At 35.2% G+C, this 144,179-nt stretch overlaps 1 long non-coding RNA gene across 1 annotated transcript; it reads left to right on the plus strand.

The window, feature by feature from the left end:
* The first annotated feature begins 15,716 nt into the window (after positions 1 to 15,716).
* Positions 15,717 to 85,999, plus strand: LOC127544448 (uncharacterized). The gene is made up of 2 exons (XR_007949446.1): positions 15,717 to 15,868; positions 85,812 to 85,999. It is a non-coding gene; the product is annotated as an uncharacterized LOC127544448 (long non-coding RNA).
* Positions 86,000 to 144,179: the final 58,180 nt, after the last annotated feature.

The raw sequence follows: 144,179 nt of genomic DNA on the forward strand, positions 1-144,179 counted from the left end.
CTGCATCTGCAATTTCCCTAGTGGGTAAAGAATTCTTCAATCAACACAGACTTCCACTATACCAATAAACATCGATATTTTTTAGTCTTAGATAGGTGACCAGTTCACTCAGAGACCAAGAGACTTGATTTTACAGTTAATATATGTTAAATTCATATCTTCCTGAGTCTACTGTCCACTTTCTACCTACTATCCCCTTTAGTTTTTGTTGTTCTGTTGTTTTCGACTCTTCAGAACCCCATTTGGGATTTTCTTGGCAGATACTGAAGTGGTGATTTGCCCAGAGTCACAACACTAGCATCTAGTGAGATTTGAACTCAGAAAGATGAGTTTTTCTGACTCCAGGCTCATTACTTTAGCTACTGTATCACCTAGCTGCCCTTAAAGAGACTGGATTGGTTTGCCATTTCCTTCTCCAGCCCATTTTACAGATGAAAAACTGAGGCAAACAGGGTTAGTGATCACACAGCTAGTAAGTGCCCGAGGCTGGATTTGAACACAGGTCCTAGTGACCCCAGAATTCTATCTACTGCACCCACTAGCTGCCATATTCTCTACTACTGCACATTGTCTTTCTTTCTTTTTCTTTTTATAGCATTTTATTTTTCCAAATACATGCAAAGATAGTTTTCAACATTCACCTTTGCAAAAGCACATTGTCTTTCAAAATAGGAGTAGGAGTCAAAACTGGACCTGTGATCTTATTGTTCTAGAAATCTCTCAACTGAGATTTCTACCAATGTCAATAGCACTTTAAAGAGTTCTTAATCTTGGGTCTATCAACATGTTTTTTATAACATTTTGATAATTGTATTTTAATATCATTGATTTTTTTTTATAATTCTTTGTATCTTATTTTATGACTTAAGGACATTTTTCTAAAAAGGGATCCATAGATGTCACAAAATTGCCAAAAGGGCCCACGAGATTAAAAAAAAGATTAAGAATACCTCTCTTAGAGAGTTGTCTAAATGTTCAAGAGTTCATGTGACTTGACCTTGATCACACTATCAATATGTGTCAGAGGAAGATCTTGAAAGTCACTGTACCAGTCTTCAACACAGTAGGTACTTAAGAAATGTTTATATAACTGAGGTGAATGAAAGTTATCAATGTTAAAGAACCACTTAAATGACAATCATAATTATATTATATTTTATTATGCAAAAAATTGTTTTTAATTTTTATTACTACCTTTTTTTGTCTTCATATCATCTTTGTTTCTGAATATATTCCTTCTTCCCTTCTCCAAAGAGGCTTCCCTTCCAACAAAGAATAAGAAAGAAAGAAAAAATCAGTTCATCACAACTATAACAAAGATATCATCCAAATCTGATAATATATGTATTATCTGGAACCTTTTCAGGTAGGGCAGCAATGCCAGAACTTGTATTCAATTGGCATAATGTTGGTGTCCAAGATCACCATCATACATTACAGAAAAATGTAAACTCCTTGAAGGCAAGGCTTTTGGTTTTGCTTTTTTTTTTCCTTTTTTGTCTTTTAATCTCTAGAATCTAGTAAAGTTCTTTGCATACATTAAGAATTTAATACACACTTGATAAATTAAATTGAGTACTGAGACACAAAACAGAGATTTAGTGATAGAAGGATAGATGATTAGATTACGTCTATATAGCATTTTGATTTCCTCTGTTACTAGTTTAACTGGGACTCCTACCAAGCCTGGAGTTTTTTGCATGCCAGTTTGAATGAAAAAGGAGATATAACTCTGAACAGCAGGGCAAATGCTGGCATGCTGAAAAGACAGTAAACTAAATCAAGTCAGCTGAAAAGGGACTAAATTAAATCAAAACAGGAGTTTTTAAAGGACCTACTATGTGCCAGACCAAGCATTGAGTTAAACAGTGGGGATGCAAAGGAAAAAAAATGTCCTTGTTCTCAAAGAACTCGGTCTAATTATGGAGATAACAAGCAATCAATATGTACAAAACAGAAGTATAAAGGATAAATTGTAGATAATCTTTGGAAGAAGGCACGAGCATTTAAAGGGCATCAGGAAAGACCTCTTGAAGGTAGGAAAAGAGATTCTTGAGAAAGAGATATGTATATAATTCAACTCTCTTTAAGAAAGAGATATATTAAAAAAAAATTGGAAATTTCAGACTTGAGGAGGAAACCAGATCAAGACTCTGAAAATGCTGCTCTTGGGGGAGATCAAGACCTATCTACTTAGTTTGAGCTGAAACCTCATCTTGCTCTCACAAAGACTTCATTCAATTCATATTTTCTGGTATATCCTATGCAGCAGAATAGCTCCAATTTCTGTTTATTCTTCATTTGGATAAATGGGCTCATATGCTATTTTCTGTATGTTACAGTCTTTAATAAAAAGCACCATAAGTACAGCCCTGGACCTAGAGTCAGGAAGACCTTATTTTAAATGTGACCTCTGATATTTACTTAACTGTGTGACCCTGGATATGTCATTTAACTTCTGCCTCAGTTTCCTCATCTATAAAATGGGGATAATAATAGCACCTACCTCCCAGAAGTATTGTCAGAATCCAATAAGATAATATTTGTAAAGTGTTGTGCAAGCAGAAAACATTGTAGAAATGCTGTGATTAAGTAACCAGCATTTTTTTTTTTTTTAAAGAAAGGGGCCAGGCTAGTAGGTGTAAGTTAAAGGCTATCCTGCTACTTAAGTATGACCAAAGGAGAGGTTTTTGGTCTGGACCTCTCCTTTAAAAAAGCATGTTCCAAGTAAGTGATGGATGGATGTAAATCTAATCTGATACCCCACTTAAGATAAGTGAAGGAACAAATAACCAACCATATCCTTCTCCTGATTTACTCAATGAAGAAATCAAAGTTTCTTTTGGAGAAGGGATGGCCGGCTACCTACAATGTGCATGTTTATACATTTAGACAAACCAGATGAACCATATGTTATACACACACACACACACACACACACACACACACACCTTACTTACACTAGGAACACTTCTGTGAGTGCTTCCAGAGGTTCAGAAGAATCCTATTTAGAGGATCAAAAGAACACTAACTTTCCTAATTTGTTCTAATGTGGGGGTTCCTGCATCTTTATTCAATCTCTTCCCTTAATTTGTCCCTGACTACTAGTATAAAAAAGAGGGAGTTGGGGAAGAGAGGAAGTGTCCTATGCTTAGAATGAGACCACAGACTAAAGTTCATTTGCATGGTAATCAAAGAGGATCTGAGAACAAATGGGTCACACTGAGTCAACAAAGGGAAGATCACATAAATCACTCTAGCTGTTCCTGTCAATTCCTGGCAGAAGGGAAAGGAAGAGACACATCATTGATTAACAGGTGTCAACTGTCGTTTCTCTACCAAGAGTAGTCAAATCGAGAAAACTGGTAATCAATGAAAGAGAAATTTGCTAAGCAGATCAGAAGACCCTGGGTTATGGAGAGAACTGCCAAGTCAAGATTGGACTAGAAGAACAGATGTAGAATTGGTCAGTGAAAATGAAGTGGTTGTAACATCTTCAAATGGCATAAGCCTACAAAAAAATTTCAACTTTTTCTCAAGGTTGCAGTCATATTTTGGAAAGATTAAGAGAATCTATATTAGCAAAAAGCTGACAGATATTTGTAACAATTTTTCTTTCTTTTCTCCATTTTTTCTCTTTTTTTTCTTCCTTCCTTCTTCCTTCCTTCCCTCCTTTTTTTCCTCCCTCCCTCCTTTCCTTCCTTTTTTTCCATTTTTCTTCCCTCCCTTACTTCTTTCCCTCCCTCTTTCCCTCCTTCCTTCCTTCCTTCCTTCCTTCCTTCCTTCCTTCCTTCCTTCCTTCCTTCCTTCCTTCTTCCTTCCTTCCTTCCTTCCTTCCTTCCTTCCTTCCTTCCTTCCTTCCTTCCTTCCTTCCTTCCATAATGCCAGGGAAACTGAGGCAAGATAGAGATCAGAGAGTTTTTAATATTTTATTTGGGTTTCTGAGAGGGAGAGATTGTAAATGGGGCATGATGCCCCTAGGGCTGATGTCCAAAGCATACAGTAGTGAAGCTCTGGTAACTAAACAAAGGCAGGGGGTGGAGTCCAAACTCTGGTGAGAAGGAATCTCCAGGCAGGGACCATCAATCCAGTTCTGACAGGTTGGGGGTAGGACCATAAATTCTTACAAACTGGGAGTTAAGGAGGTGTCCAGCTTAGAGCCAAGAAGTCTGAAACTTAGAGTTATAAACAATGCCAATTAGATATCTGAAATAGGACATCTGGAGTTTAATCTTCTGGAATGTCAGATCTCCATGGCCCTAATTATTTCAGTTCTAATGGGCAGAGAAGGAGGGTTGCAACCAGGGAAACTGAAGTAGAACAATTTAGGGAAACGGAGGCAAAACAATTTAGGGAAACGGAGGCAGAACAATTAGGGAAACTGAGGCAGGACAATTAGGGAAACTGAGTCAGGACAATAAAAGGGGAACTGTGGCACACTTCCTTCCTTCCTTCCTTCCTTCCTTCCTTCCTTCCTTCCTTCTTTCTTTCCTTCCTTCCTTCCTTCTTTCCTTCCTTCCTTCCTTCCTTCCTCTCTTTTCTTTTCCCTCCCTCCTTTGTCCCCCCTCCTTCTTTCTTTCTCTCCCTCCCTTCCTCTCTCTCTCTCCCTCCTCTCTCCCTGCCTTTCTTTCTCCCTCCTTCTCTCCCTTCCTTCTTTCTCTCCCTCTTCCTCCTTTTCCCTCCCCCCTTTCTTTCTTTCCCTTGCCCAGAGTTCAGAGCCAGTGCTCTATCCCCTTTGCCATCTAGCTGTCCCTAAGTCTTTTCCTTTTTTTGTATCCTGTGTGTTTAGTGCCTGTTACATATGCTAGCCACTTAATAAATTCTTAATCCTTGATTTTTCTTTAGGCAATCTTTGGTGATTCATTAAGCTAGTAAACTTTCCAACATAGTTAGATACAGGCTAGCTGAAATGTGACTCCCACAAATAAAAAAAAAAAATTCAGTGCCCATTTCTTCTATTATGGATACCTATGAAAAGGATATTTTCTCCTTAAAATATAAAGGTCTGATAGCAGAATCCTTCCTGAGAGTGGATTTTGATGGAAGTAGAGCAGTCTGGAGTGTGGGAATAGGTGACAGTGTCTAGAAAGGCCAAGAAATCTGGATGGCTGTGGCTATTTTCACTGATTTCACAACTCTGCTCAGGGCTTACCCGAGTGGAGGAGTGTCCTCTGTCTGCTCCTGGCCCCTGTGCTATATTTTCTTTTCCAGGTACCTGCCAAGGACTGTGCATATGGAAGATGTAGCCCTACAAACCCAGCTGGCTGACAGGCTTGTGTTTGTTTTTCCCTCCCAAAGGGTAATAAATAAAGTGGCTTTTCCACCTGCCTTGAAATACAGAAGAGGAGTTTATAGAAGTAGGGCAAAGTTGAATATAGAGATACTGGGTAGTTTCCTGCCTGCATTCCTGCCTGTCTTGTGAGTGTCATATCTTCAGAATTTTAGTATTGTCTCATATCAATCAATCAATCCATTACTAATAATGCTGGTGGAATATGTGTTAGTTGCCTTAGGAAAAATCAATTAAATTCAGAGAGACTTATCAGCAGAGACTGGCTTCTAGGTGATGTTTTTGATCATAGTAACTCATTAAAAATTTTAATGTACCAGACATTGTTCTATGTGTTTTACAAATAATATCTCCTTTGAACCTTAGAACAACCTTGGGAGGGAGGTGCTATTATTATCATCCCTTTCTTACAGATGAGGAAATTGAGGAAAACAAATTTTAAATGACTTGCAGGGCTAGTAAGTACCTGATATTGGATTTGATTTCAGGTCTTCCTGCACTTAGGACTAGCACACTATCTACTATACCATGTAGCTTCCTCCTTATAAGGGAAAAAGTGATTGGTAGTCTTGAGATATCCACCAAGGAGGTAGATATCCACTATGTGGGGGGGATTTTTAAAAATACTCTTAGGTGGCAAGCAAACCAAGTTGATAATACCAGAAGCTACCAAGGACACAGAGGTCAATCAGGTCTTGGGGACATTTTTATGTCAGGAAGGGAGAAGTATAGGACCAACTCATCTAATAGGGGTGGGAAAAGGTGCGAGGCCTGGGAAACCCTCATAGATATTGATCCCATAATAACCTACAGAAACAAACTTCTTAAAACATAAATTTGTCCATATTGCATCCCTGTATAAGCAGTTTCAGTGGTTGCCTTTTGTTCCTAATTCCATGTCACATCCTTGCAAAAGGAGTTTCAGTGGTTGCCTTTTGTTTCTGGGATAAAATCCAAGCCTCTCTGTCATTTAAAGCCTCTCAAAATCTGGCTCCAACTTATCTTTCCTGGATGATTGCAGCTTACTCCTCTTCACTTACTACTATATATTCTGGCCAAACTGGTCTACTTGATCACGTGCGTTTACCACTTTCTTACTCTTACCTTCCCCTCCCCCCCTCCCCACCCAATCCCCTGTCTCCATGCCTTTGCATAGGTTCCTTCAGGCATAGAATGCTCTCCCTCCTTAAAATTTAATGAAATGATTCAAGTTAATTCCAAGAAACTTGTGATGGAGAGAGTCATCTGCATCCAAAAAGGGGACAGTGGGGACTTAATGTAGATCACAACATAGTATTTTCACCTTTTTGTTGTTTGCTTGCTTTTTGTTTTCTTTCTTTCTCATTTTTCCTTTTTGATCTGATTTTTCTTGTGCAGCATGATAAATGTGGAAATATATTTAGAAGAAATACACATGTTTAGCTTATATTGGATTATTTGCTGTCTAGGGGTGAGAAGTGGGAGGAAGGGAGGGAGAAAAATTTGGAACGCAAGGTTTTGTAAGAATGAATGTTGAAAACTATCTCTGCATGTATTTTGAAAATAAAAATCTATTATTAAAAATTTTAAAAACAAATTTAATGAGCTAGAATGGCTGGAAGCTAGCTTCTGGTGATGAGCTTTCCTGAACTTAAAGAACTTCTGAGGCAACAGACATATATTCCACCAGCAACATTAACCTTCAAGCCTTTTCCAGCTTTGTTGATTCTTCCAGAGTTTGATATCTACTGTAGAGCTTTCAAGAGCTCATCTGTGCCATCATGACTCTTCAGAGGTGGTTTTCAGTGAAAGGACCCTAATGCTTACAATTCTACCATTGAACAATCGTTCTTTGCTATTCCCCCTTCCCTGTGACTCTCTTGCACAAGATAACTTGGGGAGGAATGTGGAGGCAGAATAGCAGTTCCAGATGTTTTGAGGAGCCCTCACAAAGAAAAAGTTACAGAAGAAACCCTTTGCCTATGTCCCAATCTGCATATGTACATAAGCATTTGGGCAGGATGGGTAGATTCTTGGAAATTTCAACCTGCTAGGCAAAAGGCAAGAAATCAATATAAAGGTGAGATAATGAGTAGAGGGAACTATTAAACAAAGATGTAGCCAACTCAAGGCAGGTGCCAGTTAAACTTGTTAAATATCCAAAAGAAGATATATATTTTTAAAATACAAAAAGACTAAGAGCTTGATTTTGTCCTCCCTTCCTCCTATCAAGAAGAATTATGCCTCCTTTGGAAATCCCAGCAAAGCAACTTCTCCCTCCCTCCCACCTTTTTTTTAATCATTAATTGTTTTCTCTTTTATAAAACTGCAATTTAATATGCCCAATACTTTTGATCCTTTCTCCCTGGTGGGAAGCTGCTCTATTGTTAGAACTTGTCTCCTTTTCTCAGCTTTCTAGTGCAGAGGTTGGTAGAATGCTTTTGGATACTGATTTTGGCAAGGAAGAACCTGGGCTCTTTGCCTCTAAATGTAGGAGAAAACCAAAGGAAAAAGAATTAAAAAAAGAACATTGGGAAAAGCATTGTGATCTTTGGTATATCACTTCAGTTCCCTCACTTTTAAGATGAGGTGACTGAATTAGGTGACTTCTAAATATCTCTATGATCTATCATTTTAGTTAAACTTTACTAAACTGAATTTTTGTGTACTTGAAGAGGGGACCCTGAACTCTAAAAATCCTTAAAGGAGAAAATCTCCTTCAACTCTGCCTCAGTGAGGGACCCTGCCCCGAGGGACAAACAGTTTCATCCTAGTTATCTGGGTGGGGTCGCCTCAGTCCTGAAAGTCATTGAATTCAATTCAAATTCACCCAGTGATGAGCCAACTTGGGACTCCACCCACAAGCCCCCTTGAGCTTGTAGCCAAAGATCCCATTACAAAAGAGCCAAACTAAAACCCTCTCTTTGCCTGGGATGCCAAGGGCTCTGTCCACTGGAATACTCTTTCCAGTGCCATTCTCTCTTTATCTTCCCCTATTTCCTAGACTTTATGCCTCTCTGTCAGGATTTCTAACCTTACTTCCCAATCCCTATAATAAACCTCTTTTTTTACTCTAAGTTTTCAGGTCTGTAAATTCTTTTACAGAGAAACTTCAGACTGCCAGAAGGAAGTCCCCCAAACTCCCTACCCTTGTGCTGAATCCCAAGGTGTTGCAGAGGAGCCAAACCTCTTCATTTGGTTCCCTGAACCTGCCACTAGACCTCTCTAATATCATGTGGCTAACATCAATTAACTTTAACAAAAAGATATTTACTAAGAAGCGAAAGAGCTGCAGTACAAATCCTGGACAAATTGATAATATCTTTTTTTTTTTTTTTTTTTTTTTTTTGGTAAAGTGTAAACTCAAATTTAGAGTTATTATTACAAAACGTTCTGCCCACCCAGTTCGCTTCTGGGTATGGTATAGCCAATGAAAGAGTTGCTCTTTTGCTTATATGACACAATATCTTGGACACTGGATTGATTCATTTCTGGGTCAAGGAAGTTATTCTTCAGGGCTGACTTCTGAATGTGTAACCTTATCTATCCTATTGCTGATATTCATTTGCTAAGCTCAGGAAGGAATAAACATGAAACAAAAAGAAATAACAGGGCCAAACATCGCCACTACTTTTCCTCAGATCGTTCCCCCCCAGAGATTTAATGCATTTCTTCTTTCTCCTTGCTCAAAAGAGAAAGAAAATTCATTGATTTGACCCCCTTGTATTCAAAATCAGCTCAGCAGCCAATTAAAAGATCTTCTGTCATTATTCTGTTATGTGCCCAGAATGAGAGCATTCTTGTGCATATTCTGAAGCAGAAATGCAAAAGTTTCCTCCATTATGCATTTCTGGAAGCAGGTTCATCAAATTTCCATGTAGATATGTAGCAGGCCGAGGACATTATGCTTGATCAAAGCAAAGGGCTCTTGATGACCAATTTTCCTATTGCATGTAAAATAGATGAGTTTTTCTAAAATTGTTGAACTTATCATTTCTTATAGCAGTCATGGATAGATATACACAAAAATAATGAAGAAAAATGAGAAAACCAGGAGAACATTCTATACACTAACAACGTTATTTTAATAATGATTGAACAATTAAGTCATAGTGACTTCATTTTACATGCAGAAAAACAGCTGATAAATAGAAATGTTTAGAATGATTTTATATATATACATTCACACATACATACACATATTAGTAGATGGTATAGAGAAGAAAAAAGAGATAAAAAGAAAGCTACATTATAACTCTATTACATATTAAAAGTAATAACAAGTAATACATAATAAAATTTCAATTTCATGTGCAATCATCTTTTTTCCTGTTCTACTATTTTAAAAATGCTTGTTTTACTTCTTTAAATCAGAATAAAATACATTGAATTAAAAAAAATAAAGAACTAGATGATATATTATGCTTCCCTTTGTTTTTAGAATAGAAGCTCATTTTCTTAGTCTTCCAGCAATAATCTTTTCTTATCCTATCTTTTCTCTCCTATTTTCTATTAAACTCCTATACAATTTGCTGTCTGGTTTATCCACTATCTTCTGAATGCACAAATTTCTTCTTTCCTGTGTGTCATATAGTATGTTCCCATCACCTAGACATCAGCCCCTCTTCTCTCCATCCATCCAATCACTGTGATGAACACCCCTCACTCTCCCTCATCCCCAAATTTGATCAATTGCCAAGTTTTCTTGATAATTCCACTCATATAACCAAAGCCCTAGTTCAGGACTTTATGACATCTCACCTGGACTATTGCAATAGCCACCTAATTGGTCTGATTGCCTCTAGCTTCTTTCTTCTTCATTCTTTCCTCCATATAGCAGCCAAAAAGAAAACAATCTTCCTAAAACACATGTTTGACCACAATACACTGCTATTTGAGAAGCTTCAGTGACTCCTGATTGCCTCTAGGATAAAATATAATCCCCATAGTTTGGCATTTACAACCCTACACAATTGGCTTCCAATCTCTCTTTCCTGACTGTCATATGATACACTGTTCATTCCAGTACAGAAAGCCTCCTTCCAGTTATCTATCCATAACATTCCATTTCCCATCTTTGATTTCTGTGCTTTAATGTATATAGGGTGTTACTCTATGCTTGGGATACTCTTCCTCCTCAACTCTGGCACTTGGAATTCTTAGCTTCCAAAAAGGCTCCTTTCACTTCCCATCCAGTATCCCTAGATTTTTAGTATTTTCCTTGCCAATTATTTGGTATTCCTTTTGGATTTGCTTATCTGTGTAAAAGTTGTTTCCCTCTAGAATACAAGTTTCTTGAGAGCAGGGATGATTTTGTTTTTTTACTTTGTATCTTTGATCTCAATTACTTTAATTAATGTTTGTTGAATTGAATTCAGTTCAGTTTAAGAACCAACTAAATTTCTATTTCATCAGAAAAGCTCTCATTGGTGATAGCAGCTCATAGGAATTACAACTCCCTACCATCCCTATGAACACTATACTGTCTGTACCTCTCATTTGGTACTGCCTTACCATTCTTACTTAATCCCATAAAATCTATAGAAAGAAATTAGGCTCCCTGTGAGTTCTTCATCCTTGTGGAGTCAACTCATGTCAAAATGGAGATGAAGGTCACCCCTTATTTATCTTTTTATATGTCTTCTTTTATAGTTTTCTTTTTTGTTTTTGTTATTGATGATGAGCCTTTTTGATTCCAAACCCAGTGCTTTGTCCACTGTGCCACCTAACTGCCCTAGCAAGAAGGCTTCTTTAGCTGAAATCCATATCTTGGATTTCAATCATAGTCCTTAGGGAAAGCAAAGACCAAAAGGGGAAAAAAAAAGCTGTGAATGGTTCTGAAAAAGGTAAACTCATAGGATTTAGAGGTCTTTCAGGTCCACTCCCTCATTTTGTGGTTGAGGGAACTGAGAATCAGAGAAACAAAATGACACATAGTTTCATGCTGGAAGTAAGAATTCAGACCCAGGTGACTTGATTTTCAAGCTAGTCATTTTCTTTGTAAGCTACTGAAACTGAGGGTCACAGAGGATCAATGAATGACTCAAACAGCTAATGAAAAGCAGAAGGGGAATTCAAAGCCAGTATTTTTTTTTTTTTTCCTAACCAGAACATCAGAATATTTTTATTTGGAATTTATTCATGATCTCTAGTAAGAGACATTTTGATGAAAAGTCAAAATTGATTCCTACACTAAAAAATGAATAAATCTCACAACTACAAAAAAAAAAAAATGAGGCAGGGGATGAAACCACAGGAAATAGAATATTTTTCTGTTAACTGCATGAACAAAAGTGACTCATAAGGAAGTAGTAAAGGTAGACCGAGATGTCCTTGAAGAATTTAAGCTTTTATAACCAGATGAATTACAACCATGGGTAATTGAAACAGTAAGTATTTATATATACAATAGGGTTTGGAGTTTATCTAGATTGGCTAACATGGGACACACTGCATCTTGCATTCTCCTAACCAAATATATGGGGTTGGGAAGCCTGCTTCCACTAGATATGTCTTTAGAAACTGCCACATTGGGACAATCTCTTTCTTTCCGGTATACTTTTTCCTACTATCTCAAAGGTAAAGATCACATATACTTCACTCACAGTGTAGATGCTATGAACTGAACCAAGAAGGGAGAAATAACATATCCACTTCTTTTCTTCTTTAGTATGCTCCTGTTTTTGTCTTGTCTTTCCCTTCTCAATTTCATGTACAGGCAATAATACCCACCAAACTAGCCACAATAACCTGGGAACCAGGATTCCCAAAAGATTTTGCAACCAGCCAGCTCAGAAAGAAAGCCTAGAGAAAGCCGAGGTGAGTGGAACTTGAGAAAACTAGTATTTCTAATATCAATTCAGAATCGAAGTTGGCAATAGCTGACCTCTCAGATCAAGTTTGGAACAAGATGGTAAAATGAACCTAGCAGATAAGTATTTTCTAAAATTAGTAAATAATCTGGGATAGACAGAAATAGGGGCAAGGAGTGGTTAGAGAAAGAGTCATCAGCATCTTTCTCTCATATCTACTTTATTTATCTTTTCACTGTCTTTTTGGAATAGTGGGTACTCCACCTTTCTGGCTTTACAACCAGTAAGCATGAAAGGTTGATGTGAATCAGTATGTGTTTAATAAATACTTTTTTTTTTTTAATAAATACTTTTAATTGATTAAATTGGAGATTTATTTCTACATATGGTAGAAATACCATTTCCCTTTGTTTTTAGAATAGAAGCCCATTTTCTTAGTCTTCCAGCAATAACCTCTTCTTACCTTATCTTTTCTTTCCTATTTTCTATTAAACTCCTCCTACCGTGTTTCCCTGATAATAAGACACTGTCTTATTAATTTTTTTGGACAGAAAAACACCAGAGGGCTTATTTTCAGGGGAGGGCTTATTTTAATGAACATTGACAGCAATTTTAATAAACAGGTAAATGTGAACAAAAAAAAGTACCTTTATTCAATAATGATCATGTCATCTTCTTCAACAACATTATCATAATTGTCCATACCCTGAATTCCGTCCTGGATGTCTTGCGCCTCTATTTCCTTCAGAAAAAATGGACCCAATCTGTCATGTCCAGCAATATAGCTCTCTTTAAATGAACATGTCTTGTCCAGGTAACCTGCTCGTAGTGCCTTGGTGACACAGCTGTCAGTAATTTTATCCTTTATAATATAAATATATATATTTATTTATATATTTATATAAATATAAATATAAATAATAAATATAATAAAAAATAAAGTAAATTTATACTTCTTCACCCAAGTCACGACTTCTTGCAGACAGGACTTCACAAAGTTTCCACGCTGATTTCTTTCCATTCTATTTTCAATGTAGTCATTGACTTCCATGCGCAAATGATCTTTGAATGGCTTGTTTATAATATCAAGGGTCTGGAGATAGGCAGTCATTCCTGCAGGAATCATTACTTGATCTATTCTTCTCTCTGCAAGGAAGTTCTTCATTTCTTTAGTGCGGTGAGTGCTGGCTGAGTTCTTTTTTTATCCTCCATCATGCCCCTTGAGTTTTTCTTTTATCCTCCATCATGTCCCCTCACTCCCGCTTACATACCGGGTTTTTATGTTGTCCTGCCTCAGCTCTCCTCCACGGCACTGCTCTCAATGGCGCCAGCAAGCAAATCACTGGGGAAGAACAGGATGACGCGCTCACTGCTGCAGCTCTGATTGGATGCAGCTCGGAGTGCGGTGTACATTTCACCCGGGGGGCGAGGGGGGGAGAGACGATGGTGCATACAGAGGGTACCATAATGTAGCGTGTAGCACAGGGGATCACCTTCACTACAGTAGCAATCTCAATAGGGCTTATTTTCAGGGGAGGGCTTATTTTAGAGGAATCTTACACAGTAAGGGGAGGGCTTATTTTCGGGATAGATCTTATCATCAGGGAAATACAGTTTGCTGTTTGGTTTATCCATTATCTTCTGAATGCACAAATTTCTTCTTTCCTGTGTGTCATATAGTATGTTCCCATCACCTAGACATCAGCCCCTCTTCTCTCCATCCATCCAATCACTGTGATGAACACCCCCAGAGTCATGTTCTATTTCTCACTCTCCCTCATCCCCAAATTTGATCAATTGCCAAATTTTCTTGATAATTCCACTCATATAACCAAAGCCCTAGTTCAGGACTTTATGACATCTCACCTGGACTATTGCAATAGCCACCTAATTGGTCTGATTGCCTCTAGCTTCTTTCTTCTTCATTCTTTCCTCCATATAGCAGCCAAAAAGAAAACAATCTTCCTAAAACACATGTTTGACCACAATACACGGCTGTTCGAGAACTATTTGTCAATAGTTCTTATATGGTATTTCTTGATCTCTGTTAATCTTTGTTTTTCCCACAGATATTTAAGGAGTCAGTACCTACTGAGCAAGGGCAAGGTACAGAGGTAAAAATAAAAAAAAGTCCTTTTTGGAATAGAGAGCCCTTCCTCCCTCCTCCTCCTCCCCCCTATTTATTAAATGTCTATCATGGAAAAAAAATGTCTATTATGTAAGGGGAACTGGGCTAGGAAAACTAGAACAAGAAAAAAACAGCTTCTACTTTTAAGGAGTTTACATTATAGTAGGTTAGTATGCAAGTAAACATTTAAGTATATACAAAATGCATAAAAATTAATAAAAGGTAAATTAAATAAAGCCAAACCTAGGTGTCCCTAGCTAGAAGTATTTTCTCTCCTCCATGTATGTCCATAGCACTTTGTCTCCATTTTGCTTTCATGCTCATCACATTCTAATACTATTATCAAATTTGTATCTTGGGGTAATCTTCTTTCCAGGAATTCCATGATTATATCTGCTATTCTCTCAAGATTTCTAGAACCCAATGCCCTGCAAAGGTCTTCCATGTGCCATAGGATTATTTAGAGTTACTAGGAATGGTGTTAGAAATTATTTCCTGCAAATCTCTCATTTTCCATAGATAAAAATTAGGGCTTAGTTTAAGTCACTTGACTGAGTTTATCTAGGGGATTGGGAAGTGGGGGTGAGATTCAAATGGACATCCTGTGATTCCAAACAGATTATTCTCTCTCTGTGTATCTGGCTCTCACTATCTCTGTCTCTGTCTTTGTGGGTCCGTCTTTCTCTTTTGGTTTCTGTCTCTGACACAAAGTTATTTTGGGGCAGAGTTCCATGACCTGAGTCTTCTTGCCTCTCCCTTCTTAAATTAATTCATCCTGTGTCTATTCCCTCAGGGGCCATCCCATGTGGAAATCAGTTAAGTGGATAAGCTTGGAGGAAACTGTAAACTGCGGTGTAGTAGAAAAACAGCAGAAAGATCAGAAATGAGAAAATTTGGCTTAGATTCTCATGTCTTACTATGCATGTGATTATGTGTACATGATACATACCTGGTGAGAGCAATCCTGTGGAGCATGATCAATAGCCGTTCCTGTTCCAGGCTGCTCTGTAGAAGCTTTGGGAGGGCTTTTTGGCATCATGTGTGGTATACTGTTGTGGCACTTTCACTCTGAGATGAAGAGTGTTCTTTTGATTCATTGTGGAGCTAAAGAGCTGGTCACTTAGTCAATACTTTAAAAGTACCTACTTTGTCCCAGCTGTGCTAAAAACTGGGCATGCAAAGAAAGGCAGAAGATAATCCTTGTTCTCAAGGAACTCTTAATACATATACAAAGGACTTACTAGTTCCTCTAGCCCGCTCTCTTCTTCTGTGAATCATGCCATATTTTTTGAAAAGAGGGTGGGGAGAAGGGTAATTTGCTATTCATCTTCTATCTTGGCTTCCATTCAGCTATGAGCACATGGCATCAAAAGTACATATATTATGTAGCCAAGCCTGAATTGGAGTTTGGACTGGTTCTTTGATGTTCTTTCCTGATCTTAAGGAAATACGTTTCTCTAGAGAGTCATCGTCAGGTTTAGGGATATCTACATGAGTTTGAAAAATACAGTGGCATTGGGTCCCATCAGATGGGAGTTGACTATGGCAAGAAAAGGTTTTATACCAGAGAAAATGGACATCAAAATGAATATTGGCTGGAGCTTAGTTGTTTTATCAGCAGGCATGTACTGAGATTTTTTTGGACCATGCAGAGATCAGGTAAAATATAATTGTTTAGTAGTTTTTTACTTGTGTCCAACACCATGTTGGAGTTTTCTTGCAAAGATGCTGGAGGGGTTTGTCATGTTCTTCCCTAGCTCATTTTATAGATAAGGAACTGAGACAAACAGGATTAAGTGATTGGTCAGTGAGTGAGTGTGATCACATCTCAGACCTTCTTGACTCTAGGCTTGACACTTTAACCACTAACCCTAGTTTCTTAAACTATGGGTTGTGACTCTATATGAAATCTCATAATTGAATGTGGGAGTCATGAAATAATGATTTATTATCAGTAAATGTTTGATTTTATACCTATTTTATATACATATATACCTGGGATTATGTAAAAATTTCTCTGGCAAAAATGAGTTGTCAATAGAAAAAGTTTAAGAAGCCCTGCACTATACCATCTAGTTGTTCAAAAGGTTATTCCTAAATCTGCTTTATGTTTGATGTGATCTAAGTATCAACTTTCCAGGAGATTGTACCAGTAGATATAAGTTGCTCTGAATCTTGTCCTGTTAATGAATGCTTGTGAGTCTGTGTTTTTAAGATTTCTTGAGTGTGTAACATTAAATTATCTGCCTCTTGATTCATATTGTATATTAAGCAACTTCCCTCTAGCTCTCCTTTAGAGAAACCCTAGTATTATGTTTATATATGCATATACATAATGTTAGAGTAAAATCATGCTTGAGACATTGGGTTGGAGGGTTTAAGGAGCCAATGAGTATGAGAACAAGGAGCCCCCTCATTTGAGGTTAGGCTTGCCAGGGCAGAACCTAGTCCAACTGCATGAATACCTGAGTGATTTAGAATCCAAGGTCCTGTTGGCTCAGCAGTGGCTCCCCCAGGTTAGACCTGGGACCTCTTCCAGTTTTAAGGGGCTGAGTCCAATCATCCCTGTCTATTGGCTGCTTAGATGGAAATCCTTATGACTCAGTATTGATGGGCAAAAAAGAAGTGATTGGCCCCATCTCCACCTCGTTTTTCCTTTCCAATTATGAATTGTGTGGGGAATTGTTCTGAGAACACAGGCCCTCTTTCTCTTAATCCAGTGTTCTTTCTATGATAATATGCCATTTTCAGGAAGCAAACTATGATCAATTAATTCTAAACTTGTCCCATGAACTATCCCTCAGGAGACATTCCATGTGGAAACTAGTTAAGCTGATAAACTTGGAGGGAATTCTGATGTTGTGATTAAAATCACATGACTTGGCTTGGATTTTCAAATATATAAATACATTATATATGAATATATATATGTATGTATTATGCAGAAATTGCTTAGCTTCTTTTCCCTCTTTAAAGATAAAAATGACTTGTGGAATCCCAGCATCAGAATGGGTCAGAGGTAAGACTTTAGTTCAGGTCTTTCTGCCTCTGGGGTTAGCTTTCTATCAGATACACCTTGCTACTTCTCAAAGTGTTATATATTATAATTATAAAACATTTATCTTTTCTGGGTCCTATTTCCCCATCTACAATAAAGGATGCATGCTTATACTACCAATCTCACAGGTTGTTGTAAGGAGAGTTGTGTGTAATCCTTAAAGTCCTAGTTGGCACATGGATAAAATGCTAAACTCAGAGTCAGGAAGTTCAAATCAAGCCTCAGACACTTACTAGCTATGTGATCCTGTCATTCTACCTCTCTCTGCCTCAATTTCCTCAACTGTAAAATGGGGATAATAACACCTGCTTCTCAGTGTCTTTGTGAGGATTAAATGAGATAATGTTAAGTGCTTTACAAACCTTAAAGTGCTATATATATATTAGCTATTATTTTTATATTAAACTGTTTTAATGAATTAATATTTTACTCTTCCTTACAGTAATAGGCATTTTTTCTTTTTACAAAATAATGTGTCTTGCATATAAGTACTTAAAGATGTTTATTAAATTGTTCAATTATTCATTAATTTATTCTTCTGTATGTGTTTTTTTGGGAATAATAATTTTCCTTTATTGCAATTCCAGAGAGAGGTTTTACTGGTACTTTAATTATTTTTCACATTAGCTTCATGGGACATTACTTCCTTCATGAAGCCTTCCCACACCACCACAACCCACTACCCTTCTCAATTCTCATAGGCTTTACTCTCTGTAGCCATGACTGTAGGTTGAGCAAATATTGCCTTATGCTGTTAGTTAACTTTACATGTGTACATATTTTGTCTCTCCAACTTACTATAAGCCCCTTGAAGGTAGGGTTTATTTTCCTTTATATTCTTTATGGTACTTAGCTCAGGTTCTTGCTATAGTAGATACTTTTTATAAAGTAATCATAGAATCACATTTTGTAGAGCTGAAAGGAGCTAGTGGGAAAGCATACAAGACTTGGCCAATAATACATAGCTAGTTAATGACAGCTGGGACTAGTGCCCAAGTTTATGGATGCCTCATATAGGACCTTTCCTACTGCACTGAGTGATCATGTGGATTGCTTGATTGATTATCCTTTGGAAAATGTAAAGTCTCAAGTTCTCCAGACTTCTTTTGCAAGGAAAATTCTCTAAAAAATTCATTTAGAACAAATTTATTATTTTACAGCTGGGTCAGATTAATTCCCTCCTGCACATGACTGATACTCCAAAATTACAATCTGTCTAGTTTGAGTTTTGCTTACAGATCATACAATTAATTCTAACAAGATTACACATATTCAAAGCAAACCAGATTACAGTTCAATTCAATAAACATTTATTAATTGCCTACTATGTGTCACTCACTAAACTCTAGGGATTAAAAGAGACACAAAAAACAGTCTTTGTCTTCAAGGAGTTTACAATCTAATGGGGGAGAAGAAAACATACAAACAAATACATGCAAGGATAAATTTGTTCTTATTCAGTCATGTCAAACTCTTTTTTTGATCTCATTTAGAGTTTTCTTGGAAAAGTTATATAGAAGTGTTTGCCATTTCCTTTTATAGCTCACTTTACAGATGAGGAAACTGAGGCAAATAATTGCCTGGGATTAAATAGCTAGCAAGTGTCTGAGGCTAGACTTGAGTTCAAGAATATGTCTTTCTGACTTCAGGCCTGAGACTCCATCTAAGTGGAAATAGGAAGCAATTATTAACAGCGGAAAGACACTAGAATCCAAAGAAGATTTTCTGAGAAAGGTGGGATGTTAGTTGGAACTTAAAGCCAGGGAGGTTGGTAAAGGTGGAAAAGGGAGAGTGTAATGTTAATTTATAGTTTCCTAACTCAACACGTGTCTTACAGAGATCATTTTTATTCGACTTTGACACCACTGGCTATCCTAACCCACTCATTTGACAGTGGCGGAAACTGAGGTCTAGAAAAGCAAAGTGACTGGTCCAGATCACACAAAACTCAAAAGTAGTTTGGTTCTTTGATGTTCTTTTCTGAGCTTAAGGGAATATGTTTCTCTAGAGAGCATAGCCAGACTTAAAGATATCCATATGAGTTTGAAAAACAGAAGGAGCCAGTTCTGATTTCAAATCCAATGTCCTTTCCATTATACCAACCACCTATTTCTTTGTTCTGTTTCTTCTCATTTTATTTAAAACATTAAAAATTTTATTTAATTTTTAATTTATAGAATAAAACAAGCATTTCCACGACATAGTAGAATATCTGAAAGTCTATTATATAGAACTTGCTATTTAAAAATATATAATAAAATTATGTACATTTCCCCCCCTTTATCCCCTTTCCCCCAGAAATGGCTTTCCTTTCCTTAATTCCCAAACCTTTCTCTCCCTCTTTTTTTTTTTTTTTTTTTACTATTACTATTCTCTTATTCCCTTCCTTCCCCTTTCCTTTCCTTCTATACCTCTATTCCTTTCTCATTTTGTTTGTTTATAAAAACAAGTTTCACTGAAGATTGTTTAAGGAAGGGCTTCCAGAGATTTGAAGAGAATCCTAAGATGTTTATTTAATCAAAATGTTTTTCACATCCAATAATGATTTTTAAGGCATTTAGGGGATTTGTCTATGCTATGAACTACCTCAAGTACTATAAAAATATTAATTGGCTGGGTTGCTGAGAGCCTAAGTGTCTTGCTCATGGTTGAATGGCTAGTTTGTGTCCTTCTGCTGACCATAAACAAATCACTTAAGCAATTAGTGTCCCAGATAACCAGCCTCTCTGAGTAAAGAGGTATTGGTTAAGATGAAGAGAAATTATGCCATGGCATCAGACAAATCAGCTTGACTCCATGGCATCTCCTTTTCCTCAGCTGTAAAACAAAGGGGTTTGAAGTTCTTTCTACTGTCCCTACCATCTCTAACAGATTGTGTCAAAAGCTACCTTCTAACACAAAGAAGTTGGATTCTTTGAAAGAAAAATCTTTCACTTCTCTGTCTCATTGCCTCAAATCACATCTGAGAACTTACATGTCTAGCATGCCCAGAAGGTGACCATGGACTTCTTCTTCCCACTATTATTATTATTATGAAAGGGGGATATTCTGCATTCTATGTTCACTAGAAGAGAATGGAATGGAGTATAATGTTAATGCAAATATATTTGCCATGGTGTAATGGTCCAAATGATAGTGCCATGTCATTATCTTGATGTTGTTTAGAGTTGTACTTTTGCTTAGGAAGTCAATTTATCTTGTATCTATCACTGTCTTAGATCCTAGAAAAAATTCATCTCCATTTTTTCCCAGCATCTGAAATGGCAGCATTTATTCAATTAATCTGAGTCTGCTGTTCAGATTATTATACGCAAATGGATCTTGTCTTCATCAACATGAATATTTTCTCCCACAATTAGACTGAGATGTGTGATTCTTGTAAATGTTTTCCTATAAATTCACCGTGGGAGATTCAACCAACCTGCTTATCTTTTCCTTCCCAATAGAGCAGATGTATTGTCCAATCTTCATTCTCATTACATGACTAGCCCAATTCATCCTGTTTTTATGATTTCTTGAACTTCACTTTTCTTTCACAATGCCCTCTATATAATGTGCTGCATGGTGTTCATACACACACACACACACACACACACACACACACACACACACACACGTGTTTCCATGGTCCTTGGGTAATAGTTATTTTCATTCATTCATCATACTACAACACTGTGTGATTAAAAGATGGGGCTTTATTTCAGATAGAATGTTGGGGGGGTCATTAAAAAAAACTTTGTCATCTGGGTTGTCAAAGGCAATCCAGCACTTCCTCCTCAGGAGATACAAAACGATAGTGATGGTTAAAAATGATAACACATTATTTTATTTTAAAAACACTTTTAAATTATTCATTAAATTTAAAAATTCATTAAAAATAAATTAAATTATTCAATTAAATTATATTTAAAATTTCTAAATTTTTAAAAATATTGAATTCACATTTTTCCTTCCTTTCTTATCTTCCCCTACCACTTGAGAAGGCAAGTAGTATGATATCAATTTTACATGTAAAGTCATGAAAAATCTATTTCCATATTAGCCATGTTGCAAAAGAAAACACACCCACACAACCAAGAATAATAATTATGCTTCAACATAATTTTCTTTCAATATAAATTCAATATATTACTTTAGCCCACTACTAAGGTAAAAACCATTTTTTCCTCTGCTTCTATTTCCTTCCTACTTACTCATGAATTCTTTATATCTGGCTCCTAAACCTACTTACCACTCTACTAAATCTATTACATCCATGCTTATGAATGAATTAGAAGATCTTAATCTTTTAATCCAATGGCATTTTCTTTCTTCATCTTCTTGCTGCTATTGACAGTGGGAAAAACCCTCTTACTGGATATTCTCTCTCTCTCTTTTTTTTTTTTTTCAGTTTTGATTTTTTAAATAAGTTTTTATTGATAGAACGCATGCCAGGGTAATTTTTTACAGCATTATCCCTTGCATTCACTTCTGTTCCGATTTTTCCCCTCCCTCCCTCCACCCCTTCCCCCAGATGGCAAGCAGTCCTTTACATGTTGAATGGGTTACAATATATCCTAGATACAATATATGTGTGCAGAACTGAACAGTTCTCTTGTTGCACAGGGAGAATTGAATTCAGAAGGTAAAAATAACCCGGGAAGAAAAACAAAAATGCAAGCAGTTTATATTCATTTCCCAGTGTTCTTTCTCTGGGTGTAGCTGCTTCTGTCCATCTTTGATCAATTAAGGCTCTCTTTATGGAAGAGATCCACTTACTGGATATTCTCTTCACACCTCTATGACACTGATGCCTTCTGGCTATTTGAATGCTCCTCAGTTTCCTTTGCTGGATTATTATTATTGTTATTAGGTAATATTTTTACAGTGTTTTAAGATTTACAAAGTACTTTACAAATATCTTATTTGATTTTCACAACAACATTGTGAGGCAAATACTATTATCATCCCCTATTTTATAGTTGAGAAACCTGAAGGCAGAGGTTAAGAGTCACATAGCTAGTGTCTGAGGTTGGATTGGATCTCAGGTTTTTCTTGTTTTCAAGGGAAGTGCTCCTATCACTGCTTCACTTCACTGTCTCTATATTCTACCCTTCAATATAGAGATCCTCCAAAAATTTGTCCTGAACCCTTTCCTTCTCCATTTTCTTCCTCTGCTTCCTCTTATGCCTTTCTCTCCCTCTCTCTATTTCTCTCTTCAACTTCCTTGTTTCACACTTTGTCAACTCTAAATTTAATTAATCAATCTTGCAAACATTTTGTAAGTTCTTTCTTTTCCCACAATTTCTCTCACTAATTTCATCAGTTCCCATACAGAAAGTTCACAAATCTATCTATCCAATTGTAATCTCTTACCTGCATTCTGGCCTAATGAACCTCTCCCTCTAGATATCCTATTAGCATTTCCAAGTCAATAGTCTAATACTGAACTGACTACCTTTTCCTATAAACTAGCCCCTCCTATACATTTTTATAATTCTTAAAAGTTATTAATATTTTTCCAGTCACGAAGGTTCACTTCACTTTTCCTTTTCATTCACCCTCCCATCACTCCAATAGCCAATCAGGTGTAAAGTCATTGACAATCTATAGCATCTCTTATGTCCATGCAGTTCTCTTCTTGCAGCATCTACAGCAGCAGCTACTAGTTATTACCCTTATTAATTCTTAGTTAGACTGTTAAAACAATTTTCTAATTGGTCCAATGGTTAAACTGGATCTGGAATTAGAAAGAGTTAAATCCAGCTTTTATCTCAGATATTTAATAATTACAGAATATGTGATTCTGGGCAAGTCACTTAACCCTTTTCTCATATATAAGATGGAGGTAATAATAGCTCCTAAATTGCTGAATTGTTGTAAGGTAATATTTGTGAAAGTAAATTATTATACTCCTTTGCCAAATGGGAAAACTGAGGCTTGGGAAAGTGGAATGACTTGTTTAAGGTCATGCAATTAGTATTTGGCAGATCTTAGTATAGAAATTAGATCTCCCAATTCCCAGGAGATAATTTTTCTTTCCATGATAGATTCATAGTGTTATATTTAAGAAATTATGGATAATAAGGTAAAATAATAACTTTATATTTATGTTGTGCCTTTATTACTTTCTTTACAGAATTTTGTGGAAGTAGTTAGTAAACATATCATTTATCCATCCATTGATTCTTTAATGATTTTTTTCATTTATCAAACATCCTCATTTTATAGATATGAAATCAAATTAAATGCCCTGATCATTTAGGTAATAAGTGCTTCTGAATTTTAACTCAGGCCTCCCGATTCATAATTCTAATCCTTAATATTTTCATGAAGGCCCTAACAGATTTAGGGCTGGAAAGAGCTTTAATCCACTCCCTTTATTTTTTAGATAAGAAAACTGAAGGCCAAGATGGTTTCATGGAAAGAGCTTGGCATTTGCATTCAGAAGTTCTGCATTAAATTCCTATTTTTGTCTTTTCTTCTTTGTGTGTTGATGGGTTGATAACTTCACCTTTCTGAGCCTTAATTTTTCTTATTTCTATAATGTTGGATTCTGATTACTAAAGTCTTTTCTAGCTCAAAAATCTATTTTCCTTAGTTAATAACTAAATTTTGTTTAATGATTTCAGGTTTGAAAATCACTTTGCATATGTTATCACCCCTGTACTAGGGATTTCTAAAATTTAGTGCAGTTTTAAGCTATAAGAGTTTAATCTTCAAGAGTATGTGGGAAAATCAGGTGGACAATGTATATATATATATATATATATATATATATATATATATATATTAGAAATATGTGTGCTCATTATCTCTCTTTTTGGAATGCAATGTCTTTGTGAGTAGGGATTATTTTATTATTTCTGTTTTTATATCTCCAGTGTCTGGCACAGAGTAGGTACTTAAATTCTTGTTGATTTATTTAATTCATTATGAAAGTACCTAAATAAAAGAACTTGTGCTCTTGATGATGGAATTATGCCAGAGAAATTAGAGGGCATTATGCCAGAGACACCAAGAGGAAGGTCAAAGATAGAATGTCTGTAGCTGACTTTGTCCTCAGTTTAAATACTCTATTACAATTACATCAATTATAGAACTATTACATCACCAAGCTAAGTACTAAGTATATGTAAACTAGATAACCATTGTCTCATCAATTCCTCTGAGTTAACACCTTGTTTCAAGTATACTTCTTTCAAGTATACTTCTCCAGAGTTCCAGCCCTCTACAAGAATATCCTCATTGAACAGTAATCTTCAGGAAAATGAAAAAGAGGAGAGGAGAGGAGAGGAGAGGAGAGGAGAGGAGAGGAGAGGAGAGGAGAGTCAGAGGAGAGGAGAGGAGAGGAGAGGAGAGGAGAGGAGAGGAGAGGTATTCAAAAATTATGCTTAAAACCCATTTTAACCAATAGTTAGTTAAGCATGTAAGCAGCTAGAGATATAAAATATGAGGAGATATTCAATGGATTCCTACTATGTATTATTAGAACAAGGAAAAAAATACTTGGGAAATGTAAAAGACTGAACCCCCCCCCTCCACATTTATTACATACCTGCTATGCACCGGATGCTGCATTAGGTACCCAATAGACAAAAATAAAAATAAAACGGGAGAGGGGGACAATATATCCCAAGGTATTGGGGAAAATGTACTTGTGCAATTGCTGTGTCTATGAAGTAGATCTCTGCAAAAATTTGGTATTAAGAGATTAAATGGAACTAGGATGCCAGTCACTCATAGCTAACAAAGAGAAAAACACAGCCAGTGGGGACTCAAAAAGCCCTCAGGGAGCTTATATTCTATAAAGAGGAGGCAACACAATCTAATGTACACATATAAATATATGTAAAAAAAATTGGAGAGTTTTTTTTTTTTAAACACTGAAGGGAATAGATGAGGAAGGATAGCTTAATAGAAAGAAAGCTGATATTGGAATTAGATATGGATTCATGTCTTCCCTCTTGCCTTCCAGTTTTATAATTTCTAAGAATTTTTTGGGGGCTTTAACGTGGGTGCCATCACTCAGGTGTTTGGGGAAGATGAGGAAAAAGCTTTGGAAAATTATTCAGGTGAATAATACAGGATTAATGAGGAATATTTCTTTAGCAAGTTGCTGGAGCTGCCTCAGCCTCAGGGCTTGTGCTGGGCACAGGGGGGGATTAGCTCATTCAGAACAGCATGGTACAAGGTCATATTAATGCTGCCTCATTAATGCCTGGTTCTGGGAAGACACAGATGCTTTCTTTATGTAGGGCACCCACCCGAGGTCCACCACCATGATAATCTCCTTTGAAATAATCTCATTTCCTCCCTCGAGCTCTGATGACATTTTCTCTGGTTTGTTCTAATTGATTTTAGTTTGGCAGATTTATTAAGGAGGCACACTCATAACACTTTCCCAGTCATTAGATAGTAATTACTCTACAATTCAGGGATCCACCCTTTCTTCAAATACCTGGAGGGACACACACCTAACGCTTCACTCAGTTATGTGTTAATGCTGCCACCTACTGCACCAATTTGGTAATAATAACTTGTATTTCTATTGAACCTAAATTTCAACATATTTTTAACCCCAGCAACTCTGTGAGATAAATGGTGCTAGTACTTCCATTTTACAGATGAGGAAACCGACACTCAAAAAGGTCAGGCATATAGTCAGAAAGCTCTTTTTTATTGGTTATATAGTTAAATCTATAAGCCTTCGCAAGTGAATGTTAATCATTCTCTTTTTTTGGCTTCTCTCCTATTCTATTTCTTTGAGTTCAGTGTCTGGTGGGATACAAAGCTGTAAAAAAAACAAACAAACAAACAAACAAAAAAAAAAAACAGACCTTGGGCCTTCCTCCTCTAAGTCTATGCGACCTACTGGTCTGGGTCTTTGCTTACCTTGGAATTTTTTCTTTCATTTTAGGTGAAAAGATTGCAGCGTCTCTCTGTCTTGAGTTGTATAGTCTACTCACTATCAATTCCCTGAGGAATAAGGAATGACCTTTGAGAATCACCAGTCTTTTAGCAGCTGACACAAGGACCCCTCTGTCCGTGTTGTCACGTTTGGGCGAAAACTTGGTAAAAAAGTCCCTTGGGGCTGACAGTGAGGGGAACACAGCCAGTGGGGACTCAAGCCAAATGGAGAAAACACATTCCTAACCTCCTTAGAGTACTCTTAAGAACCCTGAGATGAGATGACTCCCACCCCCCATTAATATAATGTCATTTGAATTCATCTAATCTGATAATTTCTCCTTGTTTTAACGTGGAGAAGTCTAAGGCTGAAAGAAGAAATCCAAGATTATATAGCTAGTGCGGAGAAGAGGTGGGGTCAGAGTTAGGTCTCCTAACTCACCTTATAGTTTCAGTTTCCCTCCAATACTGCCTTTCATGAAGCATACCGGTCCTAATTTCTTCCGTTTGTATTATGTTTTTTTTTTTAACTTTATAAATTCTTTCATTGTCAGTTATAGTCTTGAATAGTTAAACAATTGGCTTTGGAGCCAATAGTAACTAGGTTCATGTTCTTCTAATACAAAATAGATCTTAATCACTTAATCTCTCAATGCTGTGGTCAACTTTAAAATAATAAATTACAGAGAAGGTGAAACAACCATCCCAGGACTGAAAGAGAAGGTCAGAGGTTCTGTTCTGATTTTTAAGCAGAATTGAGAGAAATGATTATTAATAACCAGTGATTTGGGGAGATCCAGAGTTATCACCTTTTCCTTTATTTTATTTTTAATTTATGGAATAAAACAAGTATTTTCATAATATAGTACAATTTAAAAAGTATATATATATATATATATATATATATATATATATATATATACATATATATATACAGAGAGAGAGAGAGAGAGAGAGAGAGAGAGAGAGAGAGAGAGAGAGAGAGAGAGAGAGAGAGAGAGAGAGATTTCTATAGGAAGAGGATGTTTCTGCATTGGAAAATACCTGTAAGAATGAAATCAATCAAGAGGAAGGAAATCAGATTTTCTTTGTGTAACTTAGACAAATCCCAATTTTTTCCTCATGGTGGTGATGGTGGGGGAAGTATGTGTACCTTTTATTTATTAAAAAAAATGCAAACTTGAAAAAATCAACAAACATGAATTTTCCACATGCAAAGAACAGAAAATGAGATTTTATATGAAACCATCAATCTCTTTTGCACAGGTTTTTGTTTATAAAGTATTTTGTTTATAAATTATTTGTCTACAAACTATTCAATTTAACATGCTAACACTACAATGCTTGGCTGTATCCCATCTGAATTTCTATTTATAAAATGCATGCTAATACTTTTATTTTTTTAATATATTTTCATCACATATTTTGTATGTGCAATTTCTCCTATTCCTAACTTTTTCTTTAAAATATTTGGAATTCCCCATTGCACTGAAGCTGGAAGTGCAGTGAGCACTTATGGGTCCAATCCTATGATGTTTAAAAAGTTCAAGAGACATCATTCTGGGTAATTTAATCATTTTATTAATAAGACTAACATGTTGTTAATAAAAGAGGGCAATAGCACTCTCAAATGCCAATGACCATTATGGTTTATATAACCTTGGAAAAGTGGGTGTTCTAGAAGGTGGCAATTAATTCTGATTGATTAACAATTAATGAGAGGTTGAATATTACAGTGAGGGACTGGACCTCTTCTAATGAACTTTGATTATATCATTTACTTCTAAATTTCACAGCCTTGAGCAATCTATTCAAAGAATTTATCCCCATTTAAAGGTTAGGGTAGGGTCTGACTATGATTAAAGAGAAAGTTAATTCAACCTTCAGAATCTGAGCTTTTGAAAAGAGGACTTCAGTAATAACACTACTTTATCTATTTTCAAAGATGATTAGGGAAAAAGGAAAATGTTAAAAAGGAATGTTCTAAAATGTTTATAGAAGCTCTCTTTGTGGTAGCAAAGAACTGGAAATTACAGGGATGCCCATCAGTTGGGGAATAGCTAAACAAGTTGTGATTTATGATTATGATGGAATACTACTATGCTATAAGAAATGATGAGCTCAATGATTTTTGGAAAAAAAAAACATGATAAGACTTGCATGAAATAATGAAGAGCAAGAAGTGAAGAATGAAGAGAACATTATATACAATAACAACAATATTGTTTTTAAAAAGGTTAAGTGCATAAGTTATTTTGTCTATTATAAGTAACCAGTTTAACTATAAAGGATATATTAAGAAAGATGCTATCTGTATTCCAAGAAATAATTGATAAATAGAAGTAATGAATAGAATAATTTTATACACACATAGATACATACACATATACTTATTTGTGTCTAATGGACTTTAGGTTGGGAGGTAGAATAGAAGCTAAAAAAGAAATCTACATGATAGTTTTGTTGTATATTTGAAAAAAGTAACAAGTTGTATATAGTAGATTTGCAGTTTCATGTACAATCATCTCTTTAAGTTGTGGTATATTATGGAAATACTTGTTTTATTCCATAAATTAAAAATAAAACAAAGGAAAGGGGGATAACTCTTAATCTCCCCAAATCACTGGTTATTAATAGTCATTTCTCTCAATTTCACTATTGATCAGCAAAGGATCTTTGATTTGTTCTTTCAGTCCTGGGATGGTTGGTTCACCTCTTCTTATGTAGTCTATTAGTTTAGGGAGTTCATTCTATTGGGCTGGGCTTAGTGTGGACATTCAATTTGCTTAGCACACATTGTAGCTAAGAGCTCCCTCAGCTATTTTCAGCCTTCTCAGAAGCAGGGATTATAGGTTTGTGCTGACATGTTTGACAGTTTTTCAATTTTATGTAATTAAACTTGGCCATTTTTTCATTTATGATCATCTCTATTATCTGCTTGGTCAATAGCTCTCCCTTCCTTTATCCACAGTCATGAAAAGCATTTTTCTCCTCTCTCTATAAATATTAGCTATTATTATTGTTCTTTTCTAATTTTTAAATTTTGTTTGGATATGAACTTTTTATGTCTAGTCCATGAATCCATTTAGAGCTTATTTTAACATATTACTTTAGCTAAGAGTTTATTCAAAACATTTGTATTTATATTCATTAAATTTACTGATCTATAATTTTCATTCTCTGCTTTATCCCTCCCTACTTTATGCATCAGGACTATATTTGGCATCTATAAGGAAGGGGATAAGATTCTTTCTCTATTTTTGCAAATAATTTATGTAATGATGTAATTAATTGTTTGGATTTCTAATATAATTCACTTGTAAATCCATTTCATTCTATTTCTTTCTTTTTTCTCTCCAAGTTCTTTATGTTTGTTCAATTTATTTTACTAAGGTCAAGTTATATAAATTCTTTGTCTTGTTATTCTAATTTGAGTATATTACATTTTAATAAATATTTATCTATTTTTGTTGTGATAGAATAAGTTTCTAATATTTCTTCTTTAATTGTTGTGAATTGTCATTTTTCATTTTCAAATGTGCTAGATTGATTTCTCTCTCTCTCTTTTAAAATAGTTGATTGTCTATTTTATTGGTTATAAAAACAACTCCATGTGCTAACAATGAATTCAAAGATTTTGGAAAAATGTTTATTTCCTCTTTTAATTTCAAAGTTTCTGCTTTTTGGATTAGTATTTTTTTTTTTTATTTGTTGGATTTGTTGTTGGCGCTTTTTACAAGTATTTTTTTAAAAGTTGCTTAATCAGTCCATTAATTTGTTCTTTCTCTTTTCTTAATTGAAGTATTTCCACCCAGTGATTACTTTGGCTGCCCCCCAAAGATTTTGGCATGTTTTCTCCTTTTTCTTATTTCTTTAATGAAATTATCTATTGTTTCTGTTTTTTATTCTTTGACCCAAATATTCTTCATACTATTCAGTCTCAATTTAAGTTTGAATACTTTTTTCAGATGCCCTTTATTAATTATGCTTTTTAAAGAGTTGTACTTAGTGAAGGAAAGGCTTAATATTTCTGCTTTTCTGCATTGGTTGATGAGTTTTTAATACAGTGTTGTGTGTTTAGTTTCTATAATGGTGCCATGCTCAGCTGATAAATATGTATATTTCCTTCAGTTTCCATGCAATAAAGAGTTCTCTTCTAATTTTAACTTTTATTTTCTTGTTTGGCAGCTAAGTGGTGAAGTGAGGGATTGATAGGGCACTTCCAACTGAGAAAACTCTCTCTACCAATATAGGGTAGTGCCTTCTCTCCAACTTACAGTCTTAGAGAGTTATTTGGGCTACTGAAAGGTTAAATGAGTTTGACCAGGATGACAAAAGCAGTATGAAATATACTATTCAGGTTTTGTAATGGGTCATGGCTCTCAGAGAGTCCTTTGATTACTTCTGCTTGCTCTGTTTTCCATTCAATTTTTGATAGTGGACACCATACAAGGGCATCAAATAATTTTAGTCTTTTGGCTTTTTTCCCCCCTAACATTTCTTATAGCATCATGAAATCACTGAGACTTGTTTGTTTCATTCTATTCATCAAATAATTCAGTAGAATTTTATACAAGGCTTATTCTAAACGATTTATTTCCTTTTTATTCCCCCTTCAAGATTGTTATTTTTAATTCTTATCTCTTGCTTCATTTTTTTTCCAACTGATCATTGAGTCTCTGTGGCCAAATTATTGTTTTATCAGAAGCTCTATTTGTGTGCAGTGTAGAGATTTTCTTTTGTGATTTTACTTCTTGTATTTCTCTATGATATTTCTTTGTTGTAAGGTAATTTTCCTCATTTTTCTTCATATCAGTTCCTTGGTACTTGTATTGGGACTTTTGCATGGACTAACAAGGACCTATTAAGTCTTTCATCTTCTGTAGTATGAATGCTGTTGTTGCAGTTCTGGGGTGTGTGTGTGTGGGAGGTTTAGACTGGGCTCTGCCCTGTGTGACATTCTCTAGCGTTTTTTTGTCTCTATCTCTTGGCAATGCAATGTAAGTGGGAATCTCATCTTGTCTGTAGTGTTTTCTTTTGCATAATCAATAAATAAAAGTCGGCTCTGTCACTGGCTCTGTCCCTGACAGGCACATATTTGCCATACTCTCTAGCACTTTATGAAGCCTCCCATGGCATTGGTGTTAGGTGATTGAACTGTCCCCATTTCCTGCTATGGTGCTGAGGGGAGCACTGTATTCAGGGTTCTTGGAGAGAATCCATGATTGCTGTGATGGCCCTAAATCCTGTTGTCATTTAAAGTATTAAAAGTCATTTTTTTTTTCCTGGCCCAGTCTCTCTCCATAGTGACCTCTAGGGGATTGTCTCTCTCCTATAGCATTTCTGATAGGTTGGGGCTGAGATCCCTCTGGCTTTAGATGCTGCTTCCAGGATCTCATATTGACTTTTCTATCTTCCCTGGCAAAGTCTCATATCCTGGTGCCCACAGGCTTCTGATCATCTTCTTGTTCAGTCTTGAACTATACGAAAGGATTTTTTTTGTGTGCTTTTATTTGATTCTCTTGATCATTGTTCCACTTATTAGTCTACTAGATCTCTGCTGTCATCTTTATGGGAGGTTTGGGCTACACTGCCAAGAGATAGAGACAAAAAACACTAAACAATGTCACACAGGGCAGAGCCCAGTCTAAACCTCCTCCCCCCCCCCCCCCCCCCCCAGGCCCAGAACTGCAGCAATAGCATGCATACTACAGAAGGGGAAAGACTTAATAGGTCCTTGTTAGCCCATGCAAAAGTCCCAATACAAGTACCAAGGAACTGATATCTTCATCATCTTCATTAGACCTTCTTTATTCCCACTTTATAGATGATGAAACTGAGATACAAAGAAATCAAGCAGCATGTTTAAGAATAATTTTTCTAAAAGGAAAGAGGAAAATCAAATTGTTAGTCTTAAAAATGAAAAGGGAGAACTTGCCACTAACGAAGAGGAAATTAGAGCAATAATTAGGAGCTACTTTGCCCAACTTTATGCCAATAAATTCGACAACTTAAATGAAATAGAAAAATACCTCCAAAAATATAGCTTGCCCAAACTAACAGAGGAAGAAGTAAATATCCTAAACAGTCCCATCTCAGAAAAAGAAATAGAACAAACTATCAATCAACTCCCTAAGAAAAAATCCCCAGGACCAGATGGATTTACATGTGAATTCTACCAAACATTTAAAGAACAATTAACTCCAATGCTAAATAAACTATTTGAAAAAATAGGGATTGAAGGAGTCCTACCAAACTCCTTTTATGACACAGACATGGTACTGATACCTAAAGCAGGTAGGCTGAAAACAGAGAAAGAAAATTATAGACCAATCTCCCTAATGAATATTGATGCTAAAATCTTAAATAAAATATTAGCAAAAAGATTACAGAAAATCATCCCCAGGATAATACACTATGACCAAGTAGGATTTATACCAGGAATGCAGGGCTGGTTCAATATTAGGAAAACTATGAGCATAATTGACTATATCAATAACCAAACAAACAAAAACCATATGATCACCTCAATAGATGCAGAAAAAGCATTTGATAAAATCCAACATCCATTCCTAATAAAAACACTTGAGAGCATAGGAATAAATGGACTTTTCCTTAAAATAGTCAGGAGCATATATTTAAAACCATCAGTAAGCATCATATGCAATGGGGAAAAACTGGAACCTTTCACAGTAAGATCTGGAGTGAAGCAAGGTTGCCCTCTCTCACCATTATTATTTAATATCGTATTAGAAACACTAGCCTCGGCAATAAGAGTTGAGAAAGATATTAAAGGAATTAGAGTAGGCAATGAAGAAACCAAACTATCACTCTTTGCAGATGATATGATGGTATACCTAGAGAACCTCAGAGATTCTACTAAAAAGCCATTAGAAATAATTCATAATTTTAGCAAAGTAGCTGGCTACAAAATAAATCCCCATAAATCCTCAGCATTTTTATACATCACCAACAAAACCCAACAGCAAGAGATACAAAGAGAAATTCCATTCAGAATAACTGTTGATACCATAAAATATTTGGGAATCTATCTACCAAAGGAAAGTCAGGAATTATATGAGCAAAATTATAAAAAAGTCTCCACACAAATAAAGTCAGACTTAAATAATTGGAAAAATATTAAGGGCTCTTGGATCGGCCGAGCGAACATAATAAAGATGACAATACTCCCTAAACTAATCTATTTATTTAGTGCTATACCAATCAGACTTCCAAGAAAATATTTTAATGATCTAGAAAAAATAACAACAAAATTCATATGGAACAATAAAAAGTCGAGAATCTCAAGGGAATTAATGAAAAAAAAATCAAATGAAGGTGGCCTAGCTGTACCTGATCTAAAACTATATTATAAAGCAGCAGTCACCAAAACCATTTGGTATTGGCTAAGAAATAGATTAGTGGATCAGTGGAAAAGGTTAGGTTCACAAGACAGAATAGTCAACTATAGCAATCTAGTGTTTGGCAAACCCAAAGCCCCTAACTTCTGGGAAAAAAATTCATTATTTGATAAAAACTGCTGGGATAATTGGAAATTAGTATGGCAGAAATTAGGCATGGACCCACACTTAACACCAAGATAAGATCAAAATGGGTCCATGACCTAGGCATAAAGAACGAGATTATAAATAAATTAGAGGAACATAGAATAGTTTATCTCTCAGACTTGTGGAAGAGAAAGAAATTTGTGACCGAAGATGAACTAGAGACCATTACTGATCACAGAATAGAAAATTTCGATTACATCAAATTAAAAAGCCTTTGTACAAACAAAACTAATGCAAACAAGATTAGAAGGGAAGCAACAAACTGGGAAAACATCTTCACAGTTAAAGGTTCTGATAAAGGCCTCATTTCCAAAATATATAGAGAATTGACTCAAATTTATAAGAAATCAAGCCATTCTCCAATTGATAAATGGTCAAAAGATATGAACAGACAATTTTCAGAGGATGAAATTGAAACTATTACCACTCATATGAAAGGGTGTTCCAAATCATTATTGATCAGAGAAATGCAAATTAAGACAACTCTGAGATACCACTACACACCTGTCAGATTGGCTAAGATGACAGGAAAAAATAATGATGAATGTTGGAGGGGATGCGGGAAAACTGAGACACTAATGCATTGTTGGTGGAGTTGTGAACGAATACAACCATTCTGGAGAGCAATCTGGAATTATGCCCAAAAAATTATCAAATTGTGCATACCCTTTGATCCAGCAGTGTTTCCATTGGGCTTATATCCCAAAGAAATACTAAAGAAGGGAAAGAGGCCTGTATGTGCCAAAATGTTTGTAGCAGCCCTATTTGTAGTGGCTAGAAACTGGAAAATGAATGGATGCCCATCAATTGGAGAATGGCTGGGTAAATTGTGGTATATGAATGTTATGGAATATTATTGTTCTGTAAGAAATGACCGGCAGGATGAATACAGAGAGGACTGGCGAGACTTACATGAACTGATGCTAAGTGAAATGAGCAGAACCAGGAGATCATTACACACTTCGACAATGATATTGTATGAGGACATATTTTGATGGAAGTGGATTTCTTTGACAAAGAGACCTAACTGAGTTTCAATTGATAAATGACGGGCAAAAGCAGCTACACCCAAAGAAAGAACACTGGGAAACGAATGTGAACTATCTGCATTTTTGTTTTTCTTCCCGGGTTATTTATACCTTCTGAATCCAATTCTCCCTATGCAACAAGAGAACTGTTCGGTTCTGCAAACATATATTGTATCTAGGATATACTGCAACATATCCAACATATAAAGGACTGCTTGCCATCTAGGGGAGGGGGTGGAGGGAGGGAGGGGAAAAAATCGGAACAGAAACGAGTGCAAGGGATAATGTTGTAAAAAAAATTACCCTGGCATGGATTCTGTCAATATAAAGTAATTATTAAATAAAAATTTAAAAAAAAAAAAGGCTACAAGCCAAAACTAAAAAAAAAAAAAAAAAAAAAAAAGAATAATTTTTCTAGTTACCCACAGAGCTAGGAATAGAATTCAGGATCCCCGGTGTCTAACTGAAAATTTTTTCCACATCATTAAATCAGAAGTAGGAGTTCATCCTCTGATATTTCTCTTTGTTATTCCAAAAAACCTCCCTTGTGCTTTGCCAAGGATAAAGAAAAGTTGGAATGTAAGGTATCATATCAGCTATTAGTCTCCTGAATATTTCTCCCCCATGTCATCCACTTTCCAAATTCAAAGACTGATTTATTTTGTACTCTTGTCTCTATCCTTTGATAATCTGAGTCATATATTCTCAGAAGTAAGAAAAAACTCGAGGTTCACCTAATCCCAAAGTAGCAAACTCTCAAGTTGCTGACCACATGAGGCAGGAAAACTCTAGTGTGCCCTATGAACCACATTAAAATGTAATTGTGATATATTTAACAAAGTAAATTAAAATATATACAATTATGTTAATTTGTATCTTTTTAAGTAAATATTCTTCCAAAGGTGTCCATTTTCATTTGAATTTGATCCCACTGATGTAACTAATCCTTATCTAAAGCACAAATTCATTACAGTTTCTCTGAAAAGTAGTTATCTTCTACCCAAATACTTTCAAATAGGAAGTTCACTACTTAATAAAATAGCCTTTTCCATTGTTGAACACCTCTACTGATTAAAGAGTTCCCCTTGTTCCTAGGGCAGCACTGTAGAGTCCCCCAGAACTGGGGTTTTCCTTCTCCCCTATAGTTCTATATAGGTGACCTATGGGTCTTTGGAGTCCATCAAGGATTCTGCTGAGTATAGTCCATGTTGAAGGAGCATCAGTAGCATCAGTAGTTTCATCTAGGATAAGATACCAATTATTACACTTGACATTTAATATTTTACCAATCTGCTCCAATCTGTTTTTCCTTACTAATTTTATATTGCAGTCTTTGGCCTTTGTGGTAGGGCTTTATTGGACCCACCAATGCTGAGAGAGACTCCTTCCATTTCAAAGACCTTTTGATTAGAGCAACTGTCACTTAAAAAATAAACAAGATACAGAATTAAAAATTAACAGCTTTTTTTGTCAACTGCAGTTGTCTAACAAAGCTAATCAGTTAGCAGCACACAGATGTCCCAATCTACCCAAGCTAGGGGCCTTGGATTCCCAAACTTTCCCATTTCTAAAGCCCACTTGTGGTCTTAACCCCAGTGTTCAAACTTCTCTACTCTATCAATGATATTGAAAGTTTTCTGGCCACAAATGTCTTACTAGACTGCCAAACAACATTACCCTCTATGATAAAATCCCCAGCCATTAAAGGCCATGTGAGTCATCTGTTCAGCTAAGCTGCTAAGTGCTGCCTGTTGCTGACTGCAGAGGCCAGGCTGGAAGCATATTATGAGCACAATAGGATTGCTCTGCTAGGACCATATGGATGACCATGTTGCTGCTTTTATACTACCCCCCAGCATCCTGTTCCTTCATTTAGCTTGCTTCAGAATACAGATAAGTATTAAGTAATTGTTCTGGACTTCAGTTGTCTCTGCATGTCTTGGTGATTTTTTCCAGCAACCAGGGTTGGGTATTAAAAAAAAATGAAATGAATAACTATGCTTAGTCCTTTGAATAGACACCTAGAAGAGCATCTCCTCATCAGCGTACCCCGTCATGCATTCTAGGGTCTAGTCAAAGTGGCCAAAATACTGCCAGCCCCATACAACATGCTAGCTCCCACCCCTGCGGGTGATGTTGCCATCTACTGTAATACTAAATTATCTGACCATAACCCTGACAGGTCGATGCTATTGTGATCCTCCTTTTACAGTTGAGGAAACTGAGACAGAGATTTAAAGACTTGTCCAGGGTCACTTAACTAGTACATGGATGAGGCTGGATTTCAGCTCAGTTTCCCTGACTCCAGGCCCAGTGCCCTTTTATTGTATTATCTATTTATCTCAATAATTATAATTAAGTATGTATTACATTTGGAAAGTTTTCAAAGTGTTTTACACATATTATTTCCATTTGGTCCTTATAGTAACTCTAGAAATGGTGCTACTATTAACTTTTAAAAAAAACTCCTCCAAGGTCACACAGCTAGTTAGTATCAGGATTTGATCTTCCTGAATTCAACTATAGCACCAAATTCATTGTCCTACCTAGCTGCCTAGCTGGATAGGATTGTCAATTTGTTAAGAGGGGATACTTTATTATAAATGTCATAAGGAATGTCTTTAAGGCAAGGTGTGAACACCCACAAGAAGTTGAAAAAATACAAAGCTGAAAACCTCAAACAGTATGGATAAATTTTCACTAATTTGTATTGAATATGTGATGTTTACAATTTCTGCTGAAGGAATTTGAAATGTGATTTTAGTGGGGGGAAAAGGGTTCTAAGGTAGGGAAAGAGAGACAACCTTTTTCAAGAGATTGGAGAGTCGAAGAGTGTTTCACAAAAAGGAAGGAGAAAAAAAGACAGATAAAATCTTGAGACTTGAAGCTCTTTCTGAAGAAAAAAGGAACTAGATTCTCAGAGGAAGAAGTAGCTTCATGGACTCTATGTAATGATACAATAGATCCATAGAAGCTAGTGGCTGAGAGATTTTCTAGCATAACTCAAAGAAAGAAATGAAGAATCTTGCTCAGGACTACTGAATAGCTACTTGTTGACTTGATAACAAAAATGGAAAAATATGTTGTGCTATCCATGTAGTAAGCACTTTATAAATGCTTTTTCATTCATGCATTCATTGATTTGGTCATGAAGAAGCAAAAACAATGGAAAATGTTTGAACAAAAACCAAACATATATATATATGCACGTATATGTGTATAACATATTTCTATGCATGCATGCATGTTCAGGAAACAAGTCCTAATGAAAGGAAATCAAAATTATGATTGAGATGTAGTAGGATGAAATTCAAGAGAAGATTCTGGTTATGGCTTGTACGTAAGCAACAAAATAGATAAAAACAAAAGTAATAGTGGGTAGCATATTTTAAAAATGTATTCTCACATGAGGAAATCTAGGAGCCAGAGGGAGGAAGCATGGATAGCATTTGGGTAAAACATCAATGGAGGGATAAACATACATGATTTTGTCATCAGAATGTATGATAAACCACCTGACTAGAAAAGAGATAAATGAAGAGTTCATGAATTTGATCAGAAGCCTAGAAGAAAAGCGTGATATAGTAGTGATGAGACATATCAATTATCCAGACATCTGTTAGAACTGTCTCTCACAGTATGTGTATGCCAAATGCAGAGCAGCTAATAACTTCTTGACTCGCCTTAATTATAATTGCATCTTTTATATGGAAGTGAAATTAACAAGGGGGAAATCCTATAGTGATTGTTATTAGTACGGAGAGAAACTCATTGCTGTGGCTGAAATGATAAAAGCATCAGGGGAAAGTGACCATTCATTCCCCAAATTCCTAGAATTTATGATAGAAGGAGATGAAAGTCAGCTTCATTTGACATTCTTTCTAGACTGGTGGCTGGGGTGGGGCACAGATTTCAAGGATTCTATGGATCAATATTATCTAGGGGGAAAGAAGCCCAAGAAAAATGGGAAACTTAAGAATGAAATTCTGAAGACATAACAAGGAAATAATTCTAATGGAGAAGGAAAATAGAATACTATGCAGTTATCTATGGAAAAATATTATTAGTGTGGATGCAGAGAAAACAGTAAACAATTCAGATTTTTAAAAAGATGTACACAGAAGATAAAAGCAAAGACCATTAAAAGTGGATGAATATAAAAGTAAGGCAGCATCCTGTAAAAATAGTATAATCAGTACTAAACCTCAGAATGAGCCGAGGCTGGCAAGGGAAGCTGAAAACAACAAGTTTTTATTTAAAAAAAAAATCTATACTGAGGGGGAAAGGAGGATCAAAGAAAGGATAATCCCATTCCTTGGGGTAGATAGGATGATTCAGACAGCAGAAAAAAAAGGTAAAACTTTTTTTTTTTTTCGTTTGTTTTCTCTGCCAAGGAGAATGACCCTTGCTTAGGAAAAATGAAAAAAAAAAAAAGACTAACAAGGAGTTACTACCCTAAATAAGTCAGAGGATGGTAAGAGAACTCCCATTTGCTTTTGATAAATTCAAGTTGGCAACTCAGATGAACTATATCCAGAGGGACCGAAAGAACTGGTAGATATGATTGCTAAGCCATATTAAATGATGTTTGAAAAAATGTGCAGGATAGAGAAGCATATGCATAGGATGCATATATAGATAACACAAATGCTTGGAGCAGTACATGTGCAAAGAGCATGTATGACCAGAACATATGCATGGAAGGGGAACAGAAGCTCAGGTTCTCAAATGTTATGGGGTAACATCTTCTTTTTTTGGGGGAGGGGTGAGGCATTTGGGGTTAAGTAACTTGCCCAGGATCACACAACTAGTAAGTGTCAAGTGTCTGAGGTCAAATTTGAACTCAGGTCCTCCTGAGTTTGGTGCCCTATCCACTCTATCTCCTACCTCCTGTGACCTGATGTTTCTTGTTAATATTACTGCCCTGCTCTTAGTCAGCCACCAGATAGTTTCTATTGTATCTCTTCTGCCTCCAGCTTTTAGTCTTGATTATCTCTCCTTCAGAAAAAGCCTTTCTTTCTTTCTTTCTTTCTTTCTTTCTTTCTTTCTTTCTTTCTTTCTTTCTTTTTTTCTTTCTTTCTTTCTTTCTTTCTTTCTTTCTTTTTCTTTCTTTCTTTCTTTCTTTCTTTCTTTCTTTCTTTCTCTTTCTTTCTTTCTTTCTCCCTCTCTTTCTTTCTTTCTCTTTCTTTCTTCTTTCTTTCTTATATAGCCTATAGACTATTAAAAAAAATAGTTCTCTTAAAAAAGACTTGCTTGTAAACCAGTAAAACAAAATTGTACAGCAATGATTCTGTTCACTTCACTTAGCATCAATTCATGTAAGTCCTTCCAGGCTTTTCTGAAATCAACCTGTTCAACATTTCTTTTAGAATATTTCATAAAAAAAATGTTAACTCAGATCTTCTAGACTTTAGGCTCAGCATTCTATGTAGTATGATGCTATGTAGCTTTCTCAAGACTGGTAGCTAATGATATCATCTTTAATAGGACTAATCTGTATTTCTGCTATATTTGGTCCTATTTAAGGTCTGATTTAAAATACATAAAACATCTTTTATATTGTGGGTCATTGGGCTATTAACAACTGAAAGAAGACTTATTAAAGAAGGTAGCATTTAATCTAAGCCTTAAAGTTATCTAGGAATTCCAAAGTGGCATTTTGCATTTTCTACTATTTTTTTTCTTTCTTTTTTTTTTTTGTTTGACTGATTATTGATGTCTCATTGAGTCATTTGCTTTCACTTGTTCAATTCTAATTTTTAGTGAATTATTTTCTTCAGTTAGCTGTTTTATCTCCTTTTCCATTTGGCCAATTGAACTTTTAAATAAGTTGTTTTATTCATTGGATTTTTTTTCCATTTCAGAAATTCTGTTTTTCAAGGAGTTGATTTCATTTTCCTATTTTGCCAAAATTATTTTTTAAGGAGTGATTTTCTTCAGATAATTTCTGTTTTCTTTTTCAGAGCTCTCACTTCTTTTCTCCATTTTTCTTCTGATTCTCTTTTATGATCCTTTTTCCAAGGATCCAGTTCTTCCAAGAGAGATTTGTGAGATGGAGACCAAATTTATATCATTCTTTGAGGCTTCATCTGCAAATACTATGCTGTTAGTGTCCTCAAGGTTTGAATTCTGTTCTTCTCTGTTTCCATAAAACCATCTATGGTCACAACTTTTTTTCCCCCTTTTTTTGCTCATTTTCAAAGGTTGAAGTCTGCTCATAGGGCAAAGGGGATATTGTCCCAAGCTTCCTTTATGGACAGTAGCAGCTTCACACTGCCCTGCGGCTGGTGCTGCTGGCTTCCTTCCCATGATGGTGGAATTAAGTCCCATATTATGCACTATTTGCCTTCTGTAGTTGTGTTGGCTATCTCACAGCTGGTCTGCTGACCCACTGGTTTCTGAACCAAGACAGAGTAGAAAATGCTGCTGTATTTTGGCAATGAGCCTCCCACTAGATTCCCCCAGCACACAGAAGCCTCTCTGTTCTGAATCTCTCTGAACTTCACTGCATTGGACCTGTGCTGGCCTGCAACACTCCTTTCCTCCCATTGAGACAGATCTTTTCTGAAGTTCTTCCAAAATCTTCTCCCAGAAATTCATTATATCCCCAATATTTGTGGGTCCTGTCACTCTAAAACCCATTCAGAGGTTTGATCTGGTATTGATCTGAGGGAAGCCAGGAAGAGGTCAAAGATCTGTCTCCTCTCTGTCATCTTGGCTCCACCCCTAAATTAGGAATTACAATGGATTAAAGTGAGGAGGAATATTTTATGGGAATATTTTATACAAAGGAAGTAAGGTGGGAAGTTAAATTAAATCCCTAAGCCTCATTTAAAAAAATCATCATACTGGGCATGGAACTATCTGTAGTATATACTATATAGGGTTGTTGTGAAGACTTAATGAGAAAACATATAGAGCATATTTTGAACACCTCATATACTGTCATCATCATTATTATCATCATTCTCCTTTTGGTTCATCTCACATTATATAATTTATGGAATTCAAATAGAAACAATCTAGGGATGTCACCATCTTATAATTTTTCTTGAATGATCTATGAGCTATTGACCAGATGTATGAAATGAATTTTTTTGGGGTAGTAGAATAAAATAATTTGGATGCAAATTCACCAATGGATTCATTGAAAGCATTGTTGGTTGGTATGATTTCAAAAGCAGAAAATACAATAACAGGAATAGATATTTCATTCTGTTTTGATTTCTTCTGTTGAGTTTTTCATGACATATAGTTTAGGAATTTATGAGCATTCATTATGGATTCAATATCTATTTTAAATGTTCTTGAATTTTTATGGGAGAAAAGTGATGTTTGATAGATTGTGACAGCTTTGTCTCTGATGATACACTGGCTTTACTTTGTATTATTTATTGAAATAACAAGGGAATGTTGACATTTATGTTTTCAATATAGGCTCCTAGGTCCACCCAGAAGTAAACTACATTTGAAAAACTCAGTGTTATGAAGCTATGATTAGTGATGATTTATAGTCTGTTAGTTTATGAAGTTTATTGAGCTTTTGGTGAATAATTTTGCTACTTGATTATGTCTAGGTATTCAGTAGGTATTATATTTTTGTCATCTTTCGTAGTATGTTATAAAGTTTACATAATTTGTTATATTGATTAATAAATTTGGGCTCCTTAAGGATAACTTTTCTATTATTTCTAGTGACATATCAATTGCACATTATTGACATTATTATCTCATTTTGATCTTTTTTTGGTGTGGTTTGGATAGAAATATCCCTGGATCAATGTACTTTGCCTAGATTATTCCTTTTCTATTTATCATTCTATAGACTATTGAATTGACAAGTGAATAAAATAATTACTTTGGGTAATTGAATAATAGTGCTAGGATGTAAACTTATTTCTTGCAGGTTCACTGAGTGCCTGATTAGTATAACTCCAGTAGCAGACAGAATTATGGGGGATGAATGAATCTTTACTTCCATTTGACCTATATATTTTGAAAGCTTTTAATTTCATGATGTTATATGAATTTCATGATGTTATATGAATTTAGCCTTGAGCCATGTTGAAAAAAAAAAAACTATTACTGTATGTGATTGTTTTTTTAATAAGGATTCTTAGGCAGCACAGTGAATAGAATGCTGTTAGGAGGAACTGAATTTAAATCTGGCCTCAAACACTTATTTAGATATATGGCTCTGGACGAGTCATCTACTCTCCGCCTTAGTTTCTCCATCTATAAAACTAGGATAATTTTATAGCACTTATAATTTAATAGCACCTATCTTCCAGGTTTGTTGTAAGGATCAAATGAGATAATAATTGTGAATTGCTTGGCATATATTAAGTGCTATATAAATTTTAGTTATTATAATCATTATTAGGGGGTCAGTGTTATGACTGGATTATCATGGGCAATAGTTGTACTTGTAATGATGCTTCAGTTCCAGCAATCAGTGTCATTAGAATGTTCCTAAATATTCTGAAGTTTGTATTTGTAGTTTGGATATTTGCCTTTTTAGTCTATCTTAGATAAATTTTCCTGTATAATTTTTGTTGTAAGCTTATATCAAGTATTCTATAGGTGAGAAGTTTAGGCATTCTGCTCCGAGGTATTGTGCAGTTTTCATCATTTCCTTATATAATTTGCATTGATTACTATTTCCATTTGGGATTTCTTTGGCAAAGATACTGGAGTGGTGACTTAACCAGGGTCACACAGCTACTGTCTGAAGTCAATTTGAATTCAGGAAGATAAATCATCATCATCATCAACATTGTCATCATCATCATCATTGTCACTTCTTTGTTTTTCTCTGAATGACAAACATTTTTAAATATCATAGAAATCACAAATCTTGAGGCTAGGAAGGGCATTGAAAATCATTTTGTCTAATATCTTAATTTTGAGGCTCACAGGAATATCATCCAAGATTAAACCACTAATTAATACCAGAGCCAGAATTTAGATCCTCGTCTTCTATTTGTTGGTCCAGGGCATTTTTCAAAACAGAAGATGACCTGCATTTTAGGACTTCAGTAATATAATTGTGGCAAGAAGTTTAAGTTATTTGAGCATAACAGACAATTGAAATGGAAAGATTCTTTCCTCTCCCTGTTATTTTCATTATTCCTTAAAGTCTTTTATGATAGATGTTAGTGCTGGATAGAACATTTGATATCATAGATATTGCCCATTTTATATTAAAGATGAGGAAAACAAAAACCACAGGAGACTTGATCAAGGTTTTAGAGGCAGGGAGCAGTCAAGCCAAGATTCATAGAATTAGAGGCTACAAAATGTAAGGAAAAATTAGGGAGATTAGAAGGGATATTAGAGATCATATCTACCATCCACTTTATGTTACTGTAGAAAAAAAACTGAAGCACAGACAGTTTAGATTATTAGATTAGATTAGATTAATAGCAAGATTTTTGTTGAGATGTTTCAGTCATGTTTGAGTTCCTGTGTCTTCATTAGGGGTTTTCTTGGCAAAGATACTGGAGTTACTTGACATTTTCTTCTCTAGATCATTTTACACATAAAGAAACTGAGGCAAACAGGGTTAAGCAATTTGCTCAAGATCTTACAGCTAGTAAATGTCATCTAAAATTGGATTTGAACTCAGAAAGATGAGTCTTCTTGACTCCAGAGTGGACATTATACCTTCTGGATCACGTAACTCTCTTGACCAAGTTAATGCAGAATTCATAGAATCATAAACTGTGAAATGTAAGGAAAAGTATAGAAACATGGCCTTATTGCTGGAAGAGCAATTAAAGATCATCCTTTACAATTCTCCCTTCCTTACAACCATTATATAGCTGGTGAAACTGAGATTCATATAGAGGAAATTACTTGACCAATCAAAAAGTAATTAGAAAAAACAAAATCTGAACTCAGCTCCCTGAACTCCAAATCTAATACTCTCGTAAGGTATTGATAGTAGTGAAGTAGTGAATATTTAATCATTTTATCTTTTGATTAGAAAAATTACTTGCAAATTTTAGTGCTTAATAAATGTCTATTGAGTTTTTGAAATAAACATTATTAATGTGACTTAATCCTCGAATATTTTGGAGGACTTTTATTGGGTTAACTTTATACAACATGGAGGAGTTAGTGACCACACTTTGATAAGTATAAGACTTTTGGGATTTTTTTTTGCCCTATCTCCCAAATCCTCAACACTTATTAGATGATGCTTCATATTTCCCCATGATGATCTATCATTTTTCTGGGAAAAGTGACAAAGTTATTCATATCTTAGTTTCAACAAACTGAGTCAACATAATGTATAATAATTAGGTTTAGAATCAAATACCCTGAATTTTAGTTCTAGACTAGTTACTTAAAAGCTACAATACCTGGTATGAATAACTTTTCCTTTATGAGCCTGTTTCCTTATCTGCAAAATGGATATATAATACCTTTTTCTTTATTTCATATTCTAAGGATTAAAAGACTATAGATTAAGAGGGCATCAAGTTTCTAAACCCCTAATTTAACAGAGGAAAAAATGTAAAGAACTCTAATAATTCCAACAATACTTGGACTACCTCTTCACATAACTGGAGAGAAGATACTGCATAAACTGGGTAGGATTAGATAGATGTGGGCTCTTTTTATTTCATTGACAGATGGTCTTGGCTATTTATATTGTATCAGTTGCTCTTCTGGGTACTGTATGAGGCCAAATTTTCCAATTGGGGTTTCTTCTTTCTTTGGTTCCCCTCTGAAACCGAACTTAGATTTTATTCGCTGAAAAGTCTCCAGGGTACAGACAAAGATGAGAATTCCTTGCTGTCAGGTGGAGTATCCTATTTAGTTGTTCACAGTCCATTCCCTCAGTATTTGTACAGGGCACTTTATAACTTCAAAGTGCTTTTCACCCACATTAACTAATTAATTCATTACTCCTGTGAGCAAAACCTGAATTTACTAAGAGGAGAATATCATTAGGAAGAATATCTGGAGCCTCATTATTTGAAAGGGGCCTTTGAAACCATGGTTGACTAACTCCATCTGAGCTGTTAACTGCTTGACTGCCACAGTGTAAGTTATGGTAATGTAGAGACAATCAACTAGTTAATTCACAAGGGTTTACTGAGCACCCACTATATGCTTAATACACTGTGTGAGGCATTGTAAAAATATATAGAAATATAAAATATGGTCAAAGAATATACAATATCATTCAGGTAACAAAACTAATACTTAAAAACAATAAAAGATTCATGAAGGATTCACTGTAGTATTGAGTGTAAAGTGGGTTAGTTGTTCAGGGATCAAAGAAATTGAATGTGGGCAGGAGTAGGCAGAGAGAGCTTTTGGGAGGAGGTGGACCATGGAAGATGAACAAGGTTTGGATAACAGTAAAATAGAGATAAAAGTCTTCCCATTGTTATAAGTAAAACTTTTATTCATTGCAAAACATATGTTGATAATTATACTTTTTCCTATCTGTGGGAATCATAGGATCACACAACAACATACAGTATCATAGAAAGAATGCTTGTGATAATTTCATGTAACTGTCTTATTTTCTGGATGAAGAAGTTGGTAGGCAGTATTGAGAAATGGAAATAATATTGGATCAAGTCAGAAAACAAAGGCTTGAATCCTGGCTTTAATATTTTCAGTCTTTATGAATATGAGCCAGTCACTTAGTTTCCTCTTAGAATTTTTGTCATCGTCTGTAAAATTAGGGTATTGAACCAGAGGTTTCTTTCTTTTCTAAATCTATACTCCCACAAGCATAAGAGCAAACCTGGTGTACTTGGAAGTGGAGGAGGGAATCTCAAAAGTAGCATCATATCAATATATAGTTGAAGTTTTCTGTGAAACTTGTCATCACAGATTGTGACCTTATTGGAGTCCTGACCTCCTGCCATAAAGGTACTGAACATTGACAGCAGGATATTGACAATGCAGGGAAGGAAAATTGATAAACATTTCCCATCCACTGCTTCCTTGCAATTTATCATATTGAGGAAAAGAAGCCAAAACATGTTACTTCATAATAAGGAAATTTATTCTTGAGAAAATGAGAAAATGAAGAAGTAGATTTCTCATATCCTGCCTTGCCTGGATTTTACTCTCATTCTTAATACCCAAGACCAAAAATAGGCCAGACTAGTAAAACTTACCAATTCCAATAACAACCTCCCCCCCTACTTCTTAAATATTCCCAATAATTCCACTGCTTCATTATCCCAAAAAGAAGCACAATGTCACAAAGTTCCTATTACCTTGGCTCTGTCCTCCTGTTTAGTGCTGAAATATTCCGCCACTCATCTTTTCTTTTCCCATCATTTATCTTTTCTTTTCTGCTACTAATGCCTCTGAAGCTTCTCTGATAGAAACATTTCTAACACAAGATAGTAACATTATTTAGCTAAGGCAAAACAATTAGTGACAGAACCAGAACTAGAACCCAGATCTCTTGATTTCCTTTCTGTGTCTTCTTACTACCATGCACCATTCAAATATCACAGGGCAAATGAAAGGAAAAGGAACTTTTTTGACTGTCACAATCATCACCATCATCATCACTATTACCATCATCATCATCATCACTGCAATTTTTCTAGTTCTCTAAATGCAAAACATATTATAAAATATTTCATTTCATTCAGAATTATTAGATGAGTTGATTTGGCACAGAACTTTCAGGGGCTTTCAAAGTTGCAGGAACATTTATTGGATCAAACTTGATGACCTCATGGATATGAACAAATTAAAGGGAAAATAAAATGATAATTCAGATAATGCTTTTCAAAGCTTTTTTTTTTAAACAAATAATCTCATTGGGTAACACAAAGATGGTTGAATTATCATTCCATTTTCCAAGTGAGGAAACTGAAAAGCAAAAAATTTAGCTCACTTTCTTAAAGTCATACAGCAAATTTAAAGCAAAACTAGGTCTAGATTCTAGGCCTCCTGATTCCTAACTCTGGATTCCCTTCACTAAGTCATTCACAATTTTTTTTTTTGAGAGGGAAGAAAGGAGAGGAAGAAAGATAATGAATTCACTTTTGGGTATTTGAATTTGAGATGTCTATAGCAATTCAGTTCAGTTTAATAAACATATATTAAGCACTTGCTATGTGGTAGATACTAAGTGCTGAGGATTCAAAAAGAGGTAAAAAAATAGACCCTATCTCTAAGGTGCTTACAATCTAATGAGGGAGATAACTTGCAAACAAAAGTATACAAAGGAAGCTATATATAGAATAAAGAAGAAATGATTAACAGAAGGAGGAAACAGTTAAAAGAGCCAATGGATATGAAATATTATTTTAGAATGTAGTATCAAGTTCAGGAGATAGACTAGGGGTGGAAATAGAAATCTATGAGTCATTATTGTAGAACTGATAATTAAAACTATCAGTGCCAATGAAATAACCAAGAAAGACAGTATAGAGAAAGATGAGAAGAGAACCCAGAATAGAGAGTTGGGGTATGTCGTCAAATCAAACGATGATTTGAAAAGAGCAGTGTCCAAGAAAAGAGGGTGGTCTAATGTGGAAGGCTGCAAAAAGGTCAAGAAGGATGAGTATTAAGAAAAGATAATCATATTATTAATTAAAAGATCACCGATGATTTTGGAAAGAGTCATTTAATGAGTGATCAGGTCTATAACCATCAGGTTATAGAATGCTTAGAAGAAATTGTGAAACATAAAGGCAATGAGCATAAACAACTTTCTCAAGATGCATCACTGAGAAAAGGAGGAAGCTGAGTTTATAGGGATGATAGGATCCACTGAAGGTTTTGTAAGGATGACAAAAACTTGGGTGTGTTTGTAGGCAAATGAGGGAGAGAGAGAACGGGGTGGGGGGAAGAGGGAGAGAGAGAGAACGGGGTGGGGGGAAGAGGGAGAGAGAGAGAGAGAGAGGAGAGAGAGAGAGAGAGAGAGAGGAGAGGGAGAGAGAGAGAGAGAGAGAGAGAGAGAGAGAGGAGAGAGAGAGAGAGAGAGAGAGAGAGAGAGAGAGAGAGAGAACGTGGATCAGCTGGAGAAAATGGGTAGGACTATATTAGAAGAACAAACATGATTGAAATCATACCCATGACATTTGTTCTGTAATTACTCTCCATATTTTTACAGATGTGAAAACTGAGTAAATGAAGTGACTTGTCCAGAGTCATACAATTTGGAAGTATTTGAGGCAGAATTTGAACTTGGATCTGCCCGACTCCAGCTCCAGCATTCTATCCACTGTACCACTTAGCTGACTATTTATTCTGCCTTGGTTGCTGTTTAGAACTATATTATGAAGGATTACTCTGCTAACTTACTTCTCCTTTTCTATTGCAGGACACATTTGAAAATGCAAATGATAAATGATGGTATCTCCATTCCTTTTAATATCAGAGTAATTGATATAATTCAGTCCCTAGGTAATTTTTTTCTTTACCATTATCATTTCTCCAGTTTTTGAAGGATGAGTATTGTCCAGGACAAACTAGAATTAATAACTATTTTTTTAATAAAGGGTCTGGAGGTTGGGGGTCCAGGGAAGATGTCCTTTTTATATAACTGTGGCATAAATGATAGTACCAAGTTTGAGATTGATGTTAATAACACTATCTCACATTAGATTGTGTCTTACAATTTACAGAGTGATTTCCTTGGAAGCCTGTGAAACAGGCAATGTATTATTACACCCATTTAAAAGATTAGGACATTGAGTCTGAAGTGCCTGCCTAAGGTCACACATTTTCTAAGTGCCAGAGCCAGGATCCTAACACAGATATTTTGACCCTAACACCTGATAAGACAAATCATTTTCTTGACAACTATGCTCAGACTGTTTTACTTTGCTTTTTCTGTCTTTCCTGTTTCAGGAAGTGTACCTTGTTAAATATTTTAGAGCATGTCTTCTGCTTTGACCTAGTCTGAGACATCTCCTTATGATGGTGATCATTTTGTGTGCATTTTAGTTTCTTACTATCAGCTTAGAATAGAGATGCCTGAACATGTTTCTCTTTCCCCCCCTTGACTTTTCCCTGGCTGGACCTCTGACCTGGGTAAGGTAAGAAAAGACATGTATCATATATTTTTTAAAGCTCTTTAATTAGGGCAAGGTACAGTGAGCTCTCTAAGCATGAAAGCTATGTTTGTAGCAACTGGAAAATCACACAACTGTCTATGTCCCAGTATCACTATCACACCTAACTTTGTTTTTAAAAAAAGCAACTTGTTTCCTTCATTAAGGCCTAGAAAACTAGGACTGAGAGTTTGTTTTTTGTCTGATACTATTGGCAAAACAAAGCTACATGTCAGGAATTATAACAACAAGCATATAGAATAGAAAAGAAGTTTGTTGCTTCATGCATTCAAAATGCAGCAAAGCCTCATTTATCTAGTTATGATGAGGGTGAGACTTTCCATATAAGAACATTTTGCTTTCTCAATAAGTAAATAAGCCAAAGATATTTTTAGGTTCAGCAGAGTGTTGGGGACAGAAACCAGATTGTCAGAGGCTGAGAAACTTCATATAAATCACATTAGAGAGGGGAAACCAGGCTCCAACATGAAGAATGAGTGATCTGGAGTTCTGTGTTTTCATTTTAATCATTATTAATGAAACTCTCTCTGAAATATACCCCATGTTTGTTTCCAATAGAATAAAATATTGGGCTTAAAGTAAATTTTCCTTGAGGATTCAGGGTCATCCTTTTAAGCATTAATCTTTATTTTCTAAAATAATGAAGTGATGCCTTCAGGGTTTATTAAGATGTTAATGAATCAATCAGCAAGTGTTAAGCAGCTACTAAATGCCCAATATGATAGGAATTGGTCAGACAAAGGAAAAAAAAATTGATATCTAGGAGCTTGTATTCTATGGAAGAGAGTACATATGGTACATATGGTATATGGGGAGGATATGGTACATACACAGATGAGTGAATACAGGATATATCCATGATAGATGCAAAAGTGACTTTTGGTAGAGACATATGGCAACTAGGGGAATCAAGAATGAAGCCATTGTAGGAGGTTGGTTGAACAATTGAAGGTCAATAAACATTAATTAAGTAGCTACAATGTGCCAGGAACTATGATAAGCCTTGGAAATACAGAGAAAGACAAAAAATAATAGTTGCTGTCAAGAAGCTCCTTACCTAATGGGGACAGCATGCAAACAACTCTATGAAGAAAACACTAAATACAGGTTACATAGGAAATAATTAACAGAGGCATTGAGATGAAGAAGAACAGGAAAAGTTTTCCCATAGAAGGTGGTGCTTGGATTGAATCTTTTGAAGAGACAGAGATAAGTAGGGATATCATGCCAAGCATGAGGAATAGCCTATGCAAAATCAGAGGCAGGGGATGGAATGTCATGTATGGATATACACATATATATTATCTATGTGTATGTAAATCCATCTCTATATACATGCCTACATGTACGTGTGTGTATATAGAATGTATATATATATATATATATATAATATGTACATGTGTTTGTGTATGAAATTATATAATAATAATATATTATAATTATATAATAAAATTATATAATTAAACTCACCTTGTTCTTGAAACTGTCCTGATTTTCTCTGATTCTTTCTGACCTTATTTCTATGCATTTAAAAATTAAGAAAAAAGAAGTTTCAGTGACCATCTTTTCTTTATCTTTAAATTTTTGCTAATATATCCTTATTTTTGCCTGATTCCACTGGAAAAAATTAAAAGCAGATGTTTTTCTGTGAGAAATATGCATACTCAAGTAAAAAGAATTCCCATATTGGTCACATTAAAAACAATCTGTATAATATTTTTCCTCCTGAATTCAACACTTCTCTTTTAGGAGGTGAGTAGCATGTTTCATCATTAGTTCTCTTGAAGTCTTGACTTTTCAAGTTTTTCAGTCACTTTTCTTCATAATGTTGCCATTATTGTATAAATCAGTTTCCTAATTCTTCTTAGTTCATCCCTTCATATAAATCTTCCCAGGTTTCTTTTAAATTATACTTGTGGCATAATGATATTTCATCACATAGACACAATTTTTTAGTCATTTCTCAACTTTCCTCCATTAATTTTCTAATTATTTAGACATCACAAAAAGTTACTATACCTATGGATATGTTTTCTGTTTGGGGGGGATATATATAGATTTAGTAATATTATCTCTGGGTCAAAGGATATGCATAATTTAATGACTTTCTGGGGATATTTCTAAATTGTTCTTCATAATGGCTGGGCCATTGATTAATACTGAATTATTGTGCCTAAAATAGTTTGATCATCACTACATTTGTGTTTCTATTTGCCTTCAGCCTCTCCAAAAACTATAATCTTTTCTTCTTCTTCTTCTTCTTCTTCTTCTTCTTCTTCTTCTTCTTCTTCTTCTTCTTCTTCTTCTTCTTCTTCTTCTTCTTCTTCTTCTTCTTCTTCTTCTTCTTCTTTTCTTCTTCTTCTTCTTCTTTTCCTCCTCTTCCTCCTCCTCCTTTCTCTTCCTCCTCTTCCTCCATCCCTCTTCCTCCTCCTATTTCTTTTCCCTTTCCTCTTCCTTCTGCTCCTCCTTCTTCTCTTCTTCTTTTCAGTCTCCTCCTCCTCCTCCTCCTTTCTTCTTTCTGTCATCTTTGCCAGTCTAATGAGCATGAGGTAGAACCTCAGTACTACTTCTCTATACAGAAAACAGCAGTGAAGACCAATTTATCTGGACCACGAAATCCTTGAGGAATTAGGATGCTGGTGATAAATGGGCAATCCACTTCACAAGACTGGCTGGAACCAGATTATGAAGGGGTTTAAATGCCAGAGAAGGTTGGATTTAATGATTCAATCAAAATCAAACTACTAAAGATTTTTGAGCCAGGAAGTAACAGAATGATTTCTAAAATAAAGTAAATAATAAGTCACTCCTGTTAGATAGTAAACAACTATTGTCATCTCCATTTGAAAGATGAAGAATCTGTAACTCTGAAGAAGCAAGTGACTTTTAAAAGTTTGTTGTTGAGTTGTTTCAGTTTTGTCTGTCTCTTCATCACCCCATTTTGGGTTTTCTTGGCAAAGAGACAAGTTGTTTGCTATTTCCTTCTTTAGCTCATTTTACAAATGAGGAAACTGAGGCAGGCATAATTTAAGGGACCTTCCTACAGTTACGTAGCTAATAAGTGTCAGAAGTTGGATTTGAATTTAGGTCTTAACTCCAGAGCCTGCATTTCAAACAAAGGCAGTTTACAAAACCTTTCTCCGAGGAGTGAGATGGACACAAAGAAGACTGGAAACTGGAAAGGATAGAACCATCTGTATTGTAACATATTCAATCTCATGATCTCCAAGTTATGTCAGGAGGAGAGAGGCCATGACAGTTGCTGCTCTCAAGATTCATTTGGTTTCAGGATTCATTTATGGGACTTAAAGGTGATCACAGAAGAATTAGATAAAGGTGTCTATTCTAAATGTAAAAGACATTGTTTTTTATATGTTCAAAGGAAAATTCTCTGATTTAACTGGAGAGGCACAAAGGACTATTAGAGAAGCAGTAGCAATAAGGGTAATATACCAGGGAAGTATTCATCCCCCACAGATATCTCCTGTTTCCCTGACACCATGTTGCATTTGTACTTCTCAATGATGTTTTCTTCTATTAAAGTCTCTTTTTGATGCCTCATTGTGGAGTAAAGGTAAGCTTAAGAAACTGTAACAGTAGAGCACAAGCTTTGGCAGCTTCTACAATCTAGAAAGTCTTCGAGGACAGATCTGGTGATAGATTGTGACTAACGCTTAAAGACAAGTCTCATTACATTCATAAAGGTTCATCACTAGACATCTGGTAAACAAAGCATGATTTTTCTTTTTTGACTCTGACAACACATGAATACTGTATTCAAAAGGCTGTCATTTGTGCTGATGAAGACTTTGTACCCAATGATAATACAATGGATCTTCTAAAATGTTGAAAAAAGTTGATGCTATTGATTAGGACTAGAAAGTCTTTGTGTTTTTCTCTAGTTTTGGAATTACATTACTAAGTAATAAAAGTTACATAATACTAGACCCCAGGGAGAATTTCTGAAGACCATGAATCAAGGTTAACCTCTCTTTGGAATTATTGTCCCCTTGCCTATACTGACTCTGCAGTACTACTCAAAAATTATAGAACGCTTGGTCTGATTGCTATTCATAAGTTCCCATAAAAAATGAATGGCAGCAGAATTCAGTCTTGGGAAGATCCAGTTTCCCATTTGTGACCTCTGGCTCAGACCCAGATTCTTATTAATGTGGACTGATTCATTCCAAGGTGAATCTTTCTGATTCCTCAAGAATAATAATTCACATTTATGTAGCACTTCAAAATTTACAAATTGATTTGCTTAAAGTATACTTCATAATGTGATGTGATGGAAAGAGTGATGGATTTTGAGTCAGAAGACTTGAATTTGTCACTACTTGCATGAGCAAAGACAAGAAGATAGAATATTTATTAAGTGCTTACTAAATGTCAGTTGCTATGCCAAGTGCTAGGCGAATACAAATACAGGAAAGTGAGGCACTCCCTACTTTCAAGGAGTTTTTACAAGGTATATACAAGGATCAGGATAGTATTTAAGATGCAGAAGGATGGAGAATTCTTCATTCCATTAAAATTCCATTAAAATCTGTCTGCAAGAGACTTCTTATAGTATGCTCTTTTCTCTCAGTTCAATTCAGTTCAATTTAATTCAGATCAGTTTTCTAAATCTATGATTTCAAGGAGTTTATAATCTAATAGTGAATGACAAAACTTAAAAGAAAGCTCCCTCATGGGGCAAGACTGTTGGTGAAAAGATGGATAACTGGGTGATCAAGTTGATTTGGGAGGCAAGAGAACATCACTGGGGGCCTTCATGAAATGGTGATTGGGACCAGAGACCCAAGAATGAAGGCAATTCATTCACCTAATTAATTTATCTTCTCTGACTTACAGTTGGACAAGATGATGTCTAAGATCATTTTTGGTCCAAAATCTATAGGTTGGTGGTGCATGTATAAAAACTAAAATTTATAGAGATTTAAGAGTTAAAACAGACTTTATATACATGGTTTCTTTTGATCTTACTATCAAGCTTAAGAGTTATATGTGTATTATCTTTTTTTTCTCCAGAGAAGAAACTCAGATTCAGGCAAATTAAGTAAATTGGCCATTATTATAAACTATACAAACTCTGCCTTCCCTTTACTTCAAACTTAGTTTTTTTTTTTTAAATCTCTCTTATCATCCTGCCTCTATATGGTCACACAGCTGGTAAATGTCAGAACCATGATTAAAATCAAGGTCTTTGGACTTTAAGCCCAATGTTTTCTTTTCTATACTACTCATTGGGCAGGAGAGACTAGGATTTGGCAAATGCCATACTCCATCAAAATGTAGATGTTCATGTGTGAATTCCATGCCAGATAGATCTCTCTTCACCCTTTTGTAGCCCATCCCTATTTTATTCTGTTTTTTTCCCTCCTCCAAACACTATACAATCATAGCTTGTCTATCCATACCAGGCAAATAATAGTTGGAGACTTCTGAAAGGCTTTCTGGAAAGTTTATCATATACATTAAAGGCACCTAGCAATCACAGTCTGTTTCTTTGTGTAGAGTAAGCAATCGTTGACAATTTTGCAAAGCCTTATGGGATATTTTTAGCATTACACTTGTTCCTGTGAAGTTCCCCCTCATTCTGACTCAAACTTTCACTGTTGCTAAGGAACAGGGCTGGATTGGGAGGTAGCTGCTTTTGGATATGGTTGTAATAACACCAAGACTAATTCTTCAGACTTAAGTCTAAGGACATAGAATGACTCAACATAGGTATAATATAAAGCATCCTTAATTCCTTTTGATTTCAGGTAAGCGTTACAGTTCCTATCTGTAACAGCTAACCATATAGAACAGTTCCACCTTATTCACAGGACCTCATAGCCAGATTCTGGATTAACCAGATGAAAAAATAGTCCTGTTAAATAAGAAAATAACATAATGAGGAAATTGAGTAAAAGACCTTATACTGTTACCTATGTAAAGGTTATTCCCTCAACTTTCTTAGACACAGACATCCACTTGTCATAATTCCCAAATCAAATTCTTTTTGAACAGCTTATGGCAATTCCCTTGAACGGTAGATTTCTGATTTAATGATCAAATATTTACACCTGAATTCAGAACTTAGAATATTATCAAATTAGAGTTCCAAGAGATTCGTACCTCAAATAGCAAGTTTCACTAATCACAATTTAGGGACAGAAAGTTATTAGTTCTTTCATATGGTTACAATAACTATTAACAATGAAAAGTTTATTAGTTTTTTAAAAAATCATTCAACATCCTTTTCATCTTTTCTTTCTTTTTTTCCTGGAATTAAAACTTATACTGATATAAAAATCAATCATTAGAAATCAAGAAAGTAATTACATTATTGCATTCCAGCTAGGTAATACAGTGGATAGAGTGCTGGGATTGGAGTCAGGAAGATCTAAGTTCAAATCCACCTCCGACACTTACTAATTGGGTGGTATTAGGCAAATACCTTAACCCTGTTTGCCTTTGTTTCCTCATTTGTAAAATGAGCTAGAGAAGGAAATGGCAAACCACTCTAGTATCTTTGTCAAGAAAATCCCATATGGAGTCATGAAGAGTTTAATGGGATTGAAATGATACCACCACTTCCAGAAGTGAATATATGAAAGTTTACTCAAAAGATTCAGAAAAAACTAATTACTATGAATACCTAGACTATCCCTAGATATCTATCTCATAAAATATTGTATATTAAACTTTTTAGGGAAAAATAAAAATTTAAGATTGAGGTTTGTTGAAACTAAACTGGCCCAAGATTTAACTTAAATATAAACCATGTATAACTTCACAATTTTCCCAATCACAAATTATCATCCATATTACTTCTCTATTATAAACAAATTTGTAAGTCTCTTCACTCTTATGCAATGAGTGTTTGTAATGGAAGAGGGGATCCCATTTCTTAGTAAGATGATTCATTATTTTAGAATTTTATGATATTCAGAAAGTTCTTTCATAGGATTAATAATATTTTATGACCTTGCCCATGCAGATGGTCCCAAGGACCCTGGAAAATAAACAAATAATGAGATTATGTTAGGTCTTTTCTTTGTGCTTTTTCTTCCACAGTAAATAATTATTAATCTTCCATTTTAAAATATATTCAATTAATATTTCATAGATTTTAACATTTTGACAACAGTTTCTAGAAACTTAATAATTTCACAGTATTCATACTAAAAGGAATTAAATTTTCCAGAGATACAATCACATTATCTTAACAGTAATTCTTATACAATGGATACTACAAAGTCACAATCCAAAAGACTTTGAAAAACAAAAATAACATTCAAAATTATATATTTAAAACATGAAACATAACTTATTGTCAGTCAAATAACATTAATTCAGTTGAATGTATTTCCAAGTTACTTTACATAGAAAATCACTTACTTTCTCATCTTTAGCATTTTATACTGTCCATATTTAAATCTCAATATGGTTATCCAGTATGTGATAATTGTATTTAGTTTAAAAAAATCATCATAATAACAATAGTTTACATTTAGATAGTGTTTACCATTTACCAGGCATTGTGTTATTATCATTATATCATTTTGATTCTTACAACATCCCAGATCTTACAGATCAAGAAATGGAAGTAAACAGAGGTAAGGTCATTTGCTTAAGATTGCACAACTAACAAATTTCTGATGCAGAATTTTGATTCAACCTTTTTTCCGAGTCATGACTGCTTTCACAATAAATAGTAACTGTAGTTTGTATTAGATTCTAAAACCACAATTATCCTATTTAGCTTCAGAATAAAATTTCATCTAAGTCAAATATAGATTTAAAAAAAATCTCAAATGCCCTTTAATTTTCTAGGAAAAACCAAAATATACACATTATTTTAGTGGCTGATAATATTTTTATAGGTAAACTCAAAAATGAGTAGCTTCATTACAGAAATACTGATGTACCAGCAGCACCATTTGGAATTCAGATAATTATACAGAAATATTTTCAATTCAGAAAACCTTATTCCCCATGAAAATATAAAAAATGATACTCTGATACTCCCCAAATTTGTTTGTTTTTGCTAAAAAAATATAAAATAAGCATTAAACACTACTTTATACTTCTGAAGATTATTTGAACTTTTTTCTTACAAAGATACCTTAATTATTTCACAAAATATTTTCTACATGAATAACTGCTTTGAAATTGAATTAGTTTTAAACTAATAAATTCTACATTCATTCTGATGAGAAGAACCATATTGGAAATATACTTTGGTACATATCTTGAGCTGATTATCAAAACTTCTCTAAAATAATTTTAGGAATTTTTAAACATTTATTTCTATTAAAGAACAGTAGACTACATAATGCATATTCAGCTACATATACAACTAGCACATGATTTACTATGATTCATTTAGAGAAAACTACTATACCTAAAAAAGCAAAATCACTGTTAAATTTTTTTAAAGTTGCAAATGTTTATACTGTTCTGTTCACACCTAACATTTTATAAAATGATTGGAATGTTTCTTTGAAAGTTTCATTTTTAGTTCATGTGACTTGGGCATCTTGAAAGATGAAACCCCCAAAATAATTATACCTTTTTTTCCCCTTAAGATTCTTGAAAACAAACACTTAAAAATATCATTTAAAAGACTTGACAGTTGAGCAAAATTCATATAAGAAGTTATAAATTTTACAAAGCATTAGCCTTTCTTTTAAATGTGCAATTTAGAATATTGGCAGAAAAAAATGCATAAACAATTGAAAAGGGCAAAATTTTAGAACTTAGTAAGAAATGAAAATCTATACTAATAAAATGTGCTTAAAAATACACACCAACTTTCCCTTAATGAATTGTCTCAATTGCAAACTTTTTTGACAAGTATTATGTGTAATTCAAGGTGTGAAAAATAATATTCTATTTAGCCATTGCCATTGTTATTTATTTATTTATTTTAAATTTATTTTATTTGAAAAAAAAACAGAATTAAAAAAACAGAAAAGGAAACAAAATAAAATAAAGCAAAGCAAAACAAAACAAACAAACAAAAAAAAATTGTCATGTACCCAGTATTACATCAGGGAGGAGTCAAAATATATAACCATATCAAGAAAGCATATATATACACACACACACACACAGACACATACACACACACACACACACACACACACACACACACACATATATATACATACATACACATATATATTAAGAGAAGAAATTATATTCATAAATATTCATTTTTTTACTTCCTTGTAAATTGTTCTTTTGTTCTCTGCTGTGTACCTTATTTATTTACTTCCCCCCCTTTTCATCTTCCCCCCCCCAAGCAAGTTATAGTTAAGAAAAGATATATTTATATATACAAGTTTTTTTTTTTATTTTTTTTATTTTTTATTTTTTAAGTTTTTTTTTTATTTAATAATTACATTATATTGACACTCATATCTGTTCCGATTTTTTTCCCCTCCCTCCCTCCACCCCCTCCCCTAGATGGCAAGCAGTCCTTTATATGTTGGATATGTTGCAGTATATCCTAGATACAATATATGTTTGCAGAACCGAACAGTTCTCTTGTTGCGTAGGGAGAATTGGATTCAGAAGGTATAAATAATCCGGGAAGAAAAACAAAAATGCAGATAGTTCACATTCGTTTCCCAGTGTTCTTTCTTTGGGTGTAGCTGCTTTTGTCCGTCATTTATCAATTGAAACTCAGGTCTCTTTGTCAAAGAAATCCACTTCCATCAAAATATGTCCTCATACAATATCGTTGTCGAAGTGTATAATGATCTCCTGGTTCTGCTCATTTCACTTAGCATCAGTTCATGAAGGTCTCTCCAAGCCTCTCTGTATTCATCCTGCTGGTCATTTCTTACAGAACAATAATATTCCATAACATTCATATACCACAATTTACCCAGCCATTCTCCAATTGATGGGCATCCATTCATTTTCCAGTTTCTAGCCACTACAAACAGGGCTGCTACAAACATTTTGGCACATACAGGTCCCTTTCCCTTCTTTAGTATTTCTTTGGGATATAAGCCCAATAGAAACACTGCTGGATCAAAGGATATGCACATTTTGATAATTTTTTGGGCATAATTCCAGATTGCTCTCCAGAATGGTTGGATTCGTTCACAACTCCACCAACAATGCATTAGTGTCCCAGTTTTCCCGCATCCCCTCCAACATTCATCATTATTTTTTCCTGTCATCTTAGCCAATCTGACAGGTGTGTAGTGGTATCTCAGAGTTGTCTTAATTTGCATTTCTCTGATCAATAATGATTTGGAACACTCTTTCATATGAGTGGTAATAGTTTCAATCTCATCCTCTGAAAATTGTCTGTTCATATCCTTTGACCATTTATCAATTGGAGAATGGCTTGATTTCTTATAAATCTGAGTCAGTTCTCTATATATTTTGGAAATGAGGCCTTTATCAGAACCTTTAACTGTGAAAATGTTTTCCCAGTTTGTTGCTTCCCTTCTAATCTTGTTTGCATTAGTTTTATTTGTACAAAGGCTTTTTAATTTGATGTAATCGAAATTTTCTATTCTGTGATCAGTAATGGTCTCTAGTTCATCTTTGGTCACAAATTTCTTTCTCCTCCACAACTCTGAGAGATAAACTATTCTATGTTCCTCTAATTTATTTATAGTCTCGTTCTTTATGCCTAGGTCATAGACCCATTTTGATCTTATCTTGGTATATGGTGTTAAGTGTGGGTCCATGCCTAATTTCTGCCATACTAATTTCCAATTATCCCAGCAGTTTTTATCAAATATTGAATTCTTTTCCCAGAAGTTAGGGGCTTTGGGTTTGTCAAACACTAGATTGCTATAATTGACTATTCTGTCTTGTGAGCCTAGCCTTTTCCACTGATCCACTAATCTATTTCTTAGCCAATACCAAATGGTTTTGGTGACTGCTGCTTTATAATATAATTTTAGATCAGGTACAGCTAGGCCACCTTCATTTGATTTTTTTTTCATTAGTTCCCTTGAGATTCTCGACTTTTTATTGTTCCATATGAATTTTGTTGTTATTTTTTCTAGATCAATAAAATATTTTCTTGGAAGTCTGATTGGTATAGCACTAAATAAATAGATTAGTTTAGGGAGTATTGTCATCTTTATTATGTTCGCTCGGCCAATCCAAGAGCACTTAATATTTTTCCAATTATTTAAGTCTGACTTTATTTGTGTGGAGACTTTTTTATAATTTTGCTCATATAATTCCTGACTTTCCTTTGGTAGATAGATTCCCAAATATTTTATGGTATCAACAGTTATTCTGAATGGAATTTCTCTTTGTATCTCTTGCTGTTGGGTTTTGTTGGTGATGTATAAAAATGCTGAGGATTTATGGGGATTTATTTTGTAGCCAGCTACTTTGCTAAAATTATGAATTATTTCCAATAGCTTTTTGGTAGAATCTCTGGGGTTCTCTAGGTATACCATCATATCATCTGCAAAGAGTGATAGTTTGGTTTCCTCATTGCCTACTCTAATTCCTTTTATATCTTTCTCGACTCTTATTGCCGAGGCTAGTGTTTCTAATACGATATTAAATAATAATGGTGATAGTGGGCAACCTTGCTTCACTCCAGATCTTACTGGGAAAGGTTCCAGTTTTTCCCCATTGCATATGATGCTTACTGATGGTTTTAAATATATGCTCCTGACTATTTTAAGGAAAAGTCCATTTATTCCTATGCTCTCAAGTGTTTTTATTAGGAATGGATGTTGGATTTTATCAAATGCTTTTTCTGCATCTATTGAGATGATCATGTGGTTTTTGTTTGTTTGGTTATTGATATAGTCAATTATGCTAATAGTTTTCCTAATATTGAACCAGCCCTGCATTCCTGGTATAAATCCTACTTGGTCATAGTGTATTATCCTGGTGACAATTTTCTGTAATCTTTTTGCTAATATTTTATTTAAGATTTTAGCATCAATATTCATTAGGGAGATTGGTCTATAATTTTCTTTCTCTGTTTTCAGCCTACCTGGTTTAGGTATCAGTACCATATCTGTGTCATAAAAGGAGTTTGGTAGGACTCCTTCAGTCCCTATTTTTTCAAATAGTTTATATAACATTGGAGTTAATTGTTCTTTAAATGTTTGGTAGAATTCACATGTAAATCCATCTGGTCCTGGGGATTTTTTCTTAGGGAGTTGATTGATAGTTTGTTCTATTTCTTTTTCTGAGATGGGACTGTTTAGGATATTTACTTCTTCCTCTGTTAGTTTGGGCAAGCTGTATTTTTGGAGGTATTTTTCTATTTCATTTAAGTTGTCGAATTTATTGGCATAAAGTTGGGCAAAGTAACTCCTAATTATTGCTCTAATTTCCTCTTCGTTAGTGGTGAGTTCTCCCTTTTCATTTTTAAGCCTAACAATTTGATTTTCCTCTTTCCTTTTTTTAATCAGATTTACTAAGGGTTTGTCTATTTTGTTGGTTTTTTCATAGAACCAACTCTTAGTTTTATTAATCAATTCAATAGTTTTTTTACTTTCAATTTTATTGATCTCACCTTTTACTTTTAGAATTTCAAGTTTAGTGTTTGACTGGGGGTTTTTAATTTGTTCCTTTTCTAGCATTTTTAATTGCAAACCCAATTCATTGACCTTCTCTTTCTCTATTTTATACAAATAGGCCTCTAGAGATATGAAATTTCCCCTTATTACCGCTTTGGCTGCATCCCATACATTTTGGTATGATGTCTCATTATTATCGTTTTCTTGGGTGAAGTTATTAATTATGTCTATGATTTGCTGTTTTACCCAATCATTCTTTAGTATGAGATTATTTAGTTTCCAATTATTTTTTGGTCTACTTCCCCCTGCTTTTTTGTTGAATGTAATTTTCATTGCATCGTGGTCTGAAAAGGATGCATTTACTATTTCTGCCTTACTACATTTGAGTTTGAGGTTTTTATGTCCTAATATATGGTCAATTTTTGTATAGGTTCCATGAACTGCTGAAAAGAAAGTGTATTCCTTTCTGTCTCCATTACATTTTCTCCAGAGATCTATCATATCTAGCTTTTCTAGTATTCTGTTTACCTCTTTAACTTCTTTCTTATTTATTTTCTGGTTTGATTTATCTAATTCTGAGAGTGCAAGGTTAAGATCTCCCACTATTATAGTTTTACTGTCTATTTCTTCTTGCAGCTCTCTTAGTTTCTCTTTTAAGAATTTAGATGCTACCCCACTTGGTGCATATATGTTTAATATAGATAGTGCTTCATTATCCATGCTACCCTTTAGCAAGATATAGTGTCCTTCCTTATCTCTTTTAATTAGGTCAATTTTTGCTTTAGCTTGATCTGAGATCAGGATGGCTACCCCTGCTTTTTTGACTTCACCTGAAGCATAGTAGATTTTGCTCCAACCTTTTACCTTTAACCTGCATGTATCTCCCCGCTTCAGGTGTGTTTCCTGTAAACAACATATTGTAGGATTCTGGCTTTTAATCCATTCTGCTAACCGCTTCCTCTTTATGGGGGAGTTTACCCCGTTCACATTTATGGTTAGAATGACCAATTCTGTATTACTTGCCATCTTGTTAACCCCGGTTTATGCTTTCCTCCCTTCTTTCCCCTTTCCCCCCCTTCCAAGTATTAAGCTTGTGAGCACCCTTGTTTCTCACAGCCCTCCCTTTTTAGTGTCCCTCCCCCCGCCTTAGAGTTCCTCCCCCTATCTTACCCCTTTCCCTCCCAGTTCCCGTATTCCCTTCCGCTTAGCTTATTCCTTCCCTTTCCACTTTTCCCTTCTCACTTTTCAATGAGATGGGAGAAGTTTCACCATAGATTGAATATGTCTTAAGATTTTTCACTTAAAGCCAATTCTGAAGGCAGTAAGATACCCACTATATTCATCCCCCTCCATTCTTTCTCTCAGATATAGTAGGTTTCCTATGCCTCTTCATGAGATGTACTACCCCCACTTTACCCTTTTTCTGGTACAATGTCCTTTCCACATCAATTTCTAGAACAAGGTATACATGTATTCTTTATGCATCTATATAGTCAAAATATAGTTCCCAAGATTAATCTTTACCTTTTTAGATTTCTCTTGAGTTCTATATTTGTAGATCAAACTTTTTGTTAAGTTCTGGTTTTTTCATCAGAAATAGATGAAATTCGCTTACTTCGTTGAATGTCCATCTTCTTCCCTGGAAAAAGATGCTCATTCTCGCTGGGTAAGTTATTTTTGGTTGCATACCAAGTTCCTTAGCCTTTCGGAATATCATATTCCAGGCCCTTCGATCTTTTAATGTGGATGCTGCCAGATCCTGGGTGATCCTTATTGTGGCTCCTTGATACTTGAATTGGGTTTTTCTAGCCGCTTGCAATATTTTTTCTTTCATCTGAGGGTTCTGGCATTTGGCCACTATATTCCTTGGTGTTTTGATTTTAGGATCCCTTTCAGTGGGTGATCGATGAATCCTTTCAATGTTTATTTTTTCCTCTGTTCCTATGACTTCTGGGCAGTTCTCTTTGATAATTTCCTGGAAGACAGTGTCCAGGCTCTTTTTTTCATCATGTTTTTCTGGGAGTCCAATGATTCTCAGATTGTCTCTCCTGGATCTGTTTTCCAGGTCTGTTGTCTTCCCCAGAAGGTATTTCACATTTTTCTCCATTGTTTGATTTTTTTGGATTTGCTTGACTGATTCTTCTTGTCTCCTCGAGTCATTCAATTCCACTTGTTCAATTCTGATTTTCAGTGAAGTATTCTCTTCACTCACTTTTTTAAAATCTTTCTCTAATTGTCCAATTGAGTTCTTTTGTTCTGTGGAATTTTTTTCCATTTCGCCAATTTTGTTTTCCAGTTCACTAATCCTATTTTTCAAGGATTTTACTTCTTTATCCACTCTCTCTTTAACTGACTTCTCCAGGCTCTTTTGCCAAGCCTCCCTCTCCTTTTCCCAAGCCTCCCTCTCCTTTTGCCAAGCCTCACTCTGCTTTCCCCATTTTTCTTCTAGCTCCCTTGTGAGAGCCTTTTTAATCACTTCTATGAGGTTCATCTGTGCTGAGGAACAGACGATCTCCTCCTTTGGGGAATCACCTGGGGACTGCCTGTTTTTAGTCTCCTCAGGATTTAGAGTCTGCTCTCTATCTGTGTAGAAGCTGTCTAGGGTTAAAGTCCTCTTCAGCTTCTTGCTCATTCTGTCTATTAATCAGAGACAAACTACCAAAGAAAAACAGAAAAAACTGGAGTCTTTCTTTGGGGGGGGGGGCTGGGTGTGTTATCGAGCTTCCTCTACAGACTGCAGGTGGCAGCAGTGAGGCACTAGCAGGACTGTGCTGCGCCTGCGCTCTGAGATCCCAAAGCGTGCTGAGTCACTGAGGGGGGGGAAGGGGGGGGCGGCCAGGTCCTGAGAGACTCCAGCTGTTTGCGGTTGTGTTCTTCAGCCCCGGTGTTTTTAGCTTCTCTGCTGGGCTGTTGACTTGCTGCAGGTTCCAAACCTGTAGCGAAGCTCTCCCCGCAGAGACAGCTGCGATCACTCCCCACCCCCTCTCCAGTCTGCTCCCGTGCTCTCACTGCCGCTGCCCGCCGCCTGCGCCCGATCTAAAACCGCCCCAGCCCTCCAGTAAAGACAGACCTTTCTTGGCGGATCTCAAGGATGGCTTCTCTTGGTAACTATTTGTGGGTTTTTTTCAGTCAAGCATTGATTCAGAGGCTTGTAATGAAGTGGATAGTGAGAGAAAGCGCGGAGCTTATGCAACTGTGAGCCTCCTCTCCGCCATCTTAACCGGAAGTCCTATATACAAGTTAAGAGTTGAGTTTGAGGTAACATAACTAATATACATAAGTAACAGACATATTATTCAAGTCTGGAAACTCAGGTTCTTTGATTCCAAATCTAGCTATCTTTTTAATGTCCCTTATTCAATTTATATTAATTTAATTTCCCTCAAATTTTTCAACCTTTAAATTTATTTTCTCTCTCATTTAAATGAGTAGATCTATTTTTGTGAAAAGTAGAGTAGGAAGAAGTACAGGAACAAACTAATCCTTGGAAACCAGGTCATTATCTTTGGATGGACAATTTCTGTTTTCTGTCTGACTTACATGGACACGCACATACATACACACATACACACACACACGATTGGTAAAAGCCTGAATTGATTAGGATAATAGTAACATTTGATTAAATATAGACCACATTTCTATTTGTTTTTGAATAATTGAATCATTTAATAATTTTCACGATACAAAGGTCAAATATGGGGATGATGGTGAATCTATTTTCCTGTGATTCAGACCATTTCTTTTCTTGTCTTTGCATTGTTTCTACTCTGATCCAATGACACTGGCTTCCTTGCTATTCTCCAAAAAGACAGTCCATCTCTTAACTCCTGGCATTCTCTGGATTGTCCCTTGTGTCTAGAGTGTTCTACTTCTTCATTTCTGCCTCATGACATTCCTGATATCTTTTAAAAATATTTTGTTTTCCCATAAATTATGTGTCAAAACAATTTTTAACATTTTAAAAATGTTTTGAGTTCCAAATTATATCCTTCCTGCCTTCCCTTCCCTAAGATAGTAAATAATCAAATATAGGTTATACATATGCAGTCATGTAAAACATTTCTATATTAGTCATTTTGCATAAGAACATTCAAATTAAAGAAAAAGAATGAAAGTGGAAAAATGGCATGCTTCAGCCTGTATTCAAACAATGATGCTTCTTTCTATGGAAACAGAAGAATGTTTTATCATTAGTCCTTTAGGATTGTTTGGATTATTGTATTTCTAAGAATAACTAAGTCATTTACAATTCTTTATCATATAATATCGCTGTTACTGAGCACAAATGTTCTTCTAGTTCTCATTCAGTCTATATCAGTTCATATAAATCCTTTCAGTTTTTTTCTGAAATCACTTTTTTTTTAATAGCACAATGATATTCCACCACAATTTCCCAATTGATGGACCTCCCTTTGATTTCCAATTCTTAGCTACCACAAAAAGAATTGTTATAAATATTTTTGCACAAATAGGTCCTTTTCCTTTTTTCTTTTATTATGTCTTTGGGATAGACTCAATAGTGTATTGTTGGATCAAAGGATATACACAATTTTATAGCCCTTTGGGCGTATTTCCTCTTTGCTCTCCAGAATGGTTGGATCAGCTCACAGATCCACTAACAGTGCATTACTATCCCAGTTTTCTGATAGCTCCATCACTTCCCTTCCTTTTTTTTTTGTCATATTAGTCAATCTCCTGGTATCCTTATAAGTCCAACTAAAATCCTATCTATTATGGAAGCTTTTGACAACTACTTAGTTCTAATGCTTTCCTTTTAGTTCCCATTTATCATGTATATAGCTTGTTTGTACAAATTTGTTCAATTGTCTGTTTCATTAGATTATAAGTTTCCTGAGGGGAGGAATTGTCTTTTGTCTCTTTTCACATTTCCAGTGCTTAGCAAGTACTGTACATATAGTAGTGCTTAGTCAATGCTTATTGATTGATGGACTTTCTAGAATTCTTTCTATGTCTACCTAATTTATTTATATCAAGTTTTTTAACTACCTGTTCAAATGACACTTTCTTTATGTCAAATGACACTTGAACTTTAAGTTCAAATAACACTTATCATTCTGTCTCTAGTCAAAAATGATATACCCCTTCTCTGAGCTCTTAGAACACCTTGTTTATGCCTCTCTTAATATAATTTCCCAGTATGTTTTATCTTCTTCAATAGAATATTGAAGCTGTAAAGCTAAAGACTGTCTTATGCATCTTTGCATCTCCCTCCATACTAATATAAAGAGAGAGTGGAAAATGGAAAGAATTCTATTCATCTTTGCATCTCCCTCCATACTAATATAAAGAGATAGTGGAAAATGGAAAGAATTCTAAATGAGTAGTAATAAAATCATAGTGCAAGGGAAGACACTATCATTTTGGTATATGGTCATTTCATTTCTTTTAAAAAAAGCAGTAAAGGGATATTCAGTTGAGAAAAGCAATTGCAAACAATTCTGAGGGCCTAGAAGAAAATTGATACTCAGACAAAAGTGCTGCCTAAGATCAACTGAGGATGGTAGAAATTGTATTGGAGCCAAGATGGTGGAGCAGTACACACAGGGTTCCCCCAACAAAACTCTTCCACAAAGATCTGGAAAATGCATAAGGCTGAATCCTAATAAAAAATAGGATCCAACAATACAAGGAAAAAAATCAGTGAGTGAACATTTTTTTGCCAAAGTCAAAACAGGGAGAGGGACAGAGAAGGACAAGGGTATGTAGTGTCCCTCTTCATCACAGCACATAGGAACTGAAAGAGGACTGAGGTTTTGCTCCAGACAAAGAAGTCAGATACATGTAGAGGGCACCTGATTTTGTTCAGGGTTTGAGAATAGACCCTAACTGGAAGCTTTATTATTTTCCACCTACTTCTGGGTCATAAATCCAGAGTGCACAGAAAAGAGGCATGTGCCTAGGGTGTCATTCCAGGATGAATGATAGTCATGAATCTCAGAATATATGCTGACTGGGCACGGAAAACAAACATTATTTGGGCATTCCTCTCACCTCTGCAGCTGATCAGAGGTTTCGCTCTAGCCTTCAGTCTGGTCTAAAATCTACTAACTGAACAACTGGAGCAGGAATCTCAGACCAAAAGGATACCTATAATATTCTCATTGTGTCATCTTTCAAAATTTCTAGCTAGATGATGGTAGTTTCTAGCTGGCTGGAAGTAGTTTTACTGAAACCAGGATGAATTAATAGAAATGTTGTCCAAACCCAAACCTAGGTTAAGAACTTATAGAACTTAGACCAGGAAAGCCATATATCCACTCATTCTACACACACACACACACACAAACACACATATACACACACGCACACACACTCACACGCGCACACACACACATTTATAATTATATATGCTTTATTTCTATAGTACATATAATAAAGTATACATTTATAGGAGTAGACTATTTATCCATGCATACCATATACAGGATACCATGTATACATACACATATGTATACTAAATATAATATTGATTTCATAATGATGAAGGAAATAAGAGGGAAAAACAGTAGATCTTTGAAAAAACTAATTAAAAAAAGAAAGCAGCTCAAAGGCAAAAGTGTTAAGGGAGACAGAGATGGTTTCAGTGCATTGTGACCTATCAACCTATTTATATATGACTATCTTCAGAGTTTTGAAAAATAGAACTGAAAAACTTTTAATCAAGAAACTTTGTGGAGTATAAGTTAGAAAAGGGAGATCAATAATCAAATTAGAAAAGCAAGGGATAGTTTATCTATCAGATCTTTGAAGAACTTCAAAGAAGAACTAGAAAACATTAAGAAATATAAAATGGACACTTTTGATTACATTAAATTAAAAAGGGTTTGCACAAACCAAAAAATGCAGCCAAGACTAGAAGGGAAGCAAAAAGCTTGGAAAATTTTCATACAGCCAGTATTTCTGAGAAAGATCTCATTTCTAAAATATGTAGGGAATTGACTTAAATTTATAAGAATATAAGTCATTGCCCAACTGATAAATGGCCAGAGGATATGAACAATTTTTAGATGAAGAAATTAAAACCATCTATAGTCATATAAAAAATGCTCAAAATCACTATTGATTAGAGAAATGCAAATTAAAACAACTCTGAGACCCACCTCACATCTATCAGATTGGCTAAAGGTGACAGGAAAAGATAATGATAAAGGTTGGAGGGGATTTGGAAAACTGGGACATTAATGCATTGTTGGTGAAGTTGTGAAACAATCCAACTGTTCTGGAGAGCAATTTGAATCTATGTCCAAAGGGCAATAAAACTACGCCACTACTGGATCTGGGTCCCAAAGAAGTCATACAAGAGGGAAAAGGACTCACATGTGCATAAATATTTCTAGCAGTTCTTTTTGTGGTGGCAAGGAATTGGAAAACGAGTAGATATCCATCAATTGGGGAATAGCTGAATAAATTATGGCATATCAAAGTAATGTTCTATAAAAATGATGAACTAGTTGATTTTTTAGAAAGGCCTGGAAAGACTTACATGAACTGATGCTGATTGAAGCAAGCAGAATGAGAAAACATTGTACACTGCAACAATAGGATTGTGCAATGGATCAACTACAACAGATTTGGTTCTTCTCAGTGATTAAGTGATCCAAGGCAATCCCAACAATCTTTGGATAGAAAATGCCATCCACAAACAGAGAGAGAATTATGGAGATTGAATGTAGATCAACACCCACTATTTTCACCTTTTTTTTTCTCTTGTGATTTTTCCCTTTTGTTCCAATTTTTCTCTCCCAAAAGATAAATATGGAAATATGTAAAAAAATGGATGTGTATGTATAACAAAAATTATTTCACACATAACTGGGGAAAATAAATATAATAAAAAAGAAGGGGGAGATCAAGCTTAAAATTCCTCTTTAATTTTCTGAGAAGCGCAAAAAGGCTAAAGAATAAATAACTATAAAGACCATGAATTTTAAACAAAAGTTGAGAATATATAGAAAAGGAAGAAAAACAATGAAGTGAACAACTGGAAAGAGTTCTTCTTAGAAAAAAAAACAACCTTAAGAAACAAATATAATTTAGAGGCAAGAAGAGGGATTTTGAATGCTAATCATGTAAATGAGAGGGTAATAAAGAGGAAAGTTAGAAAAGAAAATAGGCAAAATTCCAAAATTGTGGAAAGAGTTGACAAATGTGAAGAGAAGAATTGAGGGAAAGAAAAGAACATGTGAGAAAAGGCTTACATCAAAGTACAGTAGGCAAAACTAATCACAGGAAGAAAGCAGTCACAAGAGGAATAAAAATAATAACAACAATAAAATATTAAGTAAGAAAAAATAGCATTAGGAACACAAATGGAGGAAATAACTAACAAAACTCATCAGATTAGAAGAAAAACAAACCATTATCTGTTATTTATAAGAAAAAAATCTAAAAAGTAAAAACAGATATATCATGAAAATAAATCTGCAACACAATTTATCATGCATCACGATTCCAAAAAGCAGGAACTATACTCATGATGCTATAAGAAAAAAAAAAAAGAAAGGTTGAGTTACCTGACAAACATTTATTAAGCACTTATTGTGTGTCAGACACTATTTTAAAGGCTAAAAATATAAAAAAAAGGTGAAAATATGCTACCTACTCAAAAGGAGCTTATTTTCAAATAAGAAACCTATTAAAATGCATATAATATCTATACAGTGTAAATTCAAGGGAATCTCAGAGGGAAAGTACTAGCAATGGCAAGGTGGGATTAGGATAGAGGAAGGTCTCCTATAGAAAATAGGTTTTGAAATGAATTTTTAAAGAAGTCAGGGAAGGCAAGAGTCAGAAGTGAGGAAGGAGAGTATTTTGGGCATGATAGATGACCAATGAAAGGAACCAGAGTCAATGTACATGGTGGGATGATATGGAGGTGGTCAAGAAGTGGCACACTAAGCCTGAGAATGGGTGAGATAAGGCTTTCTAGATAAACTAGAGTATGTACAAATGATCTTCTACTTTATTACTCTAATTATGCCATTCTTCCCAGCATTTGCTCAACTTAGGATAAAACAAAATTGTATTGTGAACTGACATAGGGTTTGTGCTGAGGAAAAAAGATTCCTTCTCTCCAATACAATGATATCAAAGAACCCCAGACTTCAGACGAAAATGTAGAGATATTTGAGAGAGATGATTACCATGTCTCCAACTCCTGCACTTGGAATGGAACTTCTCCATTTTACTACCCTGAAGACATTCAGAGACATGAACCGGTTCAGTCATGAGCAGCAGAGATGGGTGATGAGGAGGCATGAGACTGACAAAGAAGAAAGAAGGTCATGGTAAACAGTATACTCTGCCCTGTCCACTGACATTTATGAATTTATGAATTAACTGGCATGACTGACAATAATAATTAACATTAATTTTTAATAATATAATATTTAAAATTGTGTTATATATTACATAACTATTATTATATAATAACATTTATATAACACTTTAAAGTTTGCAAAATGCTTTAGAAACATTATCTCATTTTATTCTTAATAATCTGGGAAGTAAATTCTATCATTACCCAGTTTTACAGATGAAGAAATTTAGAGATTAAATGACTTGCCTAGGGTCACACAGATCTTCCTAACTAGGACTGGTGCTCTTTCCAGTTATAGGATACTGAAAAGGGAAAAAAATTCTCTAAACTAAAATGATAGTTTTATGCAAAAGTAAAATACAAAGAAGTATGTTTTAATTATGATGACTAGTTTTGGCCCTAGAAAAGACATGAGAAACTATACCTCTTACCTTTCACTGGAGAGGAGAGAGATAATATGGTCATATGTTGCAAACACAGTCAGACTCAGGTGATGTTTGGAATTGGTTACATAATTTTTTGTTGTTTTTTACAAGGCCAAGGTTATTGGTGGGAATGGTAAATCAGGAGGTAACTATGATGTAAACTAAAAGTCATCAATACAACTTTACACAATCTAATAATATGACAAAATGGTCACTTTGCCTTAAGGATTGGAGTTACAAAGTGATTGTAATTCTTCATCATAGTTTACATGTGTTTCCTATTTTTATCATAATTTTAAGAGGCTGTATAAGCCATTTGTAAAATCATGACCTCATGGCCTCAGTGAGGTTTAACAGACTTGGGGTGCACCATACTAGAGAAGAGATCAGTGGAAGAGCATTGAGAAAAGACAATGATAAAATCCAAGAAGTAATAGTGGTGGGAATGCTGTGTGCCTAAAATGCAATCTTAGATACACAACTCTTTTATCTGCTTTCTGATTCAAGAGAAACAGGACTTCATGAACCTGCCTATTGACAGGACTAACCTATGACTCTTATCTGTGTACATATGGACTTCTCCTTCTCCTACCCCCAACACCAATGAGATTGCAAGCTTTTTGCTAGCAGGAACTATTTCTTTTTTTTTTTTTTTCTTTTTCTTTTTCTTTCTTTTTCTTTTTTTTTCTTTCTTTCTTTTCTTTTTTTTTTTTGCTATATATCCTTTTTAGCACTACCAACTATGTGCCAAGCACTGTGCTAAGTGCATTTTATCTCACTTGCTACTCAAAACAACCCTGGCAGGTAAGTGCCTTTATGACCTTTACTTGATAGCTGAGAAAATTGAGGCAAACAAAGTTAAGTGACTTGCTCAGGGTCTAAGAAGGATCTGAAGTATGATTTGAACTCAGTTCATGTTAATCTGAGTGGAGTAGTATAGAGAGAGAAAAGTAGAGGATACACAACCATCTACTAAGTGACTCCTTCAGGCTTCTTCAGCAAAAGAGACTGAGCAGAATATGTCAGATAGAGAGAAAAAGAACCAGGACAGAGTGAATAAAGTCTGAGCTTAGGAAAAAAATATCCAGGAGAAAAGACTGATCGATAATGATTATAAAGAAGCTGGAAAGGATGAGGATTAAGGAGTTCATTAGATTTAACAATTAAGAGATTATTGGGAACTTTGCAGTGATTGGTTTTAGTTGATAAGGTTAGAAGCCACTTTGCTGAGCATTTAGAAGAGAGTGAAAGAAGAGAAAGTGAAAACATCAAATATAGTCACCTTTCTGAAGGAGTTTAGCTAGGTGAGGTGAGGTGAGATGAGTTAAAGTTAGGGAGGTGAGTTTAAGGATGCTAACTAGAGGGTCTGCTCTGGCAAGTGAACTTTTTTTAAAAGATGAGAGAAATATGAATCTTTTTATAGATAGTGAAGGAATGAGCCAGTAGAGGTGGAAAGATTGAAGATAAAGGAAGAGGGAATGGTAGTATGGTTACAATTATAATACAAGGTATTAAAGTCAGAAGCCCTGGATTTTAATAATGGCTCTTCACTCAATAGTTACAGCATGCGACCATGGGCAATTCATATTTCTCTGAGCCTATTTTCTCACTTTTAAAATGGGGCTAAAATAAAAATAAATGGGGCAAATTCCTTTACTACTTAAATAAAATTGTTTCAAGGATTAAATGAATTAGTGGAAAAGTAACAGCCTTGTAGTTGATATTCATGCAAGTGTAACAATGTTATCATCACCCATTCTTGCATCACAAGATTGTAGATGAAAACTAGGATAGAATTGAAAAGATATTAAATCCAATAATTTCATTTTAAACTTAGGGAAACTGAAACTAAGATAGATTAAATCTTGCATTAGGTCACACCTCTTAACTAAATATTTGAAGTAATATTTGAAATCTTTTTTATAAACACCCTGTTGCCTAATTGCCTTTCCCCCCCTGAAAATCGAATAGATAATACCAAAAATTCATTGTGGGGCTTTCTGCATACACAGGCCCACCCCTAGCTCAATGTCTTGAACACTTACATAATCAGTGTTTGTTGAATGAATGAATTTAAGAATACCTAAGGATTAACTAACATTTTTTTGGCTATGCTTTGAATATTTCTTATATGTCATATGCTTTCTCTGACAAGACTTCAGAATATCATGTATTTGGTTTTGGGGAAAAGTCAGTTACCTTTCTTTTTTTTAATGGCCACATTTCCCACTCATGGGCTTCACATCTCTATCTCACTGTTCTTTTTGGGGCTGTCAGACAATTCTACTTTCTTTGACTTCAGCATTTTCATTTTATGAGGCTCTCCTGGAAGGGAATGGTGTCATTTATGATTTAATTTAAAGACTATGCATTGCAATAAACAGGACCATGGGAGGGTAGGCAAGTGCCAATAGTCTGCACACCTCTGAAGGATGAGATGGCTGAATTGTGATAAGTACCAAGTTCCTTAAGGAGGCTTACTGCAGAAAGAAGAATGTAAGACATTCCCCCATCAGACGCAGAACTCAGGATCATGCTGTATAGACAGAGTATTTAGGAAAAAGGACAGGGTTAGAATATTATAATAATCTGATATGATTAGATCTCAAGGGCTGTCTCATTGCAGAGGCAATAACCTGTGTTGTTCCAGAGAACAGAATTATGATCAATAGACAGAAATGATAGGTAGTATAAATGTGAGAAAGGAGATCTGTCCCGGAGACCTGAGCTCATATCTTGGCTGCAGGATTTATTACCTGTGGGATCATGGACAAATCACTCCCTGAGAAGCATTTCTCTTATTTCTAAAACCAGAATAAGAGCATTTTGTCCACAGTGTTCATATTTGATGAAGTACTAACACTTACCATGTTCCCTTCAAACCTGGACCAACCAATAGCTTCCTACTACCTTGCTTCTGAATGAATACCTATTCCCTCTTAACTCCTTCCTATATTTTAGCTCCCTTTATATGTGCTATTTTCCTCTATTAGAATGTAAGCTCCTTGAAGGCAGGTTTGTTTTTTTTTTTTTTTTTTCATTTTGCATGTATTTCTAGCATGTAATACAGTTCTTGATACATAGGAAATATTTCCTAATGGTTCTAATAATCTCTCTCTGTGTCTCTGTGTCTTTCTCCTCCTCTCCTTCTCCTCTCCCCCTCCTTCTTATATCCATATCATATACATGATATATATACACACATTATATGTAAATATGTATATACATATCCATTTCTATATACATATCACCTACCTCATAGGGTTGTTTTGAGAATTAAATTATATATATATTTTCATATATATATATGTATATTTATAAAGTGTTTTGTAAACATTAAAACACTATATAAATACTTATCCTTAGCACTTTGACCATCATCATCACCATTATTATCATCATAACTTTAGCCATCATTGTTGTTATTGTTATCATCATGGTAATCATATTGACTTGCATGTGTTGAGGTTGAGAGGATGGAAGGAGCTTACTTCAGGCCCTTTTAACTACCCATTTCAAGCTTTTCCCTAGTCCAATTCATCCTCCATAATTTGCTCAAGTTACTTTCCTTAAGTGTAGGTCATCATGTTGACCCTTACTCAATAAATTTCAATGGCTCTCTTTTACTTCTAGGATAAAATATACTCATCTATTTGGCTTTTATAGCCCTGCAATTATTATTCCCTTCTTCCCTTTCCACCTTTCTTATGTCTTATTGCACTTTGTTCTGAGATTCAACCATGTTGGCTGACTCCATTGTCAGTTTTCCTGGATTTGCACTGGCTGTCTATTTTGTCTGAAATGTCCCCTTATTTACCACACTGGCTTAGAATTCCTTTAAGATTTAGATCAAGTGACACCTCTTATATGAAGCCTTTCCTATGTTACCCCCTACCTCTTCCCATAATTATCTTGCATTCATTTTGTATGTATTCTATATAAACTTATATAGGTAATGCTGTCTTCCTCATTAGAGGAAACTCCTTGATGGCAAGGGCTATTTATTTCACTGTTGAATTTATATCCCCAGTCTCTGATATAGTACCTGTTTCATAATAAAAGTTTAAGGGGTGTTTGTTGATTGATTTTTGGAAGACAATTGGAAATATTTAGGGTGAAGGGTAGGGGAATGAAGTCAATAGCTAGAATATAATATTAGATAGGATTATCAAGGGACACTACCAAGGGAAACAAAAATACTCACATTTAAGGGAAGAGAGAAGGAAAAAGGGTACAACTGATATTGGCCACATTTGAAGTAAAAACGATTCATCTTTCTGAGTTCAAATCCTGCTTTAGACACCTACTAGTTGTATGACCCTGGAATTAATCTTGTTGGCTTCAGTTTCTCACTTGTAAAATGAGTTGGAGAAAGAATAGCAAAACACTCCTGTATCTTTGCCAAGGTCAGAAAGAGTTGGATACAACTCAATGATTCAACAACAAAAAGAAGCTACTAAGAGACTCAGAAAAGTAATTATCAAAAATTTAGGAAATTATACAATGTATAATTGTATACAATGTAATTGTAACAATGGAGAATAAAGTTTTCAGAAAATTTTCTGAAGTCTTGTAGCTAGACAGTGAGGTGATAGGGAGAGAAAAACTAAAAGGGAAACATTTTCTCGGGTCCAGAAACTTGCATTTTACTGGGATAGGGAAGATACAATATGCTTACAAATAGAGAAGAGTGTGTTAGAGAAACTGCTAATTAACTTGGGATATTCTATCATATTTTCAATTAGAGCACTTCCACCTCAGAAATAAGCAATCACTACAAATCGAAGCTTGATTTAATGTTTTGCTAATTGTTAGTCTTAAGATCTTAATAATGCAGATGAAATTTAAAAGTATGTGTTCATATACTTTTCCCTCCTCACATCCCAATTTTTAAATATTTACCAGCATGCTCCTATAAAGCATATGCAAAATAATGCAACCTAATTTCAAGAAGGAGAGAGCACTGACACCTAAGGGAAAATGTCTTTTACAGGATGTGGCAACTGAACTGTGCTTTGCAGGAAGATAGCGATTTCAAAAAGACAGAGATGAGGAGACAAGGCATTCCAGATACAGACGATCACCTGTGGAGAAACAGAGGAAGGAAATGTAATACCATATGCAGGAAACAGCTAGCAGGACAATCTGACTGTTCAAGTGTCAAACACTGCAGAGAGGTCAATGAGAATGAGGACTGAAAAGTATCATTGCGTTTAACAACCAAAAAGTTACTGGAGACTTTGAGACAGCATTTTTGAGAATGGTGGAATTGAATGTCACATTCCAGAGCTTTAAGGAGATAGAGCTTAGCAAAGAACTAGAAACAATGTGTGTAGACTACTTCTTTGAGAAATATGGTTATGACCTAATAACACTTTACAATTTAAAAAGAGCTTTTCTCACAAAAGTTCTCCATTTTTATGGCTGGGAAATTTGAGACAGAGAGGTTAACTGATGATACACAGCTAGTAAGCATTAGAGAAAAGATTTTAGTCTAGGAGTTTTTGAATTCAAGTCCAGTTCTCTTTCCATAGTACCATATTTCCTTTCTAAAGGCAGAAGAGATAGACAGATAGAGAGACAGAGAGAGAGAGACACACACACACACACACACACACACACACACACACAGAGGCAGAGAGACAGAGACAGAGACAGAGACAGAGAGAGACAGAGAGACAGAGACAGAGAGACAGGGAGACACACACAAACACAGAAAGAAAGAGAGGGAGAGGAAAAGGAAAAAGGAGAGGGAGAGACAGAGAGAGAGAAAGAGAGAGAGAGAGAGAGGAAGACAGAGATGCAGAGAGAGCACCAACCAGAGAAAGAGAAAATGATAGACAAATAAAGACAGAGAGATGAGAGAAAGGAATGGATAGTAACTGGAAGAAAAAACAAGATGAAAGAATGGTTTCTTATTTTTCTGTTCCCTCTCATTTCTTTTATAAGATAGTCATACTTATGTATAATTGAAGACCAAAGGAAGAGAATTTGAGGGACTGATTAAAGATGCTAAAGATGGAGGAAATAATTGAAGGGCAATGCTCCGCAGAGAGTAGGGCTTAGAAGGGCACAGGTAGAAGGGCTAGTTTTGGGAAAGAGAGAACTTTTTTTTATGAGAAGGGAGCAAAGAAATAGAGGATAGGTGAAAAGGCATGGATAGACTGACATGATACATTGGGAAGATAAAGAAGCTTCTGTTTGAGATCCGAATTTCTCAATTAAGTGGGGATTGCAGGCAGAAAAGAGGAGGAAGGTGAAGCTTGGGAGTTTGAGAAAAATGAGGACAATTTGGAACAACCATCAGAAGGAAAAAAATGGAATAATTAAAACCAAAAATCAATGGGTAAGATTTCCAAGAAGCACTGAGACCTCGCTTGGTTCTGAGTCAGGTCTCTGATATTTTCTGTTAATACTCTAAGGTATGGGAGCAGACTCACAGAAAACTAATGGTCAGGTGATCTGAAGTTGGTCACAGAATAAGATTCATAGAATAACAGATAAAGAGTTGTAAGGGACTTAAAGGCCATCTCTATCAAGTTCTTCATTCTATACACAAAGACAATAAGGCCAAAAGAGATCAAGTGACTTGTCCAAATAAGGTCACATTGGAAGTAAATGGGAGAATTTGAAAATAGTTCTTCTGAGTCCAAATTCTATACTTTTTCCAATTAACCACTCTCCCTTTTACAAGGCTTGGCACATAGTGGAAATTCAATAAACATTTGTTGATTAATTTGATATTAAGGGAGTAAGGGGGTATCAATGAAAAAAAAATCATTAAAATTGCTGACCATGGTATTTAGGCTAGTCAGGCAGTCTTCTCTCCAAGAGGAGGTTAATGGAATAGATAAAATGGGAGTAATCCAGTAACTATTGTCATGGGCTCATTTTACTGTTTTTTTTTCCTTTTTTTTTTTTGACATTATAGCTCTTATTAATACTAATTATTATATACGCACAATTATTATTCTGTTAATAGCAGTCTGAAAGATGATGAAACAGGGAAGAATTTCCCACATTATTCTCTGAACTGGATTACATTCAGAGTGACAAAGTACCCATATAATGGCCTCTCAGTGAGGTGAAACCTTTCTCCTTAGAAGGCACTTTGCTGCAGGAGCTCACAGCTTGTCATGATTGTCTCCAGGGATCAAACCATCACCAAAGCCTTTGCCCACCAGGACTGACTCTTTTTCTGTTTGCTAGGCCTTTTGATCAATGGCAGCTGGTGTTAAGACCCAGCTCAGCAGCAATTCTCTGGCGTTTCTTCTGATGTTTTCAAAGGTTCAAAAGTAATTTGGGGCTTTTGTGTGGAAGGCCACAGGTTCAGGGAACATTTTTATAGGTGGAGGGGGAGTTAATTAGGCCCAATCACCATTTGACTACTTCCCCACTATTTAAAAATCCTCAGGGGAAGCTACTTATCTGTTAGCAGGCACAAAGTCTGCAGCTGTACAAATCATTAGTTTGGGGAATTTCCTATGGCGGGTGAGCAGAGCTGTGGCCTTTTAAATTCTATTATGCATTGCTAGGCTGTATGATTTACAGAGATTCAGTATTTTTAGGATTGAATGGATCTGAAAAGTCATTTAGTCCCAAATATCCCTAATCAGATATTCCCCTTGCTGCCCTCTCCCACTTAGTAGAAAGAAAACCCCTTGAGGGCAAGAATTGTTTTCTCCTGAGTCTTTATACACTTACTTCTTAGCATAATGCTTTACACACAGCAAGTGCTTAATTAAATTGTTATATCAGTTTTCCAGGCAACCATTATTTGAAGACCTCTCTCAATAGGAAACTCTCTATCTCCTAAGGCAACCCATTCCATTTTGGGACAATTTTGGTTGTTAGGAAAATCTTTATTGTAGGAAGCCAAAAGCTGTTTCTCTTTAACTTGTAGCCATTGGTCCCACTTCTGTCTCCTGGGCTCCAGTAGAATAAATTTAATCCTTTAGCCCATGACAACCCTTTAATACTTGAAGACAGTTATTATGTACCTTCTGTCACTCCACAGTCTTTTCTTTGCTGAATGCCTTTAGTGCTTTGAATTAATCCTCAACTGGCATGGGCTCCAGTCCCTTTAGATCCTGTGTTCTCCTTTTTGAATAGGTTTCTATCTGTCAATATTCTTCCTAAATGTGATGGCCAGAATTGTATGCATTAAACTGTTTTAAGTCATGAATCCATATTTGTGTCATGTAATGTAGTTCACAAAATAAATGTCCAATTATAGCTACAAATGACCCTCAATGTATTTTAATTCATCACATAGATAATATACTTATTGATCTAAAAGATCTTTATGCATATAATTATACTAACTATTTCTATAATAACTGATATGCTTAAAACTCCAATAACATGAAGAGTATGCACAATAAGTACTTTCAAATTAAGAAAGAAATTAATATACATTATATATACTGTATTTATTGCCAGCTTTGTTAGAAAAGGTGAAAATCAAAAGTTGGGGAACATGTGCATAAAAACTGAATAGATCCAATTTGAATACAGTAGCAAGATAGAGGAAAAAAATCACTGGATAAGAAGTCAAATGCAATGAATTTTTCTTTTACTGACATCATGTATAAGCTACCATATGTACTTAACTTAGGCATGACCTTGAGCAAATTACTTAAAAACTCTATGATTCATTTTTCTCATTAATGTGATGTGGATAATATGCTAGGTATATAGATTTGGGTCATTGAAACAAATAGATAAAATAGGTAAGTGTGGGAGGATAATTAAGATATAGAGACAAAAGATAGATAATAGAAAGACAGATTTTTTTTTTAAAGTGTGTGCTATATGGCAGGAAAGTGTTTGGGTTACAAATACAATCAAAGGAAACAATGTATATTTGCAAGCACTTTAAGTTATCCTGGAGGAAGACAACAGACTAAAGGGAGATGGAAAGAGATGAGGTGGGCACCTGCATGAAGACATGACTCCAGGTGAGAAAGGGAAGTTGTCTGGAGAATGACCTGAACTAGAAAGCACGGCTAAGGTAACTCATAAAATCGGCGTTCAGAGCTAGTGACTCACCAAGAGATGACAGACATCTTGAACTGGAAGTCCACTAGACAACCTATCTAAAACTGAACTGATTGAGTTTTTCCCTAAATCTTCTTGGCTTTCATACTTCCCTATTTCTGTTAAGGGAACCAGCAATCTCTAAGTCCCCCTGAATCAAAATATATATGTCATCTTTAATTCCTTACTATCTCTCTGGATGCCAAAATCTTTCAATTCTTCTTTTATATCATTTCTCTTTTATGGCCCCATTCTCTCCTCTGATACGGTGCTCACCCTGATTCAGGTCCTCACCTTATACTTGTACTATTTATAGTAGCCTGCTGGTTGGTTTGTCTACCATAAATCTTAATTCACTCCAATCCATACTCTATTTAGATGTTTCTTAAAACATTGCCCTGACCACGTCACTACCATATTCAACAATTTCCAGTGGCTCCCTATTACCTCTATAATCAAATACAAAATTATCTATAGAGCATTTAAAATTCTTTGTAATGTAGTTTCTGCTAGCTTTCTGGTTTTCTTATGCCTTACATATACCCTTTCCTCTCCATCTTCCCATTATACGTTCATTCCTTCCTTCTTTCCTTCCTTCCTTCCTTCCCTCCTTCCTCTCTCCTTCCCTCCCTCCCTTTCTTTCTTTCTTTCTTCTTCTTCTTCTTTCTTTCTTTCTTTCTTCCTTCCTTCCTTCCTTCCTTCCTTCCTTCTTTCTTTCTTCCTTCCTTCCTTCCTTCCTTCCTTCCTTCTTTCTTTCTTTCTTTCTTTCTTTCTTTCTTTCTTTCTTTCTTTCTTTCTTTCTTTCTTTCTTTCTTCTCATCTTTATTGCTTTTTTTGCTGGCAGCTATGTGTGCTTTACTTGTCTATTGCATGGTGACATGTTTCCTTTTCATGATTATCACTATCCTTTGTTTTTCCTCAATAGATTATTCTAGCCTGGGATAATAGGATTAAACAAGAATTCTAAATGATAGTACTATAACTCTTTTATATCTCCAGTATCAGAAAACTTCTTGGCTATTGTATTTTCTTTTGTTTTATACCTATATCCTTCAGGTCACTCTCTATGCAAAGGGTCTTTCTAGGTGGCTGAGAGAATCTTACTTTATTGGCCTCTTATGATTTCTTTACACAACTCTCTTGGTCTTTTCTGATTTTCTTTTATCATTCTCTTGGTCTTCCCTATTGTTCATTAGCCATTTTATTTTTTCCTTTCCTTAATATTTGAACTCTCTCTTGGTCAGGACCTTCCACTGAGTGTTTTGGGATTCAGAAATCGATTCTCTCTTTTAATTTTTCAATATTTCAATATTCATAATGCTTCCTGTGAATGCAACTGAACTGTATTATGTAAATTATGCCAAGATATTTCTTGAAAAAGGAAAATGGAAGTGCTAAAGCTGGTGGCTGCTCCCCCTAAAGGATATATATCACTAATATGCATATTACTAAGAGGAATAGATACAATCCCATCCCAGTGGCGAAGTCCCTGATATATAGAAAAGGGATTAGATGTATCCAATGGGTTAAAGTTACAGTAAGTCCACTTTTGGTTTAATATAAGAAGAAATTTCTAATTTTACTACTAAGTAGTAATGAACATTATTCTGAGTGATCCTATGCTCCCTCTTGTATTTTGCACATTCCACATGTATGTAAGTGTTGACTAAGTGCAAGCTCTTTAGGGTGACCAGAGGCATCAATTTTATATTTCTTATCTCTGACTTTCTCTGTGGAGTGGCACTGACTCATTGTCAAAGGGTATGGTGGATTTGTGGACCTGACAAAATAAGGTTAATTGTGAGACTTCTCACACTGGAGAAATCCCACCATCTTTTGAAGTGATAGTGATGTGATCTTGACATAATGGCATTAATTACACAAAGGAGACAAATATGCTTAAATACTATAAGAATAGATTATTCCTAGTATAGGATCACTATGCAAACAGTGAGAACCATATGGTAACTGTACTATACTATACTAATTATATACTAGTATAGCTAGTATACTAACTATACTAATCAAGTAATGCTGAGCTTTCCTCTCTCTCAGACCTCAGTACACACACACACTCACACACACCACACAGTAAATGGACTTGGAACCAGGTGTTCTAGGACATATGCAATATAAGTTGGTTTACATTCCTACTTCTACCCCACTCTGTGAAGTCAAAGAACTGAGGCCAAAAAGTAAAGGAATTCTCGTCATTGAATTGATGGCACTGATAATGCAATTGGAATATTGGTTCACTTCTGGGAATGGAATTTAGGATTTTGTTAAAAAAAAACAAACAAAAAAAAAAAACAGAACTTGGGAAGATTAGTATTTTCCCTGATTTTGATCATTTAGCAAATAAATGGCAAAGACTCAAGAAGACCTCTAGCCTCTCTTAGCCCATTATGGAAAATGGTGACTAGATTAAACTTCCAGTCCCAGAAAAGAGATGTCCCATCTCCATCTCTGATTCTCTCTGGTGTCTCTTATTATTTTCAATTTTTAGCATGTATTCTCTCTGCTACATTAGACCATTTTCTCTCTTCTTCTCCAATCAAAAGATTCCATTGCTCCTATGACAGTTGGAAGGGTAACTATAGAATAAGTTGAGATTGGAATTATTCTTACAATTAGAACTATCTGACAGTAGATTGGTCTGCTTTGTGAGATAATGCTTTTCTGAAGGTGCTTTATAAGAAGCTGGATGACTGTTGAGTAAGTTATGGATAAGAACTTCTACAATAAATAGGGGTAGGTCTAGAGATGATCTCCAAGAGTCTTTATGTGTTTAGGCAAATAAGGATGGTTGTGAGAATCACACAAAAATGTCTGTTGAATAAGGTTACTTTTATTATATCTTTTAAAGAACCTTGAATAGCTTTTTTGGACAAATGGAAGATACTCTTGTTGGCGAGGAACATTTAAAAATATTTTTCTGTATTAATCTAATAGACTCCTATATTTTCTATCTTTTAGTCCATTAAAAAAAATAATAAATCTGCCTTTTCTCTACCAATATCCCTCATTGAGGATGCTCTTACTTCATTTGTAGAAAAATTTCCTGAACAATTGGTGTAAATAGGAAAATAGCCACATAGATTTTTTTTTTGTCCAATCTCTTTAGTTGTGTCTATCTCTTTGGAATTCTATTTGATAGATAGTCAGAGATAATGGAGTAGTTTATCATTTCCTTCTCAAGGTCTTTTTACAGGGGAGGAAACTGAGGCAAACGGGGTAAGTGGCTTATGCAGAGTGATACAAGTTGTGTCTGAGATAGGATTTGAATTCAGGAAGGTGAGTCTTACTGAGGCCAGGCTTCTACCAGTTGTGCAACCTGGCTGCCCAAATATAAGTGGGGAGTTCATGCTATCTCAGTTGCCTATTTAATAGAGTTTGAGATTTTTGTGATGTTTTGATATTTTTACCTTCCTCAGTGCTCCTCATAATTGTGTCATCTTGAACATAGATCCACTCTAAGTATATTTGTTTGAATCTAGCTGCTTTTCCCACATTTGCTCTCTTTGGTTCCATTTCTGTGTTTCTAGTAAACATATTTGGGACTTGTGATGTCAATATCTAAATATCATGATTCAACTTTTTGACAGTGAAATAATTTGTTATAAAAATCTTTGTAGATTCCCCCCATCTTTTTCTTTTTCTGTTTCCTTTCTATGTTACATTTTCATCCTCATACTGTTGTGATAAATTTATTTATTGGATCTTTTGACAAGCTTCTTTAAACTAGTTTTATATTCCAATGCAGGGCTTCTTAAACTCTTTCTATTTGCATCCCCCTTTTGCCTGTGAAATTTATATACAACCCTAAGTATATAGATATATAAAATAGGTACGCAAATCAAACATAATAAATCACAACGGAATTTACTTTAAAACAGTTCTTTGATATACATATAATTTATCATTTATAAAAAATGAAAGCAAATTTGCATACTAATGAGATGGATACATTTATTTATTTTTATATGAACAATTGAATATTGGCAGAATATTTGATACCTTTTACTGTTGCCAAATTTGTCACAACCCACCATATTCAGTTATGTGATCCCACATGTGGTCTTGGTCTACAATTTAAGAAACATTGCTCTACAATTAGGAACTATGTCCAAAGGGCTATCAAACTGTCATACCCTTTGATCCAGCAGGTTCTCTATTGGGTTTGTATCCCCAAGAGATCATAAAAGAGGGAAAAGGATCCATATGTGCAAAATTGTTTCTAGAAGCCCTTTTGTAGTGACAAGGAATTGGAAATTGAGTGGATGCTCATGTGGTAGGGAATGGTGAATAAGTTATGGTATATGAATGTAATAGAATGTTTTTTTTATAAGAAAGGATGAGCAGGCTGATTTTAGAAAAGTCTGGCAAGATTTACATGAACTGATGTTAAGTGAAGCGAACAGAACCAAGAGAACAAGATTATGTGATGATCAACTGTGATGGGTTTGACGTTTTTCTATGATGAGGTGATTAAAGGCATTCCCAAAAGTCTTGTAATGGAAAGTGCCATCTACACCCATAGAGAGAACTATGGAGACTAAATGTGAATTAATTTTTTCTCATCTTTTTTGTTGTTGTTTGCGTGTTTTTATTTCTTTCTCATGTTTTTTCCCCATTTGATCTTATTTTTCTTGTGCAGCATGACAAATATGGAAATATGTTTAGAAGAATTACACATGTTTAACCTATATTGGATTACTTGCTATCTTGAGGAGGGAAGAGCAGAGGAGAGAGGGAGAAAAAATTGGAACACAGAGTTTTGCCGAGATGAATGTTGAAAACCATCTTTTTTATATATTTGGAAAAATAAAATGTTATTAAAAAGAAGCTTTGTTCTAGTGTTTCTGCTTTATAATGAGATGATTCTCATAATATTCAATACATAAACATATATCTTTTTTGGTGAGATCTTACAAATATATTTATATGTAAACTGGTGTTGTTTTAGCATGATCTAATCACTTGGCAAGTGAGTCAAGGTGACTAAGATTTTTTTAGGTTATTTTAGTCCCCTTGATATAACAATGAACATATCTATTAAGTTTATATATGAAAGGTAGAGTTAGCTAATGAATTGAAAACCAGCCTTCAAGTAAGGAAGACAGAGATTCAAGATTACCTCTGAGATATGAGTTTCATGAACTCTTTGTTATTTATTAACATTTATTAATGCTTACTATATACTAGGCACAGTGCAAAGCAATGGGAATATGAATACAAGCAAAAAGAAAGAAAATCTCTGTTCTCAAAGAGTTTACATTCTAAGAGGAGAACACAATATAAAAAAGAGGCTAAAAAGTTCTATATAGGGTGGGGGTAAGTATATGTAAGAGAGGGAGAATTAAAGTATCTGGCATGAATTAATGGTAGAAAAATCCTGTGGAGATTACTTAGCAGAGAGGGATGGAGACATTGGCCTGGGCTTCCTCCTTAAATTGGAGGTTCTAACAGTAACTAGTCAATTAAAAGATGAGGCCTCAGGGATGTAGGATACTGTCAATTTGGAGAAGTGAAGTGAGCTTCCAGGGTGGAGAGTTTTCTACAATCCAGTAGAGAAGATCTTGTGGAATTAAGTCAGAAGTAAGCCTCTGAATTATTAAGTCTCTTTCTTCATCTCCTAGTTTTCCCAGGCAACTATGTTTCGAACAAGAGGTCACCCTACATTAATAGAGGGAATTTCCTCATTGGGAATTTCATAATCTATGAAATAATAAATCCAGTTTCTTCTTCTTCCTCCTCCTCCTCTTTCTCCTCTTTTCTCTTCCCCCTCCTTTTTCTCTTCCTTCTCCCTCTTCTGCTCCTCCTTCCCTTCCTCCTCCTCCCTCTCTCCCTTTTCCTCTTCTCCCTCCCCAACAACTACAACAATCCTCACTGGTGTTATCATTCTTAGGGTCCATTATACATTTTTTTTAAGATCAATTATTTGTTCAAATATATCAGGATTGGACTTTTTCAATTATATTTTTCCCTATTTTTTCCCAATTTCTAGCTTTTTACTAATCTTTACATTGCTTTATCAATGTGGTAGACTAACAGTGGTTTTAGATAGTCATTTTGGGATAACTCCTATAATGATAATAAGCCTTTTTCTGTCAAGATACTGTCAGCTACGTTTAGTTGTGATGTTATTTGCTACTCACCTTGCCTATCATATACCATTTTTTCTTATAGAAAATATAATAGAATAAAGCCAAAAGGGTCTTATATATTCAATAAGTCTCTGAAGTTTTTCCACATGGTCATATTTTATGTTTTCTATGATTTGTTAAGTACCTAGATTGTAAGGATCCTGTCTTTTTGATCATCCATTTGGTCTTCTGGGCATATCATAAGTATTTAATAAATAGTTCTTGATTTGATTTAAATATAATGATGACTAAATCTGAAGATTTAAATTTGGATTCTGAAAGCAACCTGCTGTGTGATCTATACACTGTCTTTCTGGTCATTTGTTTTATTATTTATTTAAAAAAAACAGAATTGTAAATCATTATGTTAGAGAAACACTGCTCTGCTCCATTTCTCCATGGGGATGTGACAAAGAATAGTTAATAAACTTGATAGCAAAACATTTTACACATTGAAAATGTTCCCCCAAAGATTAATAATCAATGACTTGTCCAGGACTAAGGATGTAACTGGTGTTCTGGACACCAAGATGATTCACCCTCCCATCTTGGGCATGGTATATTAAAATGCATGATCTCATCACATTGAGAAAAAGAACTAATTATTTTATAAAAGCTTTTGGCTGTGCATTGGAATAAGTAGTTCAAACAGGAGAGATAAACCACAAGCTGCGCTTTTCAAAAGGCCTAATAGAGTCTCAGAAGAGGTCTAAACATCTAAGAAATTAACATCTCTATTGTCCTTCACTATAAATTCTGAAAGGTTTTTTACTGGGGGGGAAGGGGTTGTTTCTCTTTTCTTTTGGAAATGTTCTAAAATCATGTGAAAGATGGTAGTTGAAGGCAAGGAAAGAGGACACAGTGAAACCATTCATAGATGTTTCTGAAGTTTTACATCAAAGTTAACTAACTTCCTCTGGGCTTTATTTCTTTTTAGTTTATTATATTTACAATTCTAAAAGCACCATAAAGCTCCTCAAGAGATATCCTAAAGCTTAAATAATGTAAGAGTTCTGTGGTCTGTTCATGTGCTTTATTATAAGAGTAGGAGCTTAGGGGCCAGGAGTTGGTGTGTTACAGTAGAATGAGCACAGAAAGGATCAAGACTGGAGTTAGAGCTATGACTTTACAATTAATTCTCTTTGTAATTTTGACCAAGTTAGTTCACCTCAGGTCTCCATGACCTCATCTATATGTAATGAGTGGCCTGTGGCTCATTATCCCAGAACAAGGCTTCCCCCTCAATGCTATAGAGGTTCCTTCAGGGTCTCTCTTCTCTAATGTTATCAGCTCAGACCCCCCCATAGGTTAAACTGTTTTCACCACCAGCCACCAGTGATTGATTAGCATCCTGGATTTACTTAAACATTTAATATTAATTAGTTTTTACAAAGGGGTTTTACTTTGATGATCTAGCAAGAAAAAAAATGGCATAAACATTTCTCTCCTACATGTCAGAAAACACAAACACTTGCATTATCCTACTAATCAATAAAGCTACATATATAGGAGCCAGTTATACAATGGCTCCAAGGTCTTTCCAAAGCACTTGCATTACATTTATCACAGCTCTTTCAGAAATGGGTTCCCAGAACTTCAACTTCTTCCATATGTTCCTTTTTGGGATGCAGTGGGGGGTTTGGCAAGTATTTGAAGAGTTGGAATCACTAAGGAGACCATTCTAGGAGAATGAAGGTAAGGGATAAGTAATAAGGCCTCCATGTGGGTGGGAAAATGAAGAGACCTTCTTGACTAGTGAAAAATGAGAAGAGATTTGGTTGGAGTCATGAAAGTTGTGTAGAGAGTTGCCATTCTGGAGAGCAATTTGGAACTATACTCAAAAAGTTATCAAACTGTGCATACCCTTTGCTCCAGCAGTGTTACTACTGGGCTTATATCCCAAAGAGATCTTAAAGAAAGGAAAGGCACCTATATGTGCAAAAATGTTTGTGGCAGCCCTTTGCATGTGGTTAGAAACTGGAAATTGAATGGATGCCCATCAATTGGAGAATGGCTGAGTAAATTGTGGTATATGAATGTTATGGAAAATTATTGTTATGTAAGAAATGACCAGCAGGATGAATACAGAGAGGCTTGGAGAGACTTACATGAATTGATGCTAAGGAAATCAGCAGAACCAGGAGATTATTATACATTTCAACAACAATACTATATGTTGATCAATTCTGATGGACGTGGCTCTCTTCAACAAAGAGAGGATCCAAATTACTTCCAATTGATCAGTAATGAACAGAACCAGCTACACTCAGCGAAAGAACTCTGGGAGATGAGTGTGGAATCCAACATAGCATTTCCACTCTTTCTGTTATTGTTTGCTTGCATTATTGTTTTTCTTCTCAGGTTATTTTTACCTTCTTTCTAAATCCAATTTTTCTTGTACAGTACGATAAATGTATAAATATATATATATATATATTGTATTTAACATATACTTTAACATATTTAACATGTATGGGGCTACCTGCCATCTAGGGGAGGGAGTGGAAGGAAGGAGGAGAAAAGTTGAAACAGAAGTTTTTGCAAGGGTCAATGTTGAAAAATTACCCATGCATATGTTTTGTCAATAAAAAACTATAAAAAAAAATAGAGGACATTAGAGGCAGGTAAATTATGTTAATTGATAAGTAAGTTGTACAAAACAAAATGTGTCTCCTGGCAAATAGAGCTCATATAAAGGGGAAATCATATATGCCATAGAATTTTTAGATAAAATATTAATACATGTAAAAGAAAAAAAGAAAAAAGAAAGTAGAGGGTTCCTATAGACTCCAGGAAGCCTTCATTAGTTCTCAATCATTCATAAAAAAAGTGAAGGTAATAAATCAGTAAACATTTGTTAAGTACTTACTATGTGCCACGCACTGTGCTAAACACTGGGGTTGCCAAAAAAAACAAGGGCAAAAAATATTCCCTGCCTTCGAAGAGCTTACAAGCTAATGAAATAGACAATGTACAAACAAATATATACAAAGCAACTATATATGTAGGATAAACAGGAAAACACTAGAATTAAGAGAAGTTGGGAAAGACTTCCTGTAGAAGATAGAATTTTAATTTGGACTTAAAGAAATTCAGGAAGGTCAGAAGTTGAACAGAAGAGGGAGAAAATTCTGAGCCTGGAGGATAACCAGAGCAAATGCCTGAAGATGAGAGATTGAGAATCTTGTTTGTAAAATAGCCAGGAGGCCAGTGTTACTGGATCAAAGAGCATGAGTTCTGGTGCAAATTATAAAAAGACTGAAAAATTAGGAAAGTGTTATGTTATGAAGGTCTTTGAATGGCAAACGAGCATTTTGCATTTGTTCCTGGAGATAAAGGAAACCACTAGAATATATTGAGTGTGTGTGTGTGTGTGTGTGTGTGTGTGTGTGTGTGTGTGAGAGAGAGAGAGAGAGAGAGACAGAGACAGACAGAGAGAAAGAGAGACAGAGAGACAGAGAGACAGAGACAGAGAGAGAGACAGAGAGAGGAAAGAAGGAGATAGAGAGAGAGACAGAGAGACAGAGAGAGAGACAGACACAGAGAGAGAGAGACAGAGAGAAGAAAGAGGGAGATAAAGAGAGTGATAGAGAGACAGAGAGACAGAGAGAGAGAGACAGAGAGACAGAGAGACAGAGAGAGAGACAGAGAGAGGAAAGAGGGAGATAGATAGAGAGAGAGAGACAGAGAGAGGAAAGAGGGAGATAGATAGATAGATAGAGAGAGACACAGAGAGGAAAGAGGGAGATAGATAGAGAGAGAGACAGAGAGACAGAGAGAGAGAGAAAGAGAGAGAGAGACAGAGAGAGAGAAAGAGAGACAGAGAGAGAGAAGAAAGAAAGAGAGAGAGAGAGAGAGAGAGAGAGAGAGAGAGAGAGAGAGAGAGAGAGAGAGAGAGAGAGAGAGATGGGGTGGGGGGGAATGGACCTGTACTTTAGGAAAATCACTTTATTGTTTGATTTGAGAATATAATGAAGTGAGAAGAGATTTGAGTAGCTATTGCATTAATCCAGGCTTGAGGTGATAAGAGTATGTACTAGCATGGTGATAGTATCAGAGAAGAGAAAGGGGTATCTTAAAGAGATGTTGCACAGGTGAAATAAACAGGCCTTGGTAACAATTTGGATAGGAGGTGAAAGATTCTCTTTTGGAAAAATTGAGTTTTGGATGTCTAATGAACATCCTGTTGGAGATGTCTGAAAGGCAGCTGGAGATATGAGATTGGAGGTCAGCAGAAAGATTGAGAAAGGAAAAGTCCATTCTACATAGAGATGGTAATTATATCCATGGGAATTGATGATAGATAGAGAAGAGGACAGCCCCACTTAGAGGATATGCTTTGGAAGAGGATCCAGCAAAAGAGACAGAGAATGATAGGAGGAGAATCAGAAGAGATGGTATCCTGAAAATCTAGACAGAAGAGAGTGTCAAAGAGGAGAGAGTCATCAATAGTGTCTACAGAGGAGCTGAAGAGAACAAAGATTAAGGAAAGGGCATTGGATTTGGCCATTAAGATATCATTAGTAACTTTAAAGAGAATATAAGTAGAAGATAAATAATAATATATTAATAAGTAATTAAAATAGCTAGTGCAGTAATCCAGACTTGAAGTGATAAGGGTCTGTACTAGCATGGTGATAATATCAGAGAACAGAAGGGGTTTTCTTAGAGAGATAAAGGAATAATTAATGAATAATTAATATTAATAAGTAATAGTAAGTAGACGATAAATAGATTCTTTGCCTTGGGAGATCAGGGCACAAGAATAAGAATCAAAGACTATGACTTGAAAGTCCCTCTTAAAGTTCATCCTTCCCAAATTATGAATTTACAAAATTCCCTTACAGTTTTTGCAGGTCAAAAATGTTGAAGTATTTGTTATTTCCTGAGCCACTAATTTTTTGACATAGTCTTTTTTGAATCTTCTGATCACTAATACACATTTGTTTCTTATACTCAGTGAAATCTGTGTCCTCATAACTGTCATATGTTCCTCACAATTCTGTCTTCTGGGGCCAAATAGAAGAAATCTATTTTCTTCTGTACAAAATTTCAATATTTGAAAACAGCTGTTATGTTCCACTCCAAGTCTTCTCCAGACTAAACAATAACAGCTCTTTCAATCAATTTCCATACAATATTGCATTGTGTACTTTCTTCAACTTTGGTACTCACATCTGTCTCATCAGTTCCTTCTGCCCTGAAACCCTTTGATTGGAAGTTAGAGAGAAAAGTTCTCCTAACGCCTCCATTTAATGAAGGTGGCCAAGTTCCTTTGGAATTCTGCAGCAGGTATTTTTTTCTCTAGTACCTTCCTTTTGTGTGTTTTATTCCCCTATTAGATTATAAACTCTTTGAGAAATGCAATTCAAGACAACTCAGAGGTACCATTTCATACTTTTCAGATTGACCAAGATGAAAGGGAAAAAAACAAAAAACTAATGTTGATTGTTGGAAGGGATGTAGGAAAACTGGGATGCTAATGCATTGTTGATAGAGTTATGTAATGATCCAACCATTCTGGTGAGCAATTAGGAACTATGTCCATAGATCTATAAAACTATGCATATACCCTTTGATTCAGCAGTGTCTCTACTGGGTCTGTATCTTAAAGAGATCATAAAAGAGGGGAAAAGACTCACATGTGCAAAAATGTCTATAGCAGTCCTTTTTGTAGTGGCAGGGAACTGGAAATTGAATGGATGCTCATCAGAATATGGATTTGCTAAATAAGTTATAGTATATGAATTTAATGGAATATTATTGTTCTTTAAGAAATGACAAACAGGCTGGTTTCAGAAAAGCCTGGAAAGACTTACATGAACTGATGCTAAGTGAAGTGAGTAGAAACAAGAAAACATTGTGCACAGTAACAACAAAATTTTGTGATGATCAACTGTGATGGACTTAGCTCTTTTCAAGCATGAGGTGATTCAAAACAATTCTAATAGACTTGTGATGGAAAGTACCATCTACATCCACAGAGAGAATTATGGAAACTGAATGTGGATCAAAATATAGTATTTTCACCTTCTTTTTGGTTATTGTTCTTTGATAGTTTTTTCCCTTTATGTTTTTTCCCTTTTGATTTGATTTGTGTGTTTGTGTGTGTGCAGCATAACAAATATGGAAATATTCTTAGAAGAATTGTACATGTTTAAACTATGTTGGATTTTTTTTTGTCTTGAGGAGAAAAGGAAAGAAGGAGAAGGAAAAAATTTGGAAGGCAAAGTTTTGTAAAGATAAATGTTGAAAACTGTCTTTGCATGTATTTGAAAATAAAATACTATTAAAAAGATTGTAAGCCTCTTGAGGTTAGAGACTGTCTTTCTTTTTTGTACTTGTAATCTCAATAGTTAGCATAGTGACTAGGATATAGTCACTTAATAAGTGTTTATTGACTGCTTTCCTCTTGTATGCTTTTATTGGTCATTTTCCTCTTCAGTTCATAAATGTCCCTTAATTGAACACAGTACTCTAAAGGTTGTCTAACGAGGAGAATCTATAATAATAAAATAACTTTTCTTGACATTCTATTTCTTTTAATGGAACTTAAGGTTGCATTACTTTTTTTTTTTTTTTTTTTTTGGCTGCTATTATCTTACAGCTGATTGAAGTTCAATTTTAGAGGAGCAGCTAATCTGTACCTGCAGCAGGAGATGTATGGAGCTGAAACGATCACTTGCAGTTTTGAAGTAGAAACGGACAAAAACATGCCAGCATTGCTGAGTGCTGACATTTGTAAGTTGCCTGATAGTCTGCTTTAAAGTGCAGGGAGTCTCAGCTTGCTTGAATTGTAATTTAGGACTATAAAGTGCAAACAAGGCCAGCTGTTTGCTTTCTCTCCTTGCTCAAGCCCACAGCTGCTCCTGTCAGGGATCTTGGGGGCTTGGTGAGGGTTACAGCTGGAGCGGAGATGTTTCCATCTGTATGACTGCAGGTGGTTATATAATTAACCACGCACACAGACTCAGTGCTGTAAAGAGAAGTCTAGTAGCCACTCCATCAATACAGTACATCTGCTCAGTGCAGTGATGAGCTGGAAATGAGCCTGGAAATGAGAACTTAAAAATAAAATAAATCCTAAGTTTCTTAGCACCCGAGGCTTCTTCTCTTAGCAGAAGCACCAATGGAGCACCAATTAAATTATTGAAAAAAGGTTTAGAATGCATACTTGGATTTCTCTCTCTCATCCATACACACTGTGAGCCTCATCTCTGTGACTGTGAAAAGCCTCACTGTGTTTAGGGGTGCACAAGGCATGAGGAGGGAAGAACAATTTCTACTTATAGATCCTTCTTATAATCTCAAGTCTTCAGGACTTCTAGCCCTGCCTTAAAGGTTTAATGTTAAGAATGGGGTGGAGTGGAGATACTACTTACTTCTTGCGTTTAACAAAAAAGGGATTTAAAAGACTCTTTCTTAGGACTAGACTGATCAGTAAATGGTGTGGTCATCATTCAGGTTATTAGTTCTATTCTATCTACTCAAAATATCAAACATAAGGGACATTTTAGAACTCATTATCTTCACCTCCTCTAAGCCCTCATTTTTTTTTCCCCTGAACTTCACTATTGCTGCCATAAAGGTCTTATCATCCTCTCAGGTACCCAGGTTTGACAATTTGATATCCACACAGCCACTCTGTTACCAAATCTCCTTTTCATCTTCTTAACATCCCTCTTGTGCATCTTTTTTTTTCCTACTCACAAATCTGCACTAGAAATTAGGTTTATTTTATGCCTAGACAATCTTCTAAATGATTTCTAAATGACCTCTCTCAACATTCCATTCCATCCTCAGAGACCCAGTTGCTCTTCCCCTTATTCTCAGCTAAGCTAAATATGTGAAGAAGGTTGTCCAGTAGAAAGAATACTGGCAGTGAAGGGAGGAAGATGTTAAATCAAATCTAGCCTCAGACACTTATCAGCTTTATGACCCTGGAGAAATCATTTCACTTCATTATTCATAAATTCATAAAATGAAGATGACAATGGCATCTACCTTTCAAGGTTGTTATGAGGATAAAGTGAGATATTGTTTGCAAAGAATTTTGTAAATTTTTTAAATACTATATAAAAACTAGTTATTGTTATAACTATGAATTCTAATTCCCACTCCATAATTCCATTCTTATTCTTTCAGATCACAGGAACATATTGGTTAGGTTTTATTCCAAGGCAGTATGGAAAGATAGCTATAATAGGGTTACAAATAATAATTTTAAAATCATCTCATTTTTATACATACCTGTTAAAAGTCACATTCATTTCTGAATATATTCCTTTCTTTTTCCTTGCGTAATGAACTATTTTTGCATTGAGGATTTTTTTTTTAAAAAGAGGGGAAAAAGTAATTCAACAAAATTAGATAATGTAACAATCATATCTGATAACATATGTTCAGTCCATATCCATAGTTTCCCATGTCCTTACCTCCCCACCCCAGGGATGAAAAGAAGGAGATACATTTTCTCATTTCTTCTCTGTGAGGCAGAGTTGAACATTTTAAACATGCAGTCTTCATTTTTCTAGTCCCTTCAGAGGCTGTTCCTTTTCCATGTTCATTTTTTATAGTTTTATTGTTTCTTGGTTCTACTTCTTTTTTAATCCATTAATATAATTCTTCATGTTTCCCTAAAGTCTTCTTAGTCCTCATTTTTGTGGAGCAGTGATATTTCATTATATTAATGTAAAATAGTTTGTTTAGCCATTCCCCAACCAATGGGTACTTTGTTTCCAGTTCTTTTAAGCTTATAATTCATTGAAAGTTCATATGAAGATTCTATCCAGCTTAGCTATTAATTAGTTTAGTCTTAAACTATAGTTCTCTCTCTTTTTTTAAAACTATAGTTCTCTTAGCTCCATCCACCATGATCTTCTCTAGGATTGGAACTCATATTTCTGGGCTGCTCCTTCAAAACTCTAGGAAAGAGAGTCCCATTTTCTAGCTTACAATATTCGTTTAACATGGCCTAGGTTCATTTATCTTGGTACACTAGGCAGAACCCCTATCATGTTGCAATTCCAGGCTCAGTTTCAGTCAAACAGGAGATCTCTTTATAAATATGTTTTTTGATCATTGAGTCACATTCCCCTGCTAACTATATATCTTCTCTATTTTCCTGGCAGTGAAGATGTATAATTATGATGGAATATCATTGTTCTATGGGAAATGATGAGCAGGTTGTTCTGAAAAGTTTACTCATATAAGTGGGGCAGGGAGTAGTGTTAAAATAACTATGACATACAAATTAAGAATATACCATCATCATGGAGGAAGAACCAAGATGATGGAGTAAAAGCAGGGACTCACTAAACTTTCCCCACAAACCACTCCAATTTCTTTTAAATAATGACTTTAAACAAATTTAAGAGCATCAGAACACACACACACACAAAATGGAGTAGAACGTTTTCCAGTTGAAGAAGTTAGAAAGTCGGCAGGAAAGGTCTGTGGCACTAGGATGGGAATTCAGTGAGTAGCTCCATTGCAATCTGTATCACTGCAGCCATGGCCTGGGCCCCAGCTCCAGCCCACTACCAGCATCAGCAAAGCAGGAATGGACTTTGGGCCTCTGAATTAGTGGCAGTACTTGAGGGATTTAGACCTCTCAGCCCAGAGACACCAAAGATGATTTGGAAGGTTATAAGGAAAGATTTGTGAAGAGGTTAAGAAGGCCTTGGGAAACTAGCAAACCAGAAGTGGGCATAAGCAGGTGGAGGTAGCGGCAGCTTCAAGAGGCTTCATCTCATGGGAAGTCTCCTTATTAGCAGTGAGGAAGGACTCTGTTGCCTTAGCATACTTGAACTTATAGCTACAGTTCAGTAGAGACACTGCTCACAGTTCCAGAGCAAAAAAGAGAGCTTGTGATTGGGTCTGTAGAAGGATCTTTGAAAACAGCTTGGGGCAGTGCACCCTCTGTCCTGGAAACTGAATCCTAACAGCTGAGTAATAGGCTGAGAAAATGAGCAGACAACAGAAAAAGATTCTGACAATATAAAATTACTATGATAAGAAAGAAAATCAAAATACACACTCAGAAGAAGATAACAAAGTCAAAACTCCTACATTCAAAGTCTTCAAGAAAAACAAGAATTGGTCTCAGGCCATGGAAAAGCTCAAAAGGAACTTGGAGAATCAAATAAGAAATAAAGAGGATCAAAGGGTATGAACAGACAATTTTTAGATGAAGAAATTGAAACTATTTCTAGCCATATGAAAAGATGCTTCAAGTCATTATTAATCAGAGAAATGCAAATTCAACAACTCCAAGATACCACTACATAGCTGTCAGATTGGCTAGGATGATAGGGAAAGATAATGAGGAATATTGGAGGAGATGTGGGAAAACAAGGACACTAATATACTGTTGATGGAATTGTGAATACATCCAGCTGTTCTGGAGAGCAATTTGGAACTATGCTCAAAAAGTTATCAAACTGTGCATACCCTTTGATCCAGCAGTGTTACTTATGGGCTTATATCCCAAAGAGATACTAAAGAAGGGAAAGGGACCTGTATGTGCCAAAATGTTTGTGGCAGCCCTGTTTGTAGTGGCTAGAAGCTGGAAAATGAATGGATGCCCATCAATTGGAGAATGGCTGAGTAAATTGTGGTATATGAATGTTATGGAATATTATTGTTCTGTAAGAAATGACCAGCAGGATGAATACAGAGAGGCTTGGAGAGACTTACATGAACTGATGCTAAGTGAAATGAGCAGAACCAGGAGATCATTATATACTTCAACAACGATACTGTATGAGGATGTATTCTGATGGAAGTGGATTTCTTTGACAAAGATATCTTTGACAAAATCATTTTATCTATAATGTGAATTGAATGTGAATGGGATAATATCTTAAAAATAAAATTAAGAGGTGAGAAAGGAATGTTCTGGGAAAATAAGAAAGGGAGAGGTGGAAGGGCATAAATTATCTGCCATAAAAGAGGTAAGAAAAACCTTTTAGAGTAGAGGAGAAGAGGGAGAAATGAGGGGCAGAAAGTGGACCTTACTCTCATCAGAATTGTCTGAAAGAGGAAATAACATATCCACTAAATGTGGGTATAGAAATCTATTTTATTCTGCAAGAAAGTAGGAAGGGAATGGGACATGGGAAGGGGGAGATTGATAGAAGAGAGGGCATATTAGGGCAGGGAGTGGTCAGTAGCAAAACACTTTTGAAGAGGAACAGTTGAAATGTGAGAGAGAATAGAATAAATGGGGGCAAATATAGTCAGCAATAGTAATTGTAAAAAAATAATTTTGAAGCAAATTTCTTTGATGAAAGCTTCATTTCTCAAATATATAAGGAAATGAATTAAATTTATAAAGTAAAAAGTAAATAAGAGGCATTTCCCAATTGATAAATAATCAAAAAATAAGAATTATATCCAAAGAGTTATAAAACCATGCCTATCCTTTGATCCAACAATATCACTACTAGACATGAATCTCAAAGGAGATTAAAAAAAAGGAAAAGGACCTATATGTACAAAAATATTTATAGTAGCTCTCTTCTCAGGAAAAAAAAAACAATTGAAAATTGAGGGGATGCTCATCAATTAAGGAATGACAATAAATTGTGATGTATAATTATGATGGAATATCATTGTTCTATGGGAAATGATGAGCAGGTTGTTCTCAGAAAAACCTGGAGATTCCTCCATGGGGAGGGGGAATAGCATATGACTTTTCCAGGTAGATTAGAATCAAAGGTCATGGGAGTTAAGAAGGTGAGGATAGCTGAGGCTGGGGTGTTCAATGGAGATAGATGTTGGAATGGAGAAGACTTTAAGCCAGGTACTGAACTCAGTGAGGAAGGGGAGAGTAATCTCACCATCCATAGATAAAATCTACAAGGATCTGAACAGGGTGAAATGAATTTTAAAGGAGAAAGATATAGTTTGTCAAGCAATGTTAGCAGGTGGTAGAGGGTCAGTGGAGATGATGAAGGATGTATGCCAAATTTTCCTTCTAGTCTCATTCATCTGAGATCATGAGAGAGGGGGAGGGAACAGAATAAGCAATTGTATATTACCTACTCTGTGTCAGACACTGTTAGGCAGTTTTTTTTTATTACAAGTATTATCTCATTTGATTTTCACAAAAAACCCTGCAAGGTAGGTGCTATTATTTTTTCAGAATTTATGAAATTTAGGTAAATAGAAATTAATTACCTGACTATGGTCAACAAGCAGTCACAAACAGGGGCAGGATTTGAATTCAGGTTCTTTGACTCAAAATCTAGTGATCTTTCCAATGCCCTGCAACAGAGAAAGGTTGTAAGGACCTCATGGAAGAGAAAGCAGAGTGAGATAGTATCTGGGAGGGGGATTGGGTTGAGTTTACTTTGGAGGGCAGTAATCAGTCATCTTTGCTACTACAACTTTTAGCTGATCCTGTGCACCAGATGAAGCATGGGTCCCCAGGACAGGCAGCTAAGTGAGAATGTTGTATAGTTTCCATTCCCTTCATTTGTGGAAAAGTGCCTGAAGAGAGGATCTAAGGAAAATAGGACCCTAAAAACTAGCAGCCAGGGACAAAGTGGAAGAGTGAGCCAATGGGGGTGGCTAGAAGGGATTAGGTTACAGGAAATATTCACCACAGGATTTTGCCTTCAGTGGCCTATTCCCAGTCATACTAAGATACCTTTGTCTCTAGATGCAATTAAGGTAACATCATCTTCAAAAAGTATTATTTGGATAAAACTTGTGCTCTCTAGGTAATCTTTCTATATGAATTCCATGTAAAATATCTTGCATGATGCTGGTAAATATACTAGATGAATGTCTTCCTGTTTTATTCCTCATTTGTTTGTGCTAGTCAGCTGATCACTGAACAAATACATTTCTATTATCATATTTGTTGTGGAATCTTTTATGAGTTTAATATATACATGAGAAACTTTTCAATAAAAAGGTACTAAGGCAGTATTTTATATCTACTGTGTCAAAATCATTAATATGTAGTAGAAACATGCTTTATGCCTCTTCATTATTTATATAACTTTTAAGGCATGGTTTGTTGTAGAAAATTACTTCCTGAAGTACCCTCTTCACATGTTTTATCAATGTTATTATTGATGTGTTTATAGACCATTTATTCAATCATTGGATAATTCAGCAAGCATTTATTAATCAATCAATGAATGAATCAACAAGCATTTACTAAGCATCTACTATGTTTTAGATGCTAGGGATATACAAAGATGCTAGGGATAGAACATTAAAAATTAGACAGTTCCTATCCTTAAGGGCTTCACTCTATCATGTATGTGTAGAGTGGGGGAGAATATAGTCACCTATGCACATATACAAAATAGATAAAAGGTTTCATATGGAAAGGAGTGCTTGAGCTGAGTTTTGAAGGAAACAATATTTTAAGAGGAAAAGCTGAGGAAGGAGTGCATTCTGGGCTTGTGAGACAAGAAAGACAGAGGGAGAAGAGGTATAATGTTCTGTTTGAGGAATAACAAAAAGGCCAGTCTGGCTGGACCATGTAGGATAGAATAGTGTCAAGAAGATAGATTGGGACAAGTCTATAAAGAGTTTGCATTTGATCTTAAAAGCAATAGTGAAGTATTAAAGTTTACTGAATGGAAGAGTGACATGGACAGACTTGCATTTTAGGAAAATGACTTTGGCAGCTACTTGGAAGATTGATTGGCGTAGAGTGAGACTCAGGGCAGGATGATCAAGTAGAGGGTTATTGCAATGTTCAGGGAAGAGTGATGAAGATCTAAAAAAAAGGTGGTGACTATTAATAGGGAGAAAGAAATTGCTATAAGATTTACCATTAACTGCCAATTATGTGCAAGGCAATATATTAGGCAGTGGATTTGGGATAAGTTATAGAAATGGGACCTCTGATTTTATTGATGTGAGGAACTTCTGTATGAGAAAACTCCTACTACCAAAGTAAATGCCTGAGTCTTCTCTATGTACACCTATACCTATACCCACACCCACACCCACATCCAAACACATAAGATATATGCTAGACCTGGATTCAAGAGGATTCATCTTTCTGAGCCCAAACTAGTTGCAGATGCCTCTTAGCTATGTGACATTGTGCAAGTCACTTAACCCTATTTTCCTCAGTTTCCTTATTTGTAAAAAAAAAAAAAGCACTCCCATGTCTTTGTTCAGAAAATTCCAGATGGTGTCACAAAGAGTTGGACAAATTGAAAATGACTGATCATAGACATTAATCTGTACAAAAGGATCACTGGGAACAACATATTGACTTAGTTTTAAAATACATTAAAAATAAAAAAACCCAATATTTAGAGTTAATGAAATCATTGTTAAGTAATGCCAGAAGTGAGATTTTAATTTTGGTTTTGAAGTTGACTCTCTATCAATCAAAGTCCACACCATGGTACAAAGACAAAAATGAAACTTTGGACCCTGATCTCAGGTAGTTTCCATTCTAAGGGGAAAAATAACAGACATATAAATACATAAATTCAAAAATGAAAATAAAACCAATATAGGGTAATCTTGGGGGTGAGAAAAACAGGAAAGTTGATATTTGAGTTAGGTGTCAAAGGAAAGCAAGAATTACAAGAGGTAGAATTGAGGAAGCAACACATTCTAGGTATAGGTAAGAGATCTTTCTTAAAAAGATTTTATAGGACTCAGAAAATCACTTTTATATACCAGTAGCTATTAATGTCTTAATAGTCACTCATTGTTCTTTTTTCTTTTCTCCACTTCCCCTTTAAAGAAAAACCAAAAAACTATCTCCTAAACTTTTATCATTTGGAATGAATGAAAAATGCAAAAAAAAATAGTATGTGAAATAGAACATAACAAATGCATCAGGAAGATGAAAATTAGTCCTTTTAGGGGCCAAGGAAGCAAGAATTACTTTCATTTGAGAAAGATCAAGGGTGACTTCATGAGGGGGCTTATAATTAAATTGAACCTTCTATGGAGAGGGACTTTATCTATGATTTCATTGGAATAGGAAACATTCTCTTCCAATACAAGATTGGAAGATTTTCTGTACAACTTACAGTTTTTGAAAGTATATAGAGCTACAAGCCTATATATTCCTGAGCTGGGACTTGAACCAAGACCTTTTTGGCTTTGAACCTAGTTCTCTCTCTCCACTATGACCCACTCTGCCTTTTAAAGCACAAGCCTTGTAAGACATGGAGAATTTCAACAGGTAGAGAGGCTAGGGACTGGGATCTTGTCATGAACTGAAGTGTAGAAGGACAAAGCATAGAATATATTTGGGGATGTCAATTAGTCCAGTTTGCTGAGTACATAGTAGGAATGAGATTATGGAAGACTAGAAATATAGGATGGAGCCAGTTTAAATAACTAGTTTGAATCCTTTGGTTTTTATTGTGTTGGTAATAAGGAAACAGTTGTTTTTGAGCAGGGAATAATATTAACAGGGACAGTGGTAGGGACTGAAATTGTGAGGAAACTCGCTCTATCAGATCCTGCTAGTCCTCATCAGCAATTTGAAGTGTTAGTGTTTCATATTATTTGCCTGAGGACATAGAGCTAGTATATGTCAGAAATTAGTCTTGAAACCAGGTCTTTCTGGATTCAAGATTATCTCTCTATATACTATGAAACACTGTCTCAAAATCTTATCAAAATGGTGCATTAACAATCATGACTTATACTCTAGAATTTGAAAAGTTCATTCTTCAAGATGACTCCTTGACATTTTCTTGTCATAAGTAAATACTGACATCTCCATTTTAGGGGAGAATAAACAAAGTCTTTGAGAGTAAGTTACCAATCTGTTATCCCTCAGCTAATAAATCTCTGAGGTTGAATTCAAAGTCAGTTTTCCTGCCTTCAAATCCAGTGCTCTTGCCACTAGGCTGTGACTAGCAAGTTTAGTCTGGCAATAGAGGCTCAGAGGGGTTAAAGCAGGCTCTTACTTTTTTTTTTTTACGACCCATTGACATTTTGCTAAAGCTTTGGGGAACAGATGCTAGAAGCAAAGGTTTAAATGCAGGATGTGGGGACAACAAATACAGGATCAGGGGCTAGGATTTCTGCTGCTAAATGCACTCCTTTCCCTACCACACCAGAAATCTTGATAAATAGTAGATTGTAACATGGCAAAGAGTGTGTATAGGCAACTGACAGGTTTAGACAAGTAGGGCTGGGAGGGGGTAAGTAGTGTGAGGATGTCTGCCTGCTTGCTGGGATACTGATCTTAAAGATCTGCTTGCAGATTTTCATCAATTAGTTTTGAAGGTATTATCTAAATCTCCACTTGCTAGTTTGTGGATTCTTTCTGCATCTTGGGTATCTCATTTCAGGTCTCATGAGCAATTCTGTCATCTTGTAACATAAGCAAAGGTGACAGCAGCAATAAAGCGCTACATCTTAGTCAGGATGAAATGTAAACTAATACAAGTTGCCTGCATGATAACAGAGCTTGATATTAAGTGACAACTAAATTATTGATCACCTCTCCAAAACTCCCTTGAATCAAATATTAATATAGCAATATTGTGTGTGTGGCCAGAATTCTTTATGAATTATTCCATCACTTAACAATTCTACTTTGTAATTTACTTGGCATCAGCTGAATTGTGCGTGTTCCTGAAACGGGGTTGGAGTAGATGGAATATTTTAATATTAACCATTATGTGATACTTGTGTCCATAGAATCAAAGTTTTAAAGCTAGAAAGGATATTAGTTGAGTCCAACCCCTTCCTTTTACAGATGAATAAAGTGAGACTAAGAAATTAAAAGACTTGTCAGAGTCAAACACTTTCTTCAAGCTAGTTAATGCCTGAGGTTAGATTTGAATTCAGGTCTTCCTGACTAATCTCAGTGCTCTATCCAGTATACCATCCAGTTGCCTCTAAACTCTTATTAGACTTACTCTGAACTAATAGCAGAAAAACAATAATTGATTTTTCTGGCTTAAATCTTTATATGAACTTGGGCAAGTCATTTAATTTTTCCTCAATAATTTCCCTATTTGTAAAATAAGGATAATATCTTTATAAAGCAGTATCTATTCTTGTTAGAGTTAGTTGGAGGGATGTATTGAAATATTAAAAGATATACATATATATATGTATGTGTGTATACATAACTTAATTCAATTAGAGGAAGGAATAAGCATTTATTAAGACACTAAAATATGCCAGGCACTTTGCTAAGCCCTGGAGATACAAAGATAAGCAAAGGATAATTCAGTTTCTCAAGGAGCTCACAGTCTACAGGAAGAGACAACATGTGAACAGCTATGTACAAACAAGGAATAGACAGGATAAATTGGATATGATCAACAAAAGAAAGACATAAGCATTAAGGGCATCTGGAAAGTTTTCTTGTACAAAATAATATCTTATTTTAAAAAATTAATTAATTTTATTTTCGATTTATAGAATAAAACAATTATTTCCTTAACATGGCATAATAAAAATGTTGATTGCACATTAAACTGAGAATTTATGATATACCACTTTGTTTTCTTTTTTCTTTTAAATAGTTTTTAATATAAAATATATGTAAACATAGTTAACGTTCACCCTTGCAAAATCTTGTGCTCCAGATTTTTCTCCCTCTCTTTCTTCCACCCTTTCCACAAGAGTTGGCAATGTATAATTCTTCTATACATATTTCCACAATTATCATGTTGCACAAGAAAAATCAGATAAAAAAAGAGAAAAAATAAAAAGCAAGCAAATAACATCAAAAAAGTGAAAATACTATGTTGTGATCCACATTAAGTCCCAACAATTCTCTTTCTGGATGCATATGGCTCTCTCCAGCACAAGTCTATTGGAATTGGCCTGAATCATCTCATTATTGAAAAAAGTCACATCCATCAGAATTTATCATCATATAATCTTGTTGCTGTGTACAATGTTCTCTTCATTCTACTAACTTTACTTAGCATCAGTTCATATGAGTTTCTCCAGGCCTTTCTGAAATCATCCTGCTGATTATTTCTTATAGAACAATAACATTCATATACCATAACCTATTCAGCCATTTCCTAAATGATGAACATCCACTCAGTTTTCAATTCCTTGCCACTACACAAAGAACTGATTTTTGTACAACTTTCTATTCTTTTTATATATATAATAAAATTATGATGTGAATTTCTTATTTTTCCCTTTTTCTGACCTAGAGGTGATTTCCATTAAATACAAATATTATACAGATATGAAAATCATTCTATACATACTCCCATTTATTAGTTTTTTCTCTGAATGCAGATTTCATCTTCCTTCATATTTCTTTTACAGTTAACTTACATATTTATAATAGTCAAAATTAGTTATTCACTTTATTTCTTAAAACAATATTGCTGTTACTATATGTGATGTTCTCTTGATTCTACTTTTTTAATTCTTCATTATATCATGCAATCTTTCCATGCTTTTCTAAAGTTCATTGAGTTCATCATTTCTTATAGTACAGTATCATTTCATCACAATCATATGCCACAATTTGTTTAGCCATTCCTGAATGGATAGGGATCCCCACAATATATTCAGCTGATTTTTATTAGGATCTTGAGGGAAGGTAGAGAAGCCAGAAGATTGAAATAAGGAGAGATAACATGATTCAAATATTCCAAAGCATAGAGATGAGTTTGGAAATGAAAAGATCACATCTTGCCTCACCCCAAATCACATTTATAGAGTACAACCTCTAGGAAGTGAGGATGACCATTGAAACAATGAGACATAAGAGATGAGATATTTTTTCCCCAAAACTTAGAAGCCTTCTTTGGATCCTCGGTCTCTGTAAGCTATTCAAGGTATTGCCACTCTGACAAGTTGATGTGACATTGGAGGTAGCTACCCAGATAGCTGGTAAAATTCCAACTTGATATTTAGACTCAAAAAACCATAATGTGCTTCCTCTACTTTATAATATTTAGACTCCTAGAAGCTTCTACTAGATATAAAGAATGCCCTTCAGTAAACCTTATTAGGATACATATTAAGTGTATGTGAGTGAACTTGATTTTCCTCTGCTGCTGATGCTACTTACTTTCCATAAAATCATTCATTTACAGAGCACTTACTACCAAATGGTTGGAAAAATGGGCAAAGGAGGCTGACTACTTCTTTTTCTAGTTATATCTCTCATCCCCAAAATTAAATGAATTCACTAGGCAGGAAAAGTGGATGACTTATTTAAAAACTATCCATGCTTCTGAGAGAAAATAATACAAAGAATTTGCCCTACTGATGATAGGTCAATAACAGCATCCTCGGATATTAAGTATGTCTGTTTAAAATGGTACCTGATTTAAAAAAAATAAATGATAGTGTTTATACTCAAAGAGTTTTATGCATAGCTAAACATATTTTTGAATTTTCCCTAGGAAGTACCATTAGATTCAGCTGATGAACTGCATGAAAAAAATCATGCTCATTTCTTTATAAACTATTTTTGCATTTGGACAAAAACAGGATTCTCTAGTTTTGCTATATAGTTTAGTCACCAGAATTGGTTTTAAATGACTTTTGAGTTGTTTCTTTAAAACAATTCCATTTCCAAAGGAAAATATTTCATAGATTAGATTAGATTAGAACCAGTAGAGAACTTAGAAATTATTTAGGGCAAACTCATAATTTCACAGATAAAAACAGAAGCATCCAGATGTAAGAACCTTGCCCAAGATCATATAGGATCAAAGTGACAGAAGTGGAGGTTGAAATTGGTTATTTTGATGTTAAATGCAATGTTCTTTCAAGCATATCATATACTGCTAACACTATTCAAAAAAATAAATGAAGAATGAATGTATGAAGGAAATTCATGAAGTCCTAAAATGTTTTGTGCAAGAGTGACTTTACTGAAATATATATATTTCCAAAGTGACCATAAGATTGATGAATAAGTTTGGTTATATTTATTTAAGTCATTAATCTTCCTTTATGCCAGTTTTGCCAACATTATTCATATTTGAAGATGATATCATGAACAGTAATTTTGCTGGAGTGTCTCATAAACCTCAATACATACATAAAGAAAGTATCCCAGGATTTTATTTCCTACAATGTTTAGGGGCAAGATCACTCAGAAGAAATTGTTCATAATACATCATTACAATGCATCTCTACAATGCTTGGTCTAGGTATGAATTTGCAGTTTGGTGACATCACTAGGCAAGGACTCTGATAGCTGAGCATATTAAGAAGAGAGATTTGAAAAATGGAATCATATAGAGATTTATCAAGAAGGCATGAAAATTGCATCAAAGACAGAAGAAGCTGTTTGATATCTTGGAAGGACAAACTGTGGTCAAGGTATTGGGAGATAATTTGGATATAGAGAAGGAAGTAAGCAAGACATGGCAAGATAAGTAAGAAAAGTTAAGTGCAACAGTTAGACTAAGCAAATGGATAGGAAAGTGGTAGAAAAAATTGTTGAAATGAATAGTGAGTTCATGTAAGGCTTTTGGGAAGATGGTTATTTATGGCTATGATTGTAGATTTATTAATAGAAAGGGAAAAGAATTTGAATTATGTTGTCTCTGAAGTATTTTAACTACGTGCTTATAGTTGAGATAGAAACACCTATAAGTGGTCTCAAGAAACAAGGCTAAAAATCTCAACTATTAAAGAAAGTAGAAATTGTTAAATGATTTGAATTATGTGTGATATTTTCATTCTATCACAGACAAGTAACTATTATCTGTCTTCCAAGGATAGACTACTCTTCTTCCTGGGGAGAAGATTAAGGGACTTCAAAATGCCTTTCCATATTGCATGTTAAATGGAGTTTTTCTGAAAGAAGTAGAAGAAAGGTTTCAGAGGGAAATAGAAGGAAGTGAAATTGAGTAAAGATACTTCATCTTTTAGAATGATGAAGAATGGAAAAATATTGTACAGAGGAGAAAGAGAAGGAAAAGGTCAGTTATGAAATTAGAATTTAAAAATAGATTTGAGGTTCTGTCTTAAGAGGATAAGAGTTGGATGCTCTGAAGAGGAAAAACAAAATTGCTTGTCTTCCTAAGATATCAGGTTAAATAAAAAGCATTTACTAAGTTGCCATCATATGCTAGCATGGTGATAATTTCTGGAATACCAAGAAAGGAAAAAACCGAAACAAAAACCATCTCCTTCTCTAAAGTAACTCACAACCAAAAAACAACTGTGACCAAAAATGAATTTATTTATTTAACTGAATAATTTATTTATTTATTTAACAGAAAGAAGGCACTACTATTAAGAGGCCCAAGAAATATTTTTGTAGAAGTTGAGGCTTTATGGACTTATTTAAAAAATTATATACATTAATTTTTTATTGATATGTTCTATTTTTAGATCCTTATAATTTCTCCCAGAATCCATTCTTCTGCCTTTCCAGAGAGTCATGCCATTTAATAGTGTTTTTAAAGACAAAATAATGAAAAAGAAAAGGAAAAAAAAGATGTCTTCATCTTCTTGGTATGTACATATTAGACTTATTACAATTAATAATTATTGTCCCATTCTGAAAATTCATGTGGACACAAATGACAGAAGAGAAACTTAAAAGCTATTGATAAGAATTAAGAAGTCTTGGATAAGAAATTGAAAACCATAGGGTCACATATTACATTTTCCACTAATTGTTCATGAAAAGCAAGGAATTAAGAGAAGAATAATTAATTTAGAAGTGAAAATTTGGTTACAAATGTTATATGTGAGAGTAAAATTAAGATTTTTGGATCATAGTTTGCAATATAGAGTTGATGGCTTCATAGTCAAAGATGGAGTTCACCTAAAAAAAGCTGATAATTTCCCAAAGATCTTAAAATCTAATCAACAAAACTTTAAATAAAAACAAACAAACAAACAAAAGATAATGGGGGTGGGGGTGGGGAGAAGACAATTTATGTGTAGCCCTCTTAGATATTATAGTGAACAGGCATCAAGATAAAGAAGAATAAATGATACAACCCCAAATGTCCAGAAATCTAACATTCAAGGAAAGATTCAGAGACATGACTTTAAATATCTATACAAAATTTCCCAAAATAGGGGCAGCTAGGTGGTGCAGTAGATAGAATACCAGCCTTGAAGTCAGGAGGATCTGAGTTCAAATCTAGCCTCAGACACTTAACACTTCTTAGCTGTGTGACCCTGGGTATGTCACATCCCCAATTGCCTCAGCAAAAAAAAAAAAAAATAAATAAAAACCCCCAAAATTTCCCAAAGTTTAGGCAATAAGCAAGATCAAAAAGATATTATCCCAAAAAAATATAAATTAGGCATCATAGTTATTACTGAGACTTACTGGAATAAAATCTATGATAGGACTATGAGTCCACATGTGTATACTTCATTAAAAATACACACACAAAAGAAAGGAAAAGGGGATGGATAGAGTAGCATTGTATAATAAGAAGATATGGTTATTCAAGAAGATCAAGGAAACAGGTTTGGAAAGGAAACATAAAGAAAAGTATTTTGGTGAAAGTCAATGGAGGGAGAAACAAAAGTGATTTTGTCATTGGAGCTTACTATAAACCACCAGAACAGAAAGAAAAAATAGATATAGACTTTGCAAAACATTATAATTCTGGTGCTATGGCATGATAGAATAGTGATTCTAGATTTCAATTATTCTCTGTCAGAAGCAGAGCAGCTAATAACATTCAACTGTTCTTAGTGATAAATCAATCCTTTTAAAATATGGAGAAACCAACTAAAAAGGAATAATTATATTTTGGATCTCATTCTCATTAAAAAGGAGATACTACTTTCTGGGGTCAAATTTGTAAGAATCTTGGGGTGGGAGGGAAGTTATCCCTGCACTTTTGAATTTGTGTTAGAAGAAAAATATGATCATGGTTTGATATACAGCCTAGATTTTAAAAATAGATTTTAAAGGATTTATATAGGATAATATGGACTAAAATTCTTAAGGGGAGATTAGCCCTGTAAGGAAAAGAGATAGTAAAGAATGAAATCCTGAAGACACAAAGGCAGAAAATTCCAATGAAGCAGAAACATGGGATTTATTCGAAGAAATTGATTTGGATACATAGGGAATTCATCAATCAAAATTATCATCACCATCTCTCTCTATTAATACAAACTCCAAGATGAAGTGGTAATTCCCCATTAACCAACTTTCTCATCCTTTCTACTCCAATAAGCAATTCTTCACTGCTGATGCTAATCAGAACCAGAATAGAATTTCTCCTTGTTGGATGACAATATGATTAAAGCAAGTAAGGAAATTATTAGCTGCTCTGCTTTTGGCAGAGAGAGAATTCTAGCAGATGTCCAGATAATTGAATTCTCTCATAACAACTATATCATGCCTCTGTCCTGTGTCTTATAATTTCTTTCCTGAACTCATATATTTCCCTTTTCAGTCCAGGTGCTTTATGGTAACACATTTTTTTCCTATTTCTGTTTCCATTGACTCTTATGCATATATCCTTTCCTCCTTACTTACTCCCATCTGGGTCCTGGATTTCCTCACATGATTATATTGTGTTAATATATACTATCTACATAATCTACTATGCACCCAACCTTTTTATCTATTTGATTTGTCACCTAAAACTACATTATAGTCAAGAATCATATCCTAATAAATCCGTGAAATTTATTGGGTCAAATCTGCTTCCTTAAGTGGAATAGCAATTCTACATCTCAAAGTATATTGTGAAACAATAGTTATCAAAAACATTTGAAAACTACAAGAAAGTAGGATTAAAATACAAAAGTGAGAAAAGAAGACAACTAAGTGATATTAGACAGAGTACTAGGCCAAGGAATCAAGAAGACCTAAGTAGAGATCCAGTCTAAGCCATGTACTAGCTATGTGATTTTGGATGTCGTTTAACCCCTGTCTAAGGTTACACACCTAGTAAGTGTCTGGGGTAAGAACTCAGATCTTCCTAATTCCAGGTCTGGCTTTCTAGCCACTGTGCCATCTAGACACCCTGTTTTGTTATCTCTGCCTATTCTCAAAAGCCTCTCCCTGAACAAAATGCAAATTATTAATATGGAAATGTTTATATATATAAGCTATATCGGATTGCCAATTGACTGAGAGAGGGAAAAGAGGAAGGAAAAAATATAATTTGGATCTCAAAACTTTAAGAAAATAAAATTTAGAGATTTACAAATCCATCTACTTGAATACTATTAGATAAACACCCCTTTCCCTTTTCTATCCAATTTTTTCTTTATATGCAGTATTTTATTCTTCAGAGTTTCTTAACATTAATGTTTAAGCTTCACCTAAACAAATTTAAGCAATGGTATCCTACCTGTTCTTCTGAACCCTTTGAAATCTACTTTACTTGAGAAAGTTGGCAGATGTGATTACTGAGCAAATGTCCATGATGGTGGAGCTATCCAGAGTTAGGCAAGGGGAAATGTCTCAATTTTCTCTTTCTCTTTTTTTTCTTTAATAATTATAACTTTTTATTGACAGAACCCATGCCTAGGTAATTTTTTTTACAACATTATCCCTTGCACTCACTTCTGTTCCGACTTTTCCCCTTCCTCCCTCCACCCCCTCCCTGAGATGGCAAGCAATCCTATACATGTTAAATATGTCACAGTATATCCTAGATACAATATATGTGTGTGCAGAACCAAACAGTCTTGTTGCACAGGAAGAATTAGATTCAGAAGGTAAAAATAACCCGGGAAGAAAAACAAAAATGCAAACAGTTTACATTCATTTCCCAGTGTTCTTTCTTTGGGTGTAGCTGCTTCTGTCCATCATCGATCAATTGAAACTGAGTTAGATCTCTTTGTCTAAGAAATCCACTTCCATCAGAATACATCCTCATACATTATTGTTGTTGAAGTATCCAATGATCTCCTGGTTCTGCTCATTTCCCTCAGCATCAGTTCATGTAAGTCTCTCCAAGCCTCTCTGTATTCATTCTGCTGGTCATTTCTTACGGAACAATAATATTCCATAACATTCACATACCATAATTTACCCGACCATTCTCCAGTTGATGGACATCCATTCATTTGCAGTTTCTAGCCACTACAAACAGGGTCACCATAAACATTTTGGCACATACAGGTCCCTATCCCTTCTTTAGTATCTCTTTGGGGTATAAGCCCAGTAGTATCATTGTTGAATCAAAGGGTATGCACAGTTTGATAACTTTTTGGGCGTAATTCCAGATTGCTCTCCAGAATGGTTGGATTCATTCACAACTCCACTAAAAATGCATCAGTGTTCCAGTTTTCCTGCATCCCCTCCAACATTCATCATTAATATCCTTTCCTGTCATCTTAGCCAATCTGACAGGTGTGTAGTGGTATCTCAGAGTTGTCTTAATTTGCATTTCTCTGATCAATAGTGATTTGGAACACACTTTCATATGAGTGGAAATAGTTTGAATTTCATCATCTGAAAATTGTCTGTTCATATCCTTTGACCATTTATCAATTGGAGAATGGCTTGATTTCTTATAAATTAGAGTCAATTCTCTCTATATTTTGGAAATGAGGCCTTTATCAGAACCTTTTGTAATGGGCTGAGGCTTGAGTTGATGCACTGAGGTCCCAAGCACATGAGGCTAAATAGTAATTGGACCATACTCTATTAATATATAAGCTTGGAGAAAGAATGGCCCCCGCCCACTCTTTGTGCAAGTCCTGATGTGTTGTATAGGAAATGGCGATTCTGGTGGGTGGAGGCAGGGGAGTAAAAAAGGAAGGGGAGGAGAGCTCAGGCCCCACTTTCTCTGCTAGCTGGCTTCCTGTCACAGCTGCCCACATTGCTATCGCAATCCTTCTTGCCCATAGTGCTATCGCAATCTTTTTTCACCTCTTCACTTCAATAAAGACTGAAGATTTTCCCCTTAACCTGAGTTCCTGACTCCGGCTGATTTTAAATACACGGTCATTACAACCTTTAACTGTGAAAATGTTTTCCCAATTTGTTGCTTCCCTTCTAATCTTGTTTGCATTACTTTTGTTTGTACAAAGACTTTTTAATTTGATATAATCAAAATTTTCTATTTTGTGATCAATAATGATCTCTAGTTCATCTTTAGTCACAAATTTCTTCCTCCTCTACAAGTCTGAGAGATAAACTATCCTATGTTCCTTTAATTTATTTATAATCTCGTTCTTTATTTCTAAATCATGGACCCATTTTGATCTTATCTTGGTATACAGTGTTAAGTGTGGGTTCATGCCTAATTTCTACCATACTAATTTCCAGTTTTCCCAGCAATTTTTGTCAAATAATGAATTCTTATCCCAAAAGTCGGGATCTTTGGGTTTGTCAAACACTAGATTGCTATAGTTGACTATTTTGTTTTGTGAACTTAACCTATTCCACTGATCAACTAATCTATTTCTTAGCCAATGACAGATGGTTTTGGTGAGTGCTGCTTTGTAATATAGTTTTAGATCAGTTACAGCTAGGCCACCTTCATTTGATTTTTTTTTCATTAATTCCCTTGAGATTCTTGATTTTTTGTTCTTCCATATGAATTTTGTTATTTTTTCTAGATCATTAAAATATTTTCTCAAGAGCACTTAATATTTTTCCAATTATTTAAATATGACTTTATTTGTGTGGAAAGTTTTTTGTAATTTTGCTCATATGATCCCTGATGTTCTTTGGTAGAAAGATTCCCAAATATTTTATGCTATTGACAGTTATTTTGAATGGAATTTCTCTTTGTATCTCTTGCTGTTGGATTTTGTTGGTGATGTATAAAAATGCTTAGGATTTATGGGGATTTATTTTGTATCCTGCAACTTTGCTAAAGTTATGAGTTATTTCTAATAGCTTTTTAGTGGAACCTCTGTGGTTCTCTATGTATATCATCTGCATCATATCATCTGCAAAGAGTGATAGTTTGGTTTCCTCACTACCTATTCTAATTCCTTTAATCTCTTTCTCGACTCTTATTGCTGAGGCTAGTGTTTCTAATACAATATTGAATAATAATGATGATAGTGGGCAACCTTGTTTCACTCCTGATCTTACTGGGAAAGATTCCAGTTTTTCCCCATTGCATATGATGCTTACTGACAGTTTTAAATATATGCTCCTGGAAATGTCTCAGTTTTCAAAGGAAAAAGAGAATGGAGATGATGAACTACAATTTTTCCTCAGTTTTAAATGATTAATGCTTGAACCTATATAAAGACTGTTGAGATACTCCATATAGGCCAGTGGTCTTGTCATCAACTATGGCAGAATTCTAGGATATATTATGAAAAGATAGTGAACATTTAAGTAAAAGAGAAGCAATGCTTACAACGAGCCAGTAGTGCTTCAGCAAGAATGGGTTTTGCCAGACTAAACTTAATTCTTTTATTTTCACAAGGTTATTAGATTCGTGAATGACGATATTGTAGATAGAATTGATCTTACTGCTAGATGACTCAGTGGGTAAAGCATTAGACTAAAATCAAAAAGACATGAATTCAAATCTAGTCTCAGACTCCAATAGGCCATATGACCCTGAGCAAGTCACTTAACCATTGTCTTCCTCATCTGTAAAATGTGGATGATAATAACATCTCAGGGTTGTCCTGAAGAAAACAATTGAGACAATATTTGTAAAGAACTTTGAAAACCTTAAATCACTATGTAAATGTTAACTTATTATTTTAATATAGTATTTGACAAAAATCTTTCATGATTAGCTTTCAAAAGCTAAATTATAGACTAGTTAGAAATTCTCAATCTGGAGTCTCAATAATTTTAAATTTTAAAATGTATTTTAAAAATTATTTTGACAACTTGTATTTAATACAAATATAATGAATTAATAGCTAGTAATTTAAAACATTTTTATCAAATTAATATTTTGATAACATCTATTTTCTTTATAATTTTATGCATTCAAAAATACTGCTTTAAAAGGAATCCATAGGTTTCATCAGACTGCCAAAAGGTTAAAACTCCTTCAGAATAAATGATTTATTTTATAGTTAAGTGAATTCAGGAATATTTGAATGTCTGGTTTCTAAGACTGGTCATTAACAATTTGTTCTCAAGTTGGAGATCTCTATTAGAATGCCCCAAGGTTCTGTCTTGATGTATCCCCCTCATCCCAGTTGATAACACTGTCCCAACAAAATTATCTTGTATTTATTTTGTACATAATTACTTCTTGTCTCTCTTGATAAAATGTAAGTTTCGTGAAGGGAGACACTTTCATTTCTGCCTATCTATCCCCAAGGTCTGCAATTATTGGGCAATTCATAAATACTTATTGATTGATTTATAGGTCATGAATATCCTAACTTTTTTTTTAAATTTTTATTTAATAATAATTATATTGACAGAATCCATGCCAGGGTAATTTTTTTACAGCATTATCCCTTGCACTCGTTTCTGTTCCGATTTTTCCCCTCCCTCCCTCCACCCCCTCCTCTAGATGGCAAGCAGTCCTATATATGTTGGATATGTTGCAGTATATCCTAGATACAATATATGTTTGCAGAACCGAACAGTTCTCTTGTTGCACAGGGAGAATTGGATTCAGAAGGTATAGATAACCCGGGAAGAAAAACAAAAATGCAGATAGTTCACATTCGTTTCCCAGTGTTCTTTCTTTGGGTGTAGCTGCTTTGGTCCATCATTTATCAATTGAAACTCAGTTAGGTCTCTTTGTCAAAGAAATCCACTTCCATCAAAATATGTCCTCATACAATATCGTTGTCGAAGAGTATAATGATCTCTTGGTTCTGCTCATTTCACTTAGCATCAGTTCATGTAAGTCTCGCCAGTCCTCTCTGTATTCATCCTGCTGGTCATTTCTTACAAGAACAATAATATTCCATAACATTCATATACCACAATTTACCCAGCCATTCTCCAATTGATGGGCATCCATTCATTTTCCAGTTTCTAGCCACTACAAACAGGGCTGCCACAAACATTTCGGCACATACAGGTCCCTTTCCCTTCTTTAGTATTTCTTTGGGATATAAGCCCCATAGAAACACTGCTGAATCAAAGGGTATGCACAATTTGATAACTTTTTGGGCATTATTCCAGATTGCTCTCCAGAATGATTGGATTCGTTCACAACTCCACCAACAATGCATTAGTGTCCCAGTTTTCCCGCATCCCCTCCAACATTCATCATTATTTTTTCCTGTCATCTTAGCCAATCTGACAGGTGTATATGGTATCTCAGAGTTGTCTTAATTTGCATTTCTCTGATCAATAATGTTTTGGAACACTCTTTCATATGAGTGGTAATAGTTTCAATTTCATCCTCTGAAAATTGTCTGTTCATATCCTTTGACCATTTATCAATTGGAGAATGGCTTGATTTCTTATAAATTTGAGTCAGTTCTCTATATATTTTGGAAATGAGGCCTTTATCTGAACCTTTAACTGTGAAGATGTTTTCCTAGTTTGTTGCTTCCCTTCTAATCTTGTTTGCATTAATTTTATTTGTACAAGGGCTTTTTAATTTGATGTAATCAAAATTTTCTATTTTGTGATCAATAATGGTCTCTAGTTCATCTTTGGTCACAAATTTCTTTCTCCTCCACAAGTCTGAGAGATAAACTATCCTATGTTCCTCTAATTTATTTATAATCTCGTTCTTTATGCCTAGGTCATGGACCCATTTTGATCTTATCTTGATATATGGTGTTAAGTGTGGGTCCATGCCTAATTTCTCCCATACTAATTTCCAATTATCCCAGCAGTTTTTATCAAATAATGAATTCTTATCCCAGAAGTTAGGGGCTTTGGGTTTGTCAAACACTAGATTGCTATAGTTGACTATTCTGTCTTGTGAACCTAACCTTTTCCACTGATCCACTAATCTATTTCTTAGCCAGTACCAAATGGTTTTGGTGACTGCTGCTTTATAATATAATTTTAGATCAGGTATAGCTAGGCCACCTTCATTTGATTTTTTTTCCATTAATTCCCTTGAGATTCTCGACTTTTTATTGTTCCATATGAATTTTGTTGTTATTTTTTTCTAGATCATTAAAATATTTTCTTGGAAGTCTGATTGGTATAGCGCTAAATAAATAGATTAGTTTAGGGTGTATTGTCATCTTTATTATGTTCACTTGGCCGATCCAAGAGCACTTAATATTTTTCCAATTATTTAAGTCTGACTTTATTTGTGTGGAGACTTTTTTATAGTTTTGCTCATATAATTCCTGACTTTCCTTTGGTAGATAGATTCCCAAATATTTTATGGTATCAACAGTTATTCTGAATGGAATTTCTCTTTGTATCTCTTGCTGTTGGGTTTTGTTGGTGATGTATAAAAATGCTGAGAATTTATGGGGATTTATTTTGTAGCCAGCTACTTTGCTAAAATTATGAATTATTTTTAATAGCTTTTTAGTAGAATCTGTGGGGTTCTCTAGGTATACCATCATATCATCTGCAAAGAGTGATAGTTTGGTTTCCTCATTGCTTACTCTAATTCCTTTAATATCTTTCTTGACTCTTATTGCCGAGGCTAATGTTTCTAATACGATATTAAATAATAATGGTGATAGTGGGCAACCTTGCTTCACTCCAGATCTTACTGGGAAAGGTTCCAGTTTTTCCCCATTGCATATGATGCTTACTGATGGTTTTAAATATATGCTCCTGACTATTTTAAGGAAAAGTCCATTTATTCCTATGCTCTCAAGTGTTTTTATTAGGAATGGATGTTGGATTTTATCAAATGCTTTTTCTGCATCTATTGAGATGATCATATGGTTTCTGTTTGGTTATTGATATAGTCAATTATGCTCATAGTTTTCCTAATATTGAACCAGCCCTGCATTCCTGGTATAAATCCTACTTGGTCATAGTGTATTATCCTGGGGATGATTTTCTGTAATCTTTTTGCTAATATTTTATTTAAGATTTTAGCATCAATATTGATTAGGGAGATTGGTCTATAATTTTCTTTTCTTTTTTTTTTTTTCTACATGATTTTTTTTTTATTTAATAATTACATTATATTGACACTCATTTCTGTTCCGATTTTTTTTTCCCCTCCCTCCCTCCACCCCCTCCCCTAGATGGCAAGCAGTCCTTTATATGTTGGATATGTTGCAGTATATCCTAGATACAATATATGTTTGCAGAACCGAACAGTTCTCTTGTTGCGTAGGGAGAATTGGATTCAGAAGGTATAAATAATCCGGGAAGAAAAACAAAAATGCAGATAGTTCACATTCGTTTCCCAGTGTTCTTTCTTTGGGTGTAGCTGCTTTTGTCCGTCATTTATCAATTGAAACTCAGGTCTCTTTGTCAAAGAAATCCACTTCCATCAAAATATGTCCTCATACAATATCGTTGTCGAAGTGTATAATGATCTCCTGGTTCTGCTCATTTCACTTAGCATCAGTTCATGTAGGTCTCTCCAAGCCTCTCTGTATTCATCCTGCTGGTCATTTCTTACAGAACAATAATATTCCATAACATTCATATACCACAATTTACCCAGCCATTCTCCAATTGATGGGCATCCATTCATTTTCCAGTTTCTAGCCACTACAAACAGGGCTGCTACAAACATTTTGGCACATACAGGTCCCTTTCCCTTCTTTAGTATTTCTTTGGGATATAAGCCCAATAGAAACACTGCTGGATCAAAGGATATGCACATTTTGATAATTTTTTGGGCATAATTCCAGATTGCTCTCCAGAATGGTTGGATTCGTTCACAACTCCACCAACAATGCATTAGTGTCCCAGTTTTCCCGCATCCCTCCAACATTCATCATTATTTTTTCCTGTCATCTTAGCCAATCTGACAGGTGTGTAGTGGTATCTCAGAGTTGTCTTAATTTGCATTTCTCTGATCAATAATGATTTGGAACACTCTTTCATATGAGTGGTAATAGTTTCAATCTCATCCTCTGAAAATTGTCTGTTCATATCCTTTGACCATTTATCAATTGGAGAATGGCTTGATTTCTTATAAATTTGAGTCAGTTCTCTATATATTTTGGAAATGAGGCCTTTATCAGAACCTTTAACTGTGAAAATGTTTTCCCAGTTTGTTGCTTCCCTTCTAATCTTGTTTGCATTAGTTTTATTTGTACAGGGACTTCCGGTTAAGATGGCGGAGAGGAGGCTCACAGTTGCATAAGCTCCGTGCTTTCTCTCACTATCCACTTCATTACAAGCCTCTGAATCAATGCTTGACTGAAAAAAACCCACAAATAGTTACCAAGAGAAGCCATCCTTGAGATCCGCCAAGAAAGGTCTGTCTTTACTGGAGGGCTGGGCGGTTTTAGATCGGGCGCAGGCTGAGAGCAGCGGCAGTGAGAGCACGGGAGCAGAGCTGAGAGGGGGTGGGGAGTGATCGTAGCCGTCTCTGCGGGGAGAGCTTCGCTACAGGTTTGGAACCTGCAGCAAGTCAACAGCCCAGCAGAGAAGCTAAAAACACCGGGGCTGAAGAACACAACCGCAAACAGCTGGAGTCTCTCAGGACCTGGCCGCCCCCCCCCCTCCCCCCCCTCAGTGACTCAGCACGCTTTGGGATCTCAGAGCACAGGCGCAGCACAGTCCTGCTAGTGCCTCACTGCTGCCCCCTGCAGTCTGTAGAGGAAGCTCGATAACACACCCAGCCCCGCCCCCCAAAGAAAGACTCCAGTTTTTTCTCTTTTTCTTTGGTAGTTTGTCTCTGATTAATAGACAGAATGAGCAAGAAGCTGAAGAGGACTTTAACCCTTGACAGCTTCTACACAGATAGAGAGCAGACTCTAAATCCTGAGGAGACTAAAAACAGGCAGTCCCCAGGTGATTCCCCAAAGGAGGAGATCGTCTGTTCCTCAGCACAGATGAACCTCATAGAAGTGATTAAAAAGGCTCTCACAAGGGAGCTAGAAGAAAAATGGGGAAAGCAGAGTGAGGCTTGGCAAAAGGAGAAGGAAGCTTGGGAAAAGGAGAGGGAGGCTTGGCAAAAGAGCCTGGAGAAGTCAGTTAAAGAGAGAGTGGATAAAGAAGTAAAATCCTTGAAAAATAGGATTAGTGAACTGGAAACAGAAAACAGCTCTCTAAAAAACAAAATTGGCGAAATGGAAAAAAATTCCACAGAACAAAAGAACTCAATTGGACAATTAGAGAAAGATTTTAAAAAGTGAGTGAAGAGAATACTTCACTGAAAATCAGAATTGAACAAGTGGAATTGAATGACTCGAGGAGACAAGAAGAATCAGTCAAGCAAATCCAAAAAAATCAAACAATGGAGAAAAATGTGAAATACCTTCTGGGGAAGACAACAGACCTGGAAAACAGATCCAGGAGAGACAATCTGAGAATCATTGGACTCCCAGAAAAACATGATGAAAAAAAGAGCCTGGACACTGTCTTCCAGGAAATTATCAAAGAGAACTGCCCAGAAGTCATAGGAACAGAGGAAAAAATAAACATTGAAAGGATTCATCGATCACCCACTGAAAGGGATCCTAAAATCAAAACACCAAGGAATATAGTGGCCAAATGCCAGAACCCTCAGATGAAAGAAAAAATATTGCAAGCGGCTAGAAAAACCCAATTCAAGTATCAAGGAGCCACAATAAGGATCACCCAGGATCTGGCAGCATCCACATTAAAAGATCGAAGGGCCTGGAATATGATATTCCGAAAGGCTAAGGAACTTGGTATGCAACCAAAAATAACTTACCCAGCGAGAATGAGCATCTTTTTCCAGGGAAGAAGATGGACATTCAACGAAGTAAGCGAATTTCATCTATTTCTGATGAAAAAACCAGAACTTAACAAAAAGTTTGATCTACAAATGTAGAACTCAAGAGAAATCTAAAAAGGTAAAGATTAATCTTGGGAACTATATTTTGACTATATAGATGTATAAAGAATACATGTATACCTTGTTCTAGAAATTGATGTGGAAAGGACATTGTACCAGAAAAAGGGTAAAGTGGGGGTAGTACATCTCATGAAGAGGCATAGGAAACCTATTATATCTGAGAGAAAGAATGGAGGGGGATGAATATAGTGGGTATCTTACTGCCTTCAGAATTGGCTTTAAGTGAAAAATCTTAAGACATATTCAATCTATGGTGAAACTTCTCCCATCTCATTGAAAAGTGAGAAGGGAAAAGTGGAAAGGGAAGGAATAAGCTAAGCGGAAGGGAATACGGGAACTGGGAGGGAAAGGGGTAAGATAGGGGGAGGAACTCTAAGCGGGGGGAGGGACACTAAAAAGGGAGGGCTGTGAGAAGCAAGGGGTGCTCACAAGCTTAATACTTGGAAGGGGGGGAAAGGGGAAAGAAGGGAGGAAAGCATAAACCGGGGTTAACAAGATGGCAAGTAATACAGAATTGGTCATTCTAACCATAAATGTGAACGGGGTAAACTCCCCCATAAAGAGGAAGCGGTTAGCAGAATGGATTAAAAGCCAGAATCCTACAATATGTTGTTTACAGGAAACACACCTGAAGCGGGGAGATACATGCAGGTTAAAGGTAAAAGGTTGGAGCAAAATCTACTATGCTTCAGGTGAAGTCAAAAAAGCAGGGGTAGCCATCCTGATCTCAGATCAAGCTAAAGCAAAAATTGACCTAATTAAAAGAGATAAGGAAGGACACTATATCTTGCTAAAGGGTAGCATGGATAATGAAGCACTATCTATATTAAACATATATGCACCAAGTGGGGTAGCATCTAAATTCTTAAAAGAGAAACTAAGAGAGCTGCAAGAAGAAATAGACAGTAAAACTATAATAGTGGGAGATCTTAACCTTGCACTCTCAGAATTAGATAAATCAAACCAGAAAATAAATAAGAAAGAAGTCAAAGAGGTAAACAGAATACTAGAAAAGCTAGATATGATAGATCTCTGGAGAAAATGTAATGGAGACAGAAAGGAATACACTTTCTTTTCAGCAGTTCATGGAACCTATACAAAAATTGACCATATATTAGGACATAAAAACCTCAAACTCAAATGTAGTAAGGCAGAAATAGTAAATGCATCCTTTTCAGACCACGATGCAATGAAAATTACATTCAACAAAAAAGCAGGGGGAAGTAGACCAAAAAATAATTGGAAACTAAATAATCTCATACTAAAGAATGATTGGGTAAAACAGCAAATCATAGACATAATTAATAACTTCACCCAAGAAAACGATAATAATGAGACATCATACCAAAATGTATGGGATGCAGCCAAAGCGGTAATAAGGGGAAATTTCATATCTCTAGAGGCCTATTTGTATAAAATAGAGAAAGAGAAGGTCAATGAATTGGGTTTGCAATTAAAAGTGCTAGAAAAGGAACAAATTAAAAACCCCCAGTCAAACACTAAACTTGAAATTCTAAAAGTAAAAGGTGAGATCAATAAAATTGAAAGTAAAAAAACTATTGAATTGATTAATAAAACTAAGAGTTGGTTCTATGAAAAAACCAACAAAATAGACAAACCCTTAGTAAATCTGATTAAAAAAAGGAAAGAGGAAAATCAAATTGTTAGTCTTAAAAATGAAAAGGGAGAACTCACCACTAACGAAGAGGAAATTAGAGCAATAATTAGGAATTACTTTGCCCAACTTTATGCCAATAAATTCGACAACTTAAATGAAATAGAAAAATACCTCCAAAAATACAGCTTGCCCAAACTAACAGAGGAAGAAGTAAATATCCTAAACAGTCCCATCTCAGAAAAAGAAATAGAACAAACTATCAATCAACTCCCTAAGAAAAAATCCCCAGGACCAGATGGATTTACATGTGAATTCTACCAAACATTTAAAGAACAATTAACTCCAATGTTATATAAACTATTTGAAAAAATAGGGATTGAAGGAGTCTACCAAACTCCTTTTATGACACAGACATGGTACTGATACCTAAACCAGGTAGGCTGAAAACAGAGAAAGAAAATTATAGACCAATCTCCCTAATGAATATTGATGCTAAAATCTTAAATAAAATATTAGCAAAAAGATTACAGAAAATTGTCACCAGGATAATACACTATGACCAAGTAGGATTTATACCAGGAATGCAGGGCTGGTTCAATATTAGGAAAACTATTAACATAATTGACTATATCAATAACCAAACAAACAAAAACCACATGATCATCTCAATAGATGCAGAAAAAGCATTTGATAAAATCCAACATCCATTCCTAATAAAAACACTTGAGAGCATAGGAATAAATGGACTTTTCCTTAAAATAGTTAGGAGCATATATTTAAAACCATCAGTAAGCATCATATGCAATGGGGAAAAACTGGAACCTTTCCCAGTAAGATCTGGAGTGAAGCAAGGTTGCCCACTATCACCATTATTATTTAATATCGTATTAGAAACACTAGCCTCGGCAATAAGAGTCGAGAAAGATATAAAAGGAATTAGAGTAGGCAATGAGGAAACCAAACTATCACTCTTTGCAGATGATATGATGGTATACCTAGAGAACCCCAGAGATTCTACCAAAAAGCTATTGGAAATAATTCATAATTTTAGCAAAGTAGCTGGCTACAAAATAAATCCCCATAAATCCTCAGCATTTTTATACATCACCAACAAAACCCAACAGCAAGAGATACAAAGAGAAATTCCATTCAGAATAACTGTTGATACCATAAAATATTTGGGAATCTATCTACCAAAGGAAAGTCAGGAATTATATGAGCAAAATTACAAAAAAGTCTCCACACAAATAAAGTCAGACTTAAATAATTGGAAAAATATTAAGTGCTCTTGGATTGGCCGAGCGAACATAATAAAGATGACAATACTCCCTAAACTAATCTATTTATTTAGTGCTATACCAATCAGACTTCCAAGAAAATATTTTATTGATCTAGAAAAAATAACAACAAAATTCATATGGAACAATAAAAAGTCGAGAATCTCAAGGGAATTAATGAAAAAAAAATCAAATGAAGGTGGCCTAGCTGTACCTGATCTAAAATTATATTATAAAGCAGCAGTCACCAAAACCATTTGGTATTGGCTAAGAAATAGATTAGTGGATCAATGGAAAAGGCTAGGCTCACAAGACAGAATAGTCAACTATAGCAATCTAGTGTTTGACAAACCCAAAGCCCCTAACTTCTGGGAAAAGAATTCATTATTTGATAAAAACTGCTGGGATAATTGGAAATTAGTATGGCAGAAATTAGGCATGGACCCACACTTAACACCATATACCAAGATAAGATCAAAATGGGTCTATGACCTAGGCATAAAGAACGAGACTATAAATAAATTAGAGGAACATAGAATAGTTTATCTCTCAGACTTGTGGAGGAGAAAGAAATTTGTGACCAAAGATGAACTAGAGACCATTACTGATCACAGAATAGAAAATTTCGATTACATCAAATTAAAAAGCCTTTGTACAAATAAAAACTAATGCAAACAAGATTAGAAGGGAAGCAACAAACTGGGAAAACATTTTCACAGTTAAAGGTTCTGATAAAGGCCTCATTTCCAAAATATATAGAGAACTGACTCAAATTTATAAGAAATCAAGCCATTCTCCAATTGATAAATGGTCAAAGGATATGAACAGACAATTTTCAGAGGATGAGATTGAAACTATTACCACTCATATGAAAGAGTGTTCCAAATCATTATTGATCAGAGAAATGCAAATTAAGACAACTCTGAGATACCACTACACACCTGTCAGATTGGCTAAGATGACAGGAAAAAATAATGATGAATGTTGGAGGGGATGCGGGAAAACTGGGACACTAATGCATTGTTGGTGGAGTTGTGAACGAATCCAACCATTCTGGAGAGCAATCTGGAATTATGCCCAAAAAATTATCAAAATGTGCATATCCTTTGATCCAGCAGTGTTTCTATTGGGCTTATATCCCAAAGAAATACTAAAGAAGGGAAAGGGACCTGTATGTGCCAAAATGTTTGTAGCAGCCCTGTTTGTAGTGGCTAGAAACTGGAAAATGAATGGATGCCCATCAATTGGAGAATGGCTGGGTAAATTGTGGTATATGAATGTTATGGAATATTATTGTTCTGTAAGAAATGACCAGCAGGATGAATACAGAGAGGACTGGCAAGACTTACATGAACTGATGCTAAGTGAAATGAGCAGAACCAGGAGATCATTATACACTTCGACAACGATATTGTATGAGGACATATTTTGATGGAAGTGGATTTCTTTGACAAAGAGACCTGAGTTTCAATTGATAAATGACGGACAAAAGCAGCTACACCCAAAGAAAGAACACTGGGAAACGAATGTGAACTATCTGCATTTTTGTTTTTCTTCCCGGATTATTTATACCTTCTGAATCCAATTCTCCCTACGCAACAAGAGAACTGTTCGGTTCTGCAAACATATATTGTATCTAGGATATACTGCAACATATCCAACATATAAAGGACTGCTTGCCATCTAGGGGAGGGGGTGGAGGGAGGGAGGGGAAAAAAAAATCGGAACAGAAATGAGTGTCAATATAATGTAATTATTAAATAAAAAATTAAAAAAAAAGTTTTATTTGTACAAAGGCTTTTTAATTTGATGTAATCGAAATTTTCTATTCTGTGATCAGTAATGCTCTCTAGTTCATCTTTGGTCACAAATTTCTTTCCCCTCCACAAGTCTGAGAGATAAACTATTCTATGTTCCTCTAATTTATTTATAATCTCGTTCTTTATGCCTAGGTCATAGACCCATTTTGATCTTATCTTGGTATATGGTGTTAAGTGTGGGTCCATGCCTAATTTCTGCCATACTAATTTCCAATTATCCAGCAGTTTTTATCAAATAATGAGTTCTTTTCCCAGAAGTTAGGGGCTTTGGGTTTGTCAAACACTAGATTGCTATAATTGACTATTCTGTCTTGTGAGCCTAGCCTTTTCCACTGATCCACTAATCTATTTCTTAGCCAATACCAAATGGTTTTGGTGACTGCTGCTTTATAATATAATTTTAGATCAGGTACAGCTAGGCCACCTTCATTTGATTTTTTTTTCATTAGTTCCCTTGAGATTCTCGACTTTTTATTGTTCCATATGAATTTTGTTGTTATTTTTTCTAGATCAATAAAATATTTTCTTGGAAGTCTGATTGGTATAGCACTAAATAAATAGATTAGTTTAGGGAGTATTGTCATCTTTATTATGTTCGCTCGGCCAATCCAAGAGCACTTAATATTTTTCCAATTATTTAAGTCTGACTTTATTTGTGTGGAGACTTTTTTATAATTTTGCTCATATAATTCCTGACTTTCCTTTGGTAGATAGATTCCCAAATATTTTATGGTATCAACAGTTATTCTGAATGGAATTTCTCTTTGTATCTCTTGCTGTTGGGTTTTGTTGGAGATGTATAAAAATGCTGAGAATTTATGGGGATTTATTTTGTAGCCAGCTACTTTGCTAAAATTATGAATTATTTTTAATAGCTTTTTAGTAGAATCTGTGGGGTTCTCTAGGTATACCATCATATCATCTGCAAAGAGTGATAGTTTGGTTTCCTCATTGCTTACTCTAATTCCTTTAATATCTTTCTTGACTCTTATTGCCGAGGCTAATGTTTCTAATACGATATTAAATAATAATGGTGATAGTGGGCAACCTTGCTTCACTCCAGATCTTACTGGAAAGGTTCCAGTTTTTCCCCATTGCATATGATGCTTACTGATGGTTTTAAATATATGCTCCTGACTATTTTAAGGAAAAGTCCATTTATTCCTATGCTCTCAAGTGTTTTTATTAGGAATGGATGTTGGATTTTATCAAATGCTTTTTCTGCATCTATTGAGATGATCATGTGGTTTTTGTTTGTTTGGTTATTGATATAGTCAATTATGCTAATAGTTTTCCTAATATTGAACCAGCCCTGCATTCCTGGTATAAATCCTACTTGGTCATAGTGTATTATCCTGGTGACAATTTTCTGTAATCTTTTTGCTAATATTTTATTTAAGATTTTAGCATCAATATTCATTAGGGAGATTGGTCTATAATTTTCTTTCTCTGTTTTCAGCCTACCTGGTTTAGGTATCAGTACCATGTCTGTGTCATAAAAGGAGTTTGGTAGGACTCCTTCAATCCCTATTTTTTCAAATAGTTTATATAACATTGGAGTTAATTGTTCTTTAAATGTTTGGTAGAATTCACATGTAAATCCACCTGATCCTGGGGATTTTTTCTTAGGGAGTTGATTGATAGTTTGTTCTATTTCTTTTTCTGAGATGGGACTGTTTAGGATATTTACTTCTTCCTCTGTTAGTTTGGGCAAGCTATATTTTTGGAGATATTCTTCTATTTCATTTAAGTTGTTGAATTTATTGGCATAAAGTTGGGCAAAGTAACTCCTAATTATTGCTCTAATTTCCTCTTCGTTAGTGGCGAGTTCTCCCTTTTCATTTTTAAGACTAACAATTTGATTTTCCTCTTTCCTTTTTTTAATCAGATTTACTAAGGGTTTGTCTATTTTGTTGGTTTTTTCATAGAACCAACTCTTAGTTTTATTAATTAATTCAATAGTTTTTTTACTTTCAATTTTATTGATCTCTCCTTTTATTTTTAGAATTTCAAGTTTAGTGTTTGACTGGGGGTTTTTAATTTGTTCCTTTTCTAGCATTTTTAGTTGCAAGTCCAATTCATTGACCTTCTCTTTCTCTATTTTATACAAATAGGCCTCTAGAGATATGAAATTTACTCTTATTACCTCTTTGGCTGCATCCCATACATTTTGGTATGATGTCTCATTATTATCATTTTCTTGGGTGAAGTTATTAATTATGTCTATGATTTGCTGTTTCACCCAATCATTCTTTAGTATGAGATTATTTAGTTTCCAATTATTTTTTGGTCTACTTCCTCCTGGCTTTTTGTTGAATGTAATTTTCATTGCATTGTGGTCTGAAAAGGATGCATTTACTATTTCTGCCTTACTGCATTTGAGTTTGAGGTTTTTATGTCCTAATATATGGTCAATTTTTGTATAGGTTCCATGAACTGCTGAAAAGAAAGTGTATTCCTTTCTGTCTCCATTACATTTTCTCCAGAGATCTATCATATCTAACTTTTCTAGTATTCTATTTACCTCTTTGACTTCTTTCTTATTTATTTTGTGGTTTGATTTATCTAATTCTGAGAGTGCAAGGTTAAGATCTCCCACTATCATAGTTTTATTGTCTATTTCTTCTTGCAGCTCTCAATTTCTCTTTTAAGAATTTAGATGCTACACCACTTGGTGCATATATGTTTAATATAGATAGTGCTTCATTATCCATGCTACCCTTTAGCAAGATATAGTGCCCTTCCTTATCTCTTTTAATTAGATCAATTTTTGCTTTAGCTTGATCTGAGATCAGGATGGCTACTCCTGCTTTTTTGACTTCACCTGAAGCATAGTAGATTTTGCTCCAACCTTTTACCTTTAACCTGCATGTATCTCCCCGCTTCAGGTGTGTTTCCTGTAAACAACATATTGTAGGAGTCTGGCTTTTAATCCATTCTGCTAACCACTTCCTCTTTATGGGGGAGTTTACCCCGTTCACATTTATGGTTAAAATGACCAATTCTGTATTACTTGCCATCTTGTTAACCCCGGTTTATGCTTTTCTCCCTTCTTTCCCCTTTACCCCCCTTCCCAATATTAAGCTTGTGAGCACCACTTGCTTCTCACAGCCCTCCCTTTTTAGTATCCCTCCCCCTGCCTTAGAGTTCCTCCTCCTATCTTACCCCTTTTCCTCCCAGTTTCCATATTCCCTTCCGCTTAGCTTATTCCTTCCCTTTTCACTTTTCCCTTCTCACTTTTCAATGAGGTGGGAGAAGTTTCACCATAGATTGAATATGTCTAAAATTTTTCTCTTAAAGCCATTTCTGAAGGCAGTAAGATACCCATTACATTTATCCCCCTCCATTCTTTCTCTCAGATATAATAGGTTTCCTATGCCTCTTCATGAGATGTACTACCCCCACTTTACCCTTTTTCTGGTACAATGTCCTTTCCACATCAGTTTCTAGAACAAGGTATACATGTATTCTTTATATATCTTTATAGCTGAAATATAGTTCCCAAGATTAATCTTTACCTTTTTAGATTTCTCTTGAGTTCTATATTTGTAGATCAAATTTTTTGTTAAGTTCTGGCTTTTTCATCAAAAATAGGTGAAATTCGCTTACTTCGTTGAATGTCCATCTTCTTCCCTGGATAAAGATGCTCATTCTCGCTGGGTAAGTTATTTTTGGTTGCATACCATGTTCCTTAGCCTTTCGGAATATCATATTCCAGGCCCTTCGATCTTTTAGTGTGGATGCTGCCAGATTCTGGGTGATCCTTATAGTGGCTCCTTGATACTTGAATTGGGTTTTTCTAGCCGCTTGCAATATTTTTTCCTTCATCTGAGTGTCCTGGCATTTGGCTACTATATTCCTTGGTGTTTTGATTTTAGGATCCCTTTCAGTGGGTGATCGATCAATTCTTTCAATGTTTATTTTTTCCTCTGTTCCTATGACTTCTGGGCAGTTCTCTTTGATAATTTCCTGGAAAATTGTGTCCAGGCTCTTTTTTTCATCATGCTTTTCTGGGAGTCCAATGATTCTCAGATTGTCTCTCCTGGATCTGTTTTCCAGGTCTGTTGTCTTCCCCAGAAGGTATTTCACATTCTTTTCTATTGTTTGATTTTTTTGGATTTGCTTGACTGATTCTTCTTGTCTCCTTGAGTCATTTAATTCCACTTGTTCGATTCTGATTTTCAGTGAAGTATTTTCTTCACTCACTCTTTTAAAATCTTTTTCTAATTGTCCCATTGAGTTCTTTTGTTCTATGGAATTTTTTTTCCATTTCACCAATTTTGTTTTTTAGAGAGCTGTTTTTTGTTTCCAGTTCACCAATCCTATTTTTCAAGCATTTTATTTCTTTATCCACTCTCTCTTTAACTGAGTGGGATGACTTCTCCAGGCTCTTTTGCCAAGCTTCCCTCTCCCTTTGCCAAGCCTCCCTCTCCTTTTCCCATTTTTCTTCTAGCTCTCTTGTGAGAGCCTTTTTAATTTCCTCCATGAGATTCATGTGCTGAGGAACAGATGATCTCCTCCTTTGGGGATTCACCTGGAGACTGTCTGTTTTTAGTCTCTTCAGGATTTGGAGTCTGCTCTCTATCTGTATAGAAGCTGTCAAGGGTTAAAGTCCTCTTCAGTTTCTTGCTCATTCTGTCTAATAAGCAAAGACAAACTAGCAAAGAAAAGAAGAAAAAAACTGGAGTCTTTCTTTGGGGGAGGGGCTGGGTGGTGTTACCGAGCTTCCTCTCCAGACTGTGACGGGCAGCAGTGAGGCACTAGCCCTCTGTGCTGTGCCTGTGCTCTGAGATACCAGAGCGTGCTGAGTCACTGTTGGGGGGGGGGTGGCCAGGTCCCGAGAGACTCCAGCTGTTTGGGGTTGTATTCTTCACCCCCGGTGTTTTTAGCTTCTCTGCTGGGCTGCTGACTTGCTGCCAGGGCAAAGTATCTAGTCCTGTAGCGAAGCTCTCCCCGCAGAGACGGCTGTGATCACTCCCCACCCCCTTCCACTCTGCTCCCGTGCTCTCACTGCCACTGCCCGCCGCCTTTGCCCTATCTAAAACCATCCCAGTCCTCCAATAGGAACAGACCTTTCTTGGTGAATCTCAAGGATGGCTTCTCTTGGTAACTATTTGTGGGTTTTTTTTTCAGTCAAGCATTAATTCAGAGGCTTGTAATGAAATGGATAGTAAGAGAAAGCGCGGAGCTACACAGCTATGTGCCTCCTCTCTGCCATCTTAACCGGAAGTCCATATCCTAACTTTTTAATAAATAACTTCAGTGAAGGCATAGCTGGACATCCTTATTGAATCTGCAGATGATACAAAGTTGAGAGGAACAGTTGATATTTCTAGATGGAACAGTAGATAGAGTATTTGGTATTTCATTAGGAAGACTAGAATTCCAATCTTGCCTCAGACATTTTCTACATGTGTGACTCTGGGCAAATTATTGATCTCTATTTGCTTCAGTTTTCTCATCTAAATGGAGGTAATAATAGCACCTCCCTTACAGGAATATTGTGAATGAGAGTAAGATAATATGTAAAATTCTTTATGAACTTCAAAGTGCTTTGTGAAGGCTAGATATTATGACAAAAATGGTGATGACATTATCAAATAGTAACTCAAGACATTCAAACCTGGACCCAATCTTCCTTTCCAGTCTTATCTATTATACATTATGCACCTTCACACAACACACACACACACACACACACACACACACACACACACACGCTATGTACCTCAAAGGGATTCTTTCTTATTTTTCCTTGTACCCAACACTCTTATCTTCCACCTCTGTGATTTTGTATGGGTTTTCCTCTATGACAGGAATGGATTTTCTTTTCATCTCTGCCTCTTACAATCCCTAACTTTCTTTAAGGCTCATCCCAAATTTCACAATCTACATAAAGCCTTCTTAATTCTTCCAGTTGCTAGTTAATCCCTATAGAAATTATCTTGTAACCATTTTGAATATATTTTTAATCTTTCTCTCTCTGCACATATAATTTTCTTTGGCATAGAAGGTACTTAAATACTACTGATTTCTTGATTGACAGATACTGAAAGAACAGGAATTCAGATTTGGAATTCCTGATTTTGAATCATGCCATTCTATATGTCAGCTATCATTGTCACAGTAATTGTCCTCATCACTATCACTAACCCTATAGCTTGCAATATTTAGCACCTTAAAAAAAATTTGCAAAACTCTCTCTCTTCTTTTCTTCTTCTTCTTCTTCTTCTTCTTCTTCTTCTTCTTCTTCTTCTTCTCTTCTTCTTCTTTCTTCTTCTTCTTCTTCTTCTTCTTCTTCTTCTTCTTCTTCTTTTCTTCTTCTTCTTCTTCTTCTCCTCCTTCTCTCTTTCTCTCTCTCTCTCTCTCTCTCTCTCTCTCTCTCTCTCTCTCTCTGTTTCCCTGTCTCTCTCTCTCTCTCTGTCTCTGTCTCTCTCTGTTTCTCTGTCTCTCTCCTCTTTCTCTTCCTCTCTCTCTCTGTCTCTCTCTCTCTTTGTCTCTCTGTCTCTCTCTGTCTCTATCTCTCACACATTTTCTGTCTCTCTCTGTCTCTGTTTCTCTTTCTTTCTGCCTCTCTTTGTCTGTCTCTCTCCTTGTCTCTCATCATCTTTCTGTCTCTATCTCTATCTTTGTCTGCTTGCCTGTTTGTTTCTCCTTGTCTCTGTCTCTGTCTCTATCTCTCTTCATCTTTCTCTTTGTCTTTCTCTTTGTCTCTCTCTCTCTCTCTCTCTCCACATATATATTACATATGTGTATATATATATATAAATACACTCATCTATCCTATTTGAATCTCAAAACAAGCTTGTAAGGAAGGCATTTCATGTGCCACTATTTCCATTTTACAAATGAGGACACTTTAGGCTTGAGAGAAACTAAGTCCTTTGCCTATGTGACTTTGAATAAATCACTTCTCTTGGGGCTTCAGTTTCATCTATAAAGTGAAGGTTTTGACTAGATAATCACTTGGGTCCCCTTTAACTTTAAATCCTTTGATCTTTTACTCTGCTTTGGGACATAAAGACCTTTGCCCCACGAAGTTCACTGGCTCCTGATGGGAGTGTGCAAACACACACACACACACACACGAATGTGAATGTTTAACCTATATCAGATTGCTTGCTGTCTATGTGAGGGAGGAAGGAGGAGGGAGGGAGCAAAAGTTGGAACACAAGGTTTTGCAAAAGTGAATGTTAAAAACTATATTTGTACATATTTGGTAAAAATGAAACGCTATTAAAAATAGAATGTGAAAAGGCAGAAAAGAAGCACCTCTTCTGAAATACCCTCAGAGTTCTGATGGATAGGGATCAGGAAGTTCCTTTGAGGGAGGGGAATGCTATTTTTGAATAGAAAGAATAAATGAATGAAAAAGTATTTATTTAATGCTAAGTCCTAAACCTACAAAAAAGAATTACTCCTCTTCAGGAGTACACATTCTAATAGAAAAGACAAAGCTCATGAAGTTTTTAGGGGTGAAGAAGTTGAAAAAGATTGATGGTCCTTAGGTGCAGAAACAGAGCTGATGGTAATGCCTTATTGTTAATGTCATTTCCACCAATAAAATAATGTCAGTTTCTGGTGTTGAAATGGGTTCAACATTACCATATAAATATAGTGCCAAGAATTGGGCTCTCCTTGGAGATGGTTTCTTCTACAGGGAGATATTTGGGCACAGAAAGGCCTTGAGTGTCCCCACTTAAGTGGTATCATATTCTGCCTGTCTGTAATGATGGGTAACATTGTGACCTTGAGTTTTCCATCATCTTCTTGCATTTAAAAGTGCAAATAGGCACCCAGTGCTCTGGGTTGCTAAACTACTCACATTCTCTGAGCCATCTTTGATGTCTGATTTATCTTGTGCATTCTCTTTATAAAGATGGCTTTCCCTCCTCTCCACTTACTGGGGAGCCAGTCTAATGAGTGCAACCCTCCAGGTGTCCTGTCCCTCCACTCCCCTTTAATTCTCTTTCTGCCACCCCTCAAACAGGCATCCCCACCTAAAGAGCCAGCCTCTGGTACTTCAGCTCTCAGTAGGGAAGCTGGCCTGTGGTTTGAAGTAGTCCCCTGAATTTGGAAAGGATGAAGATTGCTTAAACAATGCAGTTGGATCATTAAATAAGAATAGACAGAAAGGGAACAAAATAGCCCATCTCCAAGTTGATTCTGGTTGGACTCCTTTGTCTCCCTAGAGCTTATGAGTGGCTGTCTTCGTTATTAAAACTTGCATTTTTGGACTCCCTATGAAAAGATGTCCACTGTGCTCGATAAATCTTGCTGACATGGAGCAGGTGGAACATTTGAGCCTTCCAAAGATGCCCCTTTTGTTTGCAGCCCATAGAATGAATTGACTGTTTAGGTTGAAAGCCTTTAAGGGACTGATTTTCAGGAAAGCTACACATGGACACAAATGAGCTCCCCATGCATGGGGCCTCACAGAGGAGCAATACAGATGTCGTTTACTAGAGATTAGCATTGAAATCAGCACAGCAGGCTAAGTATGGTGTCTTTATACCATTTACTGAAAGTCATTTGCCTGATGAATTCCATTCAATTGGTGCCCTGTGTTAGCCCATTAAAATTACTCTAATGATACTCTCCGTCAAGCAAGTTAAAATACACATCTCATAGAAAAGGTATTTCATGAAAACCTCAATAGCTTTCTGTCTTTGTTTGGCTCCTAAGTACCCAGCCTCTGCACCAGAAAACTTTTAACACTAATCAGGTACATTTGCAGACAAGAAAAGGTAAAAATCAGTAGGGTTCTGAGCTTAATGATGTAAAAAAAAAAAAAAAAAAAAAGGAAATCTCTGAAGGTTTCAAAGAAATAATTGAGTTTGTTAAATTAAAAATTGTTAAAAGTAGTTAATTTGTCTCTTTTGTTGTTTTTCCCCTTCTTTTTAAAATAGAGCATAAGATCTCTGGGATCTGGAAGGCACTCCCTCCCAGAATATAGATTACAACCTAGACATACTTTCTCATTTCATGTAATTCTTGTCCATGCCTTCTAAAAAGCACTCTATAAAGCATATGTGTGTATATGTACATATACATATATGTGTGTGTATATGTTATTTATTCAATATGTTGGGGACCTTCTTATAGAATTGCTTAATATTGTATGGGTACCAAAGGAGCACACTCCATGGTGAGGAAATCCCATCAGACCTGTCTTGCAGTTCATGAACTTAGAGAATAGCTTAATAGAGAATAGTTCAGAAGTTAAGTCCCATAGCTAGTGTATTTCAGAGATGAGTCTGACACTGGAAGAATATTGGTATTTAAAATATAGGTTTTTTTTCCAAAGAGAAATTTGGAGTTGAGCCCTGTCAAATTCCACCAGGACAATCCAGCTTTTTCTCTTCCTATTCAATCTGGAACCTCAATCATTGACTAATGAAAGTATCTGTCTTTAACATATGTGCCAAATCTATAAACTATTCATCTAAATGAATATCAGTCTCAAAAATAGGTATTATTAATCCACTTGATTTTTCTTGTGTGGATAGCTATATTAAGTTCTCTTGAGCAATTATGGATTTCAAGCACATCAAATGTATACAAGATTACTTAGAATATGCAGTGGTCCATATGAATTTGTTTGATAATATTATTAATATTAAAGAAATCATGAATCATTATGATGAACAGTGCACCTATATTTAAAGACAAGCCCAGCTAAAGTCCCAGAGGCTCACCATCAGGATGATTGCAGACTGATGAATTTTTTAGCTACTCAAAGTTGTTGAGGGATGGCCATTTGGGCGGAAGTTCTACTTGTACTATTGAAATAAAAAAAAATCTCTGAGATAATAAAGCAATAAAGAAATGCCATTGAGTGTTTTTCTCTGTTTATTATATATGACTTACCTTCATATACTCTACAATTGAGTTTATATCGCCATATACAGTACTTCCTATCCTCCATGTCTAAAATATTCTCCTTTATTCCCGACTGTCTTTTAGATCACACACTGAAATTACCTTGTATTTATAGTCTATTGTTCAGTCATTCAGTTATGTCTGACTCTTTGTGACCTTATTTGGGCTTTTTTTTTTGGCAAAACAATTAGAGTGGTTTGCTGTTTCCTTCTCCAGCTCATTTTATGGATGAGGAAATTGAGGCAAACAAGGTTAAGTGATTGGCCAGGATTATATAGCTAGTAAGAGTCCAAAGCCAGATTTGAGCTCAGGAAGATGAGTCTTCTTTATTCTAATCTCAGCATTCTATTAATTGTACCACCTAGCTGCCTACACACACACATACACACACACAAACACATGCGTGTACAATATATACCATATATACATATATGTTTGTATATGTATATACATATAATGAATTTGTATGTGTGTGTATGTTTTGTGGTATGTGTTTGTGTGTGTATGTGTGTGTGTGTGTGTGTGTGTGTGTGTGTATAATACCCCCTACCTTATTCTGCATCTCTCTCTTAATTTATCTCTCTCCTCTGTTCAATTCCATCTTCTGTCACATAATGACTGTATGACCCTGGGCAAGTCATTTAGGAACCCATATCTCTAGACAATTCTCTAAGAATATAATTTGCAGAGAATGTACCAACCTACCTTGACAAAAGGAATTTCATCATCAATAAGTCTGTTATACTAGTGAAATTGCTCCCTTGAACATCCATTTATGGAGGGAGTTCAGGCAATTCATGTCTTTATTTTTCCTCTCCTGACTTTGCACTGTATTTTCTCTACAATTCCTCTGAATTGGTCCTGCTCCCTTTAAGTCTCTCCACCCTACGTTACAACCTTCTTTTATATGAAATATTCCCTCAATAGAAGATAAATTGAGGGCAAAACATTAGTAGTAGAAGGGGATTGAGGAATAAAGATCAAATAATGTAGCTGAGACCCTATAAGGATAGTTATATTACCAATGTGGTCAAGAGAAGAGATATCTGGACAATCAAAGAGGAGTAATATTTAGGAGTAAACAGGGACAAATTTAGAATGAACATCAAGACTATATAAAGAATTCCAGTGTTCTCCAAAAAAGGAATAGTTTACTAAGCTTAGCCCATGATCTGGCATAATTTAAATAACAAGGAGCCATCCTGTACCAACCAAATTGCTTTTTTCTTTTAAAGAAGCATACTTATTGCTGTCTGGAGCCCATAGAACAGATCCTGCTTTTCATCACTCCTGCATTAAAAACAAATAGCATGATATTATTCCCCACTAAAAGTGATTCTATTAAGCCTATTAATACTATTGTTACAAATGTACTAAGGATGATTTCCAGGGTGCTAAAGAAAAGATATTTTTATACTAGAAGATAAGACACTTAGTACTTACTGGTTTTTTGACACCATGTTTTGGCAAAGACCTTTTTTTTTTTTTGTTTTTTACTTGTTTTTGGATGAAGAAAATCATTTGATATAAATTCATGGAGCTGAAATAAAAATGTTTTAGACTTGATATACAGGTTAATAGGTCATGCTTAATTTCATCTTGCTTAAAATTATGCTTGGCAACTTAATGACAAGGGGAAGGCAGAATTGGAGAGAATCAACTTATGTTCCAGGCTGAAGATAATAGTAATGTCTCATCCTTTCTGGAACTGTGCTCCTAAATGAACAGTCACACTAATATGTAAGGGTCTCTGGGGGTAGGTACCATTTCCCTCAATTTTCTATGGGGAATTCTGATGGGTGGGGCTTCTAGTACAGTTGCTCTACTGTCTATACCAATATTACTCTATTAATAATTAGCTGACTAATTAGCTTTTAGAAACATATTTGCTATGGATACTAATGTATGATCTCATAAAATATTGCATTGCAAATCTGCAGTCTCATAAATATAGAGTTTATGGAGAGGATGGGCAGAAACTTAAAATACAATGGTAGCAAGAACAAATGGTGAAGGAGTAGTTACAAACTTCTGCATGAAAAATTGTTTACTTCCTTTGTGAAGCAGTCATGAAGTTTCCCTTAAGTTTTCTGTTTGGTAGATTTCTCAATCAATGTTCTAGTGTTCTAGGATTCATGTGTTTCTAGAATCCATAGCTATACCATTCAAGTTTGGAAATTAAACGTCTAACCCTAAATATATTAGGCAGGGAAACCACATGAATACAGAAAACATCTTGGGTTACTGCAATATTTTTGTTTCCAAGTAATGCTTTGTTTTGAACCTTCAGCGTTTTTCCGCAAAATGTGGCAAAGAAAGAAGTATAACCCTGGTTCAGTCTCTAGTGGGAATAGTTTGGTATTGTCAGAGAAAATAAATTCTACTCACTGAATTCTTGAAACTACAACTATTCTCAGGCTACTTTCTTTCCATGTATATCTGTAGCTGCTTCCATTACTACACTCCAGCCATGATCATTCCAGCAATCATTGCTACTTCAACATTCAATTCTGATTGTAAACTCATTTCTTTTGAATATTTAGACACTATGCTATTTGGTACATATACTTCATATTGACATTAATTTTCTACAGTACTTTGCAGCCATAGTTTCTGTTTTTTTCTTTTAAGTTTGTTTTTTTTTCTGCTGTTGTCTATTATCATGATCATAATATTTATCTTCTTATTTCAGATGACATATAACATATTTTACTCCAGACTTTTATTTTTACTATGTGTGAATCTCTGTGTTTCATATATGTGTTTTATAAACCACATTTTTGGAAATTATCAAACTTAGAACACATGGGATGAACACTTCATATTCAAACTCCTCTTCATATTATAAAGAAAAGACAGAAAACAAAGAGAAAGAAGAGTATAAGAGAATAGGGTGGCAGAAACACAATTATTGATAATGACTATGAACATGAAGGAGATTAACTCATCCATTACACAAAAGAAGAAAGTAAAACATTAAAAATCAGAATCCAAAAAGAATTTATTTTCTCTGACAGTACCTGGCTATTCCCTCTAGGGCCTGAATTAGAACCTTTCTCCTCTTGTTCTTTCCCATGCTCTGTGGAGAAAGTCTGAAAGTTCAAAGCAAACTCTTTTTTGGGAAAGAAAAATATCACCTTAGTCCAGATTTATGTGGCTTCCCTTCCTAACACAATTAGGAAGCCTAAAATAGATATTACTAATTAAATTAATAAATGTCTAAAATATTAGATGATTATTTTTTATTACAAAAAAAAAAAAAGATTTCTCTAGCCAGATGAATTTAGTTTCAGTTATTCACAAATCCAATTTTACTTTCTACTAAAAGAAAAAAAAACACCTTAAGGTGTAATTTAAATTATCTTACCTTTTTCTCCCTAGAAAATCATCATTTAAAAATAAAAATTATGAGTAAGTGAAATTTAAAATAGCAGGAAAACACTTAGTGATGAACCATGCTGCCTGCTGTTTTTGGCAATAAAACAGAGGAAATAAATAGAATAAGTTCACCATTGGTTCAACAGTTTCTTACAGGGGGCACAATTCAGTCATTCCATGCTAGATTATTTTAATAAATTAAGAAGAGACAAGGAAAGAAAAAAGTCTCAGTTATTCAAATACCTAGCTCAACCTTCTGGAAAGCTTCTAGATAGGATAGCTGTTGCGTCCCAAAGATGCTACAGCTGTTGATGCTGCTGTTAATGTCACCACTTATTCCCTCTAGTCATCTCTCTATATCTCTCTTAAAAATGTAAAATTGTTTTTACAGCAGGAAAAAATCCACCTTTTAGTTCCAGTTCTATCATAGATTCATTTCTTCCCAAGCTGTGAAGAAATACAACTCTAAGGATGTTTAATGACAACCTCTCTTACAAAGCAGCTAATCGAAACCTTGCTTGAATCACTGTTATATTTCTCCCCAGGGTTTGAAATTTTGAAGATACTTGTAAAAGCAGTTGCAAGTAAATTGACATCTGAATTTTTACGGTATAACATGAAAATATCTACTATTCCTAAAAATAACAAGGATGCTTAACCGAGGTAATCACTTTAAAGAGCCAACAACAATCTATGGAATTGATCTAATGCTAGAAAACTCAGGCTTTCAATGTTACATCTGAAGTCCTCATGGGGGAAATACTTAATCACCCTCTGAGTAACCCAATCTGTTATTCCAAGTGCTCCCTCAGAAGAGAGAAGCCAATGGAGAGCAATCTAACACTCTGAGAACTTTATTATAAATTTGAGCATCTTTTATATTTTATACCCATTGGGAACCATACTTCTTGGGCACCCTGGGGTTTTTAGGGATCAACTAGAGAAAATTAGCATTTCCCCTAATATTGTATATTGTAATTGGACAGTATATTTTCTGGTAAGATTTTTGAAAGCATAAGATAACCCAAGATAAACCCAGAAGAAGGAAAAAAAAATTAACTCCAACACATACATAAGCAAAGCCTCAAAGATAAATTCATCCTATGGACAAATTCATCTGGAATCCCTGGAAGAAATGAAGCAATAGACTTTTAAAAAGTTAAGCTGATTTTATAAGAGAGATAATATCACCAAAGGAAAGAATGGGAAAAGAAATAAGAGCTCTGAAGGAAAGATCAGAAAGAAGATGAAGAAATGTAAAACATTGCCCAAGCAACAGACTTTTAAAAAATCAGAATGAACCAAATAGAAGCCAATACCTCCATAAAGAAACAAGAACTATTAAAATAAGGTAAAAAGAATAAAAAATATAAAAGTTAAGGTATCTCTTATAAAAAAACAACTTACCTGAAAAACAGATCAAGGAAAAATAATTTAAGACTTATTGTACTGCTTAAAAACCCTGAATAAAAAAAAAATCACATCTCAAGAAATTGAAAAATTGTTCAGATCTGTTAGAACAGAAAGCAAAGGGAAGAGAGCAAATAAATTTTGGAAGAAATCTCCAAATGAAAAATTTTAAGGAATATTACAAGCAAAATCCAGAGATTCCAGGTTCAATAAAAAATAACAGAAGCAGTCAGGAATAATTCAAGTACTGAATGCTCAGAAATAGAATCATACAAGATTTAGCAGTCCATACACAATAAAGAAAAGAAGAACATGTAATATGACACTGTACTTCAAAATACAAAGGTTATAGGTATAGGAAAAAAATCTTATCCAGAAGAGTTGAGTACAATTCTATAAAGAAAAAACAGATTATTTATGACATAGAGGATTTCCAAGCATTCCTGGCAAAAAGAACAGAGTTGAGTAGAAACTTTGAAATATACAGAAATAAATGTGAATGAGCTATTATAAAGGACTAAATAAAGATGAAATATTGCAATGGAATGTGGAGATATGGAAATATTCCCTCAGAACCATAATATCATATATCATGATATCAGGGAGGTAAATATAATTAAAGGGATCAAATTAGAGGAAGTCAAATACAATTAAAGATATTTTCTGAGTACATTAACATTAGCCTCAATGTAATTCTCATTCAATCAATCAATCAGCAAACTTTTATTAAACCCTTAATATGTGCTGGCACTTCATTAAACTGCAGATTTACAAAAGGGCAAAAATGGCTCTTAAGGAAATTAGGAGAGGCTTTCTGAAGAAAAGGGGATTTTAGTAGGGACTTAAAGAAAATCAGGTATGTCAATAAGTGAAGTTGAGGAGAGGGCCTATTCTAGATATGGGGACAGCCAAAATAAATGCCTAGATCCAAGAGATGCTGTATCTTGTTTATATAACATCCAGGTCACTGTCAATAGATCAAAGAGCAAGAAGTAAGGTATAAGGAAATTGAAAAAAAGTAGGAGAGAGAAGGGCTTTGAATGCTAAACAGAGGATTTTGTATTTGGTCCTACAGACAATAGGGAGCCACTGGAGTCTTATTGAGAATGAGGGTAAAATGGTCAGATCTGTGCTTTAGAAAAATCACTGTGGTAGTTGAAGGAAGCCTGCATTGGAGTGGAGACAGAATTGAGCCAGGACCCATCAGCAGGCTATTGTGATAATCCAGACATGAGGTAATGAGGGCTTGCTCTAGAATTATAGTAGTTTAACAGATTCAACAGATAATTTGGGTAACACCTCAGTATGACATTTGAGTCATGATTTATAGGAAACAGATTGTGTTTTCATTAATATGGTGAACTCCTGGGTGAGGAAGCTTCCTCTTCCAATACAGGTTAACACCTCTTCTGCGATTATTTTCTTGAATGATTGTACTTCTGAGAGGTAAAATAATTTACTCAGCATTATATAGCCAACATGTGCCAGAGATGGGGATTGGATCCAGGCTTTTCTGATTATGAGGACTATTCTTTCCTCTTGATGCTATTAAACTTGTATTTTCATATTCCTTTAAAATCTGCGATGCATTTTATATTGATTACTTACTTTGAACTTTACAATAATCCTAGGAAGTGCTAAAGTTGTGTTATCTCCACTTTACATATGTGAAGACTGAAGCTCAGTTAATCAATCAATTACATTATTGAGGAATCAATTAAAGGAAGTGAGAATATTTAACATGGAGAAGAGAAGACCCAGAAAGCTTATTATTTATTATTTGCATGTTCTTGAAAGACTATCTCAAGAAAAATGGATTAGATTTGTTCTGTTTGATCATAGAAGACAGAACAGGAAATAGAGGATAGGAATTAAAAAGAGGTAAATTAAAATTTTATGCAAAGAAAAAAAATTCTAAAAATTATTTTTTTCAAAGTGGAATGGGCTATTGAATTTTGAAAGTTCTACTTGACAAAATGCTATTAAACATTATCACATGCTACAGAGAATTTTTCTATGAAAGGAAAAGTCAATCAATATGGCAAACTTTATTATTGTGTTATTTTAAGAAACTGCCATCACCACTCCAACCTTTTACATCTACCAATCAGTTAGCAGTTATCAAGATTGAGACAAGACCTTGCCTCAGCAAATTCACTGAAGGCTCAGATGATGGTTATAATTTTTTTAAGTAATAAAGAATTTTCAATTAAAGTATTTATGTTTTTTAAGATATGATGCTATTTGTCAATTGAAATTATGTGCACTGGGAAACAAATAAGAAATCACATGGCTCAGTTAATTTGTAATATCTCTGAGGTATGCTTGTATAGAAAGTACCCTTGTCAAAGTTCTCTTATGATATTTTATTATAATGTAATGATGATCTTGGGATTTTCACAGACTCTGTATATAATATACACATTTTTGCTGGTCCTTCAAATCTGGTCAAGATATCACACACAGGACATGGGACACATAATTCTAATGTCTAAAGACCAGTCTGATTCAGTTTGAAGAGGCTTATTACAGGGATGGCTATGGGGTCATATGTTCTTCAGCTATAGTAAAAATTGAAGTCTATCTACTTAGATACACAGGGGTTAGGTTATGTGTTGGTAGAATGAAAATCCCTACCAATAAAATTATGGATTTTTGAAGGGTAAGGTGAAAACAGTATCTATTAATGACTCCTGACAGGAAGAAAGATTAGAATTGTTTTGCTTGCTCTATGCTTCTGTTGAGTGTTCAAGAGAGTAATATAGATGATAATGGCTTAAGCCATTTGGGAAGGCTGATGGAAGGAGAGTTGTAGGCTGGAGTAATTGTTAAATGTTCACCAAATGAATGGTCGGTTATTGGGAATGATTGTGCGAGTAAGGGCTAGATATATTGCTGATATTTTTCTCTCTGTTCATTATATAAGATTCCCTGTTGGTAACTTTGAGTCTAGTCTTTCCCTGATTCCATCAGCTTCAGGTTAATTCAAGAAGCATTTGTTAACTGCATTCTACGTGCAAGGAAATATGTTAGGTATTAAGAGATGCAAGAATATTTTTAAAGAAATTTATATTTATTTTGCTGAGGCAATTGGGGTTAAGTGACTTGCCCAAGATCACACAACTAGGAAGTGTTTAGTGTCTGAGACCAGATTTGAGCTCAGATCCTTCTGATTTCAGGGCTGGTGCTCTATCCACTGTACCTCCTAGCTGCCCCAAGAATTTTTTTTTTTTAAAAGCAGTTCTTGCTCTTCATATGTGGCTCAGTAGAAGGAGCACTGGATTTGAAAAGAGATCTAGGATTATGGTTTTTCTTGCTATCAGCATATCTTTAGAAGGAAGGAAGTGAATATTAATCACTTACCAAGTGCCTGCCACTGTGCTGAAAACTTTAAAAATATTCTCACTTGATCCTCATAAAAATCCTTTAAGATAGAGGGGCCCTTATTATTTGCATCTTACAGTTGAGGAAACTGAGGCAGCAGAGGGTTGACTTGTCTAGGGACATATAGCTAGTAATCGAGGTAGGATTTGAACTTAATAAGAACTTGGTCTTCTCATATCTAGATCTTCTGCTTTATTCACTATATCATTTAGCTGTCTAAGTTAATTTGTATGTGCCCATATTTCCTTGTCTTCTGAGGGGATTAGATTAAGTGACCTTCTAGTTGTAACTTTATTAAATTAAAACAATTATTAGAAATTATTTTGTCCTACTATATACCAATAAATCTGAAAATCTAAGTAAAATGAATGAATCATTC

Source organism: Antechinus flavipes, chromosome 1 (assembly GCF_016432865.1).
Source record: "Antechinus flavipes isolate AdamAnt ecotype Samford, QLD, Australia chromosome 1, AdamAnt_v2, whole genome shotgun sequence".
In the NCBI taxonomy this organism is placed as follows: Eukaryota; Metazoa; Chordata; class Mammalia; order Dasyuromorphia; family Dasyuridae; genus Antechinus; species Antechinus flavipes.